The sequence below is a fragment of the Microcaecilia unicolor genome, chromosome 14 (assembly GCF_901765095.1).
Source record: "Microcaecilia unicolor chromosome 14, aMicUni1.1, whole genome shotgun sequence".
Lineage (NCBI taxonomy): Eukaryota > Metazoa > Chordata > Amphibia > Gymnophiona > Siphonopidae > Microcaecilia > Microcaecilia unicolor.
In genome coordinates, this window is record NC_044044.1 from 45,729,185 (window position 1) to 45,851,080 (window position 121,896).

General features: G+C 46.6%; 1 protein-coding gene across 1 annotated transcript; it reads left to right on the forward strand.

The window, feature by feature from the left end:
- The first annotated feature begins 44,212 nt into the window (after window positions 1-44,212).
- On the forward strand, window positions 44,213-121,627 carry LMNA (lamin A/C). The gene is made up of 12 exons (XM_030186373.1): window positions 44,213-44,738; window positions 102,206-102,362; window positions 103,570-103,695; window positions 106,166-106,336; window positions 107,435-107,560; window positions 107,811-108,031; window positions 109,860-110,076; window positions 111,714-111,821; window positions 112,616-112,735; window positions 113,515-113,610; window positions 115,598-115,858; window positions 121,132-121,627. The coding sequence occupies exons 1-12, from the start codon at window positions 44,392-44,394 to the stop codon at window positions 121,156-121,158; spliced, it is 1,977 nt and encodes a 658-aa protein (XP_030042233.1). The 5' UTR covers window positions 44,213-44,391; the 3' UTR covers window positions 121,159-121,627.
- The last annotated feature ends 269 nt before the right edge of the window (window positions 121,628-121,896 follow it).

Here is a 121,896-nt window from a genome sequence, read left to right on the forward strand (position 1 = left end):
GAACGGATTCAGAGGGACTAGGAATGAGAGCGAGACTCCTGATCCAAGACAGAAATGATTGTATAACTTTGTTTTGACTGATCAAATCTTTCCTGTTTTGTATTGTAGATCCTTACTTAAAGCTTTAATTGATTTTGTAAACTGCATCGATCTGCTAGTTCAGAAACTTGAAGTATATCAAATTTGAAATAAACGATAAATGAAGAGAGAAGAAATGTCAAATGGACAGAAGACCCTGGAAAGACAGAGAAGACTTTGGACCAAATTGAATGGAAAATTAACATGATCAGACTACGAAGGTTGAAAAACGTATTTTATTTTGAATGCATTAATTAGAACATGTCAGTTTTGGGAAATGTGCATCTCTGATAGCTTGCATTTTAATTTCAGTTTCTCTAGTATTGCTGTATATGCAAGACTGACTTCTTGAGGTTTACAGTTTTTAATCTCTATTGCTGATCTGTGCTCCCTTGTTTCATATTTACTGACATTCAGTCTGTGATTTGCCGCTGTGACCAAAGTGTGCTATTGTGGTATTGTGTAATTTCTGTGCAGAGATCTGTAGCAGTCCTATTTTCTCACTAGGTGGTGTATTGGTGTTTCAGGGCCTGGTGTAATATTTACAGAGCTGCCTTTTCACACATAAGGTCCTGAGAGATATTGCCGTTATGGTATGATAAGGTTCTGAGTGTGTTTTTGCACAAGTTTGTGCATGTTTTTCTGTGGAGGGCTTGTTTGTTGGCCTTACTTAGGTGACATCAAAACTTTAATCTGATTTTACTTAGTCATAACATCAGAGGGAGTTTGTGAAACAATCACAGAACTTACGTATTGCGCCATTTTTTTTCTTCTGAGATGGCAACCCTAGTGCAGACGGTTGGTTCTAGAAGGGGCGGGGGAGGAGGGTGCAAGAGTATTTGGGAGGGGCATGGAGCAAGGCAGGTGGCAGGTTTTTCTCCATTGAACAGTTGGCAACCTCTAGGACAAGCAGAGTGAGTGTCCTTCAGTAAATACAAATGTATTTGGGAGGGGCATGGAGCAAGGCAGGTGGCAGGCTTTCCTCCATCGAACAGTTGGCAACCTCTACCTAAAGCAGAGTGAGTGTCCTTCAGTAAATGCAAATTTATCTCCTGCGCATTCATTGTGGTAATCCTGAAAAGGAGACCGGTTAGGTGAGTCTCCAGAAGTTCGAAATGAGGGCTAGGCAAGAAGCCTCCGCCTTGGAACCGTTCACCCTTCCTGTTAATGTGTTTCCCAGTGCTTTCACTTGGGAGAGGCACATTGCTGTTAAAGTGCTTCAGTGGATCTCCCCTCACTTGCCTGTTTGGTGCATTCCAGCTTCCTAGTTCTACCCTTACTTATCTTAAGGAACACTCCCTCTACTTGCCCAATGATGGCCCTCAGCTGCAGTTCTCATCTCTCACCATCAGAGGGTGCTCTGTGCTGACTGCCACACTCTGCAGCCAACACAGGGATGACACACCCACACACGCTTTCCAATTCCTGGTGAAAGTATACAGATACAGTTCAGTAGGATATAATTCACTATCGACACTAGAAGATACCATATCCTATTACCACAGGATACTATCCTGCTTATAATCGAAATAGAAAAACGCCTAGATTTCGACCCAAATCGGGAGATAGACATTTATCTCACAAAAACGAATAAATCGGTATAATCGAAAGCCAATTTTGGACGTTTTCAACTGCACTCCGTCGCGGATGCGGACAAAGTTGATGGGGGTGTGTCAGAGGTGCGGCGAAGGTGGAACTGGGGCGTGGTTATCGGCCGAGGAGAGATGTACGCGTTAGGGTGATAATCGAAAAAATAAAGGCGTTTTTAGCTGAAATTTAGGACACTTTTGTTGGATCCTTTTTTCACACGAACAGGTCCCAAAAAAGTGCTCTAAATGACCATCGGAGGGAATCGGGGATGACCTCCCCTGACTCCCCCAGTGGTCACTAACCCCCTCCCACCACAAAAAATGATGTTTCACAACTTTTTATTTTCACCCTCAAATGTCATACCCACCTCCCTGGCAGCAGTATGCAGGTCCCTGGAGCAGTTGTTAGGGGGTGCAGTGGACTTCAGGCAGGTGGACCCAGGCCCATCCCCCCCCTACCTGTTACAATTGTGCTGCTTAATGCTTAGTCGTCCAACCCCCCCCAAACCCACTGTACCCACATGTAGGTGCCCCCCTTCACCCCTTAGGGCTATAGTAATGGTGTAGACTTGTGGGCAGTGGGTTTTGAGGGGGATTTGGGGGGCTCAACACACAAGGGAAGGGTGCTATGCACCCGGGAGCTCTTGTACCTTTTTTTTTGTTTTTGTAAAAGTGCCCCCTAGGGTGCCCGGTTGGTGTCCTGGCATGTGAAGGGGACCAGTGCACTATGACTCCTGGCCCCTCCCACGAACAAATGCCTTGGATTTATTCGTTTTTGAGCTGGGCGCTTTCATTTTCCATTATCGCTGAAAAACAAAAACGCCCAGCTCACAAATTGTCGAATAAAACATGGACGTCTATTTTTTTTGAAAATACGGTTCGGTCCGCCCCTTCACGGACCCGTTCTCGGAGATAAACGCCCATGGAGATAGACGTTTCTGTTTGAATATGCCCCTTAATGTTATCACTTCAGGAGGTGATACAGTTTAATGAAGCGTGTGCCAGATGGCGCTTGAATGACAAAAGGGCGGGTTCTGGACAGATTAGCTAGTGCAGAAACAGATTTTCCTCAGTGCTGGCCCAGAAGACCAAACTCTGAGATTTGTGTCCTGAACTCTCCCCAGGATCCATGTACATCTTGTTGGGCGGGTGTTGGATCATTGCCCGTTCTGAAAATGTTACTGTGAAGAATAAATATTCAGCCCTGTTCAGTGTGACATGGAAACCTCTCTTTATCCTGGGTCTTGTGGTCTTTGCCCTGCTTGAATACCATTTCTTCAATGGGGAGGGGCCTGGTTTCTCTGGAATTGATAGTTCACCTCCCCTCCTATCCTCAACATGGCACAGGGATATCTTCTTTTTCAGAGGAAAATGATAGCGGGGATGGGAAGACTTCCCTATGAAGAAAGAATAAGGAGGCTAGGAGGCATATTTTCAAAGCACTTTGGGAGGCTAAGTTCCATAGGTTTCTATGGAACTTTGGGAGGCTAAGTGCTTTGAAAATAAGCCTCTAGGGCTTTTCAGCTTGGAGAAGAGACGGCTGAGGGGAGACATGATAGAGGTATATAAAACAATGAGTGGAGTGGAACAGGTGGATGTGAAGCATCTGTTCACGCTTTCCAAAAATACTAGGACTAGGGGGCATACGATGACACTACAGTGTAGTAAATTTAAAACAAATCGGAGGAAATGTTTCTTCACCCAACGCATAGTTAAACTCTGGAATTCGTTGCTTGAGAATGTGGTGAAGGCGGTTAGATTAGCAGAGTTTAAAAAGGGGTTAGACAGTTTCCTAAAGGACAAGTCCATAAACCACTACTAAATGGACTTGGGAAAAATCCACAATTTCAGGAATAACATGTATAGAATGTTGGTACGTTTGGGAAGCTGCCAGGTGCCCTTGAACTGGATTGGCCGCTGTCGTGGACAGGATGCTGGGCTCGATGGACCCTTGGTCTTTTCCCAGTGTGGCATTACTTATGTAGAGACTGCCTCCCCACCCAAACCCTTCGTAGTTTCTGCCCAGCCTGGTCCCAAGGTCCATACGAAGGCAGTCGATGGCCTAGTGAACTTTCAGCCTTGTACCTCCTTCAATTGTCTTTCATGCCTCCTAGGCCCCCTGAGATTTTCATAATTAAATTGAATACAATATGATAAAAGGTCTTATATTGCCCAATTGGATCAGTGGGGATTATTACAATTTTAAAAAAAAGTAGCAATCTCTAGGAATCACAGAACTCATACTGTTAATAAACTAGGTCAATTCTAGACCAGGTATGTCTCAAATAGAAATGTTCTCATTTTTTTCCCGGTCATGATTATCCCAACATCGCCCCTCCCAAAACAATCCTGTAAAACTGCTTAGATGGACATTGGGCTTAAATATCAAACTTTGTGCATACATAATGAGGGCAGGAACAAGGACCCTTTATCCACGTATGGGCTATTTGAACGTTGCCCACCCTCCCTGCAGATAAACGCATACGCTGATGATCCTTTGAGTTGTCTGACTGTCAGGGGTTTGCTTTGTTTTGACTACAGCTGCTCTTTGCAATTCCCTAGAGGTTGCCACCCTAGGCAACCACCTAGTTTGCCTAATGGTTAAGCGGGCCCTGCCTGGCCCTCAAACTGGCAGATGCAAGGGTGGAATTAGGACTGTCCCTTGAAGGTGTTTCCCTAAAGCAATAGTTCATGTCTGGCAGGCAAATGGCAAAACTTACACAATGAGAGGACAGGCTATGAGGACCTCAGGTGCTAAGATGGGCAGAAGAAGACGCAAAGCAAGAATCAGTGGGGTGGGGGAGGGAGGGGGAGAGAGAGAGATTCAGTGGTTCTGAGGTGCACACACACACACACACACACAACACACACACACAACACACACAACACACACACACACACACACACACACACAACACACACACACACACACAACACACACAACACACACAACACATACAACACACACACACACACACACACACACACACACCACACACACACACACACACACACAACACACACACACACACAACACACACACACAACACACACACACAACACACACAACACACACACACACACACACACACACACACACACAACACACACACAACACACACACACACACACAACACACACAACACACACAACACACACACACACACACACACACACACACACCACACACACACACACACACACACAACACACACACACACACACACACACACAACACACACACACACACACACACACACACACACACACACACACACGAAAATCCAGCCAGTCAGGATATCCATAATGAATATGAATCTCATGCATATTCATTGTGCATATCCTGAAAACCTGACTGGGTTGAGAACCCTTCTTACATGTATATAGCAGTCTTTATCCACATACACACTGTTCAAAGGCATGGATGAATTAAGCCAGCTGCTCCAAAATGTTTCTATTCAATGTAATCCCCTGGAGTATCCCAGGCTGCCTCTTCTGTTTGTCTTTCATCCATTCTCTCTGTCTTTTTGTGTGTTTTCTAGGATCAAAGCTTTCTACCCTCAGACTAGCCAAAAAAAACTTTTACAGTAGGTGTAAAATGGAATAAGAGTAAACAGCTATAAAAGAAACTCCAGCAGTGACATCCCAGCTAAGGCTTTGTTTTGTTCTAGCACTTGGTTGCTGGGCAGGTCGGGGAGTGAAGTGATTCATAGGGGGAAGCTCATGAATGGAAGCTGGAGTGGGGCGGCTGCATCCATTTCAAGGACAGAGACCTTGCTCAACCCTGTTACTTCCCGCCCTATGCTGTGGCTGCCAGCAGTGTACTCGGAGCTGGACAGGGCAATCTTTCCCCCCACCCCTAAGAGCTGACAATCAAAGTTTGGGCCTGCTTTTTAACCCTTCTCTCAGCACTTGGTGCAGGACTCCCACTTTATCTATCTTGTCTTCTGAGGCCTTTTCATTAGCTGTGTTCTTTGGATGAATTATTCCTTTCACTACCTGGACTTTGATCGTAGGCGGTCCGGTGGCCCAACTGTTTGGGGAGGCTAAAGGGGGCGGGGTTAGGGGTGGGGCTTGCATCCATAATTGTCTGACAACACACAGAAAAAAAAAATAAGAACAATCTTCCTCAACCCCTACGCCAAGCCCCCTCCCTACCCATCTTCAAATCTCTGCTTAAAACTCACCTCTTCAATGCTGCTTTCGGCACCTAACCTTTCGAGAAATATAGTATGCCCCCCAATCTATCTGCCCTATCAGATCGACTCTACACTTGTCTTTTAGATTGTAAGCTCCTTGAGCAGGGACTGTCCTTCCATGTTAAATTGTACAGCGCTGCGTAACCCTAGTAGCGCTTTAGAAATGTTAAGTAGTAGCACCGCACTGAACCGCTGCCGCCGCTTCTCTCCACAGCCAGCATAAGAAGAAAAAGAAGCGCGGGGCCGCAGCAGCCTTCAGGCATGCGCTGTCGGCTTTGCCGGTCCTCTGCCCCCGGAACGGGAAATTGACATGTAGCTTTCGCTTCTCGTGGTCTCTCTCTCTCTGTATTTCTAATTGTTTTTAGACGATTGTGTACTAAAGGCAGAATATTACATACCCATAAGCCATAAACCATACCCCTCCTTCTTTCCTGTTAAGTGCGGTGTAGCCCAGATCTCTGCTGGCATGGCGTTTTGGCTCGCTAATTTCCAAAGATACAAAAAGAATTTGTAAACCTCAATAGAAAGGGTTCTGTAGGCAGAGGTAGCAACTTGCCCCAGGGCGTTCAGGATGCCTTACCAATATAATTAAAAAAAACCCTCTACCCCAGTCATAAACAAATGTCCAGTCAGTTGTGAGCTCCGTAATACAGGGTAATTTTTACATGTAGGAAAGCGTCTGTATAAACTTGTACGACTGCGTATGTAGAATTGCATCATTCCGTATACTGAGTTTACCTTATTGGGCAGACTGGATGGACCGTACAGGTATTTATCTGCCATCATCTACTATGTTACTATCAGGCTTATTTTCGAAAGAGAAGGACGCCCATCTCTCGATACAAATCGCAAGATGGGCGTCCTTCTCACAGGGTCACCCAAATCGGCAATAATCGAAAGCCGATTTTGGGCGTCCTCAACTGCTTTCCGTCGCGGGGATGACCAAAGTTCACGGAGGCGTGTCAGAGGCGTAGCGAAGGCGGGACTGGGGCGGGCCTACCACATGGGCGTCCTCAACCGATAATGGAAAAAAGAAGGGCGTCCCTGACGAACACTTGGACAACTTTACCTGGTCCTTTTTTTTTTACGACCAAGCCACAAAAATGTGCCCTAAATGACCAGATGACCACCGGAAGGAATCGGGGATGACCTCCCCTTACTCCCCCAGTGGTCACTAACCCCCTCCGACCCTCAAAAAAAAATTTAAATATATTTTTTTCCAACCTCTATGCCAGCCTCAAATATCATACCCAACTCCATGACAGCAGTATGCAGGTCCCTGGAGCAGTTTTAGTGGGTGCAGTGCACTTCAGGCAGGCGGACACAGGCCCATCCCCCCCTACCTGTTAAACTTATGGTGGTAAATGTGAGCCCTCCAAAACCCACCACAAACCCACTGTACCCACATCTAGGTGCCCCCTTCTTCCCTAAGGGCTATGGTAGTGGTGTACAGTTTTGGGGAGTGGGTTTGTGGGGGCTCAACACACAAGGTAAGGGAGCTGTGCACCTGGGAGCAATTTCTGAAGTCCACTGCAGTGCCCCCTAGGGTGCCCGGTTGGTGTCTTGGCATGTCAGGGGGACCAGTACACTACGAATGCTGGCTCCTCCCACGACCAAAGGGCTTGCATTTGGTCATTTCTGAGATGGGCGCCCTTGGTTTCCATTATCACCGAAAATCGGGGACAACCATCTCTAAGGTCGACCTAAATTTCGTGATTTGATCGTCCCCGACCGTATTATCGAAATGAAAGATGGACGCCCATCTTGTTTCAATAATACGGGTTTCCCCGCCCCTTCGCCGGGACATCCTGCGAGGACGTCCTCAGGAAACCTTGGGCGCCCCTTTCGATTATGCCCCTCCATGGGGCTCATTTTCAAAAGAGAAAAACGTCCAAAATGTGGCATCGATCTGCATTTGGACATTTTTCTCAGAAAGACGTTCAAATTGGTATTTTCGAAAACCAATTGTTAGATGCTTTTCTATGAAGTCCATCAGAAGTGCGTTCAAGTCACAAGGGGGCGTGTCAGAGGCAGGACCTGGGCGTTCCTAACACTTAAAACAACAAAGAGAGTCCAAAATCTCCCGCAAAAAAACAAGAAAACAACAAAACAAGCGGAACAAAACAAAAACATCCAGGGCTATAACTTGGACATTTTGCTTGTCCCGTTGGTAATTGGTTAGGGGAGATTGAGAACGCCAAGGTGCGATGATGGTTCTCTACTCAGCCAATCACTTTGTTTATGACTGAAGTGTGAACTGAGCACTTTTCTAATGTAAAAGAAAAAAAGAAAAATGTATTTGTTATCATTATTTTTTTGTTAACAAAAATTTAAATATTTTTTTCAACACTAGTATACACTTTAATCTTATTTAAGTTAAAGTGATATGCGCATAGTCTATAATTTAGTTTATACCTTATGATTGTGATTATTAATGAACTAGTATAAAAGGCCCGTTTCGGTAGGCAATGAAACGGGCGCAAGCAAGGTAATCCCCCCCTCCCTCCCTCCCTTCCGAGTTCCAGACCCCCCTCCCGAGTTCCAGACACCCCTCCCCAGACCCCTCCCTCCCTTCCTTCCTTCCTTTCCTTCCTTCCTTCCTTTCTTCCGTCTGAGTTCCAGACCCTCCCTCCCTCCCAGTTCAAGGCCCCCTCACGCCCCTCCCACCGAGTTCCAGACCCCCCTCCCTCCCTCCCTCCATCCCGGTTTCCAGACCCCCCTCCCCAGACCCCTCCCTCCCTTCATTCCTTCCTTTCCTTCCGTCTGAGTTCCAGACCCCTCCCTCCCTTCCTTCCTTCCTTTCCTTCCGTCTGAGTTCCAGACCCCCCTGCCTCCCTCCCTTCTGAGTTCCAGACCCTCCCTCCCTCCCTCCCTCCCTCCCAGTTCAAGGCCCCCTCACGCCCCTCCCACCGAGTTCCAGACCCCCCCTCCCTCCCTCCCTCCCACTGAGTTCCAGACCCCCCTCCCCAGACCCCTCCCTCCCTCCCTTCCTTCCTTCTGTTCCTTCCGTCTGAGTTCCAGACCCTCACTCCCTCCCTCCCAGTTCAAGGCCCCCTCATGCCCCTACCTCCCTCCCTCCCCAGTTCAAGGCCCCCTCACGCCCCTCCCACCGAGTTCCAGACCCCCCTCCCTCCCTCCCTCCATCCCGGTTTCCAGACCCCCCTCCCCAGACCCCTCCCTCCCTTCCTTCCTTCCTTTCCTTCCTTCCTTCCTTTCTTCCGTCTGAGTTCCAGACCCTCCCTCCCTCCCAGTTCAAGGCCCCCTCATGCCCCTCCCACCGAGTTCCAGACCCCCCTCCCTCCCTCCCTCCATCCCGGTTTCCAGACCCCCCTCCCCAGACCCCTCCCTCCCTTCATTCCTTCCTTTCCTTCCGTCTGAGTTCCAGACCCCTCCCTCCCTTCCTTCCTTCCTTTCCTTCCGTCTGAGTTCCAGACCCCCCTGCCTCCCTCCCTTCTGAGTTCCAGACCCTCCCTCCCTCCCTCCCTCCCAGTTCAAGGCCCCCTCACGCCCCTCCCACCGAGTTCCAGACCCCCCTCCCTCCCTCCCTCCCACCGAGTTCCAGACCCCCCTCCCCAGACCCCTCCCTCCCTCCCTTCCTTCCTTCTGTTCCTTCCGTCTGAGTTCCAGACCCTCACTCCCTCCCTCCCAGTTCAAGGCCCCCTCACGCCCCTCCCACCGAGTTCCAGACTCCCCCTCCCTCCGATTTCAACAGCCCCCCTCCGCGTTACTGACCCCTGGACCCCCGTGCCGCGACCCTCTCGACCCCCCCCCCACAGAAAACCCTCCCCGGCCGCTGTTGCGTACCTGTGCTGAAGACAGCCAAAGTTCTCTTCTTGTCTGTGCCGGCGATGCTTGTTGAATGATCATCTGTTGAAGGTGTGTTTAAATATCCATTGAATACTTAAGAAAAAGAGCTGACCTCTACGGTCCATTATAAACAATTGGGCATAGTGTTTACAAATCTTGAATGAGTACTATCACTTCTATGATCCACCGCACACAGACCAGGAAGATTTACCTAGAAGCTTAATGTGAAATCACACCTCAAAGTTAAACATTATTAGAAACCACAAACGGTCAGGGCCACACACCTTCTTGTTTCACATTAGGCAATTTACTCACTGTGTGAACATTCCTGCTTATATATTGTGAAGACACACTTTGGTAAGCCCTTCCCCCCCTTTTTTCATGCAGATATATATTGAGCACTGCTTGCTCACAACATACAATTGGCCATAGCACTCATGATCTACTATAATAAAACTCATCCTCAACGTTCTGAGGACACTGACGTCAGTGAAGCCAAGCTCTGACTTCCTTCAAGAAGGTTCGTAGTGGTGAAGCCACCAAAATCGCTCCGGGCCCCGCCCTCGAGGGCGGAGCAATGGCAGAACAACGAAGGGGTTGGCAGGGAGGCGGGGGGGGGGGGGGAAATCGCTCCCGGCCCCGCCCTCGAGGGTGGAGCAATGGCAGAACAACGAAGGGGTTGGCAGGGAGGGAGGCGGGGGGGTGGCAAATCGCTCCGGGCCCCGCCCTCGAGGGTGGAGCAATGGCAGAACAACGAAGGGGTTGGCCAGGGAGGGAGGGAGGGAGGAGGGGGGTGTTGGCGACAAAAACCTTGCTAGTGCCCGTTTCATTTGCTCTGAAACGGCTTCTTTTACTAGTACTATAATATTTGCAGAGTGAGTCATATCACAATAGGTTAATATATCATATTTTAATTCATTCTGTGATTTTGTAAATGGTGTTATTAATGTGTATATGATTGTACATACTACTACTACTACTTAACATTTCTAGAGCGCTACTAGGGTTACGCAGCGCTGTACAAATTAAACAAAGAAGGACAGTCCCTGCTCAAAGGAGCTTACAATCTAAAGGACGAAATGTCAAGTTGGGGCAGTCTAGATTTCCTGAATAGAGGTACGTTGGTTAGGTGCCGAAGGCGACATTGAAGAGGTGGGCTTTGAGCAATGATTTGAAGATGGGCAGGGAGGGGGCCTGGTGTATGGGCTCGGGGAGTTTGTTCCAAGCTTGGGGTGAGGCGAGGCAGAAAGGGCGGAGCCTGGAGTTGGCGGTGGTGGAGAAGGGTACTGAGAGGAGGGATTTGTCTTGGGAGCGGAGGTTACGGGTAGGAACGTAAGGGGAGATGAGGGTAGAGAGGTAAGGAGGGGCTGCAGATTGAGTGCATTTGTAGGTTACAAAATTTGTACATAATGGTTCATGGAAGTTTATTTTAGTTATTTCATTTTATTTTAAACACTTTGGGTTATCACTGACAAGATCTTGATCCTCATATATTTATTTTTAATATTGTATTTATCTTATTATGTTTTTGCATTTTAATGGTTTATTTATGATATGGATGTTAATTTTTGTGAAATGTGTATTTATAATTATCTTTGTGTTTTTATGTTAGACCCCTGAGGCAGGCACTTGTGCGCCGAAACACGGCCCGTGTCAGGTCTTTTTCACAATAAAGGACTGCCATTGTCTCTTTCTTGAAGGCCCAGTGTTGCTTTTTCTTGTCTATATAGAAGGCGGTTAGCTTGGCAGAGTTTTAAAAGGGTTTGGATGGTTTCCTAAAGGACAAGTCCATAGACCGCTACTAAATGGACTTGGGAAAAATCCACAATTTCGGGAATAACACGTATAGAATGTTTGTACGTTTGAGAAGCTCGCCAGGTGCCCTTGGCCTGGATTGGCCGCTGTCGGGGACAGGATGCTGGGCTCGATGGGCCTTTGGTCTTTTCCCAGTATGGCATTTCTTATGTACTTATGTTAAGTGACACCTGCAGACATAAGGACTATTGTACTGGTTTACAGTTGGGTACAGTAGGTTTTTGGTGGGTTTTGGAGGGCTCAGCATACCATATAAGGGGGTAATGGTGAGATGTGTACCTGGGAGCTTTTGTGTAAACTCCACTGCAGTCCAGTAGGAAAGCTGGCTCCTCCTACATCCCAATGGCTTGATTTTGTGTGTTTTTCACTTGGACAGGTTTTGGGGGGGTTTTGTTTTAGAAAATGGTCTAAAAAGATAGACATACTAAGCACAACAACATCTAGGAAATGGTCATTTTCAAAGAAAAAAAAGTCATTTTTCTGGTTTGGTCATTGTCAGTACTTGATTTTTGGACTTTTTCAGCACAACGTCCAAATTTGGACTTAGACGTTATATCGAAAATGCCCCTCTGTGTTACATAGGTGGATAAAAAGTACACACGTGGACAGGTGTTCCTAGGGGACGCAGTCTGAGCGGAACAGAGGTGGTGGTGTCACATGTAAAGTATGTGGGTACATGTGTAGAGCACATACATTCACACTTCAGAGCAGGAACAAGCTTGTGCGTTGCACTGGTGCGTTGTGGGCCTAGATCCGTGGGGTGGGGGGGGGAGCTATTTTATACAGACGCTTTGGTGTCTATGTTTTTTATGAAAAAAATGGGCCTCTTTTTCTCACTTTTATTTGGTGAAATCCCCAATTTAAAAGTGTAAAGACAAAAGACTGCTTAGCAAAGAAAAAAAACCACCTCAAAGTCTCTTTCCAGAAATTGGGTTTAGATCAAATATTTTATTCTTTTTATAAACCAAAACCACTCGCTGTATTCAGTTAGACCGCCTCCTGGATCCTCATCGTCGACTGGTCCTTCTTCCTCTTCCCCGGGTCCCAGACTCCTTCCTCTTTCTCTGAAAGACCCACGTTCACAAAACACAGAGTCTGTCTGGTACTTGGCTTAAGCAGCTGTGTCTATGCTGTAGAGCTGCTACAAGAATATCACCGAAAATTCACATGCCAAAATGAGGTCTCCTTGGAGAAATACTTCAATTCAAACTAGGGCTTACATACGGCTAAAATCCCCATCAGGGTTATATCAGTTAAATGCTAACTTGCAGGAAGAGTACCAAACAGGAGATCGGCCTATGGGTAGTGCAGGAAAGCAGGAGATCAAATTCTTAATGTCCTCAAAGATCAAATAGTATAAAATATTTCAGTTACTCTCTACTGTAGGATGGGGATATACTGGTGGTCAATCCCTGTAGCACAGTATGGGAGCCTGGAGATGTTAAGTGGGTCTCGCAAGTTCTCAAGGACGCAGAACCCAACACTTGCGGTTGGCATCTTTGGTGGAGTTTCTCTCTAGCTGCTCACAAACCTCCTAAGTCTCTCCTAGGTCTCCTCCAGTTAGGCCAAGCCAGTGTTGGAAACTCTCCTTCATGTACCAAGCCCAGCTTCCTGCTGCTCCTCCACAGCATGGAGCTGTATCATGAGCAACATCTCCCCGTTGGGGGTAAAGAGCTCCACCACCCTAAGTTTTATTGTTCCCTCAAAACTCAACAGCGAGGCTCATACCTAATTATTTCACCTTAAGCCCACATCACAAGTTTGAGCAGGTTCCATAATGTTCCTCATTGAAAATATAGAAAGACATTTTTGGAGCTTGCTACTTACAGGAAGAAGAAATACGAGTACAGATGATATTTTAAATCCCACTACAGTTGACTCATCGGCCCTGTCTTAGCCTGGCAATCATGTGACCCACCCACAGGCGATCTTTTGCTGACATCCATATCAGCCCTCTCTCCATAACGATCCCTGTCTTAGCCTGGCAATCAAGTGACCCACCCACAGGCGATCTTTTGCTGACATCCATATCAGCCCTCTCTCCATAACGATCCCTGTCTTAGCCTGGCAATCATGTGACCCACCCACAGGTGATCTTTTGCTGACATCCATATCAGCCCTCTCTCCATAATGATAGATTCCCCTGGCTTGGGCAAAGCCTTGAGGATCAAATGGAAGGGGACCTGTACACCCTCCTTTGTGGCATCTATGAAAGGGAGAAGGAGAGAACCCCACGGAGAAAGAAGATCTGGGGGAGGGATGCTGGATTCTAACCAGGTCATGGTTTTACAAGAATTATGGCTACCCCCTAAAACCTGATAGTAAAAATTTTTTTTAGATACATTAAAAGCAGGAAACCGGCAAAAGAATTGGTTGGCCCGCTGGATGACCGGGGTGTAAAAGGGGCGATCAAGGAAGACAAAAAAATAGCAGAAAAACTAAATGAGTTCTTTGCTTCGGTCTTCACTGAGGAAGATTTGGGTGGGATACCAGTGCCGGACAGGGTATTCGTAGCTGAAGAGTCGGAAAAACTTATTGAAATATCTGTAAATCTGGAAGATGTAAAGGAGCAGTTCTGCAAACTGAAGAGTAGCAAATCTCCTGGACCGGATGGTATTCACCCTAGGGTACTGATAGAACTAAAAAATGAGCTGGCGGAGCTACTGTTATTGATTTGTAATTTATCCTTACAATCGAGCGTGGTACCGGAAGATTGGAGGGTGGCCAATGTAACGCCGATATTTAAAAAAGGTTCCAGAGGAGACCCGGAAAATTATAGACCGGTGAGGCTGACGTCGGTGCTGGGCAAAATGGTAGAGACTATAATCAAGAACAAAATTACAGAGCACATTCAAAAGCATGGACTAATGGGACAAAGTCAACGTGGATTTAGTGAAGGGAAGTCTTGCCTCACCAATCTGCTGCATTTCTTTGAAGGGGTAAACAAACATGTGGACAAAGGTGAGCCGGTTGATATTGTGTATCTAGATTTTCAGAAGGCGTTTGATAAGGCCCCTCATGAAAGACTACAGAGGAAATTAGAGGGACATGGGATCGGAGGTAGTGTCTTACTGTGGATTAAAAACTGGTTGAAAGATAGGAAACAGAAAGTAGGACTAAAAGGTCAATATTCGCAATGGAGAAGGGTAGTTAGCGGGGTCCCTCAGGGATCGGTGTTGGGACCTCTGCTTTTTAACATATTCATAAATGACCTAGAGATGGGGGTAACTAGTGAGGTAATCAAATTTGCCGATGACACAAATTTATTCAAAGTAGTCAAATCGCGGGAAGATTGTGAAAAACTACAAGAGGACCTTATGAGACTGGGAGACTGGGCACCTAAATGGCAGATGACGTTTAATATGAACAAGTGCAAAGTGATGCATGTGGGAAAGAGGAACCCAAACCATAACTACGTCATGCAAGGTTCAGTGTTGGGAGTCACGGACCGAGAAAGGGATCTAGGTGTCGTCGTTGATGATACGTTGAAAACTTCTGCTCAATGTGCTGCTTCGACTAGGAAAGCAAATAGAATGTTGGGTATCATTAGGAAAGGGATTGAAAACAAAAATAAGGATATTATTCTGCCATTGTATCGCTCCATGGTGCGACTGCACCTCAAGTATTGTGTTCAATTCTGGTCGCCGCACCTCAAGAAAGACATAGTGGAATTGGAAAAGGTGCAGAGAAGGGCGACAAAGATGATACAGGGGATGGGACGGCTTCCCTATCAGGATAGGCTGAAGAGGCTGGGGCTCTTCAGCTTGGAGAAAAGGCGGCTGAGGGGAGATATGATAGAGGTCTATAAGATAATGAGTGGAATGGAACGGGTCGATGTGGAGCATCTGCTTACGCTTTCCAAAAATACTAGGACAAGGGGGCATGCGATGAAGCTGCAGTGTGGTAAATTTAAAACGAATCGGAGGAAACTTTTCTTCACTCAACGAGTAGTTAAACTCTGGAATTCTCTGCCGGAAAAGGCGGTTAACTTAGCGGACTTCAAAAAAGGGTTGGACGGCTTCCTGGAGGAAAAAGCCATAGAATGTTATTGAATGGACGAGGGAATAATACAGTATTTCTAGGATGGGCAGGACAAATTGCTTGTTCTTTTGGCCGCTCTCGGTGACAGGGTGCTGGGCTCGATGGACCCTTGATCTGTCCCAGCATGTACTTAGAACCTTGTCCTAAAGAACCAGCTGATCTAGTCCTGGTTTTTCCTCATTACTATAGAGAGCTGTAGGGTTGGCCAACTGATTTCCCCTCTACCGTCCTCCTGATCCTCCCCAAAAATCAGAACTACACCACCCTACATGCACTGGGGCAAAATCAGGATGGGCTTGGCCTGATTCTGAGCACCTGGAGCCAGTGGACAACCTACAACAAGAATGCACTGAAAATTGGGTTACAACATCAGCACTGACAATATGGTCTAGAACTGTGATGAGTGTCAGCCGCATCGCCATTGGTCAGTGGGGCCAGTATGTTATTACATCATAACCACATAGTGGAACATGTGATGGAAACTGACTCCCCTGTTCCAGAGAAGTCCAACTGCCCACTGATTATTCCCCTATGGTGAGGTGCAACCATCAGGATAATAAAGGGGAGGAGCCCGACCAAAAATAAGCCAAATATTCAATGCTGGTCACCAGAAATGGCCTAGCATTGAATATCCAAGCTGAGCGCTGACTGCGGGAGGCGGCCTAGCTACCTCCTGTTGTCTGAATATCAGCCTCTAAGTCAGTGGTGTAGCCAGAGGTGGGCCAGGGCCCACCCACTTAGGGCTCAGGCCCACCCAACAGTAGCACACATTTAGCGGTAGCTGGTGGGGATCCAAAGCTCCGTCAGCTGAAGACTTCCGCCTAATGGTAACAAAAACGCTACTCTCGACGATACCGGAACCCGCGCATGCTCAGTTTTCAGCGCATGCCTTCTGCAGACTGCCAAGGTGGAAAGAAGCGTTTTCCTGCCAGCTTAGATATTTTTTGGGTGGTGGTGGTGTGGAGAACACTTGGTGCCCACCCACTTCTTGCCTAGGCCCACCCAAAATCTGTTGTCTGGCTACGCCCCTGCTCTAAGTGCTGAATTTGTCTAGAAAGCCGATCCAACCAGGGCTCAAGCACTCTTGTTACTGCCACCATGAGCTTGTTCTAGTTGTGCCTCTGAAAACTGAAGACGCCACAGCCACCGCTGGCTCTGTTATCTTTTCCTCCCTTCTTTGATATTATTCTTAATCTTTTTTGCTCAGCTTAGACGTCCTACCATCACCTGCCTTCGTAATAAATTTGTCCATTTAGTATATCTGCTGTGCTGCACCTGATCTTCACAACCAGAAAAGCTGTTGAATAGGCAAAAGATTTTGGAAGTTGGGGGGCCTCCAGGAGTTCTGCAGGCTAGCGTCTGATCCATTGAGAGTATCACATGGTTTCTTGATAAAGAGGAAAGACTAAAGTGACTAGGGTTCTTCAGCTTGGAGAAGAGAAGAGATGGCTGAAGGCAGATATGATAGAGATCTATCAAATACTGACTGGAGTGGAATGGGTAGATGTGACTCGCTTGTTTACTCTTTCCAAAAATACAATGGAGCTACTAGTAGTAAACTTAAAACAAGCTGGAAAAAATATTTCTTCACTGAACGTGTAATTAAACTCTGGAATGTGTTGCCAAGAATGTGGTAAAAGCAGTTAGCTTAGCGGGGTTTAAAAAAAATTGGACATTTCCTTAAACCATAAGCCATTATTATGATGGACTTGGGAAAATCCACTGCTTATTTCTAGGATAAGCAGCATAAAATCTGTTTTACTCTTGGGATCTTGCCAGGTACTTGTGACCTGGATTAGCCACTGTTGGAAACTGGGCTTGAAGGACCTTCGGTCTTTCCCAGTATGGTAACGCTTATGTTCTTAACAAGCATATCTAGGTAGGAGAAAGTTTATGCAAACAGTAAATGCTAGTGTTTCTGCAGGAGATAAAAATACAGGAGCTGAACGGATTGTTTTCTTAATTGTTATGTTATAAAAAATGTTTTAACGGTAGCTATCTACTGCTTCTTGAAGGAAAAAAACCAGATCTAGCATATTGTATAAGGCTGGAAACAGCCCTTAAATCCCCGTTAGTCCTAATCATATTTTTATCTGCTATAAACTCATTTTTATGATTTTAAGTTTCAGTTCTTAAAGGATACATCTTTAAGTTGCAGTGTCCTTCTGGTGTAAAAGTTGATCCCTTTTGCAGACACCCTACAATTTCTGTTATTTGTGTCTAGGTTATAATTTTCCAACTCTCCTAACTTGTATCCTTGGCAACCATCGTGGAAAAAAATAAAAACCTCTGCACGTTAAAAGTTTTACAAAAGCAAGCACAAGTAAAAATTATTTAATGGTGTGTTGGAAAAGAGCTTTAGGACGTGGGATTTGGAACAGTAAACCAGTTTAAGTGAAACAAGCTGGCGGAGAATGGGTACAGAGCCAATTCCGGCTCATTCTGTGGAGCCCCGTGTACAGAATGCTTTTCTTAGAAACACAAAATGGGGAAGCCTGTTAATTCATCCGACCCCAACACGCGTGGTTTGGATGCCTGGGTGTAGGGGGGAATCTCAGCACTGGTTCTCCAGGTGGAAGTAATTCGCACAGGGCGAAAGCCTTGATTTCGCCACTGGCGTTTGAGCATGGGGGGGGGGGGGGGGGAGGAGAGCTGAAAGAGCTGATGACATTCCAGGCAGCCTTCTTCATCCCCTCTTGCCAGAAATGGCAAACATTTGAAAATCAACAACACAGCGCCAGCTTTCTGTCCTGTGCGGAAGGGGCGGGGTTATAAGAGGTGCAGCCGCTGGAGAGTGACCGTTAATGCGAGCGTGCTCCGGACATGTAAGCGGAGATGGCGGAATTTAAAGTCTGCTGGAAGCTAGTGGATTTTAAATCTTGGCAAAAACAACAAAAAGCACTGAAGTGTGGCTTTTGTATTTTTTTTTTCTTGAGCAGACACCGGGGGAAAGCAGGGATTGTTTGGTCCCAGACAAAGAGGAACGATATTTTCTCTTACCAAGTTCTTTAAAACACATATGGGAAACGGACGGTGAACATGTAGGCCTCAGACACCCTCTGCAGATTTAGGCTGTGCTGTTCGTAAGGACCTTATGTTATGGTAAAGAAATACAATATTCTGGCTCAGAAGTTGATTGCTGATGGTCTCCTGGTGAATGTAAATCCAAGAAAACAGGAGGAGCCTTCACGGAAAATCGAAACAAACCAGCAAAAGTAGAGGCTGACAAATGTACAAACCAATAGGGAGATAATATCAAAGAGCCGTTTATTCAGAATATTCATATTAAGGACCCGACACGGTCCGTGTTTCGGTGCCAAAGCGCCTACCTCAGGGGTCACAAACAACTTTCTCTGAAAAGAACCTGATTGGCTTGGATAAATCCGTTTTGTATGCACGTGGTTATATAACAGTTTAATCCACGGAGAGAACAAAAAAAAAACAGCAAACCGATCAGCAAACACCACCTGTCACACGTGAGCCCATACGCCAGGCCCCCTCCCTACCCATCTTCAAATCATTGTTCAAAGCCCACCTCTTCAATGTCGCTTTCGGCACCTAATCACAACACCTCTACTCAGGAAATCTAGACTACCCCAACTTGACATTTCGTCCTTTAGATTGTAAGCTCTTCTGAGCAGGGACCGTCCTTAGTTATTAATTTGTACAGCGCTGCGTAACCCTAGTAGCGCTCTAGAAATGTTAAGTAGTAGTAGCATACAAAAAGGATTTTTTTTTTGTCAATTAAAACTGATCAGGCGTTTACGTGAGCTTCTCACTTTTTCGAACTTTCAGATGATTATTCGGAGCATAGTCATCCCCTGCTTTTGACTATTGCAATGGCCTATTGTTAGGTTTGCGTGGTTGTTTTCTCCAAGCCATGCAGGTTGCATAAAATGCTGTGACCAGGCTGCTTTTTGGGTACCCTCACTATATGCTTATCACTCCAACCAATTCTTAAGAGTTTGCATTGGCTCCTGGTTAGACAGCGAATTGTTTTCAACATTTTATTTAGTTTTTAAAGTTAGGAACAATTTGGTTTCTCCTCAGCTACATTGAGTAAGAACTTTGAGATCCACCAAGACTAATCTGTTTGATGACCAATCGCTTGGAGTGATTAGATTGGATGAATACCACAAATCGACTTTCAAAGTATGGGGCCTAAACTGTGGAATGAGTTACCTGAACAGATAAGATCTATTGCACCCTTGGAGCAGTTTAAAAAAGGATTAAACACCTTATTTCCTGAGGCATTTGATGATTGCAGGAGTTGGAGAGGACCTTTGAACAATGGAAAGTATGTTTGGAGCTGCATAATATAGTAACATAGTAGATGACAGCAGAAAAAGACCTGCACGATCCACCCAGTCTGCCCAACAAGATAAACTCAGGGCACAGACCGTATAAGTCTGCCCAGCACTATCCCCACCTACCAACCACCAGCCCTGCCTCCCACCACTGGCTCTGGCACAGACTGTATAAGTCTGCCCAGCACTAACTCTGCCTCCCACCACCGGCTCTGGCACAGACCGTATAAGTCTGCCCAGCACTATCCCCGCCTCCCAACCACCAGCCCCGCCTCCCACCACCGGCTCTGGCACAGACCGTATAAGTCTGCCCAGCACTATCCCCGCCTCCCAACCACCAGCCCCACCTCCCACCACTGGCTCTGGCACAGACCGTATAAGTCTGCCCAGCACTATCCCCGCCTCCCAACCACCAGCCCCACCTCCCACCACTGGCTCTGGCACAGACCGTATAAGTCTGCCCAGCACTATCCCCGCCTCCCAACCACCAGCCCCACCTCCCACCACTGGCTCTGGCACAGACCGTATAAGTCTGCCCAGCACTATCCCCGCCTCCCAACCACCAGCCCCACCTCCCACCACTGGCTCTGGCACAGACCGTATAAGTCTGCCCAGCACTATCCCCGCCTCCCAACCACCAGCCCCACCTCCCACCACTGGCTCTGGCACAGACCGTATAAGTCTGCCCAGCACTATCCCCGCCTCCCAACCACCAGCCCCGCCTCCCACCACCGGCTCTGGCACGGAGTGTATAAGTCTGCCCAGCACTATCTCTGCCTCCCACCACCGGCTCTGGCACACACCGTATAAGTCTGCCCAGCACTATCCCCGCCCCCCAACCACCAGCCCCGCCTCCCACCACCGGCTCTGGCACGGACTGTATAAGTCTGCCCAGCACTATCCCCGCCTCCACCAGTCCCACCTGCGGCTCTGGCACAGACCGTATAAGTCTGCCCAGCACTATCCCCGCCCCCCAACCACCAGCCCCACCTCCCACCACTGGCTCTGGCACAGACTGTATAAGTCTGCCCAGCACTAACTCTGCCTCCCACCACCGGCTCTGGCACAGACCGTATAAGTCTGCCCAGCACTATCCCCGCCCCCCAACCACCAGCCCCACCTCCCACCACTGGCTCTGGCACAGACTGTATAAGTCTGCCCAGCACTATCCCCGCCTCCCAACCACCAGCCCCGCCTCCCACCACTGGCTAAGCTTCTGGGGATCCCTTCCTTCTGAGGAGGATTCCTTTATGTTTATCCCACGCATGTTTGAATTGAACATGACTCGTTTACTGGAGATATGTGTTTCCTTACTATCTATTTGTTTTATCTGGGTATGATTATGTTATTTTATATTGTGAATGCTTCATTGTAAGCTGCCTAGAACATTGGGTTTTGAAATAAACAGACTGACCGGCTAAGATGGAACTCTTGACACTACCTTGGGAAGGAACCTACGATGCAAGCAAAGAACTACTATGTTATGTAAGGTGGCTCAGCTAAACCGAGGATCTTTAATTAGAAAATGGATGGTATATCAACCAAATCTTAAAATGACTGCGTGCGTTGATGTGTCTAGTGATGCTTAAATGGTAATTCTGGCTGTGAAGAATTAAGCCCAGTGCCGGGAAGACGTGTACAGCCTATGTCCTGTACAGAGCTTTTTTTGAGGGGGTACTTGGGGGTACTGAGTAACGGCACCTTTTCTATTGTCTGCTAAAGTTGACCCACGGACCCCAAGTTTTCATGAAAGATTTCAGGCTCTACACAATAATTCTGCTTGCAGGGGGCCTGGCTATTGTGGGGTGGGTCTCCTTGATCACCCCATTCCTGAAGGGTGGCCTGGCATTTGAGTACCGGCACCTTTTTTGCTAGAAAAAACACACAGGCCCCATATATGGCAAGACAGTTTAGGATGGGCTGGAGAGGGCTTTGACGGCAGTTCCAGTGGTTGGAATGTGAGGACAGTGCTGGGCAGACTTCTACGGTCTATGTCCCAGAAATATCAAAGAAAGATCAGGCTCATGTATTTTATATCACATTCATTGTTGGTTTAATTATGAATTGATAATCAGTGTGACTGTTGGGCAGACTGGTTGGACTGTTCAGGTCATTATCTGCAGTCATCTATTATGTTACTAGGGCCTGAAGCTCACTGACTCTGCCACCCAAAACAAGACCTTCCGGGTACTTCAGATGGCAAATATTGAGTGGCTCAAAAGGAGCTTTCATTGGCTTGCCACAGTAAGACCCTCTACCCAGTGATGGTAGGCATCAGTTGCACTGAGGCGGACCCTTACAGAGTTGGTCTTTAGGCCAGACTCAGAAAAGTGCAGAAGGTATTCAAGCAGTTTTTGTGTAGAACAGGAAGAATGATCTAGGGCCTTGCCCTCACATCAGAAGGTAAACTTCCTCCACTTAAAATTATATGACCACTTAGTGGAATGTTTCCTGGAAGCAAGCAGAACACAAGAGACACCCTCATGCAGTTGGAGAGAGTCAACGTCTAACCTCTCAGCATCTAAGCTGTGAGGGCCATGGTCTGGAGGCTGGGATGGAGAAACACTCCCTCGTTCTGAATGATGAGAGGGTCCTTTGTTCTTCTGTGCTTGTTGTATGGATTTGACATGCACACTGGAAGCCATGTGGTCTAATAGTCTCTACTACTGGCTCTGATGAACTTGCAGCGCTATGGAGACCAACATCTTCTCACTGCTCTAGAAGAAAAGCTTGAGCCTGAACCGTGTCTAGTAGGGCTTCTATGAACACTAATTGCTCTGACTTGGGGGTAATTTCTGATGAGCCCTAATAGCTCCAGCATCCAATAGTTTTGGCAATTGATTCTTGAGCTCCTTCTTTTGATGTGCTCTTTATCAGCCAGTCATCCAGATAGGGAAACACGTGCACTCCCGGTCTGCGTAGCGACACTGCAACTACAGTGAGACATTTTGTGAATTCACTGGAAACTGTGGTGTTTCCCTACTTTGAATCTCACATACTGCCTTGTGACTGGGATCTTCCTGAATGTGGGTGTCGGCATCCTTTAAGTCCAGAGAGCAGAGCCAATCTTTTCCCTGAATCATGGGAAGTAGAGTTGCCGAGGGAAACTATCCTGAACTTTTGTTTTGACAAATATTTGTTCAGGGCCTTTAAGTCTAGGATGGGATGAACCCTCCCCCCCCCCAAACCCCCGCCCACCCCCACTTGTCATCTTGGGAACCAGGAAAACCTTGGAGTAAAATTCCCTTCCCTTCTGCCCTGACAGCACAGGTTTGACCAGATCAGCTTGTAAAAAGGAGGAGAGTTCCCGTGTAAGTAATTCCCCGTGTTGAGAACTTAACCTTGATGCTCTCGGTGGGCAATTTGGAGGGATGTTTTCGAAATGCACGGTGTAGCCTGTTTGGAGTATTTTGAGGATTCACTGGTCTGAGGTTACAAGGGGCCACCTCTGATGGAAAAAAATGTAGTCTCCTTCCAACCAGGAGGTCATCCAAAATAGCTACTTTTATCGTGGCTATGCCACTGAGCGCCATGTTGGAAGTCGTGCACCTGATTTGAAAAAGTAATAATCATTTAAGGCACTTAGTCCCCTGAAGAAGCTTAAGAGAAGTGAGATGGCAAACCCCGTTGGATACAGAATCGGAAAGCTAAGTGTTTGATATATATTAAATAAGTTCTCAATACTTCACGACTCCCAGTCAGGATTTCGATCTAACCACAGTACTGAAACAGTACTAGTTACTCTCATGACCAAATTCAAACAAATGATCGCAACTGGCAAAAACATATTACTTCTACAATTCGACATGTCCAGCGTTTTCGATATGGTTGATCATAGCATATTACTACACCTCGAATACTTCGGAATTGGAGGCAATGTTCTCAATTGGTTCAAGGGGTTCCTAACCACACAATCATACCAAGTGACATCTAACTCGCTTACATCAGCCACGTGTAATCGTGAGCAGGAATCCTGCTCAGAAGGAAGGGATCCCCAGAAGCTTAGCCGGTGGTGGGAGGCAGGGCTGATGGTTGGGAGGTGGGGATAGTGCTGGGTAGACTTATACGGTCTGTGCCAGAGCCGGTGGTGGGAGGCGGGGCTGGTGGTTGGGAGGCGGGGATAGTGCTGGGCAGACTTATACGGTCTGTGCCCTGAAAAAGACAGGTACAAATCAAGGTAAGGTATACACAAAAAATGGCACATGTGAGTTTATCTTGTTGGGCAGACTGGGTGGACCGTGCAGGTCTTTTTCTGCCGTCATCTATTATGTTACTATGTTACTATGTTACGTGGATACCTGAATGTGGAGTTCCACAAGGATCCCCCCTCTCGCCGACTCTATTCAACTTAATGATGACACCCTTGGCCAAACTACTATCCAACCAAAACCTCAACCCGTACATATACGCAGATGACGTAACGATTTACATCCCATTCAAACAAGATTTAAAGGAAATTTCCAACGACATCAACCAAAGTCTCCATATCATGCATTCATGGGCGGATGCATTCCAGCTGAAATTTAATGCAGAAAAAACCCAATGCCTAATACTCACCTCACAACACAAGCAAATTCACACCGTAAACACACCAAACCTGTCCCTTCCAATTTCTGACACCCTAAAAATTCTTGGAGTCACTATCGATCGACATCTAACACTTGAGAACCACACGAAAAACACAACTAAGAAGATGTTCCATTCAAAGTGGAAATTAAAAAGAGTAAGACCTTTCTTCCCAAGGACCATATTCCGCAACCTAGTACAATCAATGGTGCTCAGTCACCTAGATTACTGCAACGCACTCTACCCTGGCTGCAAAGAGCAAATAATCAAGAAACTTCAGACAGCCCAGAATACCGCAGCCAGACTCATATTCGGTAAAACAAAAGATGAAAGTGCTAAACCCCTACGAGAAAACTTACACTGGCTCCCACTTAAAGAACGCATCACGTTCAAGATATGTTCCCTAGTTCATAAAATCATCCACGGAGACGCCCCAGCCTACATGTCAGACCTTATAGACTTACGGACCAGGAATGCCAAAAGATCATCCCGCACATTCCTTAATCTTCACTTCCCCAGCTGTAAAGGTCTAAAATACAAACTAACGCATGCATCAAACTTTTCCTACTTGAGTGCCCAGTTATGGAATGCATTGCCGCGCAACCTAAAAACGATCTACGAACTAACTAACTATCGTAAATTTTTGAAGACCCATCTCTTTAATAAGGCATACCACAAAGATCAACAAATGTAACTGTACATATCTCCTCCTACTTATATTCAGAATTGTTTTATAATATCTGCTTGTTTAAATCTGCTTGTCTACATTTCTACTGTGCTATTCAATCTGTACCGTGCTATTCAATATCTTTATGTAACATTAAGTGTCTGTTTTTTAATTTATTTCCACCAAGAACAATACATTGTAAGCCACATTGAGCCTGCAAAAAGGTGGGAAAATGTGGGATACAAATGCAATAAATAAATAAATATTATATTCTAAACATTGGACTACTGATATTAAGAATTATTAAATAACGAAAGTTGGAAGGAAGGAGGTTTTTTAAGACCAATGATACAAATGGGAGTCCGAGAATTGTGATTACTAAGAATATCAACTTACTTGCCACTATTTGAGGTCCTTTTCCTCCGTTATTAAAATTTAAAATCTAAAATTAAAAATGTACAATTTAAAGAGAACTTTGCTGTTTCATTCAAAACAAGATTAGGACTCTTTTGTCGTCAGTCTCTTATTATGCTCTAAAGGTCGTCCTCTGCTCTGAATGGGCTGCCGGCTGGGACTTCTGAGATCTCTGCTACTTCCGCAGTCAGGGGCAGGAACTCTGGGCTGACAAAGGTGGTCAAGAGGAAGGAGAGACCCTACGCCTTTGAGAGGAGTAAGGGCCTCCATTGATGTCCTCATGAGTATCTCCTAGAAGGAGCGGGCCAGGATAGTAACTCAATGGTATCAGTTCTCTTACTTGATGAGGTCATTATAATGCCTTTGTATCGCTCCATGGTGCGACCGCACCTCGAATGCTGTGTTCAATTCTGGTCGCCACATTTCAAAAAAAGATATAGTGGAATTAGAAAAGGTGCAGAGAAGGGCGACGAAAATGATAAAGGGGATGGGACGACTTCCCTTTGAGGAAAGGCTAAAGCGTCTAGGGCTCCAGCTTGGAGAAAAGACAGCTGAGGGGAGATATGATAGAAGTCTATAAAATAATGAGTGGAGTGGAATGGCTAGATGTGAATCCAAAAATACTAGGACTAGGGGGCATGCGATGAAGTTACAAAGTTGTAAATTTAAAATGAATCGGAGAAAATCTTTCTTCACTCAACGTGTAATTAAACTCTGGAATTCATTGCCAGAGAATTTAGTAAAAGCAGTTAGCTGAGTGGGGTTTAACAAAGGTTTGGATGGCTTCCTAAATGAAAAGTCCATAAACCATTATTAAAAGGGACTTGGAGAAAATCCACTGTTTATTTCTAGGGTACGCAGCATAAAATGTATTTTACTGTTCTAGGATCTTCCCAGGTATTTGTGACCTGGATTGGCCACTGTTGGAAACAGGATGCTGGGCTTGATGGTCCTTCAGTCTGTCCCAGTATGGCAATACTTATGTACTTATACGTACTTATGTACTTATGAATGTCTCCTTGGTATGGAATGTCCCCCGTTTCTATTGAACCACTGGTTCTAAGTAAAAGGCTCACAGATAGGCGAGTCTGCACATCCCAATACCCATGGCGGAGGCACTGAATGCATCATAGGTTGCCCAAGCCACGTGCTTTCTACACTTTGCTGCCAGCTAATAGAATGTCTTCAAATTTCACCACACTGTGCACTATTTTCCACATGAAGAGCTGGTAACAATTCACGTGAGAGAGAAGCATAGCATAGTAACATAGTAAATGACGGCAGATAAAGACCTGAACGGTCCATCCAGTCTGCCCAAGATAAACTCATTTTACATGGTATGTGATACTTTATTTGAATATCTGAGTTTGATTTCCTCTTGCCATTCTCAGGGCACAGACCGTAGAAGTCTGCCCAGCTCTCATTTTGTTTCCCAATTACAGTTGTGATTTCCGTCCCTTCGCCCTCACAGGGAGGGAAAACACAGATAAGAAAGAGAACTTGGACTCAGGTGCAGCCAGTAAATTACCTTTATTGGTATCTCACAAGGTCAAATACAAATAATAGTTCTCTCCCTGGAGTAGGGTGTCAGTCAGCAGCGCACATCCTGAAAGACAAGAACTGCTCAGCTCACCCCCCCCCCCTGCTATCACATAAATACTGTCATAAGTTTCACTTCTCCCAAATCATGTGATTTCCCCTAAACTAGAAATCAGAAATTAGTCTATGCCATATATGAATATTCCTGTATTATATCACTCTCTCCTGATGTGTTTGCACATGAACAGTTGGCGGCCATTGGCTAATCAGTTATCAATTCTTCATCCACATAGAACAATACCCCGCCCTCACAGGGAGGGAAAGCACAGATAAGAAAGAGAACTTGGACCCAGGTGCAGCCAATAAATTATCTCACAGAGCCAAATACAAGTAATAGGTCTCTCCCTGGAGCAGGTTGTCAGTCAGCAGCGCACATCCTGAAAGACAAGAACTGCTCAGCTCACACCCCCCCCTGCTATCACATAAATGTAACCAGTATGAAAAAAAGTTATTTTTACCTGGCAGTAGAGCCACTGAGCTGGGGAAAGGCTTTGGGCTGTATTCTGTGTCAGGGGCGGGGCATCCGCAAGATGGTGATTTCCTCACGATCTGTTTATGCCAGGGTCACTCTTGGTGAGGAGGACACGGGGTGAACAGTCTGGGAGCAGAGTCGAATTTTCTGGGGTTGGCAGGAGCCTGGGGAGTGCTGAAACAGGTTTGCAATGTGGGGGTGCGTGATGACATCATTAGTGACGTTTATAACCCATGCGTGGCGCCTTTAATTACTCCATTGACTCTGTTAAGAGAACGGAGCGTCGGGGAACACTGGGCTACCGATGCGTAATTAAATTTGGGAAGTGGGAACTTGTTGATAGCGAGCGTAGGATTTATAAAAAAAATAATAATAATAAATTGCCGAATTCGGCCCGCGTGCATACTGTGTATTTTTAAGTAATTTCACCCAAGGGATTGCTGGGAAGTGCAGGGGGGTTTCTGATAGCGTTATGGTTGCCAGGTAACGGCGAAAAGGGCGTGAATTCTGGCACATGTGCAGTATGCTCAAGGGAGGCTTGCACTGTCACCTAATCATTTCAAAAGCATTAAAAATATACTTTTAAAAAGGTTGCATACATTTTGATGGTGATATTCAGATGCTGGAAGCTCATATTTTGTTGGCTATGTGGTTTTTGGAGCTTAGGGAGTATGCAAATGAGTCCGATTTTACGATGTTCCAGATGGGGTATTTGGGGGTCATTTTAAATAGAAATTTTTATAGAGTAAACATTAGGGCATGACCATAATCTATACTGTGAAGCAGTGGCGTACCAAGGGGGGGGGGGCGGTCCGCCCCGGGTGCATGCCGATGGGGTGGTGCCACGCACCTGTTGGCTCTTCGTTTTCATGCTCCCTTTGCCCCAGAACAGGTTACTTCCTGTTCCGGGGCAGAGGGAGCATGAAAACGAAGAGCCGGCAGGCGCGAGGCACCCCCCCCCCCAGCGACGTGCACCTGGGGGGGGGTTCTTTCGCCGGGGGATCGGGGGTTCTTTCGCCGGGGGAGGCGTCGCACTGTTTCGGGGGGGGGGCGCTGCACCCGGGGGGCGGGGCGCATCGGTAATCCGTGCCGGGTGTCAGCCCCCCTAGGAACACCACTGCTGTGAAGTATGAATCCAAAACGAAGGTTTTACGTATGGTTTTGTATCCTAAAATGCCTAATAGAATATCTGTATGGATAGCTGATCTCAAATTGAGCTTTCTGATTGGCTGCATGGTTCCTGTTCGCGATCTGCTTAGTGCCAGTTAAGGGAGAGCAAGGGAAGATCCTAATGATGGAAGACTTGTTTCCTAGTGTGCCTGTGTGTATGAGGTCTGTGAGGAAGAAAGAGCTAACTAACATCGAGTGAAATAATAAAAGACTGATTGAGAATAGACTGTTTGAGAGGACAGGTACAAATCACGGTAGGGTATACACAAAAAGTAGCACATATGAGCATAGGAGCCAACTTTTTGTGGAGGAGTGGCCTAGTGGTTAGGGTGGTGGACTTTGGTCCTGGAGAACTGAGGAACTGAGTTGGATTCCCGGCACAGGCAGCTCCTTGTGACTCTGGGCAAGTCACTTAACCCTTCATTGCCCCATGTAAGCCGCACTGAGCCTGCCATGAGTGGGAAAGCGCAGGGTACAAATGTAACAAAATAAAAATTATTGGGGGTGCTAAGTCTAGTGGAAATAACCCCTTCCTGGACACATACAAGGCATTTTCTCAATATTGGGGGTGCTCAAGCACCCACAGCACCCCCAGAGTCAGCTCCTATGCATATGAGTTTATCTTGTTGGGCAGACTGGATGGACCGTGCAGGTCTTTTTCTGCCGTCATCTACTATGTTACTATTACAGGTATAAGAGGTTTGTACTGTAATTTAAGTAGTTTGGATGTCCTACCTGAAAAGGAAAAGCTGCGGCTTCATAGATTTTCATCGGTCTATTGGTACTATTTAAGGTGAAAGATGGTTAGAACCCCAGTTTAAAGATATTTTATTCTGCTAAGTGCTGGAAAGCCATAAAGGTCAATGATCCTTCATTAGGTTGAAGTGCTAATAATAGAAATTGATCTGATATCATTTCTAAAGGATATCTCCTGAATCAATAAAAGGTTTTAGTAGGAAATTAGTAGAGACCAATAATTTGGGATCTGAGGTCTGTATTAAACAGATTAAAAGTAAAGGTTTAACTGAAATGGAACCTCTTAGCAGAGGCGTTCCTGGGGGGGGGGGCGGTGGAGGCAGTCCGCCCCAGGTGCACGACGCTGGGGAGGGTGCCACGCGCGCGCCTGTCTGTCGTTCGTTCCATGCTCCCTCTGCCCCGGAACAGGTTACTTCCTGTTCCGGGGCAGAGGGAGCATGGAACGAACGACGGACAGGCGCGCGGGGCACCCCCCCAGCGGCGTGCACCAGGGTGGGGGGTTCTTTCGCGGGGGGGGGGCGCTGCACCCTGGGGGGCGGGGCACATCGGCGATCCGCCCCGGGTGTCAGCCCCCCTAGGAACGCCACTGCCTCTTAGAGCTAAGTGAATGCAGTATGATGGTGTGTGAATGACATGGTCAAAGATGAACTGAAAGGATTCAGCAACTGCTCTCTTTTCTAGCCAGAGAGAAGAAATAAAGGTTTGCTAGGTCGAGTTAGGAAATCAGACTCGGAGAATTTGTTTTAATTTCTTTTGCTTATTTTAGGATACAGTTCAGGTTGCAGCAACAGGCAGGCTCATGTTAAAGTGCACACGCCGCAGGGAGGCGGACTTTCTCCTTTTATTTTTGTAAAGTATAGGTTTAGGAAGAAGACAAAGCAGAGACAACCAAGACAGAGGCATTGATCCCAAGGTCAAGAAAGCAGGAATTCAGCTAAGTACTACAGGAAAATAAGGAGAACTGGACTCTAAACTGAGAGAGAGACACTTTCCATTTGCACTGCATATATACACAAACTTACCTTAAGGAGCTGAGAACCTGAGGAAAGAAAAATCTAAAATAGTTAACATAGTAACATAGTAGATGACGGCAGAAAAAGACCTGCACGGTCCATCCAGTCTGCCCAACAAGATAAACTCATATGTGCTACTTTTTGTGTATACCCTACTTTGATTTGTACCTGTCCTCTTCAGGGCACAGACCGTATAAGTCTGCCCAGCACTATCCCCGCCTCCCAACCACCAGCCCCACCTCCCACCACCGGCTCTATCACAGACCGTATAAGTCTGCCCGGCACTATCCCCGCCTCCCAACCACCAGCCCCGCCTCCCCCCACCGGCGTCGCCACCCAATCTCCGCTAAGATTCCGTGGAACCATTCCTTCTAAACGGGATTCCTTTGTGTTTATCCCACACATGTTTGAATTTCATCACCGTTTTCATGTCCACCAACTCCCGCAGGAGGGCATTCCACGTATCTATCACCCTTTCCATGAAAACATACTTCCTGACATTACTCCTGAGTCTGCCCCTCATTCTGCAATATTTTCCTCCCAAAAGACTCCAAGGCCTGAGTCTTCCTCTTTGGAGGCCCTGAGGAGTGAATCCTGAAACTCTTGGTCTTTGTGGATTTGACATAGAGTCAGCCTTCTTGTGAATGGACTGTACAGAGAGGGGGTCTCCCACCATTTCTTCTGTACGGACTGAAGGATTCCATGCACAGGCACTGTCACAACTTTCTTTGTAGGGGCAGCAAAGTCAATGATGTTCGATATCTCGACTCTATACTCATCCTCAACCTCCCAAAAAATGGGGCAGAACTTGCCATGTCGCACACAAACTCAGTGAAGGAGAACTCCTGAAGGGGAGTCTTTTTCTCCTTTCATTGGGAGGGAAGGGGTCGGACAGGATGCCAAGGAAGGAAGCTTCCTCCCGGAAGAATTGAACAATAACACTATTTTGACCGGTACCGACTCCAATGCCCTTCAAAAAGGCAGGGCATGGGCCTCCAGGAACCTAAACCTCCATTGGGTGTGACGCCAATGCCTTCAATGCCTCAGCGTGGCATCGGGCAAGAAGATGCTCCATCTCTCCCTGGGTGGATATTGGGGGTTGGGAAAAAGCAAGGTAGTTGTCCGGAGCTCCCCTTGGCAAAGCAGAATAATGTCATTGATTGAGAGCCTTGGAAGTGGGTTGTCAGTTGGCTTGTAGCCTTGTTTTTCCTAGGGAATATAGTCCCTAAATTACATAAGTACATAAGTATTGCCATATTGAGAAAGACCAAAGGTCCATCGAGCCCAGCATCCTGTTTCCAACAGTGGCCAATCCAGGTCACAAATACCCGGCAAGATCCCAAAAAAGTACAAAACATTTTATTCTGCTTATCCCAGAAATAGTGGATTTTCCCCAAGTCCATTTAATAATGGTCTATGGACTTTTCCTTTAGGAAGCCGGCCAAACCTTTTTTAAAACTCCGCTAAGCTAACCGCCTTTACCACATTCTCTGGCAACGAATTCCAGAGTTTAATTACACGTTGAGTGAAGAAAGATTTTCTCCGATTCATTTTAAATGTACTACATTGTAGCTTCATCGCATGCCCCCTAGTCCTAGTATTTTTGGAAAGCGTGAACAGACGCTTCACATCTACCCGTTCAACTCCACTCATACAAATCTGGATGAACCCTGGTGGGCAAATCTGAAGCAGCTGGCAACCATACTCATGCTAAGGAGGGGCTTGTATCACAGTATAGATGTTCCCAGTAGCATCAGCGAGACTCCCTCTTCTTTTATTTCAAAGGTTTTTTACAGGTTTTAAATCACATGAGTGTGTGTACACAATTTCAGACCAAAAGGCATGCCTCATATTATTATAATAACATACACTGAGTCATGTTTCTCCCCTGTCCTCACGGGAAGTCTGCATGGAGTTCTGCTGAAGATCTGCTCTTCAGCTGTCCAGGCATATTAGAGTGATGCCTTGCATGGGTGATCTGTTGACGATCAGCACAGCAGCAGCAGTCTCGGTTTACGTAGACTGGTAGCACTGCAAGGCTGATTAAGAGGAGCCTTTAATAGCGAAACCAAATTACTCAGAAATGAAAGAAGAATGAGAATTCAAAACAGGAACATTAGTCAATGTGTTTGTTTTGACTACCAACTAAATTTTGTCCCCGAAGAGCTGTACTTCACAGAGCACTGTGCTTTTAAAAGTCCAGAGTGACTCCATTGCCAAAAGTCTCTCAGGCCTGTGACTAAGCACACACACAAATATTTGGAGATTTTTTTTTTTTTTTTAACAAGACAGGTTTGAAGGGTTTATGAGAGGTACAGAGGTGTGTTGCATTATTTTGGGAAAGTATGGAGTAAAAGGGTGACATAAGACATAGCTGAATAAGAGGGTGGTTCCCTCCAGGAAAAAGAAAAAAAAGATCAGAGCTGGCCGGGCCACAGTGGGGTTGGGTGTGGTCGTAAAGATGGCCTTTATCACAGACTGGTAGAGACAATGCCAGCCTAGCTGTGGAGAAGGATAGCAAAAGAGAAATTATTACACAGATAGGTTTCTTCCCCCTCCCCTCAACCCCTCTGCCAGACCTAAAGCAAGTGTGTTCAGAATAACACTGTAGTGTAAGCTCTTTGGGACAGGGCTTGGGGGTGGTCGGGCATGAAGGATCATCCAGGTCAGTTTGAACAGGTTGATCAAGGCCTGGTTTTCCACCAGTGCATCTATATAGACATGGTTTTAGCTAGAGAGATCAGAAGTACATGTCGGCTAAACCCTGGAGTGGATCAGCCTCTTGAGCTTGACCTCAATTAACTGGCAGGCTCCCCAGTTTGAATTCAAACAAAACAGACTGGATTTTGTTTAGAAATGAGACCCATTTTCTAAGGCTGGCATGTCCCTTCCCTTTCATAATTCAGGAAAGCAATCCCAGAACTGGAAATAATTTCTGTTCCTTCTTTCCCCGCGCATGTGTGTGTGTGTGTGTGTGTGTGTCTCCTTTCTTGTGTGCCCTCTCTCTCTCTCCCTCTCTGTGCCTATCTCCCTCTCTCTCTGCTTTTCTCTCTTTCCTTGTGTGCCTCTTTCTCTCTGTCCCTCTGTCTCTCCTTTCCTCCCTCTGTCAGTCTCTCTCCCTCCTTCCCCCTTGCCTCTGTACCACCTACTTTGGTTATATTTTCTCCTTTCTTCTGGGGTGCCTCTGTCCCTCCCTCTGTCTCACCCTCTCTCAGGCTCTCCCTTCTTCCTTGCCTATATCTGTCCCTACTTCCCTGTGTGTGCCTCCCTTTCTATTTGTGTCTCTCCCTCATTTGTATCTCTCTCTCTCCTCCTCCCTCCCCACCCTTCCTTCTGTATGTTCCTCCCTCTTTCACTGCTTGTCTCTATACCTCCTTCCCTGCATGCCTTCCTCCCTCTTTGTCTGTCTGTCCTCCTTCCCCTTCTGCCTTCCCCTCTCTTCTCCTCTGCATGCCTTTCTCCCTTGTCTGTTAGTCTTTCCTCATTCCCCTTGGGCTTCCCACTTCTCTCTTGACATTTGTCACTCTCCCTCCCCCTCTCAATCTCTCCTCCTTCCCTTTCTGGATTCCTACTTTCCTCCTTGTCGATCTCTTCTTCTTCCCCTTGTGTTTCCCCCCTTTCTCCTTCCTTGCATGCCTTCCTGTTTGTTGGTCTCTCTTCCTTCTGCCTCCCTTTCTCTCTCTCTCTCTCTCTGCATGGCTTCCTCTCTCCTCCTCCTACTTCCCTCCATGCCAATCTGCTGCAATTGAGAAACCATTTCTTCCTGGTCATAATTTCTTCTAAAAGGCAGTAAATGAAGACTGTGTTAATTATCCAAAAAAAGTATGGTGAACAAACCTAACAATATCATTATGTATTTATTTATGCATTCTTGTATCCTACTGTTATCCAAAAACAAATTTCCATTCAAAGTGGCTTACAATTTACAGTTACATTGCTATTCCGCTGTTGTGACATGCAAAGGACTTCGATAGTCTACAGAATTTTCTGAGGGGCTATTTTGAAGGATGTAGCACGATAAATTACAAAGTTATCTGAAGGGTTTTGATGAGGTAGGTTCAGTGGCGTTCCGAGGGGCGCTGACACCCGGGGCGGATCGCCGATGTGCCCCGCCCCCCGGGTGCAGCGCCCCCCACCCGTGTAGCGTGACACCCCCCACCCCAGCGAAAGAAACCCCCCCGGGTGCACGCCGCTGGGGGGGTGCCACGCGCCGGTCAGCGTCGTTCGTTTCCATGCTCCCTCTGCCCCGGAACAGGTTACTTCCTGTTCCGGGGCAGAGGGAGCATGGAAACGAATGACGCTGACCGGCGCATGGCACCCCCCCAGTGGCGTGCACACAGGGCGGACCGCCCCCTCCCCCTTGGTACGCCACTGGGTAGGTTTGTAGAGGTGGGATGTTGATAGAGGTAGGACGATAGTTTGTGTGGTTTTCTAAAGAGATTTGTAGAGGTAGATGTTTAGAGGTGGGACGTTGATAACTTATGTAATTAGCTATAGAAGTTTTTGAAAAGGTAGGTTTTCATTTCTTTTCTGAACTGAAGGTAGTTAGTGATGCTTCTCGTGGCTTTTGATATTGAGTTCCACCATTTGGAGCCCAGGTAACTAAATCCTGCTGTGTAGATGGTTTTATAGGTTACTAGTAAAAAAAGGCCCGTTTCTGGATCAAACGAAACGGGCGCTAGCAAGGTTTTCCTCCCCAACACCCCCTCCCTCCCTACCCACCGGTTCGTCCTTCTGAAGCCACTGACGCCATAGGTCGGCACCTCGTGAACGCACCTTCATCAGCTTCTTGGTTGTGAAGCCACTGACGCCACTGCCCCGCCCTTGATGTGTGACGCCATTGCTCCGCCCTTGACGTCATCACGTTTGACACGAGGGCGGGGCCCAGCGACTTGGTGCTTTCGGTGGCTTCACCACCACGAACCCCTCATTACGGAAGTGACGTCAGTGTCCTCAGAACGTTGAGGGTGAGTTTTATATACGGAAGTGACGTCAGTGTCCTCAGAACGTTGAGGGTGAGTTTTATATACGGAAGTGACGTCCCTGTCCTCTGAACGTTGAGGGTGAGTTTTATATACGGAAGTGACGTCCATGTCCTCAGAACGTTGAGGGTGAGTTTTATATACGGAAGTGACGTCAGTGTCCTCAGAACATTGAGGGTGAGTTTTATATACGGAAGTGACGTCCGTGTCCTCAGAACGTTGAGGGTGAGTTTTATATACGGAAGTGACGTCAGTGTCCTCAGAACATTGAGGGTGAGTTTTATATACGGAAGTGACGTCCGTGTCCTCTGAACATTGAGGGTGAGTTTTATATACGGAAATGACGTCCGTGTCCTCTGAACGTTGAGGGTGAGTTTTATATACGGAAGTGACGTCCATGTCCTCAGAACGTTGAGGGTGAGTTTTATATACGGAAGTGACGTCCATGTCCTCTGAACGTTGAGGGTGAGTTTTATATACGGAAGTGACGTCCATGTCTTCTGAACGTTGAGGGTGAGTTTTATTATATTATACATTTCTGCAGTTGGGTATGTGAAGAATTAGGTAGCCTCTGCTTTCTGGACTTGCATTTCTCAGGGATAGCTCAAACATGTCTAGCCATTCCAAATAGTATTTTGAAAATGAGGGTCCTCGCTTTGAAGAGTAGTCTTGCCTTGATTGGCAGCCAGTGCAATGTTTTCAGTAGTGGAGTTGCTCTTTCATATATTGACTTCTTGAATATCAGTCTTGCTGCAGTGTTTTAGATGGTTTGCAGCAATTTTAGTGTGGTTTCCTTGCACGCTACATATGTTGCATTGCAGTAGTCTAGTTGTAATAGTATTATCAATTGTACCATTATCCGGAAGGATTGTCTTGGAAAATAGTCTCTTATCCTTCTCAGTTTCCATAGTATGTTGAAGTATTTTGATGTTACTGCTGTTTGACTGTTCACTGATAGATGGTTATCAAGAATAATTCCTAATATTTTTAGTTGTGTTTCGACTTGGTATGTTTGATGATTGATTGTGAAGTATTGGTAAGATGTGGGGTTGTGTGGGCTGGATAGAACCAGGAATGAATCCCTCCATACCCATCTCGATACTGAACCACAGCATTCGGTGATCAATGGACACCAGATGATGACGCACCATAGCACCAGAAACACTTCATGAAACATCAAAGACTTTCAGCAATGGGGAAGCAGCTGTGCTGAAAGAGGGTGAATTAGTCCTCTTTCTTCTTAGAAGATCCTCTGCAGCTGATGGCTAGAAATGCACTGGTAGGCCAAGCACCTCACATGTGGCTGCATGAAGGATTATACTGGCTTGTGCCTGGAGGTCTGGGTTTCACTCACTTATTCTAGAAGGTGTCATAAAATAAATAAATAAATAAATTCAAAGACCCAAGGTCAATCACATGGACCACTACAGGTCAAAAGTGGAGAAGGCAAGGAGTGATGATACTGTTCTGTTGTGCTCAATGTGCTGCTGCGGCTAGGAAAGCAAATAGAATGTTGGGTATCATTAGGAAAGAGATTGAAAACGAAAATAAGGATATTATTCTGCCGTTGTATCGCTCCATGGTGCGACCGCACCTCGAGTATTGTGTTCAATTCTGGGCGCCGCACCTCAAAAAAGACATAATGGAATTGGAAAAGGTGCAGAGAAGGGCGACAAAGATGATACAGGGGATGGGACGACTTCCCTATCAGGATAGAGGCTGGGGCTCTTCAGCTTGGAGAAAAGGCGGCTGAGGGGAGATATGATAGAGGTCTATAAGATAATGAGTGGAATGGAACGGGTCGATGTGGAGCGTCTGTTTACGCTTTCCAAAAATACTAGGACAAGAGGGCATGCGATGAAGCTGCAAATTTAAAACGAATCGGAGGAAATTTTTCTTCCCTGCCGGAAAAGGTGGTTAAGGCGGTTAACTTGGCGGACTTCAAAAAAGGGTTGGACGGCTTCCTGGAGGAAAAAGCCATAGAATGTTATTGAACGGACAAGGGAATAATACAGTATTTCTAGGATGGGCGGGACAAATTGCTTGTTCTTTTGGCCGCTGTCGGTGACAGGGTGCTGGGCTCGATGGACCCTTGGTCTGTCCCAGCATGGCGATGCTTATGTGCTTATGTACTTATGTACTCTCAAGAACAGTAGGTGAAGTCAACTAAAGATGAAACAGCATCAAGGTGGGGGTGAAGGCCTTGTTTCCAAATCTTTTTCTATTGACTGTCTTAACTATACTTCCTGGGTAGAGTGAAGAACCAATATCTTTGAGGTGGTCAGGCCTATTCAGTTGAGGTCTGTGAGATAACCTCAGCTAGAGCCCTGAAGGCAGAGGGCAGAACAAATGGACCAAACAGTCTTTGACCTCTGCCATGTGACTATGTTATGCTACTACACATGTTGTGACCTCAAGCAGGTCATTTAACTCTCCATGCTTACTCTTGCCATGTAAGCTCACTGGGGAAGGTACCATGCAACTGCCTGAATAATGTTCTCAGGCAGCAATGACAAGGCTAATAATCCCATATTATTTTCAAGTGTTATATTCTGGAGCATGCTGTAATGTTCTTTTTTCACCACAAAGGTCTGGACTGCAAGTACCAGAATGCACTAGGGTGACACAGAAAGGCAAGGCAGGTCTGCTCCCTTCTCTTCAGGGTACAGATTCCCTGGGACTAGATTCAGGCTTGTTCCTTTTCTCCAGGCATATGATTTCCCTCTCCCCCTCCCTATCAGTAGGTCCTGGAACAGAAAGAGAGCAGTGGAGAAAGCAGTCTGTCTTCTTCCCAGGGCCTGAAATAACCACAGGAATGCTAGAACTTCGTATTAAAGTGGCAGCATGGTGTGCTTGTGTAGGCAGCTCTGCCTTGTGCCTGAATATTTTTATAGTACACAGTGCTGTACTGTGGTGATAAATAGCCAAGAACAAGACGTCCCTGTCCCAAAGACCTTACAGTCTGAGTAGGAACCTAAGACAACGGGACATAAACCCCCGGACTTGAGTTGCATGCACAAAGCCAGTCATATTTTAGATTTACACATGTAACTTAATTAGCTTAAGAAGCCAATCAGTGCTGATAATTGAACGTAAGCAATTATTGACACTAATTGCCATTAATTTGAATTTACACGCACAGATGTCTAAGCGTATTCTATAAAGGGATGCGCGCATATTCTAAGACATGGATCTGAAAAGGGGCATGGCCATGGGAGAAGCCACTGAAATACTACTACTACTTAACATTTCTATAGCGCTACTAGACGTACGCAGCGCTGCACACTTGAACATGAAGAGAGAGTCCCTGCTCAACAGAGCTTACAATCTAATTAGGACAGGCAAATGGGACAAATAAGGGAAAAGGACAAAGAGTAGCAAGATTCCGTGCAGAATCCCAAAGAGCAGCAAGATTCTGGAATCCCACTGTAGCAACATTCTATGCGGAATCCCAAAGAGCAGCAAGATTCCGTAATCCCAAAGACTACTACTACTACTTAACATTTCTATAGCGCTACTAGACGTACGCAGTGCTGTACACTTGAACATGAAGAGACAGTCCCTGCTCGACAGAGCTTACAATCTAATCAGGACAGACAAACAGGACAAATAAGGGATAAGGACAAAGAGTAGCAAGATTCCGTGCAGAATCCCAAAGAGCAGCAAGATTCTGGAATCCCACTGTAGCAACATTCTATGCGGAATCCCAAAGAGCAGCAAGATTCCGGAATCCCAAAGACTACTACTACTACTTAACATTTCTCTAGCGCTACTAGACGTACGCAGTGCTGTACACTTGAACATGAAGAGACAGTTTCGGACTGCTGTTCGGAAGCTTTTGTCCGACACCGAGGAGGAGGCCTCGTGGGGGGAGGAAGAGGATCCCAGATATTTCTCTTCTGAGGAGTCTTGTGGTCTTCCTTCTGACCCCACTCATAGTAACATAGTAGATGATGGCAGAAAAAGACCTGCACGGTCCATCTAGTCTGCCCACGATAAACTCATATGTGTATACCTTACCTTGATTTGTACCTGTCTTTTTCAGGGCACAGACCGTATAAGTCTGTGCAGCAGTATTTCCCGCCTCCCAACCACCAGTCCCGCCTCCCATCACCGGCTCCGGCACAGACCCCGTATAAGTCTGCCCTCCCCCTCCTAGCCTCTCAACCACCAACCCCTCTTCCCCCCGCCACCCAATTTCAGCTAAGCTTCTGTGGATCCATTCCTTCTGCACAGGATTCCTTTATGCCTGTCCCACGCATGCTTGAATTCCGTTACTGTTTTCATCTCCACTCCCTCACCTGAACGAAAGCTTTCTCCACCGGAGAGTCTTCCTTTCTCCTCTTTCATCCAGGAAATGTCTGTGGGCATTTCCTTCCCGGTGGTTACTGAGGATGAGCCCAGGATTGAGATGCTCGAGGTCCTCGACTATCCTTCACCACCTAAGGAGTCGTCCACGGCTCCTTTGCATAAGGTTCTCAAGGAGACTTTGCTTAGGAACTGGACGAAATCCTTATCTACTCCCACCATCCCTAAGAAGATTGAGTCTCAGTATAGAGTCCATGGAGAACCTGAGTTGATGAGGACCCAGTTACCTCACGACTCTATGGTTGTGGACTCTGCCCTGAAGAGAGCTGGCAGTTCTAGAGATGGGTACCAGGATAGCACCCCAGTATGCCAACCTTTTTATGGCTGAGCTGGAAGAGACATTTCTGAATACATACCAGACCAAACTTCTAAAATACTACAGGTACATCAATGACATTTTTATGATTTGGACGGAGGGGGAAGAAACTCTGAAACAATTTTACTATTCCTTCAATACATACCATCCTACAATCAGATTCAAAATTGACTACTCACCAGAAAAAGTCAATTTTTTGGACACCACGGTCTCAATCAGTGATGGCTGTATACAAGAAACCCACAGACAGATGCAGCTACCTCCACAACTCCAGCTTCCACCCTTCACATACAAAGAGATCCATTATTTACAGCCAAGCCACAAGATACCACCGTATCTGCTCGGACCCAAGGGACAGAGACAGTCATCTTGAAATCCTGACTGCATCCTTCGAACGGAAAGGCTACAACCCCAAAATAATCTCCAAAAATATTGCCTCCTCCCTCAAAACACCCAGGGAAAATCTGCTACAGTACAAAGAAAAAAAAAAAGCCACGGATAGAATCCCCCTTATAGTGACACACAACCCAGAGCTGGAAAAATTAAGAAAAATCATAAAAGATCTTCAGCCTCTACTCCAAGAGGATGAATTACTGAAAGAGATATTCCCATCCCCACCAATGCTGGCCTTCCGACAGCCACCCAACTTGAAACACAAGCTAATCAGAAGTAAACTCCCAACACAGACTGAAAAAGAAGAGAAGGGCCAAAACATCTCACAGGACCCCCCCCCCCCCCCCCCCAGTCATTCACAAAGGAAAAATATTCAACATAAAGGAATATTTCACATGCTCATCTTCCAATGTGGTATATATCATTCGGTGTAAAAAATGTAACGAAGGATGCTATATTGGAGAAACAGGCCAGATGCTTAAGACAAGATTTAATCTACATAGACATCACATGAAAAAAGCTGGTGCCAGTCAGGTTCCTACCCCTGTGGGCGAGCAATTTACAAGACCGGAACATTGTACCAGTGATTTACTACTACTACTACTACTATTTAGCATATCTACAGCTTTCATAGTAAGAATCCTGAAAGGTAACTTTAAAACAATACAGGAACGTAAGACCTTTGAAGTCAGAATGATTGAATATTTTGACACCCAACAGACAGGACTTAACAAAGATCTGGGTTTTCCAGCCCATTATAAACCATAAAGTTGTATTTATCTGTTTATCACCCTCCTCTCACCTATCCACCCCCATCCTGTTAGACTATCTCCAAAATGCTTTGATGTTCCCATGCATATCTCCTAGCCACCCCCACCCTTAGACTGTCAATGAAATGCTTGGATGTTTTACTTATATGTTTCAGAAAACAAGGCAGACCATCTGCAAAATCCAACGTGGAAAACAAACCAGCAGATCAGTATAATATCAACAAACCTTTATTGAAGATACCGTATGTAAGACAGTTGCCCGACACAGGCCGTGTTTCGCCCAACCATAGGGCTGCGTCAGGGGCTATAATGAACAACAAACATATCAAATTGTAAAACAGAGAAAAATTAAATAAAAATATAATAATCACATATATATGTATCTCTATGAAATTAAAAAAAACATCAATATGAATAATAGTGTACATGTAAAATATAGACATGAATTATAAACATCGAGAGTCTCTTTTGTTTCAAAAATAATATGAACATTTAAAAATATTAACAATATTTTAAAATAAACATAATGAGATTTCATTAAACATAGATATGCATGTAGATATACATCAAATATAGATAAATATATCAAAAATATATAAAAAAAAAAACCTCTTCATTAAAAATTTAAAATTAAATAAAAACATAGTAACATAACATAGTAGATGACGGCAGAAAAAGACCTGCATGGTCCATCCAGTCTGCCCAACAAGATAAACTCATATGTGCTACTTTTTGTGTATACCTTACCTTGATTTGTACCTGTCCTTTTCAGTCTATATATTACATATATATTATTATTACAAATTAGCAGCAAAGAAAGGGCACGGGCGCAAACATAAAAATGTAGTGCATAAAATGAATAATAAAACCATCAAGAAACATCAAATTAGAGATGCATACCTAGTCTGTATCTTTCTTAAATAAGAGTGGCTGAAAGAAGCGGAACAAATATACAAAAAGAGTGCATAATTACATAAAGAATGAAGAAATAATAACTAAAAAAAATAATTCAAAAAATAACTAAAAAATAATAAAAATAATAATAATAAAAGTAAATGAAAAAATTCAAAAATATATAATTTTTTTAAAAATGCAAATCAAATAGGAATATATTTACTTACTCGCAAAATGCATATCAGGGCGAAACACGGTATCTTCAATAAAGGTTTCTTGCCATTATACTGATCTGCTGGTTTGTTTTCCACTTACTTATGTGTTTTACATGTCTTTCCTGTGAATTCAACCTCACTCAGTCATCCTACGTCTCTCTACCTTTCTCTCATTGTAATTTTTCTTCAGTTACTGTACGCCACATTGTGCCTGCGCTAGTGGGAAAATGTGGGATAGAAATGCACTAAAATAAATAAATATATATATATATACTGTCATCTACCACATTTGCTTATTTCCGATCTGACGAAGAAGGGCAACCTTCGAAAGCTAATCAAGAAATGTATTAAGTTATGTCCAATAAAAAAAGGTATCATCTTATTTTCTTTTCCATGTTTTATTTGGTTTGATTTCTATCGACTACCCTTGGCGAAATAATTCCACCACCCGGGTGGTACAAGTGAAACTGTCTGAACGCAGCGTCAGCCAACCGTCTCCTTTTCATCTCTGAAAGATCTACTACTACTACTACTACTATTTAGCATTTCTATAGCGCTACAAGGCGTACGCAGCGCTGCACAAACATAGAAGAAAGACAGTCCCTGCTCAAAGAGCTTACAATCTAATAGACAAAAAATAAAGTAAGCAAATCAAATCAATTAATGTGTACAGGAAGGAGGAGAGGAGGGTAGGTGGAGGCGAGTGGTTACAAGTGGTTACGAGTCAAAAGCAATGTTAAAGAGGTGGGCTTTCAGTCTAGATTTAAAGGTGGCCAAGGATGGGGCAAGACGTAGGGGCTCAACAGCCTTCAGTAAGGCAGCTCATTGCATAATGAACAGCATGGCAAAAATCCATCTACACAAAAGGACCTTACAGAGACCTTGAGAATCTTTGGAGATGAAGTGCCTGGACTAAACATGCAAGCTGTAGAACACAAGAACTGTGCAGGAAATACAAACATAACAATATTAATGGTTTAGCGTCTGCTGTCTATGGAATGTTACTAGAAAAATCTGTCATTGAAGCAGAGAGCATCAGATTTTATCCAAGCTGCAGACAGAATCATAAGTAAAACAAATTGTTCTCTATGACTGTTACAGCAGTCTCAGCAAGACGCGGCGTTTCACTTTCAGCTGTCTTTGGCGAGGGGAGAGCCAGGGATCTCGAACCCCCTTCTTATCCCAGAAATAGTACATTTTCCCCAAGTCCATTTAATAATGGTCTATGGACTTTTCCTTTAGAAAGCTGTCCAAACCTTTTTTTAAACTCTGCTAAGCTAACTGCTGTTACCACATTCTCTGGCAACGAATTCCAGAGTTTAATTACACATTGAAGAAAGCTTTTCTCCGATTCGTTTTAAATGTACTACTACTTTGTAGCTTCATCGCATGCCCCCTAGTCCTAGTAGTTTTGGAATGCGTAAACAGACGCTTCAACTCCACTCATTATTTTATAGACCTCTATCATATCTCCCCTCAGCAGCCGCCTTTTCTCCCTGTTTTATTGGGGCTGGATCCAGTGATGGACAGACGTCTCTCATCCTGCTTCAGCCCAGATCTGAGTCCTAGGACAGCTGGAAAACTAAACCTAGTCATAGTGCATCAGACCAGTAAATCCAGGTCCCAAGTACCAGGCAGGATCCCTGAATAAAAGGAGTCACAGCTTCCAGATCCACAGGGCGTTTTGTCCTGGTTTGTGTGTGGCTGTGGCTTTAAGGCAGGCAGAGGAGTGAGCCCATCCCCTCCTGCTCTCCTCCCCTTGCTAGGGATATTTGAGCCGGGATTTTCAGAGCCTGAGTCACACAGTGTCTGTTCCAGCCCAGAAGAAGAACGCAGGAAGGACTGCCAGAGAGCCTACAGCACTGTCACCCTTCCTCTGCCTCGGTTCGAATCCCAGCTCTGCCCCTGTGCGCTCGGTGCATTTGCCAGGCACGGAGAGGACGAAGGGAAGCGCCAAGCGATGGATACCCCAGGGCAGAAGCGAAGTACCCGCAGCGGGCACTCCACCCCGCTGTCGCCCACCCGCATCACCCGGCTGCAGGAGAAGGAGGACCTGCAGGAGCTCAACGACCGCCTGGCCGTCTACATCGACAAGGTGCGCTCCCTGGAGTCGGAGAACGCCGGGCTGCGCCTGCGGATCACCGAGTCCGAGGAGGTGGTCAACCGGGAGGTGACGGGCATCAAGTCGGCCTACGAGACGGAGCTGGCCGATGCCCGCAAGACCCTGGACTCGGTGGCCAAGGAGAGGGCCCGGCTGCAGCTGGAGCTGGGCAAAGTGCGCGAAGAATTCAAGGAATTGAAGGCGAGGTAGGCAAATGTCCGGACCGGGTGGCCGCCGAGTCGAGAATGTAAATGGGATGTCGGGGGGGGGGGGGCTAATTTGGGCGGATAAACCCTGACAAAATGCCACTTTAAAACGGTTTTTTTTGGCCTTATTTATAAATCGATTTGCAGGGAGGGGTGTAGGATCTATCTCTCACTCTTTATTAATTTGGCCACCCCATCCCGTGACCTTGAGCGCTGGTGCTTAACCTTGTCAAAGGCACGGTTTGGGGTCCAGCTCCGTGTACATAAGCAGGCATTCCCAGACTGACAGCTGCTTTTTCCTGCCCCTGTGATTTCAAAACATGTTGACAGGAGAGTATAAGAGAAGACAAAACATTTTTATTTTCCTGAATGTAACTCATCTTTGAGCCACTGCTGGAAAAGGTGTGAGCAAAATCCAAATAAATATTAGCCAGAGAGGGAAAGCTTTGGCTCCCTATTACTCCCCCCCCCCCCCCAATCTTTGCAAAGGATGCCAAAGCTACTTAACAGCATTATTAAAGCTTATACATAGGAATCCCCTTCCCCAAAGAGCTTACAGATCCTGAGGCAGCAAGGAATATGCCCTTGGGAAGTGTGTGTGGGGGGGGGGAGGAAGCAGGATTTGAACTCCAGCTTCATTGATTCTCCGCAGCCCAGGGCTGCAATGGTCCCCAACACCAAGAGGTGACACAGATGGGAACCCCGGTGTGGTCACAGTATGACTGGGTGAACCCTGGTGTGGTCACACTGATTGCTGTATATAGACTTGGGTTTTTCTTGAGGTACAGACTGGGGAAATCCCTTTTACACATCTGAGCAATTGAAAGTAGAAAGCCAGGTTGGAGAAGGATTGGTGGGTAGGTGGGGGAGAGGGAGCTGATGGGGAGAAAAAGCAAACCTTTTTTGTGTGTGTGTGTTTGATCTTTAATTATGGTTGAACAGACACTGTCAGAGAGAAATGACAGGATATTACCTTCATTTCGGTTTGTGACGTGTTTTTTTTTAATTCATTCGTAAATTGAATTTGTTTCCATCTTAGTGAGTCTGTTTTTTTTCTCTTTGAAGTATTTAGAAACTGGATGAGTGTGTGTTTGGAGGGGGGAGGGGGGGGGTTACTGTGATCCGGAGATTCCAGCTTTGTGATGCTGTGATGGTGGAGAAAGCTTCCTTTTTAAGAGTTGGGGTATCCCAGCTGGAAATAGAGCTGGGTGCAAGAAATGAAGGATTCCTGCCCTCCTCAGTTGGGTTAATTCAGGCATTTTCCAACCCATTGGCTTGCTTTAGACTAGGTGGGCTAAGCATTGATCCCAGGAGCTGGGGGGTGAGGGACGCATCCATTTTAATACATCTGACCCCTTTGATCGTCACCCCGGCTTCACCGCTCATTGCATTGTAATTAAAGGTCCTCAGCTCATGCTTTCCATGTAAGCTTTTCATGATAGGAACCTTGGACAGATTTAATAGTCATAAAGATTAAGCTGTTAAAATGTCCATGTGCTATACTGTAAGTACGATGCCACTCCCCAGTGAACTGTAAATGCCACCAAGTCAGGAAAAGCCCGGGTCTCCCTTCATATCGATGCGTCCCTAGGAGAAGTCGCTTTTTTTCCTTATGCGTTTAGGAGATTTTAGCAGGATAAGCTGAAAACGGTGATATTAGGGATTTTTAAAAATTTGTTTTAAAGTATTGAGGACTATAATTGTATTCAGAACCCCCCAAATGTGGGCATACTTTCCTATTAGTCCTTGTGCCAATGCAGAGCTCTGTAAGCCTGGGAAATGGTGATCATGTGTGTGTGGGGTGGGGGTGGGGGTGCTGCATAGGACACCCCATCTGCGATCAGAAGGTATGTGTTGTGGGTGGTGCCTGTGGTAGGCAATTTGGCGACAGGGCGAGATCTAACACCACCCCAGTTCGTCCCAGAGCACTCAGTGGGGCTGAGATCACTGGGTATGGCGTAATGTGCCGCTCGCCGTGACATCATAGCCGTCACCACGGAAGCCAGACTGTGGTGTCTCCCAACCGATGGTAAGGGCGTGGCTGAGCCAGCAGGGCACAAGGGAGGTGTAGGGACGACCAGAGAAAGTTGCAGTGACTTGCTTTGAACAGTTCAGAAATTCCTGCTGTTCCTGGAACTCCTAATCTCTGGCTGGTCGAGCTTTCCAGCTGGCACAGATTTCTTTTTTTATTTCAGAACAGACTGATCCTGTCCTGGCCTGCTCTTCCTTCTCCTCCTTGATGCATTTAGGGGGTAGGGGTCCTTTTACCAAGCCGTGCTAAAAAGTGGCCGGCTCGATTGTCAGCACATGGGTTTTCCACATGCTGCGGCCACTTTTAGCGCGGTGGTCTAACGGCTGCCTGCCATGTTTTTTTGTAACGACCACACACTGATTTCCCTATTAGCGCCCTTTCTGCCACCTATTTAGGAAGCGGTAAGGGCTCCCACGCTAATCGGGTAGCGTGTGTTAAATGTGTCCGCACTACCTGATTAGCGCAGGCATGCCTACTCTCCGCCATGGCGCCTCCTGCGCTTGGAAAATAAAAAATAATTTCCAGTGTGGGGTTAACGCACGCTAAGCAGAAGACTACCACGGGACTCCCCAGTTTGTCCTGCGGTAGTGCTGTTTTAGCATGCGGTTGGCCCGCGTTACGCCTACCATGCCTTCGTAAAAGGGTCCCCACGTGAGAGTAGGAACTCTGCTTACTTTAGGGCAATCAGAAGTACATCTCCTGCGTTTAGTAGGAGACCAGATCAGCCGGTTCTGGACTAAAAAAAAAAAAAAGCAGTTGTCCGCCGCACCATGGTGGTGAATGAGATCTGGGAAGCCATACCCGTGTAAAATTAATTGTGTAATTTTAAACTCTGGAATTCGCTGCCAAAGAATGTGGTAAAGGCGGTTAGCTTAGCGGAGTTTAAAAAAAAAGGTTTGGACGGCTTCCTAAAGGAAAAGTCCATAGACCATTATTAAATTGGACTTGGGGGAAAATCCACTATTTCTGGGATACGCAGTATAAAATGTTTTGTACTTTTTGGGGATCTTGCCAGGTATTTGTGACCTGGATTGGCCACTGTTGGAAACAGGATGCTGGCCTTGATGGACCTTTGATCTGTCCCAGAGTGGCAATACTTATGTAAAATTGTACGGAGTGTGGATGGTGCCAGTTCAGGGCACATACAGTAGAATCTTCACTGGCACATCGTGTGACAAGAGTTCTGAAGTCTCTTTGATTGTAAGCTCTGTCGAGCAGGGACTGTCTGTTCATGTTCAAGTGTACAGCGCTGCGTACGTCTAGTAGCGCTTTAGAAATGATTACTAGTAGTAGTAGTCTTTGCCTACCAGAATGGAATAAGCAGAGGGGCACGGCCAGAATTCAACTCTCACCCCACGGTCTTGTCCACAGCCTAATGAACCACAGTGTCACTTGGCTGCTGTTGCCATTGGACCGTGTCCTAGAAGACTTGACATTTGGATTTCCACATTGCACTGTAGTAATTCTCTGATTGGAGACCTCGGCACGTGCGTCCGCTAAGATCTCTTCTGCCGATAAGAGATCGCATGCCAGATGCACGTTTTAAGTTTGTTTTTTTTCTCCTTTCGCAGTCTTCTCATCAAGACCATTTCTTCTCATCATAAGAGGTCCCTTCAGACCACTTGCATGTCACAACACGACCAAAGCCCTCGGCCAATCAGATAACTTGTTTTCGGCTCTAGGTTATTATCTGCAGCAAAGCAGTATTATCAAGGGGTAATTTTTTTCTTTTGTAGGCAGATTCTGTTAAGATAAATGCTTGAAGGAAATCATAACCAAAGAATGGGTTAGTACAGGGAAAGGGCAGTTGCAGACGAGAGACGGAACATGTCAGACATTTTCCAATTCCCCCCCCCCCCCCCCATTCCTGCCGCTTCTAACACCACCCAGCATGCCTGGGCAACACCGGGAACTCTCAGCAGCCTTGATTATACAGTTCTGTGATTGCCATGGGGAGAAAGGGGCACCTACTCTATTCCCCCCCTCCCACCCGATTCCTGAGTCTTAAGGTCTGTTTGGATCTTGAGTGCTTCACCACTGTACAGTGCTGCGACCTGGACCTGGCGCCGACCTCTTCCGTTTTGTTTCTTTCAAAAAAAAAAAAACATTTTAAAAAGATGCTCGCTTGATTTTTATTTTATCAAGTGCTGGTGGGGGAGGGGGTCCCTTATCAGCAGGGCCGGATTAAGTCCAACTGATGCCCTAAACGAAGCCCGACAATGATTCCCCTCGGCCCTTCCGTTGAAGATTCAGTAAACGCTGAGAAATATCATTGTATGAAACAAAACATCGTAAATATTTATGATTAGAAAAACACTGAAATTATGGGTGTGGCAGATGGCAGTGAAAGAGTTAAGGGCATGATCGCTGTGGGGGGGGGGGTGAAACTCTGTGATGTCCCCCTTCCCTTGGTGCCCTAAGTACCTGCTTATTTTGCTTAATGGTTACTTCAGGGTCGTTTATCAGATGTGTACCGTTTTCTGCTTGTTTTTAATAAGAAAAGCGTAAGGCGACTCTTGGGTCTCCAAAACCTTCAAGTGGAGACTGCAGTAGTTTCAGATAAGTGGCTATTTCAGATAAAGATACTTCTAGGATTTTTATTCTTGAAATAGCAACCAAAAGCCCTGACAAAGAGGTGAGCAACTTTTGGGATAGATACCCAGGCCATAAGGGTTAATAATACCTGTTAGTCCAATCAAAAGACATATTAGCACCATGTGCATCTGTTAAAACTGGGGACGACGGCAGACATTCACACGAAACACTGCCCGAGGTCTATATTTCCTTTTCAGCGGTTTGGAGGTTTAGGAATCTTTTATATTTTTCCGACTGTAGCAGTAAATACCCAGGAACACGCATGCAGAAAATGAACATATATCCTCAATACTGATATCTCTTCATTGGCTTGCGATTTGAGATGAGGATTCAATTTAAAGCTTTGGCGTTTCTCTTTAAACCTATTAAGAATGAGGCCCCTGCTGTTCTATGTGCTTCCCTTAGGTTGTATAAGTCAACATGAAATCTCCGGTCAGCGGATAAATATTTACGTGAAGTTCCCAGCTTTCGAACCGTTAGTCTTCTCGTCCTTCGCTCATCCACCTTCCAAGTTATTGGTCCGAAATTCTGGATCTGAGGAAGAAGGGCAACCTTCGAAAGCTAATCAAGAAATGTACTAAGTTATGTCCAATAAAAAAAGGTATCATCTTATTTTCTTTTTCATGTTTTATTTCTATTGATTACCTTTAAAAGTGGACTAACACAGCTACCACTGCTCTCTGCTTCAGATTTACGCCTACTGGTTGTGGAGTCTGGATAAAGCTCTCATGTTTCGTGAGATATTTTATGCTGCTATTCTTAATTGTGTATTATGTATTTATTGTAAATCCGCCGTGAGCAGTGGAATAATAATAAAACTATTTAAAACCTGCTATATATCTATAAAAGTCTAAGTGGGGAACCACATGTACAAAATACAATAAAACGTAACAATTTAAAATTATTTGTTGCCTCAAAAACTATACAATAATTTGCTGTATTACTCTTAAAGCATACTGCAAATGAAATTCAAATGTTATTGACAGCAAAATAATATCATACATGAAAGGAACCAAAAGCCGGAAAAAATAAACGCTTTTTTAAACTAGACCATATTCTGTATTAAACGAAGTTCAATGGGCAATGAAAATAGAGGATCTACCTTCTTCCAAATAGACCTGATATACATTTAAAAAAATAAAATATAAATCCCAGTTTTCGTTGAGTTCTGAGAAGTCTTATCGGGGGGAAAAAAACGGTGTAATGAGCTGGCTCCTATAACCAATATTTTGCATTCTGATACTTCAAAAAACACAGATGGGAAATGATGTCAGAGAACAGCACCCCGGTCTCAAAAGCACAAATTCTCGCTTGGGTAACCTTAGTAACATCAGAAAACATACAACACCTTCGTAATTCTTTTATCAGGAAAAATAGCTGTGCAAAAAAAATCTCAGGTTATATAGACATGCAAATGAGCAGTTACAGGAACTTCATGATGAGGCATTTCAAGCAGTTCTGTAACTTTCAGTTTCACTGTGAAATGCGGTGGACTCCCAGCCTGCTGCCCAGTCTGCTGGAAGTTTAATAGGTAACTTTTCTGGAATTCTTTCTCAGAACCTCCCCCAGATGTGTTTTAAAGACATCGGTAGGTGAATGCCATTCAAATTTCAGAAACGTTACCAGGCGAACGTTCTTCCCATCTGACTCCGTTTCCACACACACAATTCATGTTGGAAAAACGAGTTCCCCTTTATCAAAGAAGCGTTTGCACTCCAGTGCTTTTCCAAATTTAGTCTCTGTCGGAGAATCACTGCCCTTAGTTCTTAGAACTAGCATCATGTTCTGTACTGTTGTCTGAAGACATTTGAACCTGCTAGATGAATTAATTTCAGCTGTCACTCCTCCACGTAACACCCACCAGCTCTCTCTCTCTCATACTCAGTGGTCCTGCGTGGCCTGATGTAAGAATATAAGAACTGGCCTACCGGGTCATCAGGCCGATATCCTCTTTCCAACAGTAGCCAACACAGGTCACCAGTACCTCAAAGAATCCTAACAAGTTGGTAGGTTCCTTGCTGCTTACGCCTTGGAATAATCTAGTTTAATAAGGGGTTATGAATTTTTTCTTCTTGACCTTGACTAAACCTTCTTTGAACCTAGCTATGCTAACTGCTTTTACCACACTCTTCAGCAATCAGTTCCTGAGCTTAATTGTGCATGAGTGAAACAAATATTTTCTTGCTCGTCCACCGGTGCTGTGAGTTCCAGAAGTACTCTGGTTTCTTCACGTTCTGGCTTAGTATAGGGGTGGAGGGGTTGTGCAGCTCAGGGTCTGTAGCTATCTTAAGACCTTGGGGCAAGAACAGCTAAGCAGCTTGTGTTCCAAACCCCACAGGAAGATCGTCTGGTACATTCGGCAAAGACTGTACCATAGACCACATAAAATCATGACGGCAGATAAAGGCCAAATGACCCATCCAGTCTGGCCATCCTCTGTAACCCCTAACTACATAGTCATCCATTAGGCCGAGGGTCAAAGACAACTGTTTAGGTAAGCCCAGGAGCTGGTCTTCCACATATATAAATTCAACAAGAAATTAATGGAGGAAATAGTCTACAGAGTGTCACAGGCGGGCGGCCATCTTGGGTCCCTCACTTCTGGATTTTTTTTAATACACTTGAGCTCTTAGAAACTAGATAAACATGTTTCTTGACTAGGAAATATATTTAATCTTGCGCTCTTGACTGTGACATTTTTTTGTGTGTTTCCTTCTGTCCCCCACACCCACCCCCACCTTCCAGCTCCAAGTCACAGCTTCTTAACCACAGGCACCAAGGGCCCTCTTTGGCTTCATATAATTTGCAGGTTTTGACATGGGCATATTGGGTGTGATTTTCTTTACAGGACGCCTAACTGGAAAGTCCAAAAAGGTCTCTATTTTATAAAGGCAACGGTGACTTTATAAAGTAGGGTTCCAAATCGAATTCCAGTAATGCACAGATTTACACCGACTCCAAAAATGGTGTAAATTTATTCAAGCATTCTATGTCGGTATGCTGCAACTCTACCCCAATTCACCCCGATGCTGCCTGGGGATTGCCTACATATAGATCACATAAATGTAGATTCCTTCTTTCCATTTAACAACTTTTTATTATTTATTTGTTGCATTTGTATCCCACATTTTCCCACCTATTTGCAGGCTCAATGTGGCTTACATAGTACCGTCAAAGGCGTTTGCCCAGTCGGTGGATAACAAATACAAAGTTGTATAGTGATTGTATGAGGTATAAGTGGAGGGTCAGAATGGATGAAGATTGCGTGTTGTCCTGTTCGATCTTAGTCATGCTGTGTTGGTAGGTGAAGAGGGTTACGCGGGGTCATTGGGGGTAGGCCTTTTTGAAGAGGTTGGTTTTTAGAGATTTCCTGAAGTTCAAGTGGTGGATTGTTTTCACAGCTTTTGAGAGCCCATTCCATATACATATATTTTATGCGCATATACCCCCATGCAATGTTGTTAATCAGTGCAATTTTCAAAAGACTTTTCCTGTGCAACTTTGGGAGTTACTTGAGTACAGCCAACTCAAAATTTCACCTTCCTCCACTTAGTGGGTAAAAGGTTTACAGCATAGATACTTCCAATGCTAGAAATAAAGAGGAAGGCGATGATTACTGCTACTACTATTTAACATTTCTAAAGCGCTACTAGGGTTACGCAGCGCTGTACAATTTAACATAGAAGGACAGTCCCTGCTCAAAGAGCTTACAATCTAAAGGACAAATGTACAGTCAGACAAGTAGGGGTCATCAAACTAGGGCAGTCTAGATATCCTGAAAGGTATAAAGGTTAGGTGCCGAAAGCAACATTGAAGAGGTGGGCTTTGAGTAAGGATTTGAAGATGGGTAGGGAGGGGGCTTGGCGTAAGGGCTCAAGAAGTTGATTCCAAGCATAGGGTGAGGCGAGGCAGAAAGGGCGGAGCCTGCAGTTGGCGGTGGTGGGGAAGGGTACTGAGAGGAGGGATTTGTCCTGTGAGCGGAGGTTTCGGGCGGGAACATAAGGGGAGATGAGGGTAGATTACCCAGTGATGTTGTCCCTCCCCAGGGGGAAGGAGGTTTCCCTTTCCTGGGGAGTATCGACAACGGTGGCAGCTACTCATTACTAGGTGCCTTGGGGTCAGGGGGAAGGTCAAGGGTGGGATTTGGCCAACCTGGAGGAGGGCAGCAGGTGAGGGATCAAAGGTGGAGTTCCAATAAAGCTGTGACCTTGTAGGCCAGATCTCATGTAATTATTGAATGATGTGGGGTTAATAGTAAACGTTCCTTAGGGGGACAGGTCCGTGTGCGTATTGAAAGATCCCAGTGTGTGCCTGGAGGTTTACCTCTGTAAGTCAGCCTATAGAAACAGAGGCTCAAATGTACATGGCTCCTTTTAGTTAGGTTTTCAAGCCCAAATTGTATTTGAAAACCCTCCTAGACCTGCCCCATTATATGCTGACTAGAAGAGGTTCATGTAGATGTGCAGATCACCCCAACATAGCTACATTCAGAGCATGCAAAGGTACCAGTAAGTCGCTAAACTGAGTGGCATCCGGATCTTTGGCTCTCCTTAACAGTCGTTGCTGGGTAGAGCTGCCGGCATCATTGACAGAATCAAATGTGGATAGTTTTCTGTAACCTCAAGAATTGACTGTTCATCTAGTGAAGTCAGTCTTAATATTCTTTGGCGTAATCTTGGCTTGCTGTGATCTGAGAAGGATGCTTTCGCCAGTAGCAGTGGGAGGCCCTGAAGGCGGGGGCTGGAAGGCTTCCCCATCTTGTGGTTATGGTTGTGAGCTGAGGAAACCTCACTAGTCTCGTTTCTCCATAGTAACCGTGTGTTTTTTGGTAAACGAGGACCATTTGGTCTGGCCGGCAGCCCCCCTGCTGTCACTAGCCTATCTCTGGTTATTAGAGTTCCTCTCTGACTCACTGGAGGAAAAGGATGAGAAGGAGAGATTTCATGAGGTTTGAATTCTGCGTGCTGAAAGTTCCAGTTTTAGAGAAGAAAAGCAGACAGCTCAGCAAGCCGTTGTGCACCATGTGCTTTATGATTCAACTTCCTATACTATTAAGGGTTTTTAAAAAAAATTAAAATAGTTTTTCTCTATTTTGAGTGAATCCCTGATGCTCTCTCTTTCCACATCAGGGGTGGGCCTAGCCAAGAAGTGGGTGGGCACAAGTGTTCTCCCACCCTCCCCCACCAACTTAAAAAAATATCTCAGCTGGCAGGAAAACATTGCTCTCTACCTTGGCAGCCTGCAGCAGGCATGCGCTGAAAACTGAGCATGCACAGGTGCCAGTATCGGCAGCTTAGGAAGCTCAGACTTCTGAAGTGGAGAGCAATGTTTTCAGCACCATCAGGAGGAGGGTCTTCAGCTGGTGGAGCTTGGGATCCCCACCAGCTACCACTAAATGTGTGCTGCTGTTGGGTGGGCCTGAGCCCTAAGTGAATCGGCCCAGGCCCACCAGTTTTTTTTAATTTTTTTTTATTTGTGTTACATTTGTACCCCGCGCTTTCCCACTCATGGCAGTCTCAATGCGGCAGGCAATAGAGGGTTAAGTGACTTGCCCAGAGTCACAAGGAGCTGCCTGTGCTGGGAATCGAACTCAGTTCCTCAGTTCCCCAGGACCAAAGTCCACCACCCTAACCACTAGGCCACTCCTCCACTACGCCACTGTTCCACATTCAAACTAACAAAGAGTGACAAGCTGTCTCCAATTTATGGCCAGCTATGACACTCAGGCCTTGTCCATCAGGGTCTGTCTACAGTTCACTGACATGTCACTGCCATATTAAATACCTTTCTCGCGGCACCTTTTCCCAACTTAAACCAGAAGACAGTAATAGACCTGCTTCTCCTCTTACTTCCTAATTTTCTGCTTGAAGTCTTCATTGGTCCCCCTCCTCTGTAATTTTCCAGCTGAAGCCTAGCACCCTCATGGCAGTGATCCCTTTTCGGCCTTCCTCTCCTTTTCTGCGCCCAGCACTGGTGGCTCAATTGTGTACATAAGTTTCATTCGAAAAAGAAAGGGAGTGGGAAATAGACCAGGGACGAACGAGGAGACTTCAAATGAAGACTCAACGCAGCACCGCATTTCGGCAGTCAGCCTGCTTTGGAAGTCTTTATATAAAACTAGTAAAACATGCCCGTTTCTGGCGCAAATGAAACGGGCGCTAGCAAGGTTTTCCTCCCGAACCCCCCCCCCCCCCCCTGCTCACCCCTTCGGCGTTGTGAAGGCACTGACCGCCATTGTTGCAGACCTCATCAACGCACGCCAACGCCACCTTCAGTGTGCTGAGTCGTTGGTTGTGAAGCCACTGACGCCATAGCTCCGCCCTCGACGTCATCACGTTTGACGCGAGGGCGGGGCCCCAACACAGTGATTTCGGTGGCTTCACCACCACAAACCCTTCGAACCGGAAGGAAGTGCCCGGAGGAACTGACAGTGACGTCAGTGTCCTCAGAACATTGAGGGTGAGTTTTATTATATAGGATATGTAAAACCATCAGATGTTACATGAATGTTCATATAAAGCAGATGTCAAAGTATGGTCTTGAAAAAGACCTTTATAGTGAAACGTAATAATCTGCATGAAGAGCGGTGTCTCTGCTCCGAGTCATCTGCTTTGTATCAACATTCATTTAACATCTGATGGTTTTACACATTTTTTATAAAGATGCTGAAGCAGGCTGACTGTCGAAACACGGTGCTGGGTCGAGTCTTCATCAATAAACCTTTTACCAACATTTGAAGTCTCCTCGTTTGTCCCTCGTTAGCCTGGTCTATTTCCCACTGCCTTTGTTTTTCTGTTATTTTTCCCTGGGATCTTAGTGTTCCTCCGCTTTCTGTAGACCCCCACTGAACCTGTTAAGTTTCAGTCCCACAGGATTTCCTTCTGCAAGCGTTAAAACTGCCCCAGCCTCGCCCTCTCACAGGATTTTCTTCTGCAAGCGTTAAAACTGCCCCAGCCTCGCCCTCTCACAGGATTTTCTTCTGCAAGCGTTAAAACTGCCCCAGCCTCGCCCTCTCACAGGATTTTCTTCTGCAAGCGTTAAAACTGCCCCAGCCTCGCCCTCTCACAGGATTTTCTTCTGCAAGCGTTAAAACTGCCCCAGCCTCGCCCTCTCACAGGATTTTCTTCTGCAAGCGTTAAAACTGCCCCAGCCTCGCCCTCCCACAGGATTTCCTTCTGCAAGTGTTAAAACTGCCCCCAGCCTTGCCCTCCAATTTCCTGTCACCCCTCTTCGCACCGTCCTCCCCTAGTTGCACTTTGCTCTGCGATTTATTCCACTGTCCCAGTTCCTGTAGTGTTTAATGGCTTGTACCATTAGGCAGCATAGTGCAAATGAGTATTGGACAAACCCAATCTAATGGTCATAAGGTCAGCAACAGTGGCATCTTAGCATCTCCAGTTTGAGGAGATATATCCGGTCCCTCAATGCATCTTCTAAAGGGCATTAGAGAGGGTTTTGTATTATTTTTCATTTTGATGAGGGTCCAACTGCTATGAAAATACTCATGCTGAAGGAAAGGCCACACATCGGGTTATAGAAATCTGCAGTGGTATCTCGTGAGGAATGCAGGAGTCTTAAATTCTGCCTTCTAAACCTTGAGCATGGTTGTTTTATGCAATGTTTTCACATTCTTTCAAGTCTGTGCTGTTTTATCAGAGGGAAAATGTTTATGGGAAAATCTTCACTCAGACCTAAGTGTCTTTAGTTAAACAATAGCAGTTTTCCCTTCACTGTTTCTGGCCAAGCAAGTGGCCATCTTGTCACCTTCAGGGTGGGTGGGGAGGAAGGTGTTGAGAAAGGCCTCGCTTTTGTTCAGTCCTCCTGCTTCTTGACATGACTGTGTCTTGGATAAGGAGTGGAATAAAAGAGAGAGAGAGAGTTTACTGCTCCTGTGGATAGACTCCTTTCTTGACACACGAGTGTAGTAAGGGCTGCAACTCATGGCAGTGTTGTAAGATCTCTCAAAATGTGGGAAGGGTTTAGCTTAAGAAAGGAATCTTTGCTGTGGAAAGTAAGAAGTCGTTAAATCCTAAGGCAGTCTCCTTTGTTCTTCAGAAACTAATCCACACGAATCTCCCTATAAGCTCCTACAACTGACCAACCAGTGCCAGATTTGGGTTACTGTCGTGGCTGCTTCTGATTGGCCTTGGCACTGTTTTTCTGGAGGAGGGTATGGAAAAGTGTGTGGGCGGGCCTGTGTTTGAATTTAAACAGATGGTTGCTTTGATTTGAAGAAAAATAAAAGGGAGGTTTTGTTCATAAAAACAGATTCGGTTACGCCGGGGTCTCCGAGCATATGCAAACCTCTGACTCATGTCTGGAGCAGCCAACGCCCTCTTCCCTCTAATCCAAACTCCCTGTCTCAGCCGTTTAGTCTGGATCTTGCACACTAACCAGCGTATGCAGTAGATGGCCTGGAGAGCCAACGTTAAGGGGTTCCCCAGTAGCGATAGCTCTGAGAACCCAACCAAGCCCATCTTTCCCTCCCTCATATGTATGACAGGAACACACAGGGAAACTTATGCATGGAGAAGATTGTGGTGCATCCTCAATAGGGAAGAAGTGATACATACAAGGACCAGAATTTTTGTGTCCTTAGGAAAGAGGTTTCGCTCACAAAGATGCACCACTGTTACCTTTCTGTGATCTGTTGTGTTAAACGGGTGTAGGTAGGTGGTTGTTCCCCTGATAGTTCTGATTGAACTGAACAATAATTCTTGTGCTCAAAATTTCAGTTGGCTTATCAACCGGTTGGGTGCACTGAATGAAGCCACTGCAAAATGACGTCAAAGAGCGTTCGTTCTCTGCTGCTAGGGGCATCTGAGTTTTGAAGCCAGGCAGATGTGCAGAAGTCACCGTCTGCTCTGTGACTGCCATCATGACATAGCTTCTCTGGCAGTTGAAAGACCCTTTTTTGCCAATGCAAGCTAGCTCGGGGATCTTTTCCAATCCCACCTTTGCCACCTTGTTCTCTTGTTAACTTTGTTAATGTGATCTTTCTGTTTTGTGGTGGTCTGATCATATTTCACAGTAGCAGTAATATTCTTTCTTGCATGACAAAGGAGCCCAGGATTCTCTTGTTCGCTGTAACAAAAAGCCATGTTACGCACAATCCACATTAAAGTCTGTGCCCAAGAGGGTTTGGAAAGTTGATGTGTAAGAGGAGAGCTAGGCAGGGGCATCCTTTTGGCTTTTCCTTAATGTTTTGTTTGGTGACCAATGGGCCACGCATAGGATGAGAGATCCTAGAACGTGGTCTTGTTTGGTCGGAAAAACTTGCTCTTGCTTTGCCCTTCCATGGTGCCAAAGAACATGGTTGACATGGTTCATGGTGCACTTTGAGTGCTACCAACAAGATATTGAAAGAGGATGACTTGATGGCTATCGTGATACGTGTTGGGTGCTACCAACAGGGTTTTGGAGGGGGTGATTTAGTGATTAGTTCTGAGAGGTTCTAACTTGTATGGGAACCCTGACAGATGGGGGAAGTGCAAATCATTTGGGAGCCCAGATAGTAGGGTGATGAGTGCCCAGGTTATATGGGATCCCTGACAGGCAGATGCTGGGTGGAGGAGTATATGAGCTGTATGGGAACTCTGGCACATGGGTGTGGCTGCATATCGCATCCGGCACAGGGGAACAGAACTGAGTTGCATAAGCCCAGCTAATCTGGTGGGCTTGATGTGTGCAATTCAGGAAACAATAACTAGTTGAGAAGACAATAATAAACTGTGTCTGGTTCCTGTTTAGCAGAAAAGGAAAGATCTTGGGCTTGTTTCCCTTCTCCTTTCTTGCAGCTCATCTCATTCTGCATGGGAGATGAGAGGGAGGGCTGAGCTCTTTCCAGAAGCCCAAAGGGAGAGAAGGAAGCTGGTGATAGCCATCCAGTGGCCTTTCACTGGAACATTTTGTAGGGAAACACACAAACCCCCCCCCCCCCCCTTAAGAGGTTTTTCAGCTTCTATGACAGACATGCCAAGTCACATGCATTCAGCGTGTGACAAATACATTTGGTGCCCTTCTCCAGCTTACACGCTTAAGGGGCCTGAACTCATGCATTGTCTTGCTCCAGCTGTAATTCCATTCTCTTCTTTCCTTTCTGCTTTCTTGGCAGTGTCGGCAATAGCAGGCTGCTTCAGCCAATCCCGGGGGCCTTCCTTCGGTCGTGTCCCACCCTCGAGGAAACAGGAAGCTGCTTCAGAAAGGGTGGGACATGGCTGAAGGAAGGCCCCTGGGATTGGTTGAAGCATCCTGCTATTGCTGACACTACTGGCAACTGCGGAACGGAAACAAGAGGAAAGGAAATGGGACTTAATATACCACCTTTCTGTGTTTTTTTTTTTTTCCAACTACATTCAAAGTGGTTTACATATTATATACAGATACTTATTTTGTACCTGGGGCAGTGGAGGGTTAAGTGACTTGCCCAGAGTCACAAGGAGCCGCAGTGGGAATCGAACCCAGTTCCCCAGGATCAAAGTCCGCTGCACTAACCACTAGGCTACTCCTCCACTCCAAGGAAAGAGAGGTACAGAATTGTGGGAGGCCAAAGAGGGAGAGAGGAGCTGCATTGCGGTGGTACATCTCCAGCTTTGGGATGGAACACCTTTGGCGTCTCTGCTATGAGGTTTTGGGGTGGTGTAGGGGGCATGGCAAACGCTCATCTCCCTTGTCCAACTCCAGACCCTGTGGGTGGCGGAATAGATCCTACAGAGGCGGTGATGGGTGGGTTGCCAACAAAGAATGGACTGTAAAGAAACTGAAAAACCAAACTATAATAGAATTTAATCTAACTTTATTCCCCCCCTCCCCCTTAAAGTGCAGAGACTATTTTTATTGTTATAAGGCAGGAAAGAGGGTTTTATTTATTTTTTTTCAAAGGGCAGCTGACCTAGTTAAGTTAGAAAGATTGGGTAAAAAAAAAGCAAGGGAGGTTTAACGTAAGGGTTTCTCTTTTCTTGTTGAGTTCGCCTACCCTGAAGATGTAGAGAAATGTATTTGGAACTTCCACTGTGGCTGTTTTTAATGGAGCAGGGAGGCAGCCAAGGTGTGACTCAGAGACCAGATTTCAAGCTGATTACTTTAAGATGGGACTGGTACTGAGAAAGGGTCGACTTACAGAGACGCAGACCAACTTTCCAGCAACGAGGGTCCAGAGAGGGGACCAGTCTATCTACCATCTCCAGACCCCAGTAAGAACCCACTACTCCATCCCTTTTTTTTCACTTGTATTGCATAACCATGAAGCATTCTTGCTTTGGTGTCACCCATGGTTCCACCTGTCCCTGACAGCCGGTAAGGGATTTCTTGAAAGAATGAGGCAGCCGGTAAAATCCTCCAGGAGAATGACACCACCTCCCCATCTCATTCCTTCATGCCAGCAGCTACGATTGCAAAATATGCCTCTCCTTGCAATATTGGACACTGTAGCTTCAGTGCCATGACTTGGTGTAGAAGGTAAGCAGCTGGTCAGACGAGCAACTGCAGAACGAGATGAGACTGGCGTTCTATTTAATGAAAAAGCCAAACAAGCCCTGCTATTTCTGTTATTAGCTGATCTGTCCACAGCTGCTGTTCACACACTGTGCATTATACAAGCGACATTCATTGCAGTTGCTGCTGTGTCTCCTCCCAGATTAAGTTGTGGTGGGACCTTGACTCCCCCTAGATCGATTTTCCTTGTTAAGAGACAGTTCCAGAGGTGCACAGCTCTGGTCTAGACAGGTCTTGTCATCAGGCTTGATTTTCGGGGTATCCACGTTCTGTGTTCAGCAGACAGTGGAATATATTTTTAATGTGAGAACTAAGTAGAATTTCTAACATAGTAACATAGTAGATGATGACAGAAAAAGACCTGCACGGTCCATCCAGTCTGCCCAACAAGATAAACTCATATCTGCTACGTTTTGTGTATACCTTACCTTGATTTGTATCTGCCATTGTCAGGGCACAGACCGTATAAGTCTGCCTCGCCTCCCCCCACCGGCTCTACTACTACTACTCAACATTTCCAAGGCGCTACCAGACTCACGCAGCGCTATACTTCCACCCAATCTCGGCTAAGCTTCTGAGGATCCCTTCCTTCTGAACAGGATTCCTTTATGTTTATCCCACGCACGTTTGAATTCCGTTACCGTTTTCATCTTCACCACCTCCCGCGGGAGGGCATTCCAAGTATCTACCACTCTCCGTGAAAAAATACTTCCTGACGTTTTTCTTGAGTCTGCCCCTCTTCAATCTCCTTTCATGTCCTCTCGTTCTACCTCCTTCCCATCTCTGGAAAAGGTTCGTTTGCGGATTTATACCTGTTGTCTTTTAGATTGTAAGCTCCTTTGAGCAGGGACTGTTCTTCTTTGTTAAACTGTACAGTGCTGCGTAACCCTAGTAGCGCTTTAGAAATGTTAAGTAGTAGTAGTTATACCTGTCAAGTATTTGAGCGTCTGTATCGTATCACCCCTGTTCCTCCTTTCCTCCAGAGTATACATATTCAGGTCAGCAAGTCTCTCCTCATACGTCTTGTAACGCAAATCCCATACCATTCTCGTAGCTTTTCTTTGCACCACTTCAATTCTTTTTACATCCTTGGCAAGACACGGCCTCCAAAACTGAACACAATACCCCAGGTGGGGCCTCACCAACGACTTATACAGGGGCATTAAAACTTCTTTTCTTTTGCTGGTCACACCTCTCTCTATATAGCCTAGCAACATTCTCGCTACGGCCACCGCCTTGTCACACACTGTTTCGTCGCCTTTGTGTAGCCTGTGACTTCTGTGTACACAGTGCTGTTACATATGTGAAAAGAAAAATAAACATTCACGCTATGCAAGCAGCCGAAAGATGAACAGAAAAGGCTTGACTTGACATTCCTAACCCCTAGGGCTTGCAGTTGATAGTGCACTGAGTCATCGATTGGATACATTTGTCCCTGGATTCTACGCATGGTGCTTAGATTTGGGCACGATCCCGAGATGTGTGTGTGCAAAATTGGTCACCCAATGTTGACGTTAATTGGTGCGAATTAGGATTTGCACATGCGTCTGGCTATGCGCTATTCTGTAACGCTTGGAGCCCAAATCCCATAGTGTGGAGGGGGCGTTGCCATGGGCGGGGCATGAGCATATCCGGGGCCGTCCAGAAAGTTGCGCACATTGTTACAGAGTAATGGGTCAGCGCAGGGACGGCCCAAGGTAATCTGCCACCTGAGGCAGGATTGAAATGGTGCCCTGGCCCCCCAGCATCGCGCCCTCCCCCAGCCACAGTCTAGCCTCCCCCCCCCCCCCCACCACCACCGAGCTTACCTACCATTTTTTTCTTTTTCAAAATTCGGCAGTGATCCCTAAACACTACCCTGCCACCAGCTCCAGCATCTCCTCTGTACTGTGGCTTGCCTCCAAGGAAACAGGAAGTTACAGCAGAGAGGTGGGACCGCAGTACAGAGGAGATGCTGGTACCGGCGGCAGGGCAGCATATGGAGATCACTGCTGCCGCTGAGTTTTGAAAAACAAAGAAAAGAAGGTAGGTTCGGTGGGGGGGGGGAAGATGCTGCTCCATTATGAGTGTTGCCTAATGGTACGGCTACCACTGGGTCAGTGCCCCCAACTTGGGCATCAGCATTTAAACCAGGTTTCAGCAGGTATATGTCTGGCACCCAAAGTTAGGCTGCAGGAATTGACATTAAGTGCATGCCCTTTATAGAATCGTGCTTAGTCCAATTCTTTTCCAGTGCCCAATGTCAAGCACCGTTTATAGAATCCGGCCATCTCCTCAAGTCATTTCACTGGCTTCCTATCTGTTTCCGCATAGAGATCAAACTCCTCTTATTGACCTATAAGTGCATTCACTCTGCAGCTCCTCAGTACCTCTCCACTCTCATCTCTCCCTACATTCCTCCCCGGGAACTCCGTTCACTGGGTGAATCTCTCTTATCTGCACCCTTCTCCTCCACCGCTAACTCCAGACTCCGTTCCTTCTATCTTGCTGCACCATATGCCTGGAATAAACTTCCTGAGCCAGTACACCAAGCCTCATCTCTGGCCATCTTCAAATCTAAGCTAAAAACCCACCTCTTCGATGCTGCTTTTAACTCCTAAACCTAAACCTAACCCTGCAACTGTCCCCTAACCCTGATACGTCCTGTCTGTCCTAACCCTTATCCCTTACTTGTCCTGTCTGTCTGTCATAATTAGATTGTAAGCTCTATTGAGCATGGACTGCCTCTCCATGTTCAAGTGTGAAGCGCTGCGTACGTCCGGTAGCGCTATAGAAATGATAAGTAGTAGTAGTAATTACTACTACTACTACTACTACTACTACTTAACATTTCTAGAGCGCTACTAGGGTTACGCAGCGCTGTACAATTTAACAAAGAGAGACAGTCCCTGCTCAAAGAGCTTACAATCTAATAGACAATTAGTGTGTTCTCACCCCCCCCCCCCCCCATTGGACCCATCCTCAGTGAGCTTTACAATATTAGAAAGAGACCGTACAGCCAGTTCCAAGGTAGATGATTACTTTTCTGTGGTTCTGACTGATTGAAAGCTTTCTGGAGGCTGGGGACAGGGTGCCGTGTTGATATCTGTGATTACCCACTTTACAGAAGTGAAGGCACAGGGTTGATAAAGTGACTCGCCCATGCTCCCTGAGGATCTGTGGCAGAGTTGAGGATTAGAACCCACATCCCAAGAGCGCTTCTGCCCTTGAAGTTGAAAACTAATCAGAGCTGTAAATTCTCCTCTCTGGAAGATAGCAAACAATAGGAACTGTGTGCTTTTATCATGTATTGGCTGCCACCAGTCAGTACCCAGATGTTATCTTGATGGTCGGAGCATATTTGTTAGAAGAATAAACTTTCCAGTACATTAATCCAGTTTTAGTGAGCAGGAGGGAGAAGTGAATTAATGAGTTGAGATGGCAGTCTGGGGATTTGTATGCATGCATACTTTTCATTCTCCGTTTCCTAGGATCTTCAATTGCTTTGTTTTCCTAAATTGAATTTTAATGGATCTTGCTAAGTATGAAACATGGTGTTTCTGAGGCCTGTGCAATAAGACCTTCTAAAGGAAGGGAGGTTTTTAAGTGAGGAAAGGGCTCTCATTTGGATGAGGGGCTCACACTGTTGTTCCCTACAGTGAGGGAAAGCAACAGTGCCTGATGGTTGGAAAGCAGCATAAAGATCTCTGTTCACAGCTTGGTGCTGTGTTTTTCTTAATTTATTATATCTCTTAGTAATATTCATTATTACACGGCAATATTCATGCGGTCCTTTTGTTTCCAACATGCTGTTTGTTGTTTAATTGGAGGTTCGGGTAGTATGCCATAATGTGTACTTTGTATTCTCCGTGTGCATCCAGGACGATTTTTCCTCTCCGAAATCTGATTTTTTATTCAAGACAGTTTCCCAGCTCTCACTTCTCTGCATTCTTATAGTACTAGCTGGGGATTGATATAGGTCTTGCTACTCAAACTGGAATCTCGGTGTGTTATGTAAATGCAGCCTGCCATGGATGTGCTAACCTTGCAGTCCTGTGTTTATTTTAGTGCTTGAACTGGATGACTTCAAATAGAAGGTAGTGGGTGTGGGGGGGGGGGGGGGGGGGTAGAGAAGGCATTTATTCCTCATGTAGTGAGACAGTTGGATAGGATGGAGGAGAATGTATGAGACTCCAGGGGCGTAGCTAGGTGGGGCCACGGGGGCATGGACCCCCCCATCGCTGCTGACTCGCCACCGCCAGGTACCTTTGCTGGCGGGGGTCCATAACCCACACCAGCCTTGCAGGACGTCAGTCAGGACTCACAGCACAGAGACTGGCACTGAAGAAGACTAAGGCTGGCGGGGGTTGGGGACCCCCCCCAGCAAAGGTACCTGGCGGCGGCGGGGAAGGGTTGTCGTCGGGGGGGGGGGGGTCCAAAAGTGGTGGGGGAGGGGCGGCGGCGGGAGGCATGCTAAATTGTGCCCCCCACCTTGAGGGCTCTGGACCCCCCTCCCAAGCCCCTGTGAGACTCAAAGGCAAGGGGGTGAAGTGGAGGGCTATAGAAACGTACGTGTGGGTGTGCAGGGACCCTGGTTCCAGGGCAGCTGTAGTCCTTCTCCTTCGGTTTTGTGGTATAGGAGAAGTTTGTTAAACACATTATATTCGCTCCCCAGTCTTCGAGGGCTGCCAACAGGTCAGGTTTTCAGGATATCCATAATGAATATGTATGATGGAGACTTGCCTGCCTACTCCCTCCGTTGTGTGCTCATGAATATTCACTAGACGTGTCCTGAAAGCCTGACCTGTTGGTGGCCCTTGAGGACTGGGAATGACGACCAAGGCTGTATAGGGTCTCCCATTAAAGAACAGTGGATTGTGTGGTTCCCCAGTGCAACATCTGGCTTTCACTGGATGTAAATACATAGCAAAACCTTCATCCTCATCCCTAACCTGGTAAATAAATAGAAAGGTATTGATTCCAGTTTAATTCGTAGATTTTTAGCTCCTTTTTCCAAACGTTTTTAGAATTTAGGTACATTAAACTCCCTGATATTCAGGGCCGGCTCAAGACATGGATCAGGAGGGTGACTGGCTCAGGGCACCAAGCCTCAAGGGTGTCTAAGGCCTGCCTCCTCTGCTCTCCTGCAGCAGCCAAAACCTGCTCCTCCGTCTAAAAGTGGGGTCTCCCATACCTCCAGCATATGTCCCTCCATCCCCAGGTCTGGCAACTTAAAGGCAATTTTCCCCTCCAAAGCACCTAAAGCCACCCTCACCAGCCCCAGCTTCTTCCCTCTGCCCCCTACCTTCCTGTTTCCGCAGGGTGCGCAGAGGGAAGATGCTGGGGCTGGTGTGGGTAGCAGAAACCCTTCTGGTGCTTGAGAGGGGAAAACTGCCTTTAAAGGTAGATGAGGGGAGGGTGGCCTGAAAGAGAGGGAAGGTTGCGCTGATGCGGGGGGGGGGGCTCAACCAACAGATCATTCAGGACGCCACAGTCCCTTATGCCGGCCTTGCTGGTACAAACAGCTTAAACTCTTTAACTGTTTATCTGAACGGTGGGAGAGAAAGCAACTTATTCAAGGTCACAGGGAGCGTCAGTGGGATTTGAATCCAGGCTCCCCTAGCCACGTTTTCTCTTACCGCTGTCTTAACCGCTAGGGAGTTACTTAAGGGTATAGATACATTCAAGGTGAAACAGCAGGCCCTGACAAGGACGCAAATACAAAACCGTATCAGCCTGTGCTTTTGGAATCTTGTACAGTAGGAATTCTCCTGGATTCTTCTCCCACATTCCCTTACCATTTATTGTAAAAACACTGCAAGCCATAAGAAGCAGACTTTTTTTTTCTGTCGTGGCCTAGTGGTTAGGGTGGTGGACTTTGGTCCTGAGGAACTGAGTTTGATTCCCACTTCAGGCACAGGCAGCTCCTTGTGACTCTGGGCAAGTCACTTAACCCTCCATTGCCCCATGTAAGCCGCATTGAGCCTGCCATGAGTGGGAAAGCGCAGGGTACAAATGTAACAAAAATAAAATAGATACTATTGGAGATTCTACATGGAATGTTGCTACTACTGGAGATTCTACATGGAATGTTGCTACTATTGGAAATTCTACATGGAATGTTGCTACTATTGGAGATTCTACATGGAATGTTGCTACTGTTGGAGATTCTACATGGAATGTTGCTATTCCACTAGCAACATTCCATGTAGAAGGCTGCGCAGGCTTCTGTTTCTGTGAGTCTGACGTCCTGCACGTACGTGCAGGACGTCAGACTCACAGAAGCAGAAGCCTGCGCGGCCACATTGGTGATCTGCAAGGGCCGACTTCAATCTCAAATAGTAGCAACAGTGGAGGAGTGGCCTAGTGGTTAGGGTGGTGGACTTTGGTCCTGGGGAACTGAGGAACTGAGTTCGATTCCCACTTCAGGCACAGGCAGCTCCTTGTGACTCTGGGCAAGTCACTTAACCCTCCATTGCCCCATGTAAGCTGCATTGAGCCTGCCATGAGTGGGAAAGTGCGGGGTACAAATGTAACAAAAATAAAAAATAGAGGTTCTCCCTTTCCCCACCCCCTGTGCCCTGCCTTTCTTGGGGCCTCCTTTAGTAAAGGTTTTCTTTGGAACAAGCATTTTGCGGTGTACCTTCCTTCATCTAGCAGTGCTTCGCCATCAGTATTATATATAAATATGGTAATTACAGAGCTGAAAGTATTCCTGTCAGGTTCTGGAAAGTGGGCTGACGATGCACATTATTATTTTGGACCCATTTCCGTTTTCTTTTTTTTAAGTTCTTCCTTCTTGTAAAACGTTTTTAAAAAGTGCCTTTTTCTCTGTTCCGCCTTTTTCGATGGCCTGGCTGGAGTTTATCTCCAGGAAGCAGAAATCCTCCTTGGACCTGATCGTGAAGCCAAAATACTTCAAAGTTTGTGGTTTGTTGTTTCTGTCTGCAGGAAAAGAGACTTCAAGGTTGGCGATTTTCGCCTTTTTAAAAGCACCATTTTTCTGTTGTTGTTTTGGCTCCTCTGCTATCAGAGGATGGCTCAAATTGTGCCAGTGCTCTGAGACTCAGCAAAGTGTGAGAGATTTGGAGGAAAGTTGAAGAATAATCAGGCTGGGGGGTTTACCCCCTTCGTACCCCCTCCCCCACCTACATATGAAGCACAGGGGAGAAGGCCAGGACTAGCCCAGCCTGCCCTAATGATAAAAAGCCATCTGTTAACCCTCTTCTTTAGGGCTAAATTTCTCTTTCCCCTCCTGCTTGGATTATTGTATTAAAAGTCAACTTTTCTAGGGAACCTTTCAGGGTTTATCAGTCCATATAAAAACACTCGTGTGACTGCATAATGCATGTTCAGGCCTCCTGTTCCCCAGAAATCTTACCCCCCACCAGCTCCAGTTCACATGGTTTTGCGTGCTTCGATTCTTTCAAACATATCATCTGGGTTGGAGAGAAGTATGTTGTATTGTAAACACTGGGTGTTTCCTGTTACCTTTTAAGATTCACGGTAGCATAATAAATGGTGGTAGATTAAATAATTGAAATAGCCCGTCCTGTCCACCCAACAAGGCCGCTACCCCTGTGCGGCCACCTTGATACCTTCTTGAAAGGACAGTGCTGTTTGGAGCTGATGTGTCACTCCGTGCAGGTTAACCTTGTGCGAAGTATTACACTGTTCTTTTAGCTGTAATTGCTTCATGTTCGTCGTCTGGGCAGGTTTTTGAATTATGCCACTGTTTTTGTCTCTACCGTTTCTCCTGGGAGGGCACTGCCAGCATCTGCCACCCTTCCGTGAAGAAATGTTTTCCTGACGGTACTCCTCAGTCTGTCTCTCTTTGCAGCTTCATAACACGGCTGTTACTTCTAGGGCTTTCTTTCCTTTGCAGAGTGTTCATTATCGTGCTTGAACACCTTTCAAGTATTTAAATATTGATGTGGTATGTATCTCCTCTGTCCCTTCTCTTCTCCAGGGCCACAAACACGTTTAAGGTTTTCAGGCCTCTGCCTAATGAATCCACATCACGTTAAGGGTGGGGGGGGGGGGGGGTCTGAACAAAGTTAAAATTATAACAGCATGGTTCGGAAACATGTTTGCAACCCCTGAGAGCCGGAGCTGAGGATCCCCAATGTAAGGTTGTACACGGTACGCCCCCCGCCTCCAAGAACGATACATCTTTTGTGAAAGTCACACGATTGGTAGGGACTAGGCCTAGAACAGGGAGCGGTTTATTTTGGAACTGTCCTTCACCCTGTATCACAGAATCGGATCCAGGTGTTCTGAATGGTAGCAGGTGGGGACCAGGTGGAATCCCATCTCGTGGTTTCCCGTTTCAATGTCTTGCTTTCTCTCCAGGGCACCTGAGGCCCTGATTCATGTAATTAATCCTGTGACATTTATTGTAAACACAAACACTGTCATACGTTATTTGGGGTGTGCCTTTACTGCTTCACAGTACTGGGTGCGGCGGTGCCTAGCAAGACTGCACAGCCCCTCCCTAGACACATGAATGAGTTACCTTCCTTCACCAACAGGTCCTTGTGTCTCCTTGGTTTCCAGCTCAGTTGTTACCAGAGTATGGATCTAGTACCAGATGCTCTTATTTGCAACTGTCCAGGATTTTTTCCCCCTCTATTTTTGGAGCCTCTGTCCAGCTCAGCCCAGTGAGGGTCCTCAGCCAGGGGTCCACATCCTGCAGCTCCCTCTGGTACCTGGCTAATGTGTGTGAGGGAAATACCAGTAATCGCCACTAGGTGTCAGTGGTAGGACAAAAATGTGTGGACATTAAGCTTGGCCACAAGGTGTCACTGTTGCATGACAGCTAAGATGTCTCCATTCCCCCTTCAACTGGGGGTGGTTGAAATTTCTACCATCACAGCAACCCCTAGTCCCAGCTGATCTGGGGAGCAGAAACCAGGCCCAGAAATCGTACCAAGCTCCGTTCACATGGCAGTGCCTCCAGGCCAGCCTGCCATCAACTTGTTAAAAAGAGTTTTTTTCAAATGCGTTAGTAGCTCCGCGGCAAACAAAAGGAAGAAGTGAACTTGTAGCAAGTCTTACTAGAAGAAGTAACTAACCCCTTAGTCTCACTCACACACACAAGGAGTACTCAGGCTGCATATACTACAGCAAGACATGTTTATTCACTGCTACCCTTGCTGAGATAACATTTAACCATTTCTCTGACCTCATGTGCAACTTTCTTTAAATCAATCACCTTACTTTCTAACTCTTCCTACTTTCTTACCCTTCTATATGTTACATCTTTGCTTTACCCTTCGCTATCACTTATAAAATGTTCTGTTACGTATTGTAAGTAGTATACTATGTATTTGAATATTTTTACTGCTGTAATTGCCTATTGCTCATGTTTGATCTATTCTTAGTGTACACAGCCTTGAGTGAATTCCTTCAAAAAGGCGGTTAATAAATATGAAAGTCATAACAATATATACAATGAATGTTTGCACATAGTCCGTGCTGAGCAAAACATTTTTGCAGAGATTTTATTTGTATCGATTCATGACGTCGCACGCAACACCTCAACGCCATACATGCTTTTCTTCAGTCCTGGTGCCTTCAGCTTCTGCCCCTCGGCCCTCTGGGTTTGGTAGTTTTTCATGCTGCTTAAAGTCCTCTTTGCGAAATGGTGTGAGTTGTGAAACTCGCTGGGACCTGTGGCCTGCTCCCCTGATTTTTGGATGAGAGGTACCCTGGTGCTGGTTGCAGTTTTGCTACTTATAGTAACATAGTAGATGATGGCAGAAAAAGACCTGCACGGTCCATCCAGTCTGCCCAACAAGACAACTCATGTGTGCTACTTTTTGTGTATACCCTACTTTGATTTGTACCTGTGCTCTTCAGGACACAGACCTTATAAGTCTGCCCAGCACTATCCCCGCCTCCCAACCACTGGCTCTGGCACAGACCGTATAAGTCTTCCCAGCACTATCCCCGCCTCTCCAACCACCAGCCCCGCTTCCCACCACCAGCTCTGGCACAGACCGTATAAGTCTGCCCAGCACTATCCCCGCCTCCCAACCACAGGCTCTGGCACAGACCTTGAGAGGCTTTTTTTCATCTGGTTTTGTCTCTCTTTCTCTGGCAGCAGGGGTTAATTAGAAAGATGATTCCAGGTTAGGCTAAGAAGCAACCAACCCCCCCCTCCCCCCATCCCAGCTAGAAAGGACAGCTAGACCAGCTTTTCCCTGTGCCTTCTGCACTCGCCTGGATTTGCATAAGCTTATGTCAAAATGAGGGAAAGCAGGCCACAGCTACTCTATAAACAGAAGCTTCCTCCTTGATTAACATACAACACCTAGAACCACGCCTGCATCCGTGTTAGCTCTGCAGACTGTGACCGAGCGCTTTCCTTTATCAGGGAGAACTGGTCTTCACCACGCTGTGCTTTCCCTGCTCTGTTCCTCCTCTTCATCTTTTTAACACACCACCTGGATTTCGTAGATTCAGGGCCAGTGTTAAAGTCGCTGGGGGTCCAAGACAGAAATTTGGGAAGTCCAGCAGCAGACTGCGTGGTCTTCAGCTTCAGACAAGCTTAGACCTCTTGTAGTATGGGAGCCCAGAAGACCAGTTGCCCTGTTTGCACCCCCACCCCAATACTGGCCCTGTGTTGATTTTATTGGCATGACAGCATGCGCCGGTGTCAGCAAAATCCTACAAGGGCAGGTGCCTTTCAAAGCGGTTTATCTAGGAAAACTTGCTGTCTTGACAATGGCCCTCCCTCGATACAGTTACAAGCACACGGTGGCTTCTGTGGCATGCATACCTCTTTAGCCGGATCTAGGGCCGGGGTGGAGAAAACCAAACACATTTAGACTACCCACAGAGAAAATACAGGTGCGGGGTCTGCGTGCGCTTTGATGCAGTGGGTAACCTTTAAATGGAAAATATATCCACAGGCTTGGACTTTGCATCTTAGTGGGCTGCGTTGAAAATTGCCCCCAAAGAGGTTAAAAATTTAAGAGCGAAAGTAGGACGCAATTAACCAATTCCAGATTCAAAATTAAAATTTCTATTGTAATATATGGTAAATTACTAAATTTATCATTTTATATTCTCTCTATCTATCTATCTATCTATCTATCTATCTATCTATCTATCTATCTATCTATCTATCTATCTATCTATCTATAGATTACACTGGGTATTTCTGTGTTCCTGGAGGGCTCGCAATGGATTAAATATATATTTGTCCCGGATCTAAAGAACAGAAAATTTAAAGCCTAATATCAGTCGGAGTCGAAGGTTTGGTGTACCGACTCCATAGCCCTTCCATAGCCCTGATTGTAACATAAAATCAGAAAACAGGAAAAGGAACCTCACTTGCTGTTCCCATTGGCTCCGGACTGAGGAGACAACGGTGTCCTCCACAATCACAAACCTGTCTGATCACCAGGCAGGGCTGTTGGCGGTTCGTGCGGGTGATGGGGGCAAGAGGGATGCCGTGCTGACAGCTCATCTAATGGGGAAGGGGGAATCCCATGGAAATCGGAGCAAGGCCTGACAACAGGCTTGGCAGTTGGACCTGGCCAGGTCTGTGGCATAGCTGGCTTTGACCAGCTGTAGCCTGCCATCTTCTATGCTGCCTAGAATTTCAGTATGACTATGGCTCCTTGAGCCAGTTAGAACCAGATTCTATATCTGGGGCGGAAAAAATCGGCACGGATGACTACATTTCTATAAACTGCACCTAAAGTTAGGCGCGGTTTACAGAATATACGTAGTGCCATCCATGGCACTAAAATGTGGGTGCAGTCATTTGCACCGATGAAAAACGTCAAGACGCAGAATGAGTTATTCTGTAACGCTACGTGTAAATTTTAGCAATGCCCGTGAACCTCCCATGCCCACACCCACATTTGAGATCCACACAATAGAATTTACGCAGACTGCTTTATAGAATACATTTAGCGAATATTGCGCTTAAATTCTATTTAGTGTCAATTAGTACAGATAATCCAGATATCGGCGCTGATTGACTTGTTAACCAGTTGAGTTGCATTCAAATACGCCCAGATTTGCCCTTGCAATTCTAGTCACACTGTATAGAATTTGGAGGTTAGTACATAAGTACATAAGTACATAAGTAGTGCCATACTGGGAAAGACCAAAGGTCCATCTAGCCCAGCATCCTGTCACCGACAGTGGCCAATCCAGGTCAAGGGCACCTGGCACGCTCCCCAAACGTAAAAACATTCCAGACAAGTTATACCTAAAAATGCGGAATTTTTCCAAGTCCATTTAATAGCGGTCTATGGACTTGTCCTTTAGGAATCTATCTAACCCCTTTTTAAACTCCGTCAAGCTAACCGCCCGTACCACGTTCTCCGGCAACGAATTCCAGAGTCTAATTACACGTTGGGTGAAGAAACATTTTCTCCGATTCGTTTTAAATTTACCACACTGTAGCTTCAACTCATGCCCTCTAGTCCTAGTATTTTTGGATAGCGTGAACAGTCGCTTCACATCCACCCGATCCATTCCACTCATTATTTTATACACTTCTATCATATCTCCCCTCAGCCGTCTCTTCTCCAAGCTGAAAAGCCCTAGCCTTCTCAGCCTCTCTTCATAGGAAAGTCGTCCCATCCCCACTATCATTTTCGTCGCCCTTCGCTGTACCTTTTCCAATTCTACTATATCTTTTTTGAGATACGGAGACCAGTACTGAACACAATACTCCAGGTGCGGTCGCACCATGGAGCGATACAACGGCATTATAACATCCGCACACCTGGACTCCATACCCTTCCTAATAACACCCAACATTCTATTCGCTTTCCTAGCCGCAGCAGCACACTGAGCAGAAGGTTTCAGCGTATCATCGACGACGACACCCAGATCCCTTTCTTGATCCGTAACTCCTAACGCGGAACCTTGCAAGACGTAGCTATAATTCGGGTTCCTCTTACCCACATGCATCACTTTGCACTTGTCAACATTGAACTTCATCTGCCACTTGCACGCCCATTCTCCCAGTCTCGCAAGGTCCTCCTGTAATCGTTCACATTCCTCCTGCGACTTGACGACCCTGAATAATTTTGTGTCATCGGCGAATTTAATTACCTCACTAGTTATTCCCATCTCTAGGTCATTTATAAATACATTAAAAAGCAACGGACCCAGCACAGACCCCTGCGGGACCCCACTAACTACCCTCCTCCACTGAGAATACTGGCCACGCAATCCTACTCTCTGCTTCCTATCTTTCAACCAGTTCTTAATCCATAATAATACCCTACCTCCGATTCCATGACTCTGCAATTTCTTCAGGAGTCTTTCGTGCGGCACTTTGTCAAACGCCTTCTGAAAATCCAGATATACAATATCAACCGGCTCCCCATTGTCCACATGTTTGCTTACCCCCTCAAAAAAATGCATTAGATTGGTGAGGCAAGACTTCCCTTCACTAAATCCGTGCTGACTTTGTCTCATCAGTCCATGTTTTTGTATATGCTCTGCAATTTTATTCTTAATAATAGCCTCCACCATCTTGCCCGGCACCGACGTCAGACTCACCGGTCTATAATTTCCCGGATCTCCTCTGGAACCCTTCTTAAAAATCGGAGTAACATTGGCTACCCTCCAGGTTAGTCATAAGGCAGATAGGCGCATCTTCCATGTGTGTCCATCTTGTGTTTCATCAACTGCTTCTGACCAGCTGGTATCCAGCTCATTGAGGTTCTTTCCAGCCAAGGCCGCTGAGAGGGGGGAGGGAGGGGGGGGTCAAATTTCCCCGGGCCCGGCCTCCAAGTTGGGGGGGGCCCGGTGTGGCAGCAGGAGCCTGGCAAGACTCTTCCTTCCAATTAACGCGATATCGCGTTAATGCAATCATCCAGGTCCCAACACACAAGCAGGAGATGACACACCAAGGAGGTTGGATGAAAAACCTCCTTGCGAAAGACCGAGGGAGGGTGAGGAGTAGTCAGACTGAGAAACATCCAGTAAGGGAGCGTGCCCTTGCTCCCAGAGTGTGAGGGGAGCGCAAGGATGGCTGTACGAATGTGGGGGGGGGGGGGGGGGTGGCCTGTTTGAGTGCACGCATGGCGGCCCAGGTGGGGAGGGAGTGGTCCTGCCCCAGGCCTGGCTGTGTCTCTCAATGGCCCTGTTTCCAGCTGTTTGATGCCACATCTGTCTTGGCCTTCTGTACCACCTTTTTTCCAGCTCATGGCTACCTTGGTACATCATGTACATCCATTCTTTGTAGGTACACAAACCATCTTAAGTCACCACTGCTGTAGTGTCCTCGCTTTCTGATGCTGTTTCGTTCTCTCTTATCACTTCAGGTGTAACTTTATCTTGCCAATTGACACGTAAGATTCTTCTTAAGCTGCGTGAATCAAAACCGTCTAGTCTGTTTTGACGAGTTTTTTGCTACTGGCCAGATTTCTGCATCTAGTGGGTATGACAGTACTGTGTAAACACACGCATCTTCATTCGCAATCTTACGCACCGTGTTCACGGCTGATGCTGTTTTTCCAATTCTTTTTTTTTTTTTTAATTATCTTTATTGGCATCAGTGCAATACATGCTTACATTCTACACTTTTGTATACAAGGCACCATTATCCTATTCAGCCAGCATATTTTGATCACAAAGGTATATTTCGTTTTCTCTCACACATGACCACACTGATATTTTTAATTTCATCCCCCCTCCGAATTCCCCGGAACCCCTGCCACACAAATGGGTGCTAATACCAAACTTATCCCCCAAACTTTCCCCCCAGTTACCCCCCTTCCCGTCTTCTCCCCCCCTATCTGCCTGCATACGTTTTTCCAATTCTAATTCTCATTTCTCGTTCGGCGTTGCCATCTTCTGATACCAGACCTTCCTGAATAGGCGGATTCTGGCACTTTTCCTAGTTCAATTTCTTTTCATTTTGATTGTGTTATCTATTTACCGGCATAATTTTGCCTTCTCTTCCTTTATTTGCTTTTCTTTGTTATAAATGTCTGTCTCGCCCTCGCTTCGCAGCTGTTGAACAGAAATGGAGCCTGGTTAAACATCTGCCACTGAACTGTGGCAAGGGGAAGGCAGGGTGACGGGGGATCTGAGGAAGGCGCTGGGCACATTCTAGGAGGACACTGGGCAAGGTTGGGCCTTCTGTACCTGTAGGGGAGTCTAGGAACGAGAGGCAGCCCTGACCATCCCCCACAGACCTAGAAATAAGCTTAGTGCACAGGGTCAGACACCCTGAGCCTCACTGTTCATTTGCTGAGTAGTAAAAAAAACACAGCCGCAGCCTTTCATTACAGCTGAAACATCATGAAGATGACATCACTCTCACAGATCAGCTCGTTCGTACCTAAATCTCCATTACCCGGTATATAGTGGCCTCAAGTACAAGACCACCTACGCATCCACCTTCTCCCATGTTAGCGCTCATTTGTGGAATGGTCTACCTAAATTGGTGAAACTTACTCCTGATCACCCGACCTTCAAAAAAACGCCTCAAGACTTTTTTATTTGGAAAAGCTTACGCTCAACTTCTGAACAGTCTGTCAAGGCGTCATATTGATCACCACTACTTTCTCTTTTTCCCTTCTTTGCTTTTACCCTTTTCTCTCTTACACTTCTAAGAAATTGATTGTTTGTTTGCTGACTTGATGTATGTTTTTACAGACTGTTGTAAGCCACATTGAGCCTGCCCATGGGTGGGAAATTGTGGGATATAAATGCTATAAATAAATGTCTCCATCCATCCTCCTCCTTCACCATGGACTTCAACTGGTGTCTTTAAAAGCAGAGTTATCTCCTATCTATTGAGAGATACAGAGATCTGTCTTTTTAACAGCTCATTGGCTTGAGAGTGTACTGACCAGACTGTGTGGGTGACGGCCAGTTTTCTCAATCTGTCCCATCACAAAAAAATTGAAGTGAGAAAAATGCAATCTGTCACGTCTCATTGGTGCTTTCAGAAGAGAGACGACCCTGACCTCTCCTCTAAGAGATGCCCAGCTGTGCCACACCTGTGCCTTTCTCCCTGCAGTTATCAAGGTGTCCATCTGCCTCTCCAGTAGGACGGTCAGCAGGTTTCAGATTTTCAAATCTGGGTGGGGCAGGCCTGGTTTTCCACTCGCCCCACTGCTAGCTGGGAGACGTAGGCCTGCATTTTCACAAACCGCGCCTCTAGTTAAAAAAAAAAAACTGCCGCTAAGCATTCTGGGATTTGTAGTGCCACTGTTTCCCCCCCTAAACCATACAAAAAAACCCTCAAGGGAGAGAGGAATCAGTCCCACTGAAAATAGTACTTATTAGCCTCCTCGGGATCTGCACCGCATTCATGCAAAGGAAAAAATGTATATCGGTGAACTTTTTTGTTTTTTTAAGGAGGGACAGGAGCCTTCAGTATAGGCTGTAAACCTCAGCCGAGCCTAATTTCAGTGAGTAAAGCCGCAAATACAGCTCACTTAACAAGCTCTATACATCATTAAAAACTCCCCTCCCATTGCTTTATTTATGTTAAATACAGGGCTTTTTTTGAGGGGGTACTTGGGGGTACTGAGTACCGGCTCCTTTTCCATTGTCTGCTAAAATTGACCCACGGTCCCCAAGTTTTAATGAAAGAGCTAAGGCTCTACACACCGATTCTGCCTTGTCATAGATTCTGTGACTGGTTGCAGGGGGCCTGGCTATTGTGGGGTAGGTCCCTCACTGATCACCCCACCCCTGAAGGGTAGCCTGACATTTGAGTACCGGCACCTTTTTTGCTAGAAACAACGCACTGGTTAAATATATGAAAAGATTTTTTTTCAAAAAGTCGCAGGTCCACTAAGGACCTAATAAACTGAATGGCATCAATATCCATTAGCTAAAAAATATCTTCCCCCCCCCCCCCCCCCAGCATAGAATAGGGAAAACACAGATCTCAAAACGTTTAGAAGTTGGATTTAGGTACATAAGAGAGCCCCTAGAACCAAAGTAGTGAAAATCCTGAATACACATGAATTCCTAGTGCTTTTCCACCTTCCTCCTTATTCAGAGTTGCGAAGTTATGCATTCCAGGAGGGAGACATTTTGGCCGGACCTGGTTTTAAAGTTACGTCCCAAGCAGTGTAGTATTTGTAGTCCATGATTCTATCCACTGAAATCAGTGCTGCAGGTCCCATAATGCATCAGGATGAGGTTGCAGCCCCTCCTTACCTCTCTACTCTCATCTCCCCTTATGTTCCTGCCCGAAACCTCCGCTCACAGGAGAAATCCCTCCTCTCAGTACCCTTCTCCACCACCGCCAACTCCAGGCTCCGCCCTTTCTGCCTCACCTCACCCTATGCTTGGAATAAACTTCCTGAGCCCTTACGCCAAGCCCCCTCCCTGCCCATCTTCAAATCCTTGCTCAAAGCCCACCTCTTCAATGTCGCCTTCGGCACCTAACCACCATACCTCTATTCAGGTAATCTAGACTGCTCCCATTTGACGCTTGACATTTCGCCCATTAGATTGTAAGCTCTTTTGAGCAGGGACTGTCCTTTTTGTTAAACTGTACAGCGCTGCGTAACCCTAGTAGCGCTCTAGAAATGTTAAGTAGTAGTAGTAGGTTGGCAGAAATCCAGGACCAGACAGAAAGCTCACCCTCCTGGAATGGGTAACTTGGCAGCTCTGCCTCATTGCGTCTTTGGTACCAGTGATCTGCTGTGTCCTGAAAAGTACTAAAAGCCAGGATCAGCTCCAAATCCACCCCCCCCCCCCCCCAATGAATTGTCATCACTTAACCGAGTGTCCTCGCTATGAAAGATCTGCCCCCAACACCTTCTACACAGGACTTGGAGGTTCTTGTGAATAGGTCTCATTGGTTGAAGTTCATTTTTAGGGGACCTTTTACTAACGCGTCGCAGTGATGGGTATTAGCACATTCTGTCTGCCACCACGCCCACAGGAATAAAATGAGCTGGGGCAGCAGATAGGCTGCCAACTGGATCCAGATCCTCGGGATGGGGTTGATCCAGTCCTGGGTTTACCCTGTTGCATGCAGGGTCTAGTTTCCCCATTGCGTTCCCTAAGAAAAGGAAGACGACAAGTCCCAGCATGCATTGGGGGTAGACCCAGGATTGGATCAATCCTGGCCTGCGAGTTTGGATCTAGCTTGCAGCAAATGTCAGTCGTCATTAGCACGCACTGAGCATCGATAAACAGGGTCTTTAGTTTCTATATCCATTGCTATATTCTTCCATGTCACCAAACTGCGAGAAACATGTTATTTGTACAGTCTTGTCCTTGTTATGAGTTGCAAATGGCAGAATTTGTCCTGCGTTTGCTTAAAAGGAGACAGAGCCTCTGTTTTGATATAAAAGGTCTATTGTTTATTCATTTGGGCTTTTAGTGCGTGTGCAGGGGCCCAGACGATTGTCTTTTGAATCTGTCCCAAAATAGCTGAGCTGTGTGACTCATGCTGCATCCAGCTGAAGTCCTTAGAAACTCTTCCCCCTTACACAGCCTCTCTGCTGAAAAATGTTTCATTTTTTTTTTAACTTTCCTTTGAGTCAGTTCTTCCATCCCTTTTCTCTTTATTTTTATAGTTGGGGAAACCACACCGGGATTTTTTCTATTGCAGGGCCCGTGAGAGAGGAAATGCCCCTGTCGAAGGGGCAGCGCAGATCAGTGATGTGAGCCAAGGCCAGGTTCCCAGTTGCCAGGAGGAACAGCAGCAAAAGCTGGCGCCTACCCAGGGCTTGCCAGGTCTGGTAGGCAGGCGGGGCATGAGAGCAGATCTGCTCATGACTCATGTATTCCTGGGCGTTGGTGGTGAGGGAAGGGGGTATATGGATCGCTGCACACAGAGCTGCCAAGTTCCCCAGTTCCAGAAGGGCAATTTTAGACCTGGATTTGGTGTATTATGGGACCTGCAGCAGTGGGTAGAATGAGGGACTACAAATCCCACACTGCATTGGGATGGAAGTTCAAAATCCGGACTGGCCAAAAAGTCTTGCTCCTGGAACTGGGGAACTTGGCAGCTCTGTGCGGTGCCTGGTTTTTCCAAGCTAAGCTCACCGTTCCCCTCACCATGAAAATCAACCTCTTAACTCACAGGCTCTTTGTATTATTTTTTAAATCGGGACAGGCTGATCCTTTGCTTTGAATCCCAATGCATGCAGGGAGTTTTAGGGCGATCAGAACTACAACATCCTCTGCATGCACTGGGGCAGAACCAGGCCTGGGAAAATCGGTTTGGTTGACCTGTAGGTGAAGTGACTTTTCCATTTCAGTGCCACACCTCTCTCCTCCAGTTTTTCAGTTTGTAGATTTTGGTTTTTTTTTAACCTTTCTGTGATCAAAATACAGTTTGCGAACTGGGTGGTAAAGGAATTTTCCTGGAAGGCAGGAGCTGAGAGGGAATATATGCTCTTAGCAAATGTAGCCCACCTGTCACTAAAAGGGTGAGGTAGCCCAAAGGGGAACTCAAAAGAGATTTGATAGGAAGCAAAATGAAAGGAGGTGGGGCCCGGGGAAATTTGCCCCCCTGAGGCAAGGAATGAGCCGCAGAAGGTGAGGAATAAGCTGTCCCTACCACCCCCCCCCCCCCCCCCGCCAAGGTCTGCCATCTCCCTCCTTCTCCAGCCTACCAATTTATCTTTTCTTTCTCGTTTTTTCAAAAGGCAACAGCAGCGATTCCTAGAGGCAGCCCTGCCCCTTCTGTCTACTACGGCCCGCCTCCGAGGAAACAGGAAGTTACATCACAGAGGCGGGCAGCAGTAGAGAGAAGGGGCCAGGACCAGCGGCAGGGTAGCCACTGGGAATCACTGCCACCACCGCCTTTGGAAAAAGAAGAAAAATGTAAATTGGTGGAAAGGGGTTGGGGAAGTAAAGGCGGGAGGCAATGCTGCCTCAATAGAGTGCCACCTGAGGCTCCCTGTAAGCTAGTATTTGGTACAGAGCATCCTTTACAGAATACTAGCTTAGCACACCTCATTTTGGCACCTATCTTTGGGTGTCCGTCACAGAATCTAACCCTGAGGACTAAAAGATCATCCCGAACTTTCCTCAACCTCCACTTCCCTAATTGCAAGGGCTTGAAATACAAGGCGCTGCACGCGTCAACCTTTTCTTACATGAGCACGCAGTTCTGGAATACACTGCCGCGCAACCTGAAAACGATCTACGAGCAAGCCACCTTCCGCAAACTATTGAAGACCCAACTTTTTGAAAAAAACTTACGGAAAGAACCAAAACACATAAAGCCCACACTCACTGCTCAGTAATGCATCGATACAGCCACTTCTGAATTCTCATCCCCCGTAATCTCACCACACTCATACCTTTACTGACAGAAAATGTACACCACATGCTTTCCTGTCATTATATATTGCCCCTTTTTGTTTCCGTTATTTCCTTCCAATGTTTCAATGCTCTTTTCCACTACTATATTCCTTAACGATACTTTGACTATGTCTCGCATAACTCATCACAATGTAATCCATAACCGAGTTGTAACAATTTGTATTGCCATGATTCATTGTAAGCCACACTGAACCCGCAAAAAGGTGGGAAAATGTGGGATACAAATGCAATAAATATATGGTGCCAAAAAAAGGCGATATACTACAAAACTCACTTAAAGTTAGGTGTGGTTTTATAGAATAATTCTTAAGCCGAGGAATCGCCCCCTAAAACATGGTTGGAAATATCCATTTGTAAATCTAGGCGCAGATACCCTTATTCTCTAACTATGCACGGAACTTGAAGGAACACCCCCTGATCTGCCTGTGACCCCGCCCATTTCCACGCCCCTTTTCTGACTCAATGTAACGTATAGGTGTGCATCCGTGCCTAAATTGAGGCACCTGCATTGTAATGAATTCTAGGTAGTGCCAGTAATCGCTCGTTAACAGCCAATGATCGGCAATAATTTAAGACTCTTTATTCAATTTGCGCCTTTTTAGTGCTTCAGGGTTTAATGCAGAAGGATAGGTTTATCTGAAAACTAGGCAGCTCTGAGGTTAGCAGGTGGTTTCCAGGGTGCCTTTCACTTCTTGGGTGGGGAGAGGAGGTGTCGGTCCCCCTTCTGCAGTTAATTGAGGTGTCTGTACTGATTAAAGAGCACAGCGGCAGACCTTGAGCTCGGCTTTCAAAAGGCTGCCGGTAGCTTTATCATGTTGTGCAATGAACATGTATACCTTGGAGGAAAGGAGAAACAGGGGTGACACGATACAGACGTTCAAATATTTGAAAGGTATTAATCTGCAAACAAACCTTTTCCGGAGATGGGAGGGCGGTAGAACGAGAGGATATGATATGAGAGTGAAGGGGGGCAGACTCAAGAAAAATGTCAGGAAGTATTTTTTCGCAGAGAGGGTGGTGGATACGTGGAATGCCCTCCCGCGGGAAGTGGTGGAGATGAAAATGGTAACGGAATTCAAACATGCATGGGATAAACACGAAGGAATCCAGTTTAGAAGGAATGGATCTACGGAATCTTAGCGGAGTTTGGGTGGCAACACCGGTAATTGGGAACCAAAACCAGTGCTGGGCAGACTTCTATGGTCTGTGCCCTGAGAAAGGCAGGGACAAATCAAACTGGGGTGTGTAAATAAAGTTATCGCATACCATGTAAAATGAGTGTATCTCGTTGGATAGACTGGATGGACCGTTCAGGTCTTTATCTGCCGTCATTTACTGTGTTACTATGTTATGTTACAATGGCAATCAAACAGCGTAACAGCGGCTGAGAAAAACCATGAACGACTGCCTCAAGAATCCAGTGAATTACTTAACAAACCTTTATCTCCCCTTGATGTGGAGGTGGGAAGTTTTAAGCACATTCTAAGAAATGTAAACACTTAGGAGGAAAATAGATATGAGGGTGACAAATTTTAGTTCAGCAGATGCTTGACTAATTTCAGAACCTAGTTGGGGTTTGGCTGCAGGTAAATTTCAGCCTTTCACTGCAGAGACTCCCCTGCTCTCTGTAGACCTCACTGCTGGCTTTTAGCATTGTCCCTGTGTAGTTCTCGGTGTGTTATGATGGGGTTCTGCTCGCTTTCACAGCCTCTGTGCTGGGGGCACATTCTCCGGCATGCCAGTCCACACATGCTCCCCAGTGATATGTCTTCCAGTTTTGTGAGCTGTATTAGGGCGTACTTCCTTCCTGGGTGTTCCCGAATTGCTTTAAAGAACAAATGTCCTATTTGTCAAATGATACAGTCCGATCATTAGGAGATTGTCTTGTCATGCAGTGAACATCAGGGGTTTTGCCTGTGCCTTGAGCAATGCAGATTCTGGTTTTAGTATGGTATATGTGTGTGTGAAATGATTGTGGGATATGAAGATTTGCAGTGCATGTGTACATGCTTTCAAACACAGTAGTCAGAGGCGTGTCACGTTGCTACCACACACTCATTTTCTCCCTCTGCGCAACCATGAGTGTGTGACTTCGCCTGTTTTTCTAAACCGTTTTCTCCCTCACATGCTTTTTTTTTTCTGTTGTTGTTTTTCTTTAATTACGAGAAAATCCTTTTCCTAATCTTTACTGACCCGATGTACCAGGGACTTGGGACCTTGTCCAAAATCCCTTTTCCTAGTAGCGGGCTCCCCATGGAGATGGCACAGGAAGCAACACTTTGTACTGGTGACATTGTGTGTTACTGTCGTCATGTATGTTCGGAAGGGTCCTCTTTATAACCATGTTTCCTCCAACTGTTTCAATTACCTCCCTTTTTAAAAAATGTTTTTAAACACAAGTCATGGAAACTTGGTATCCATTTAGCTAAGATTAGGCTTGGATTTGCTCCCAGGGTAGCAGTATTTCATTCTTGCTTCTCTGTGATTATAAAAGTTAAAAATAGAAACTGTGTGTCTGAGGCCCTCGCCCCCTCGTCTTTGTGAGACTGAGGATTTCCCTGTTGGGCCAGTTGACAGAAAAAAAGCTCAATACAGCGTGATGACCGCTGTCTGGGGGTAGGGAGCTGTGGGGGACACTTATTGCTCCACCGTTGGGGCAAATGGTCAGAGGAGTCGTCTTGCCCAAAGCCAGATGTCTACCTAGCACTGTAGTAATGGTGTCCACTGTTCAGCTTCGATCGTGTCTGGAAATGGTGACCTTGGTTAGTGTTGTGCAGAGAGGCAGTGTCCTCACCCCTCCCCCATCTCCTTTTTCTTTTTCCTAGACCAAAAAAATCATGAATAATTTAACACCCGGGAGCTTTTAACTGTGCCAGCAGACATGTTTAACCAATGTCACGCTCGCCCAGTGAGAGTAATCAGGGATCTCTGGGTTTTCAGCGTTCTCCATCCAAGCCAGAACTACCCTCTTAATGGTTAAGTGGCACTGTCGCAGGGTTCCAAGATGACCTCATGTCACCAAAGATAAGTCGAGTCAGTTCTGGATTCTGGGTCCCTCCCCCCCCCCCCCCCCCTCACACACACACACACACACCCATGGCATGCATGGAAATGTAGTTCTTCTGTCCTACACAAAAATTAGAATAATATCTCTGTGCATGCTGTGAGGGTAAAAACAGGACTGGATCATCCTGCCTTACCTGATATGGGGTCATTGGGTAGCCCTGGATTCCTTGGCCGATATGGTGGCACCTAAGAGACATCATTTCATTTTGAATTTGAGAGCCAAAGGTAACATAGTGGTTGGCTCTGGGACTGAATGGTCAAATGTCCAGAGATGCCAAGATACCCAGTTTAAGGCTGGAGGTTGTGAGACAGTCCTGGATTTCTGACCATTTTGCTGCATTATGGGACTTGCAGTACTGATTTCAATGGACAGGATCAGGCACTACAAATACTTCCTTAGGATGTAAGTTCAATATCAGGCCTGGCCAAACAATTTCTAGCCTGGAACTGGACAACTTGGCGTTTCTGAATGTCTCAAGTCATCGTAAGCCTCTCTCCAGCATTCCACCATCAGTCTTGTCCACTAATTTAGGGTTTGTTGCCAGCTAGAGTGCTGGACATTGCAGAGCCTCAGCCTGTGTTCCTATTTTGAGCTTGGTGCAGATAGATGAGACTGACACATGTTACAAAAGCTTTCATTCCCTCCCCCACCTCTTAAAGCAGTTAGAAATGCCGCAAGGCAATTGTCTTTCTAGTCAGAACATCTATGCCGTGAAAGGAATTTTAGGCCCTAGAGTTCTCTAGTGATCAGTGGTTCCTGGTGGCAGCCATTTTGTTTACTGCCTGCTTATCCAAAGATGAGTCAGGAGTAGTTAAAAGGAAAAGTGCTGCTTTCCTATCAGCTGCTTCTGCTGCTGGGTTCCTACCACTATCCAAATCCCCTGCAAGGATACTGGAAATTCAGATTCAGGAAACTTTATTGACATGACAATTCATATCTGTGTGGTGAAAATAGTACTTTGTGATAACAGGAATGTTTAAGGTTGACTTTGGCGGCACGAGGTGGCAGACCACAGCAAAGAAAATGATCACACAGTCCAGTGACAAAGACTAGCAACAAATAATCAGACTGAAAAGTATAATCCACTCCAAATGGGCCCAGATACTTTGTTTATAGGGACTGCTATAATGGTGTATTATTGACGATTTGGCACATTCGTTTAGCACTCTTGTTAGAAAGTCCTCCTTCTCATAGTATGCATGCTTCCAGCTTCAGGAGACAGTGCTTATGTAGGTCAGATGAGGGAAAATGGTGCACACATATATTTGATTTCATAATGTATTCATCTCCTCCCCATCCCCCCCTTCTGGCACAAATAGTGGACACAAAATGCACAGATGCTTTTAAACGAGTTTGCTAATTTTCCCAAAGAAGTAATATTTCCCTTTTGGAAATTTGCAGACATACTTGTGTTAACAGTGTTGGGCCCTAATATTTAAAGGATTTATGCTCCAAAATTGGCCTCTTTGAAAATTTACTATGGCTGAGGGCCTAAATTTGTACTCAAAATTTCACTAAATTCTTAAATTTAGTAGCATAAAAAGTGGGTGGGGGAAAAGTAAGTTAAAAGCTTAGTAAGGACTTTTCGGCACTAGGCTCACAAATGAATGGTGAGCTTAAATTTATAAGCGGAACATTTAGAGGAGACGTTATCAACATGGGTTACCATTAAGTCAGGTTATTTTACAAGAAGTTGTACTATTCTAGCACAAACTCTGAGCAAGACTTGTGGTAAAATAACTGGTCGTAACAGTAGCCTATGTGGATAACTCCCCTCCCCCCCCCCAGATTAAGCAGTGGCGTAGCCACAGGTGGGCCTGGGTGGGCTGGGGCCCACCCACTTTGGACTCAGGCCCACCCAGAATTGTGACAGTCTTGTTGCGGCTGGTGGGGATCCCCAAACCTTGCAAGCTGAAGATTTCTTCTCCTTGGGCAGCTAGCGCTTTTCCAAATGTCAGCCAGTAGCACTTTCCTTGAACTGACGCTGAGGCCAGCCCTTCTGCACATGCTCAGTTTTTGCACATGCCAAAGCACTGAGCATGGATGACCTTCCAGCAACAGCATCAGTTTGAGGCAAGTGCTGCTGGCTGCCATTTGGAAGAGTGTTGGCTGCTCAAGGAGGAGGAGGAAATCTTCAGCTGGCAGGGTTTGGGGATCTCCGCCAGCTCAAGTATTTAATATTTGGGGTTTGTGGGCAGGGAGGGGTGGAGAGAGGAGCAAACTGGAGGTGAACTGGGAGGGGGAAAAATCCATGCCCACCCACCTTGTGCTCAGGCCCACCCAAAATTGGCCATCTGGTTACGCCCCTGAGATTAAGATGGATTTTCTGCTGAAAACGTAGCCGCCTTAATTTCAGCCAAACTTAGGGCCTCTTTTATTAAGCCACGCACTATAAAATTAAAAAAAAAACAGGCTTCATCAGTGTTGCCGTGCAAGAATTGCTAGTGTAGTTTGGTAAAAGAAGCCCTTGAGCTCCAAAATTTGGCTGAAAATAAGACACAAATTTAGGAGACAAATTTAAGAGTCGCCCATCTAGTCTACCCCATTTTTCCCATCCACCAGCTGTAGAAGCTTGAACACTTGTAAGATTTCTCTTCTTTTCCAAGTCGATTTTGTTTTTCTATCCTGAGCGGATGCATATAGAAAGTCTCATACTTAATCCCACACCCAGGCCTCCCTCTCCATCCATGTTTTACTACTAAATTCTATAGTAATCTAAATAAATACCAAGATTAACAATGCTGTATGTCAAATATTTGTCCTCCTAAATCCCTGTAGTTTTAGTGGATAACATCCTGCCGGAATTGAGCCGGTGGTGGTTTACAGGGTGTTGCAGCCCTATTACCTCAAGGCTGTGTGTCACTGGCTCATCCTCCCTTAATCCCCTCCCCTTGCCACTTCTCTGAGGGAGTGAGGGGAGGGCTGTTTGCAATACTGAGACCTCCCAAACCTGTTCTTACCCGCAGTCCACTGCATCTGTCCTAAGCCTGCTTTACGTTCTGTCAGCCAGTGGTTTCTGCCACCGCTGTTGCTGGGTGGTTCAGGCATCTTCCATCCTCTAAGTAAAGAAGTAACATAGTAGATGATGGCAGAAAAAGACCTGCACAGTCCATCCAGTCTGCCCAACAAGATTAACTCATATGTGCTACTTTTTGTGTATACCCTACCTTGATTTGTACCTGTCCTCTTCATACAAGTATTTTCTCATGCTTCCTACATAAGTACATAAGTAGTGCCATACTGGGAAAGACCAAAGGTCCATCTAGCCCAGCATCCTGTCACCGACAGTGGCCAATCCAGGTCAAGGGCACCTGGCACGCTCCCCAAACGTAAAAACATTCCAGACAAGTTATACCTAAAAATGAGGAATTTTTCCAGTCCATTTAATAGCGGTCTATGGACTTGTCCTTTAGGAATCTATCTAACCCCTTTTTAAACTCCGTCAAGCTAACCGCCCGTACCACGTTCTCCGGCAATGAATTCCAGAGTCTAATTACACGTTGGGTGAAGAAAAATTTTCTCCGATTCGTTTTAAATTTACCACACTGTAGCTTCAACTCATGCCCTCTAGTCCTAGTATTTTTGGATAGCGTGAACAGTCGCTTCACATCCACCCGATCCATTCCACTCATTATTTTATACACTTCTATCATATCTCCCCTCAGCCGTCTCTTCTCCAAGCTGAAAAGCCCTAGCCTTCTCAGCCTCTCTTCATAGGAAAGTCGTCCCATCCCCACTATCATTTTCGTCGCCCTTCGCTGTACCTTTTCCAATTCTACTATATCTTTTTTGAGATACGGAGACCAGTACTGAACACAATACTCCAGGTGCGGTCGCACCATGGAGCGATACAACGGCATTATAACATCCGCACACCTGGACTCCATACCCTTCCTAATAACACCCAACATTCTATTCGCTTTCCTAGCCGCAGCAGCACACTGAGCAGAAGGTTTCAGCGTATCATCGACGACGACACCCAGATCCCTTTCTTGATCCGTAACTCCTAACGCGGAACCTTGCAAGACGTAGCTATAATTCGGGTTCCTCTGGACCTTCCTTTGTACAAACTTATCAAATTGAGTATATCTGTCATATCTCCCTTCCATTCTTGCCACTAAATGCATCTTTGTGGGGTGGGTGTCTCAGTCCCTGTATCATTTTAGCAGCCTTTCTGAACTGCTTCCAATGTCCTTAGAAAGGTCTGGCCTCCAGAACTGAACACAGTATGAGGTGGGGATCTCACTAGTGACCTGTGGAAGGGCAGTAGAACTTCCTTTATCCTGAATGTGGTGCACAAGATGGGTTTCACTAGTGACCTTCAGAAGGGCATTAGAACCCCTTTTATTCAGGGCACAGTGCGCGAGGTGGGGGACTTGCTAGTGACCTGTGGAAGGGCAATAAGAACAAAAGTGTTGCCATACTGGAACAGACCGAAGGTCCATCAGGCCCAGTATCCTGTTTCCAACAGTGGCCAATCCAGGTCACAAGTACCTGGCAAGATCCCAAAATGGTGCAATACATTTTATGCTGCTTCTAGAAATAAGCAGAGGATTTTCCCCAAGTCCATCTTAATAATGGTTTATGGACTTTTCTTTTAGGAAGCCAGCCAAACTTTTTATAAACCCCGCTAAGTTAACTGCTTTTACCACATTCTCTAGCAATGAATTCCAGAGTTTAATTACACATTGAGTGACAAAATCTTTTTTTCAGATTTTGTTTTAAATTTACTACTTTGTAGTTTAATTGTGTGCCCCCTAGTCCTAGTATTTTTGGAAAGAGTAAACAAGTGATTCACGTCTACCCATTCCACTCCACTCATTATTTTATAGTCCTCTTATCATATCGCTCCTAAGCCATCTTTTCTCTAAGCTGAAGAGCCCTAGCCACTTTAGCCTTTTCTCATAGGGAAATTGTCCCATCCCCTTTATCATTTTTGTTGCCATTCTCTGTACCTTTTCTAATAATACCTATTTGCTTTTTTAGCCACCGCACACCGAGCAGAGGGTTTCATCGTATCATCAACGATGACTCCTAGATGAGATCCCTTTCCTGGTCGGTGACTCCTAATCTGGAACCTTGCATTATGTAGCTATAATTTGGGTTCCTGTTTCCCACATGCATCACTTTGCACTTGCTCACATTAAACGCCATCTGCCATTTAGACGCCCAGTCTCGTAAGGTCCTCTTGTAATTGTTCACAATCCTCTTGCGATTTTAACAACTTTGAATAACTTTGTGTTGTCAGCAAATGTAATTACCTCACTAGTTACTCCCATCTCTAGATTTTATTGTTTTATTATTTAGATTTTGCTCACGTCTTGTTCAGTAGTCGTAAGGTCCTCTTGTAATTGTTCACAATCCTCTTGCAATTTTAACAACTTTGAATAACTTTGTGTTGTCAGCAAATGTAATTACCTCACTAGTTACTCCCATCTCTAGATTTTATTGTTTTATTATTTAGATTTTGCTCACGCCTTGTTCAGTAGTCGCTCAAGGTGAGTTCCATTCAGGTACTCTGGATATTTCTCTGTCCCAGGAGGGCTCACAATCGAAGTTTGTACCTGAGGCAATGGAGGGTTAAGTGACTTGCCCAAGATCACAAGGAGCAGCAGCGGGATTTGAACCGGCCACCTCTGGATCGCAAGATCGGTGCTCTAACCACTAGGCCACTCCTCCACTCAGCAACATTCCGTGTAGAATCACCAATAATAGCAACATTCCATGTAGAATCTCAAATAGTAGCAACGTTCGATGTTCCACTGCTCTAACCACTAGGCCACTCCTCCACCCTTTCCTCTGCTTATGCACCCAATCTCACTGTCCACTTTCCCAGTTGCTTCATTATACTGACTGGCTATCTTGAGGTCATGTGAGGTGATTTCTCCTGGATCTGAGTTTCCAGGCCTTGCCCCTTCTAATTGACATTTTTCTAACGAAGTTTATGTCCCCAAAACATGATTTTACACGTTCTTACATTGATGCGCTTTTTCTAAACCTTCAGCATTCTTCCGGGTCTTTCAAGTTCCCTATTATTATTTTTTCCTTCCGGCATGGACAGAAAGGGATAGTAGAGATCAGAGCTGGGACAGGCCATATGGTCTATATCTGCCATCATTTTCTTTGTTTCTCTGTCTGCTCAGTTACAGATTTTTCGATTCACAGCAAATGAACTAGCTTTTCCCACAAATTTCTCCACAATGTTGCTAATAAAATTGTTGAAAGGAGCTGGCCGTATTCCCGAACCCTGGCCGACCTCGCTGATCTCTTCTCCTGGACTCTGTCCTCCTGTTCACTCGTGGTTCTCGCCCAATCTCTGAGCAACTCTCACACCGTTCAGCTTATTGTTTAGGTTTAAATTTATTTGATATAACACACCGGTTTACAAATGTGAAAAGTTACTGAAGTCCAGTAACACATCTGCATCATCTCCCTGGACCACCAGTTTTCTGGCTTCAGCCACCTTTCCTGACAGGATCTTCCCTTTGTGAACTGCCTGCATCAGGGGTCATCAGATAGGGAGTTGTTTGGAAGAAGGCAGAGAAACATCTACCGATGTGGGAGAAACCTTAAGGAAGAATTGAGTCCATCCATGTTAAGAAATGTAAGTGGCGATTTGATTCAGTGGCTCTGGTCGTACCTAAATTCCCTGAAGCAACAATATATACCATGAAAAGCTGGCCTTCATCAGATGGTAGTTCAAATAACCTGGTCAGTTCCCCGCCTATTTTGGAGTTCCCAGGAAGACGGGAGCAGTGCAGTCCAATCTGGATCTCAAGGGCCCACCGGTGTCTGTTTTCGGATGGTGACCCCGAGGTCTGTGCTCCCGTCTGTTTGGAGCGAGCGTTCTCTCTGCTCTTGAGACCAGGGAGGCGTATTTACCTTCCCCTGTGCGGGCTGCTTCTTCAGTTCTTTTTCAGTTCTGGTCCTGGCCATTTGGCCTCCCCTTGGGCCCGGGGACCTTTTTCCTAGGTCGTGTGCGTAGCGGTCTTTCTGCGGAGACGGAGGTTTCGTTTCCTCTTGCACTTGGACAGCTGGCTAATCCGGGCCTCCTCTTGTAAAGCCTGTGTGGAGGCCCCTTCAACAATGGTTTGCCTCCTGTTTTGTTTTCTTTTCTGGTTTAGGTGTTCTTTTGGTTTCCCTATGAGCTTGAGTGTTTCTCACAGAGGGCGGCACTTTAAGTTACCGCATCGGATTCTTTGCTCCTGCTTCGTTCCCAGCTTCCAGCCTGGGATTTCATGCAGGTCCTCGGTTCTGTGGCAGCGGCCCTGGAAGTGGTACCTTACACTCTGATGCGGCCAATTTATGGGGCCCTGTTCAGCCACTGGTCTCCGGTTGCAGAGGGTTACAGCTTCCGGCTTCTTTGCCCCTGGCGGTCAGACAGAGCTGAGGCGGTTGCAGCGTCCCCAGTCGTTGACCCTAGGGAGGCCCTCCCCGCTCCTGCCTTGGGAAGTGGGGTCTACGGAGGATAGTTTCTTGGGCTGGGGGCCCTTTGCAGGGGTCCCCTGGCACAAGACTCTTTGGTCTCCAGTAGAGGCACATTGGCCCCTTTCCTTTGGAGCTGTGAGTGGTGTGCTAAGTTCTGGAGGCTTTTGCCCCGTTGTTAGGAATGCTTTGGTGTGGGCCTTTTCGGACATTGCTATGGCTCTGGCTTCTACTAGCTAAGGGGGAAGGACTCCTAGCAGTCGGCTGGCTCGGGAGCCCAGTTGGTTTTTGGCCGGGGCAGAGACACCTGTTGTGCCTTTTCAGCTGTTTGAGGGGTTACTCACATGAGGACCAACCTTCTTAGCAGGCACGCTCCGACTTCCAGCGAGTGGGAGCTGTCGGTCAAGCCATTACAGCTGGTGATTTGTTGATGGGGCTTAGTTCTCTTGGCCTATCCCTATGTCACGGTTCCTCGGTTCTTCGGCCGTCGCAGGGAGGAGGACTCTTGGGGTCTAGATTCCCTGCTGTGTTTGTGTCTGAGTGAGGGACTCTCGTATGTCTTTCCCAATGCCGAAGTTAGGCCGGGAGTGGGGGAGAGTGGCAGTCCTTCGGGATACAGTGCTCCTCTTCTCCAGCCTGGACATGGCTCCAGTGCTATGTAGATCTCGTGAAGCTCCTAGTTGGGAAGCTACTGCGAATCCCTCAGTTTTGAGGTTTCTTCTGTCAGGCCTAGTGATCATGGAGGATTCTTCTCCCTTTGGTCTTTCGGCCTGGCCCTTGAGAGGGCTCGGCTGAGGAAGAAGGATTAGTGGATTCAGTCGTGTCTTCTCTGTTGCAGGCCCTTCTTCCTCGGCTCCGGCCAGTTATTTGCTTCCTCCCTGGGCCATTTCCTGGCATTTTTGCGGGAGGGAGTATCGAGGGCTAGCGCTGGGATCCTTGTGGGTTCCAGTGGCAGCCCTGGCTTGCTATCAGGGTCGTTGGCAGACCTCTTCTTTAGTGACTCATCCGGTTGTGATTCGCTTTCAGAGAGGTGTGGGTCGCTTACGCTGTCCTTTGAGTGCCTTTTCCGAATGGGATTTTATGCTGGTCCTTCGGGTGCTGTCGCACTCTCCGTTTGTGCCCCGTCGCTAGGTGATCCTGACAGTTCTCGCGTAGAACTCGGTGCTATTGGGGTGCTTGAGGCGGGGGTCTTGTTTCAGGCAGTTGTGTCCTTCTTGCCTTCTTACCTGTTGCTCATCTTGAGGTCTTACTACAGTCTAAAAGGCAAAATAGCGGGATTTGGGTAGGAATAGTTTCTCCCTGGATGTCCTGCTATCCAGTTAATGCTGCTGAAAATCCAGATGGGCCACCTCAGTGCTACCCAGGCAGCATCAGGTTGGTCTGGGAGCAGAGCTAAGGCAGAGCTGGGAGTCATCTGGTTCAGTCCGCTAACCAGGTAACTCTCTGGATAAAGTTAGGATGGCAAAAAAGCTGCCCTAACCTTATTGGGTACCAGTCTGAATGTCATCTGAGTACTGATGGCCCTTTTGTACCTGGATATTCACCATCAGTGTCTGGGACCCTGAACTGAAGTTCAGGGTATAAAGATCCCACAGCATTTAAAAAGCTGCTGACCGCCGTGGGATGAATATTATCTCCTTAAAACTATAACCGTAGTGTGGTTCAGTTCAAGTTGGAGTGTAATAATAAATCGTTCTATAAAATTATCATTAGCCTCTAAGGCAGTGGTCCTCAAATCCAGTCCTCAAGGTCCACAACCAGTCTGGTTTTTAGGATGTCCACAATGAATGTGTATGACATCTATTTACATTCACTACTTCCATTGCATGCAAATAGATCTCATACATATTCATTGTGGAGATCTTGAAAACCAGGCAGGACTGGATTTGAGGACCCCTGCTGTGAGGGGTATGTCTGCTAAAGGGTGTTAAGCCCTAAAGCACGTGACAACGCTTACCACAAAGTGAATTAAAGCATTTTGTTGTAAGTAACTCATTTGCGAACATTGAGTGCCCAGTGTTTGTTTTTTTTGTATGTATGTTGTGGAGGGTGTGTGTGTCAGGACGGAGATTGGCCATAGACGTGTTATTCGGTCAGCGCGTTCTGATTACTGGTTAGTGCATCCGTAATACTAGAGCTCTTAGGGTCTCCTCAGTAGGAGACAGTAAGTAGTCTCCTGTCAATGTTTTTCAGGTTGAGTGTTAATGTGAATTTTAGCACACAAACTGACGGAGAAATAATGGAAATTGTCCTATTTCATGGGTACGTTAGCGTGTGGAAGACTCCTGCGTTAGCACACACCAAGCTCATTTACTGTACCCTACCCCTAAATTTCCCTGTACCGTGAGGTTGAAGCAGTGAAGTAAATTTCTGTGTAGAACATTTTACACACTGCCCCAGTTTCTCCACGCAGAAAGGCAGCCATTAGGAAACCTTGTTGCTGACTTATGTGACACACACGTGGGGATTCCCAGGAATGGAGAATGGCGGAGTGGGCGTGAGATCGGTACCTCTACGTGTATCAAATAATCCGATTCTTGCACATGCGCAAACTTGCGCCTGCCTCGGAGCAGGTACAACTGTGCAGCGCTTTTCGTAAGGGCGGCGTAATTACATAGGTTGCCTTTATAAGACAGGGGAAACATCTGTGCCTTCCTGGGCCAGGCGTCCCGTTATAAAATGAGGTCAGTTTGCCTAGCCCAGATCAAATGCTATTTCTCCGCATAAATGGTGTTGTCTTTCTGTTCATAAAAGTGAATACCCAAGACCATGATAGCACAATAAAATAAAATGGAACACATTACCAAAAGCCTTGAAAACGACGTACAACCACCTAAACTTCCGGAAATCACTAAAAACCAACCTGTTTAAAAAGGCATACCCTACTGATCCAACTTAAATGCCTGATCTCGGCAAAGCACATAGTGATCATAACACAACTCTTTCGTTCTACGATTCCCTAATGTGGCTGTGCCACATGTACTTTATCTTACCACGCAAGCCAAACCACCATGAGGGTGGAGGTACACAAATTCCTACGAAAAGTAGAATCTGAGGAAAGGGGGAGTAGGAGGAGTAGGCTCTTGAACAACTCTAGTAGGCGACGTAGGTTAGGCTGTGTTGAGTCGAGTGTATATTTAAATAAAGAGATTGTTCCTAACCTACGTCGCCTACTAGTGTTGTTCAAGAGCCTACTCCTCCTACTCCCCCTTTCCTCTTTATCTTACCACGACATCACCTAGTATTTGTTCTCACCGGAGCCTGCAAACTCCTCTCCGGTACTATGTAAGCCACATTGAGCCTACAAATAGGTGGGAAAATGTGGGATACGAATGTAACAAATAAATAAAATAAAATGTTTTGATTGTGATGTGTTCATCATGAATTATGCACTCCTATTTGAGCTATCTGTTCGGAAAGACCTTATTTGTATATTTCACGGTAAGGAAACGCTGCCTGACCCGCCTGGGCTGCACAGTCTCTCCCTAATCCATCCCCTTTCTTCATTACTATTGGGAATCCTTTGGGTTTCTTCTCTGCTTGCTTGAAGGCAGTTGTATGGGTTTTTTTTTTTTCTGCTACTGGACAAAAAAGTCTTTAATGTCAACAGCTGTCCTCACTTTTTTGTCCATTGCTTTTGTTGTACGTGAGGGTTTTCCTCCTCCTTTTTGGGTTTTCTGCTACTGCCCATCACCTTATACTGAGAAGCTACTCCATGGAGAAGTCACCCCCCTTCGCCGCCCCTGTTTTCTTCCTGCCCAGCAATGCGTAATATGCTTGGTGTGGTGGAGGCTGTGACCAAATCCCAGAAACATCTGCTTTTCTGGCAGCACTGTAGCGGCTCCTAGTAAGCTGCTTGTACTCTGTCAAATAGCACCTGTCCGAAGCCATCATTCCTCGTGGTGACACGTGGCATAAGACTGTGCTCAGATAAGTGCAGAATGGCTGAAGGCAGAAGGGCTACTCATCCATGTTAGCATAAGGGTGTAATAAATTGCTCCTGTTCTGGTATCGGTAGAAGCTGTCAGTGGGAAAAACATCCTGGAAGGCTGCTGTATTGAATTTGCACCCACTGTGTGCCTCCATTATCCGTAGGCCTGGCGCAGCTTTACAGACCTTGCAGTCAAGGTACCGCTGTTGATTCTTTATCCCCGTCCCTTGATTAGATTCCTTGCAGGGTCTGTTTGGGTCCCCCGGGTCTTGCCATCTCATGCTGGGAAGCCCTTCCTTCCCCATCCCCGATTTTTGCTTATAGCTCAGAAATATAAAAGCCTTGCATGCAAGTGGAGTAGCTGAAACCAGCCCTTGTGGTTTGAAAACCCCACCATCTCTCTAAATGATCTGTGTTGGGTTTCCACTCCCTCAGGCAATAATGTTACTGGAACACCCCCCCCCCCCCTTATGTCAGCAGTGTTGTGGGGGAAGAACGAGGTATACAGTTTGCCATGGCAACAGTGCCCTCTGAATCTGTCACTGCCTGTGCACATGGATATGTGAGGGAGGGGGGAGAAGGGGGTGTGACTGTGGAATGGGGTGTAGGATTCCCTCGTGCTCCCCTCTCTGGATCTTGATGTGCCTGGGTTTGTTTGTTTGAAGCTCAAGGGGGACGTGATGGCCAGGTTGCATCCATGTCCCTTGTTTGGTTAGGCAATGACGGATATTTGCGTATACAAATTGGCAAGGGAAAGATGCAAATGTGTTCAGAATACATTCATAGTGAAGAATCCTTTTCTGATTTGCATGTTAGGGGGGGAGGGTTGATGTTTCTTTTTTTCCTACCTTCCATTTCTCCCCGGACTGTTGTTCAGAGCTGGGATGAGTCAGGCTTTCATGGTGGCCAAAAGTTAATGGGGAATATTCTTCCGAGAGCCACTTCAGTGTTGTGTGTCAGCAGATCACTACTGTAATGGTTATCGTTCTCCTCACGCCCCCTGTCTTCTAGGCAAAATGAGTGTTCAACTCCAGAAGATATTTAGAGCCAGATCTGAGGATCAGGCCAAAATTGCGAGATTCTCAAAACTGGAGCCTAAGCTAGAAACGAAGGAGTGGGTTCAGCACCCTGAAGGCTCAGCCTCATTTACATTTTTCAACTTCACTGGGGTGGTGGTGGTGGGTGGGGGGGGGGGGGTGCCTTGTGGTGCTCAGACCCCTGGAAGATGTTATGCTTGTTCTTATCTTACCCCACTGTTACACAATGATCTTCCTTCCGTAGGGCCTAATATGTAACCTTCCATCACACAATAATTCTACAAGGAAGAATTTGCTGGGTCCATGGAAAATGCTCTTCTAAGTCAAGTTACTTCCAAAAGGAGACATGCTGGGGCTTGGAGAGAATAGTCTCACAGGGGATAAAATCACCAGAATTGCTTCCAGGAATGGAACTATACTGTTTCCATATGGAATCCATTTTGCCAGCTTTTACAATTTAAATCGTGTACCAGAGTAAGGGTTGTTTTGGGAGGGTGGGTTCTTCCCAAACCACCAAACAGAGAATCAGCGAACAGCCTTCTCGTAAACAGAGTTTAAGCATTTCAAGATGACAGTTCTGCTGGCAGGCTGCGTTTTTATTTGGTTAGCGGGTGGTCTCGGGAGATGTGGTGGAAAAGGTCCTGCTAACTGAGTGATAAGGGGATAAGAGTACCCTGTCTCTCTCTAGACCTTAATTTGCAAAGATGTTTTTTTTGAGACTAATTCAAAACTCAAAATGGTCTGTAGTGTTTGTGTTACAGAATAAGACCCCCAGTGGTCATTAACAGGCCCATCTGGACCCTGTAAAATCTTGTACCAAGTCTGTTTCCTCTTTCTGGAAGCTTGCTCTCTTAGCATTCATTAAAGAGAGAAAAAGGAACTTGCTCTTGGCTTTATCATATGTGGTGACTAATGAGCAGGCCAGAAGAAAGCTGAACGCATTTCCGTCGGTATAAGGATCATAATCATCATTTGGTTGTTGCCAGGCTTCACTGCTAAATATTATTATCCACTGGATGGAAACCAGAGACGGATCCAACTTAGAAAACCCGCAACTAGTGTACAGTACAGAGCTGTCATAGTCATGAGCTGCCCCCTAGTGGTGAGAGATAACATATGCGGCTAAGAGGAGGCTTCTAATGCTTGGTCGGTAGAATGGTGGTTGTTTTGCTGAAGCCCCGTTCCTAGGTCCAGAGGTTGCAGGTTTTAGAGCCTGGCTGAGAGAGGTGAGTGGGTGAGAAAGCAGTTTTGAAGAGCCCACAGTGTTTATGGGCACTTCGAACATATACTGCACGAGTTTTCAAAAGGGAGAAACAGCTGGTGTTTCCCTTAGATTAGCCGTCACAAAATGTTGCATGGAAGAAGGAAGAGAAGCAGGTTGTGTGAAGGCCGTATCACTTCTAGCCTCCATGTTTAAACAAGTTCGTCCGAAATGGTCATGTTTAGTCGAAACGGCCTCAGGGGCGGATGGATACCAGCTGGTGTAAAAGTCCAAACCTCACCAAACTGGCTCTAACCTGAGTATTGCAAGCAGCGAGTGAGCAGAGATGCTGTTTTTACCAGTTTGGTGAAGTTTGGCCTTTAACACCAGCTGGTATCCATCCGTCCCTGAGGCAGCCGTTTTGGCAAAACAGGGCCGTGTCGGGTGAACTTTTTAAAACTTGGAAGCTAGAGGTGATAATAAAGACTGTTTGTTGTTGTTTTGTTTTTCTTTGTACAGTTTGCTTCTCTTCTTTCTTCCATTTTGGGTCTTGTGAACTCTTTGCCTTGTTGTTTTCTCAACCAAATACTGCATTAAAATCACCTGCACACTCCCATGTCTGCAGCCTGTGCAAGGAGCTGAGAGGAGGTCAGATGGCACACATGCTTTTGAAAATATTAACTGCATATGCAGCTTAACCTCCCTGACCTGAACACAGAACACCTGGCTAGAAATACATGTTCCGTGGAAGCCCAAGTATTATTCTAGGCTGGTGCAGAGGACCACAGTTGGCTGCCGGTACTTGGGAAAGCAGCATTACAAATTGTCTTCCAAGCGACCAATCCTGTAACCTTTTCCTGCCTCGGATGAAATTTCAGAAAATTCCCATTTCATGTTCTTTGCGAACACTGATTTCGTTTATCCAGTGTTGCATTCGGTGAGAGCGTGATGTACTCTGCCTTTTCGTTACTATCGTGTTCCATGATCTCGGCTACTTTTTTTTTTTTTTGGGGGGGGGGGGGGGGGGGGGAAACGTTTTCCATTAACTGTGGTCGTGCAGTGCCTTCATCCTAACCTCTCCCACGGCGCGAACAGCTCTGCTAGAGAACTTCATGGAAATTTTGGCTAGAGTTGAGGTGCTGGATTTGCTGGAGAATCAACTCGAAATGGCTGATCTATGTAATGTCGTATACTATGTCATACTATGAATTGTTAATTTAATATTTTTACTGCTGCAGTTGTCTGTTGCCTATGTTCGACTTATTCATGCTGCACACCGCCTTGAGTGAATTCCTTCAAAAAGGCGGTAAATCCTAAAAACATAAACCTATGAAGCACAGGAGCAGAAAGTGCCAGGTCAGGAAATGTGGGATACCGGGAAGGCAGTGGATCCTGCCCTTACTACCAAAGGATTGGGTGACAAAATGCAGCCAGTGAAGAGAAATAATCCACACAGAAGCTTACAGTGGGCCTGGAAAGCTGCCCCAGGACGATATTTACAATCTGAATGGCACAATTTAACAGCATGGGTGTGGGGCCTGGATGACATTAATTATAAATCGCTGAGAATTAGAAACTCCGCAGCGGATACATTTCTGATGTGAGTCACCAGTATCAACAATAGAGAGGGGCTTTCTTACAGAACTGAGTGTTTTTGTTTTTTTAAATTGTAGCCTTTCATTTTTGGACCTTGGGATGGGGCGGGCAGGGTGTGGCAGCTAACTGACATTACATGGATGCTATGCTTTCTGTAAGCCCCCCACCCCTCCCCTCCTAGGCTCCTTCCAGACTAGATTTCAAAGGACTGCTTTGTGTTGAAATGCCAGTTTAGGGAAAAAAAAAACCTAATGGGCCCAATATTCAGCGCCATTCATCTGTGTAGGATCCAGTCCTCCTTGGATAAATGCCTCTCACGGGGGTATTAACTCTTTTAACTCCTAACCCTTATTCACTCGTTCAGAACCCTTATTTTATCATCCTCACTTTAATATCACCTTATCTATTGTTTGTCCTGTTTGTCCTAATTAGATTGTAAGCTTTGTCGAGCAGGGACTGTCTCTTCATGTTCAAGTTTACAGCACTGCGTACGTATAGTAGCGCTATAGAAATAATAAGTAGTAGTCTTTGGGATTCCAGAATCTTGCTGCTCTTTGGGATTCTGCAGGGAATCTTGCTACTCTTTGTCCTTATCCCTTATTTGTCCTGTTTGTCTGGCCTAATTAAACTGTAAGCTCTGTCGAGCAGGGACTGTCTCTTCATGTTCAAGTGTACAGCGCTGTGTACGTCTAGTAGCGCTTTAGAAATGATTAGTAGTAGTAGTATCTAGATAAAGTCATGAAAAGTCCTTTCTGACCATTCCAGCATTGTCCATGAATTGAAGGGCACTGGTGGTATTTATTTATTTATTTGAAAAGTTTATAGACCCTCTTGGGTGAACCCTATCAAGATGGTTTACAACATTTGGAGTGGAGAAGCAGCCTAGTGATTAGGTGCAGCAGACTGCAGACCTGGGGAATTGGGTTCGATTCCCACTGCAGCTCTTTGTGACCCTGGGCAAGTCACTTAACCCTCCATTGCCCCAGGTACAAGTAATACTTAAATTGTGAGCCCATTGCACAGATACTTGTGTGTGAAGGTGTAGGCTTGAGCGGTATATCAAATGCATTCAATAAATAAATAATGAGAAGAAAAACTCACTCTGCAACAATAAAGGAAGGATGATTGGGAAAGATACAATTAACATAGTAAGTGACAGCAAATAAAGACCTGAATAGTCCTTCCAGACTGCCCAGCAGTCACACTCATTATCAATTCATGATTAAATCAACAATGAATATGATATTATATGCTTTATCATGAGTCTTTCATTGGCGTTTCTGGGACATAGACCCTAGAAGTCCGCCCAACTCTGTCCTTATGTTCCACCTAGTGGAGTTGACGTTGAAGCCTACTCCAGCCTATCCGGATAGGTCTTGTCATTTGCGGGACCCAGACTGTAAAAGTCTGTCCAGCACTGTCCTCGGTTCCAGCCACTTTCCAGCCGATCCTGAACTTTTTATTTTTGTTTTATACCAAAACTACTGTACTAAGGAGAGATTTGGTCAACTAACCAGGTAACTATCTGGATGAATTTAGGACAGGAAAAAGCCTCTCCTAAGTTTATCTGGTTGGCGAGTTGGATACTAGTTTGAAAATCACCAATACTTGGATAACTGCTGGTAGCCAGGTTTTATACCAGGTATTCAGTGCTGGTAGCAGATATTAAATTGCCATGGTCAGTGTTGACATCAAACAACTGGGTATCGGGGGGAATAGTTTTATCCAAATGGCTTCCTCCAGCCCATCAACCTCACCTTCCCCCATCTTTTGATCAGGGATCTGAGGCTCCAGTTGCCTTCAAATCTGACTACCTGGGGCAGGTGGCGTGTGGGTCACCCCCGTGTTTACACAGTAGCACAGTAAACGCATGCTCCATCCAGTCTGTCCAGAAAGATGGCTAAGGATGTATCTGCGATTCCATGGAGGTTACCCCTCACGTTTTTGTTCTTAAGGTTGTAACTGCCACTCCATTCTGGTTACCTCCTCTATGCTCTTTTTCTAAAGTGCAAAAATCATTGAACCACCAATGAATCTACTACTGTCTTTGGAGCGTTCGGTACAATCTGCTGCTGATTGAAATGTCTTTTAAAGGACGATTTGGGACACTTTTTGTTTTCACTAAAGAATACTGGTTTGACCCCTGAGGCAGGCATCCCTTTGCGCTGAAACTCAGCCCGTGTCAGGTCCATTTCATTAAAGATTGTACCGTTGTTCCAGCTTTGGAAGCCTTTTTCCGTTGTCTCGATTTTGTGTACTTTTGGACCCTCTCTTTTGCTATTTCAAAAGGGATGTGGCCATGGGAGGGGTGTTACAGAATAGCAGGGATTTGTGCCCAATTTGAGAGCCAGGATTTCCACCAGGCATAAGTCCTTACACCCGGCTGAGGGCCAAATTTGGCACCCAAAGTTGAGCACTGCTATTCTATAAATAGTTCTCCTCCCAAAGCAGCCTTTATAGAATAGTGCTGGCTGCTACATTTTATTGGCACCATTTGTAGAATCTGGCCCTTGCTGACCTGCTGCTTTTTTGAGAAATGTTCTGTGCAGTAGGTATTGATGATTGTCCATGCTCTGATGAGAAGTCTAGCGCCATCAACTATACAACACACATGAAAAATAAGAGCATTATAAATTTAACGTAATATATAATTCTGGAAATGGGGAGATTTGCCACCCTCCTGTGCCTGATGGCTACCAAAGATGCTTCAGTACATGTGTACTTAATATGATTCAGGTCTCTGCTACCCACATGCCCTTTGCTTTTTTTTTTTTTTCTTCAAACTGACCCGGGGTGTCCCTTTCTGTCTTTTGCAGGAATACTAAAAAGGAAGCTGATCTAGGCTCAGCACAAGCTCGCCTGAAAGACCTAGAGGCATTGCTGAACTCCAAGGATGCTGCTCTCACCACCGCTTTGGGGGAAAAGAGGAACCTGGAGAATGAAGTTCGTGAGCTGAGAGCGCAGGTTGCCAAGGTATGTCTGGTCATCCTCTGGTTAGTTCTGCCACAGACCACATACACCTTGCAGGTGCCCACAGGCAAAATCCTTTGTTTCACAGCCCTCATCTGAAGTTAGGTTTTTGTTTTCAGTTTTTCTCGGTTTTGCATTTTAGGGGTCAGTTTTGAAAGGATTTTACACAACTACCCAGAGAATCAGAAAATCCCTCTTTCCACAGGGCCTCACCCTTCATGTCTTTCATAGGTAGTCTCCACACTCCAACCCCTCAGCTCCCCAACACTCCCCAAAAATCTCCCCAGCTGCAATAGCGCAGAGATCAGCTGGAGACTCTGGCATAGCCAACTGGAGAGAAGTGAGACAAGCTGCGTGGTCTTTTTCTACAGTCAGGTTCTCTGTCACACATCAGGATCTCAAACTAAAATCTTCCCGTTTTCTCAGTTCTGTTCCATGATTTGAGGGAGGCGGGGCAAATGACCTTTGTTTGGTTACCTATTCCCTCTTTTTATGAGTAACGGGGTAGACTTCTGCAGTGGCGTTCCTAGGGGGGGGCGGTGGGTGCGGTCCGCCCCGGGTGCATGCCGCCGGGGGGGGGGGGGGGGGGGGGGGGCCGTGCAGGCCTGTCCTCCGTTGTTCCATGCTTCTTCTCTGCCCCGGAACAGGTTACTTCCTGTTCCGGGGCAGAGAAGAAGCATCGAACAACAGAGGACAGGCGCGCACGGCACCCCCCTGGCGGCGTGCACCCAACGGGGAGGGTCCTTCGTGGGGGGGGTCCTTTCGCTGGGGAGGGGTCCGCGCTGCATCGGGGGGGGGGGGGGGGCGCTGCACCCGGGGGGCGGGGCGCATCGGCGATCCACCTCGGGTGCCAGCCCCCCTAGGAACGCCACTGGACTTCTCATATGGAGCAAGTTACTTGAAGCAGAATCTGACTGAGTGAAAGTCTGAGGCCTGGATGTGGTGGGTGACCAGTTCCAGCCAAAGTTCATGTCCGTGAATTGAGGTTTGGTAGGTGGTAGAGCGGGAAGCACAGTACAACATCTGTCAGTAATGACCCCTGGTTATACCTCCAAATCTATTCGCCATTAATGAGATGTGTCTCAGACACAGGTCACAGTCTCTCTGAAGGTTTCTTCATATCCAGGTACTTAACTCTTCTCTCTGTCCTTCTTTCTTGCTGTCTCTTCGTTTCCCCCCTCCCTGTCTCCATTCCTGCAATTCCCCGCAGTTGGAACTCGCGCTGGAGGATGCCAAGAAACAGCTCCAGGATGAGATGCTCCGTCGTGTGGATGCTGAGAACCGTCTGCAGACGCTGAAGGAGGAGCTGGATTTCCAGAAGAGCATTTACGGCGAGGTATGTCTCATTCTGATTGCTGGAATTGAGGCCTGCGGGACACCTGCCTGGTCAGCATCCCCTGCAGTCTCTGGTTTACCCAGAGCAGATAATTCGTGCCTGGTCTCATACAGGATATCTGAAAAGCTGACTGAGACAGGGCAGCAGGGGGAGGGGAATTTACACGGAAAGCCCCTGTTGATAAAACATGATGGGGCTGGTACTGAACTGGCACAGCGACTTCACCAGCACCCGATGCTTAAATTAGTACATGTATCCGTGAATACATGGACAGGTAGCCCACCGTGCCAGAATAGCAGGCATAAACTCAGGGGTCGATATCCGAAGCGATTTAACCGGCCAGAAATGGCCCGAAGCGATTTAACCGGCCAGAAATGGCTCCTGGCCGGTTAAATCTCGTGTTCAGGGCTATCTATTCAGCGGCAATTAACCGGTTATTGCCCTGAATATCACCACTGACTGCTAAAGTGAAAGCAGACTATTTTGTAGGCGGTCCAGGGGGCAGAGTCGGCACTCATACGGTTAAGCGACGGTGTTCAGCACTTAACCGTTTTAAGTTAAGCGGCCATATCACTCCACATGAGACTCAGTCCTAGCTTTATGCAGTGTCGCTTATGCGGCTAAGTGCTGAAGATCGCAGTTAAGAGAGAGCCAGCTGCGTAAATCCAGGTATTTAATGCCAGCCTGGAAATAACCCCGCATTGAATATCCAGGAATAATGTTGGCGGTAGCTAAAGAACGCTCAGCACTGCCAGCTGAATATCAAACCCTAAATGTACAAGTTATCCAGACAGTGGCTAAATATTGCCCTATCCAGATCATATTTTTAGGGGCCCTTTTGTGCCTACGCACGTCCAACGTGCATTGATTTGAAACTGCAGCCCGGCTACCGCGAGCCCCAGGCGGCAATTGCATTGTTTACGCGCAGCAGAAAATATTTTTTTTAATTTTCTACCGCGTAGCACTAGCCGGGCGGTAATCGGAAGTGTCCTCGTGTTGACGATTACTGCCCAGTTAACACGTGAGACCTTACAGCTAAGTCAGCGGGTGGTGGTAAGGTCTCAGGCCCAAAATGGACACGCGTCAATTTTTATTTTGCCGCACATCCATTTTTGGCAAGAAAAAGGCCGTTTTTGCAGGTTTGCTGAAAAATGGAGCTGAGCATGTCCAATACATGTGTCTACACCAGTGCAGGCCACGTTTTGACGCACCTTAGTAAAAGGACATCTTAGCCCTCCCTCACTGCTCCAAATCCGGTATCAGGCCATTTAGACAGATTTTTGGCCCGATAGTATCCACATAAGATTTGAAACTACACAGACAGAGACTTTATAAGCTCACTAATTGCCACTGCATAAATAACTTCTGAATATCGGCCCTTTTGTTTTCTGGAAGGTGATACACAGCCACCTCTGGGGTGGATGACCTGGAAGCATGTTTGTGGTGCATTCTTAGCTGGACAGCTTCCCAAAGAGGTGTCTGAAAGTGGGATCACTCTGATTATCACTCTGCTCACAGCTGAGTAAACGAAATTGCAGGGAAATAGCGATTAGCCCAAAGTCAAAATTAGGGTCATAGTTTGAGCTCACACCTTAGGCGTTTTCCCAAATTATAATTTTACTGAACCACACCAGTTCCCAACCAAACTGATTGGATTGTACATACGCTCGATAGGGACGGACTCCTTCATGCTGAATGAACGAGTCTGTGCTGGCATGAAACAGCAGCTCCACCCTGCAGAGCGAGAGGAAGCAATATCAGATCTCAACGATAAGGTACCTCCTAGAGGGTGCTTTAGCTGCAAGGGTAGAGCCTTTGCTCAGCATATGAGAACTTTCGGAAGTGGTTCCTGCATCTGTCAGTCTGTCCAGTCACTTTCAGGGAGGGGGTGAAACCTGTCACTGGAGAGTTTTCAAGAGCAGGTCAGACAGGTCTGTCTGGGATCTTGCCTGGAGGCTGGGGGGTGGACCAGACGACTCCTTGAGGTCCCTCCCAGCCTGAATCCCTATCCTATATAATAAAACTCACCCTCAACGTTCTGAGGACACTGACGTCACTGCAGCCAAGCCACTGACGTCACTTCCGTCATGAAGGGTTCATGGTGGTGAAGCCACCGAAAGCACCAAGTCTCTGGGCCCCGCCCTCGCGTCAAATGTGATGACGTCGAGGGCGGAGCAATGGCGTCAGTGGCTTCAGAACCAATAAGCTGATGAAGGTGCATTCACGAGGTGCGGAGCAATGGCATCAGTGGCTTCAGAACGACGAACGGGTGGGTAGGGAGGGAGGGAGGGAGGTCGGGGTTTGGGGGAGGAAAACCTTGCTAGCGCCCGTTTCATTTGCTCCAGAAACGGGCCTTTTTTACTAGTGATTCAATAAAGTTGTCCAAGCTTACATTCAGACGTAGCTTTAACACTGTATGATGCTCTGGACTTAGACTGACACTTTTCCCTGATTTGACCTTGGTGCTTAGGAACTCCGGGAGACGAAACGCCGCCACGAGACTCGGCTGGTGGAACTGGACAATGGACGTCAGCGAGAGTTTGAGACTAAGCTAGCAGATGCCCTACAGGACCTGCGGGCCCAGCATGAGGGCCAGGTGAAACTGTATAAGGATGAGCTAGAGAAGACGTACAATGCCAAGGTAATCTCCAAGAAGGGTGCCAGCGTCAAAACCAAGGGCAGAGTGAAAGATCCCCAGTTCCTCCCACTGTAATAAGCAACAGGAGCTAGGGACTGCCTCAGAATTTCTTGGATAATACGTCGAGGTCAGAATGTGTTTCTTTCACATATAGCTAACTAAAGGGTAGAAGATCTAGGGACCAAGAGAGGTACATGAGCTGCATAGCAGCATCCATCGAGAAGAGGGATTAAGAAAAGTTATTAATACTTTCTTATACCTATTTAGCCAGTCAGACATTGTCTCTAGTAGAATCAAGATTAGAACTGAAACAAATCTTACTGACGGTCACACTGAATTCAGGCTCCAGTGTCCTAGGCCTAATTACTTTGGAGACAGAGCTGTGAATCCCTTACAGAGCTCAAGCACAGAACCTGGTGCTGGTCCAGCTCATCCTTCTTAAAGATGCTGAGTCTCTGGGCCTTGGTGTGCTGTTGGCCTGCCTAGAATCTGCTCTTTCAAGCTCCTGGCTCCACACCTCTTCAGTTCTTTCCACATGTCTAGAATCCACTATCTCTAGCTCCTGGGTCCACGCCTCCCCAGTTCTTTCCACCTGTCTAGAATCCACTGTCTCTAGTTCCTGGTTCCACACCTCTTCAGTCCTTTCCACATATCTAGAATCCACTATCTCTAGCTCCTGGGTCCACGCCTCCCCAGTTCTTTCCACATGTCTAGAATCCACTATCTCTAGCTCCTGGGTCCACGCCTCCCCAGTTCTTTCCACCTGTCTAGAATCCTCTGTCTCTAGTTCCTGGTTTCATGCTTCCTCTGTCCTTTCTTCAATTTGTTCCCCTGTACAGCCACTGGATCTTTCTTAGTACAATACCATAAATTGTGGTACCCAGCTCTACTAGGAACCTGTAAATACCAGCATGGCAAGGGTAGGTAGTCTGTGAGCCCTCCCCTTTTTGCAGGGTAGAATTGTGTATTTGTGGGCGTGGTCTTCAGGATATGCTCGCTCTATTGCCCCAGCTTCAGGTACAGGTAGTTGATTACCCTGTTTGCCAGCACGTGGGTGATTTCTAAACATCTTTCCATGTTTCTCTCGCTCTCTCTGAGCAGCTGGAAAATGCCAAGCAGTCTGCAGAGAGGAACAGCAACCTGGTGGGAGCCGCCCACGAGGAACTACAGCAAACCCGGATCCGCATCGAGAGCTTGTCGGCCCAGCTCAGCCAGCTGCAGAAACAGGTACCTGGATCTGGGACTGGGGCTAGTGCTGTCCCAGGAGGTGTGGAAGTTGGGCAGGAAATTGCTGGGTAGTTCGGGTGACAAGTTTAGCTGTCTCTGTAACACAGGTGTCCAGAAGTGGCTAATATGGACTGATAACAGTCGTCATGCACCTTTTAGGCCCAGATATAGCAGTTTTGAAGGAGAACGTGTGTGTGTGTGTATGTATCCCTTTCTTCCTTTAGTCTTATCTTGCTCCGTCTTGTCCCAGTTGGCTGCCAAGGAAGCGAAGCTGCGTGACCTGGAGGAGGCGATGGCCAGGGAGCGAGATACCAGCCGCCGTATACTATCGGACAAGGAACGAGAGATGGCAGACATGCGGGCCCGGATGCAGCAGCAGCTGGATGAATATCAGGAACTTCTGGATATTAAGCTGGCCCTGGACATGGAGATCCATGCCTATCGCAAACTTCTGGAGGGAGAGGAGGAGAGGTACCAGCGTATCTAAATTATACTGTACTATCAAGAGTTTTCTATACTGCAATCGTTCCTAGAGGATTCACAGTGGTTTACAATTTTTAAAACAACTCCAATAATAAAGGAGAAAATAACAGAAACAAAAAGCAAAACTAAGGAATAAAAACAAAATTATTGTTCAGTCCCTACCCCACAGAGCTTACAAGGCAAAGAATGTAGGGGTGGGGAATACCTGACTGTGTATTCAGAGACGTAGCTAGGTGGGTCGCCAGGAGAGCGGCCCCCCCCCCCCCAAACAGACTTCCAACATTCCTGGCACCTATTTTTCACGTGATCTGTCACGCACTGACGCTGTCTCCGCTCCCCCTGTGGCTCTACCTGGCTGCGCTACTGTGTGTATCGTGTGTCATGTTGACATTGTAAGTAGCATAAGCATTAAAACATCTCAGGGGCCGATGTTCAGCCAGCGGCGTGAGCGTTTTTTTAGCCACTGGTGGGCACTATTTCTGGATATTCAGTGCCAGGCCTTGTCCGGGCATTGGCATTGAATTTCCAGGTTTATGCAGTCGGCTATCGCTTATGCAGTGAAGTGCGATATTCAGCACTTAACCGCAAGAGCAACACCACATAAAGATAGGACTGACTTTTATGTGGTTATCCTGAATATATGTGCCAACTCCATCCCTGAACCTATGGAATGGGTAGACATGAATCACTTGTTTACACTTTCCAAAAATATTAGGATTAGGAGGCACACAATGAAGCTACTAACTAGTAAATTTAAAACAAACGGGAAGAAAATATTTCTTCACTCAACGTGTAATTAAAATCTGGAATTTGTTACCATAGAATATTAGCTTAGCAGGGTTTAAAAAAGGTTTGGCTAATTTTCTAAAAGGCATAAGCCATTATTAAGATGGACTTGGGAAAATCCACTGCTTATTTCTAGAATAGGTAGCATAAAATCTGTTTTACTGTTTTGGGATCTTGCCATGTACTTGTGAACTGGATTGGCCACTGTTGGAAACAGGATACTGGGCTTGATGGACCTTCGGTCTGTCCCAGTATGGCAACATTTATGTTCTTATGACAGCCCTCAAAGTAGCCGGCTTTGAGTTTAGCATTCACCGGTTATGTGCCACTGAATGTCACCGGATTTCCCTGAACAAATGATTTATCAGCAAGGAGCCATTACTGGCCAGTTAAATCTTTTTGTATATCACCCCTAAATAGATAGCTGAGAGTGTAAGAAGGGGTGGAACAGGTAAGACCGAGTAGAAGGAGTTAGCTAGAAAGTAAGGGTGACTGACTTAAGAAAGACTTGCAATGTGGAGTCAGAAAAGATGCCAAAAAATGATTTTGGCTAGGGTAGGAGTTGGATAGGGTAGGATGTGCCGCTGGGGTTAACCCTTGTTTGGGTGACTGACTAGCTGGTTGCTTCTTCCGTTAACGGCTTAGGAGACGAGCCAAGTTTTCATCTGCTTTTGGAAAGAGGGGGCACAGTTTCGGAATAGCACACTCTATTTAACTAAAAATCTAAATTGTTGGGTTTTTGTGTTATTGTTTCCGGAGGAAAAAATGACATGAAATAACATAGGAAATGTTGTTGGCATCCCTAGTTACAGATGCCAACATTTTTGTGTTCTTAAGATAAAAATGTACAGCCACGTGAGCCACGATGAGGGATTCTTGTAAGGTAGCGACGAGGCCACTCAGAAATTGCCACCGTTGCCAATTGTGAATCTCCTTTCCTTGGCAGGAGCTGTGCAGAGCGGGTGAGCGAGGCAGGACAAGTGAGGGACGAGGACTTCCAACACCACCTGATCTTCTTCTTCTCTTTCAGGTTGAGGCTCTCTCCCAGCCCCTCATCCCAAAAGAGAGGCACCAGATCCAGTGCGGGCTTCTCCTCCTTCTTAGGCTCATCAAAGAAGCGGAAACTGGAGAATGGGGAGTCCCAAGGAACCAGCTTCTCCCACCATGCCAGGACCAGTGGGCGTGTCGCTGTGGAAGAGGTTGAGCTGGATGGGAAATTTGTCCGTCTGAGGAACAAGTCCAACGAGGTAAATCCAAGATGAGTCTTTTGAAAGGTGTCAAGTGTAGCACTGGCAGTGTTTTGCTTCCATTTTGTTTCTGTGGCCATATTCAGGGCTGCCGAGAGACAAAGCTGGGCCCGGGGCAAAAGATCTTTAGGTCCCCCCAACCCCTGTTGCTGCTCTCCCCCACCACCACCACTGCCACCTTTCTCCCCTCCTTTCGTCCTCCCTGCAGGCCTCGCCTACAGGTTCCTGCAGCGATTCACAGTCAGAAGCAGTCTCCGACTCCGAGGCCTTCTTTCTGCCACATCCCGCCCTCTCTAGTGCAACTTCCTGTTTTGATGCTAAACAGGAAGTTGCATTAGAGAGGGGGCGGGACATGGCAGAAGGAAGGCCAAGGAGACAGCCTCTGATTATGAATAGCTGCCAGCTGTAGGATCCTTTAGGTGAGACTTGCGGGGAGCGAGGAAGATGGGAAGGGAGGAAAGCATTTTACTGCAGGAACAAAACTTTATACTGCTGCCTTGGGCCAGTAAAAAGTTTTGTTCCCGTATCTGTGGTGATGGCGCAATGGCCCTCTGAAGGCCTGGCACCAAGCCCTCCTTGGAGGCCGGGCCCAGGGATTTTTGGCCTCCCTTGCCGCCCTCCCCCTCCCCCCCCTCCTCTTGGTTGCCCTTTCCACATGGCTGGTGCAAGGGTACCCTAGGAAAAACATCAGCCCTATGCTCCCTTTCAATGAACTTACAGGCCCTAATCTGCCCCCCACCAAGACATCAGGGAATCGAGATTCAGGTAGCAGCGCTCACACTGTGGTTACTGCCGCTGGCATTATGCTCAAACATTCAGTGCTGGGCCTTGTCCAGGCTTCGGCATTGAATTTTTGGGTTTGCGGAGCCGGCTGACACAAAGCCAATTGCGTACGATATTCAGCGTTGAACCAGCTATGGAGCATTGCATCAAGATAGGACTGAGTTTTATTCGGGTCCTATTTATTTGGTAATCAAAACTGAGCAGATGAACAGGAAAATAAAATGTATTAAAAACGTGCAAACAAACACAGGCCATGTTTTGCCCACACAAGGGCTGCATCAGGGGCTAAAAAGAAAATAAAAATAATTATATTTTAATACCTTATTTACATTTATATGTAAGATGCATATGATGAGTAAATAAAAACATAAAAATATCTCACATTAAAATATATTAAACCATACGGGTCCTATTTATGTGGTTACTTTGGCCGGTTAACCGCTGAATGTAGACCCTGAAACGCCCCCCCCCCCCCCCCCCAAATAGCCGATTTTGCGTTGGGCATTAACCAGACATTTTCAGTGGCACTAGGCAAGCAATTTGACTGGTTCTGGCTCTTTAAATCGCTGTGAATACTGACCCCGGATTTTTCAGTGTTAAGCTTTGTGTTCTGTATTCACTGAGGACGCTTTCCAAGTCATTTGCCTGGGTATAAGGCTATTTGAAAACTGCCTCCCCTTCTTGCAGGTGAAAGTACTTATTGATGGTTCTTTGAGATTATGTGTCTCAGGATCTCGTGTTTTACTTTGGCTGGAGCTGCTCTTTGCTGCCCCTCCAAGAAGCTGCTGCATGATTTGACACTGTTCAACCTCACGCTGGACCCTCTTAACTGAATGCTCTTTGTGTTCTTCCAGGACCAGTCACTGGGGAACTGGCAGATCAAGCGCCAGATCGGTGATGACACTCCCATTGTCTACCGCTTCCCTCCAAAATTCAACCTGAAGGCCGGTCAGATGGTGACAGTAAGTGGCTGAACTCAGGGGCGGAGCCAGATGGCCAGTTTTGGGTGGGCCTGAGCCTAGGGTGGGTGGGCATGGCATTTATCCCCCCAGCCCTCTTCTGGTTTGCTCCTCTCTCTACCCCTCCCTTCCCACAAACCCCAAATATTAAATACTTGAGCTGGCGGGGATCCACAAACCCTGCCAGCTGAAGATTTCCTCTCCTCGAGCAGCCAGCACTCTTCCAAATGGCAGTCGGCAGCACTTGCCTCAAACTGATGCTTCTGCTTGCATGTGCGAAAACTGAGCATGTGCAGAAGGGTCGGCCTCACTGTCGGCTCAAGGCAAGTACTGCTGGCTGACATTTGGAAGAGCGCTGGCTGCCCAAGGAGAGAAAATCTTCAGCTGGCAAGGTTTGGGGATCCCCACCAGCCACAGCAAGAGTGTCACAAGTTTGGGTGGGAGGGGCCAGGAAGGGGCTCTGGGCAGGGTAGAGCCTCTGCCTTTCAAATCCAGTGGCCAGTATGGGACACCTCTGGCCCTAAGTCTACGGGCAACATCCCAGTGGAGCAGACCATGTCCCTCTGCTGGGGTATTCTCTAATGTTGATCAAGAGTTAATGTGGAAGGATGTCATTGGTGATGTGTTTGTGGATAATTTTATGTATGTTTTATCTGTAACCCACTTAGATGGGTTACACTTCAACATTAACCTTAAGGAAATGAAACCTGCATGTTTCAGGCGTGGAGGACCAGTGGGTTGGGAGCTTTTAATTTGCGGCAGGAACATCAATGCTGTAACCAGTCTTTGTTTCCTAGATCTGGGCATCCGGGGCCGGGGCTTCCCACAATCCTCCTACTGATCTGGTCTGGAAGGCACAGAGCTCTTGGGGATCTGGAGACAGCATTCGCACTGCACTGATTACTTCCAATGGAGAGGTAGGTTGTGGGCTCTTTGTCAGGTGTGTAGGCCTCGGCCTCACCTTGTTCTCATCGGGAGGATGGATTGACTGACCTGTGGTGGGGGAAAATGGCCGTTCTCTCTCCCATCCTGTCACATTACATGTTCACTTTATCTCCTGGTACTAACAAAAAAAGCTACTATCAGTCAGGTCTTGGGGTAAAATAGGGAATGAGCTCAGCCAGCCCTAGAGGATAATGTGAGCTTTCTGGTAACTTTGATCCATCTCCCGCCAAAACCAAAGCCTTTGGGGAAGTGGGAATTGGGAGAGGGATGGACCTGCTCTGTAAGTATAGAGCAGATTTGGGGGGAATCTCAGGCCCTCTGGCTCTGTTCCTTTGTTGCACTACAAGCTTGAAATGTCTTTTTCCCCTCATCCCTCAAACACATGGATGTGGGGGTGCCAAGACACTTGGGCAGGACCTCTCTGGCACATGAATTCTCTGGTTTCCTAACGAGCAGAGGCTCATTTCCAGGGAAAGCAGGGAAGACCTGTTACAGGCCTGACCACTGAAAATGGATGGATGTGGGAATTAATTTTCGTTTAAGTATTCAGTCTTGAGTAATAGATCCATTCACATAATGTGAAAGGGGTAAGATGGGTCAAAGGAGAGAAAAGCCAATGCTGACCAGTTAGGGCATATGTTTGTTTTATACCCTTCTTGTGAGGGTGGGGTGGGGGGGGGGGGAAGCAAGTGGGTCCCTGAAGTCCTTGCCACATAACTAGGTCTAACTGGAAACCCTGTGTGTCCTGCAGGAGGTTGCAATGCGGAAGCTGGTACGCACAGTGGTGGTGGATGATGAGGAGGAGGAGGAGGAGGAGGATGATGAAGGAATTCTGCACCATCAGCACGTAAGTCTCTTTGAGCGGTCATATAAAGTTATTAACAAGCTGCTTGTCGTGAGCGAGGCAGACTCTCTCAGGATTGGGTGGGAAGGGAGAGTGAAGTAGGAAAAGCCAGCACTGGAACTGTAGGCCTGGAGCTGACTGGGATCTTAATGCTGGCAGAAAAGGGGATGGGGTGAGGATGGAGATACTGGTTTTCTCAAGCTCGGTACTTGTTGACAGGGCTGCAGTTCTCTATTAAATCTAGGTTGTCCCCATTCTTTGCCATTTTGGAAATAGTCTTGCATCCTTATCATGTGATGTCAAAGACTAGGGCTTGTTAGACAAGGAAGGAACCCTACAGAGATAATACTGTCCAACAAAGTAAGGAAAGGACGTAGGTCAACCAAACACATGTAGAACTACAGAGGTAGAATAGATAAATGTCTTTATTGTCAAAGAGCAGATACAATGGACTTGACACGGTCCCGTGTTTCGGCAACAACATGCCTTGCTTCAGGAGTCGTAAGGATCTGTTAAGCTGTCGCAACGTCTTCCCACAGAAATAAATAAGTAAAAACCAACAGTTAACAATAGTTGATTCAAATCACCAAATAGAACATCAAAGTATCGCTGTAAAAGTGCGGGAAAAAGACACTTATCTCTTCTACCTCTGGAGTCCTACTTGTGTTTGGTTGACCTACGTCTACTTCTTTGGACAGTCAAAGACTAAGGGACATTCCACGAAGTTACTAAGTAATACGTTTAAAACGAATAGGAGAATGGGTAATGCATTTGATATACCACCTTTCTGTGGTAAACACCAAAGTGGGTTTTATATTACGTACAGGTACTTTACCTGTCCCTGGAGGACTCGCAATCAAAGCTTTTGTGCCTGGGGCAACAGAGGGTTAAGTGACTTGCCCAGGCTCACAAGGAGCTGCAGTGGGAATCGAACCCCTGGTTCTCAGTCCACTCCCTAAGCATTAGGCCTCCTTCTGAATAGGGAACTCCATGCAAGGGTTGACTGATGGTGGGACTTGTGCTCTTTTAATTCTAGAGGGGGTGGAGATGACCATCCCATCCCATCATTTAATATTCCCTGGTGGTCCAGTGGCCCGAATATAACCCCCCTCCCCCAACAGCTACTGACCCTGGTGGTCTAGTGATCCCCTCTCTCCCCTCCCCTTCCCGGTACCTTAAAAGTTGGGCAGGAGCAACAGCTGTTGCCTTGGCACCGCCGTTTTCAAAATGGTGGCACCCAGCCCCTGCCCAGTGCATTCTGGGATGCACCAAGTGCAGCTAAACACTATATAAGGAGAATGCACCGGGCAGGAGCTCGGCACCACCATTTTGAAAGCAGCAGCACCAAGGCAGGAGAACTTTTTTTTAAGGTACCGAGGAGGGGAAAGGATAAGGAAGGGCCGCTAGACCACCAGGGTCAGTTGCTGGAAAGCAGGGGGTGGGGTGTGTGTGTAGTCCACTGGACCACCAGGGAATTTTGTCAGGGGTGTTGGGGGGGGGGGGATTTGAGGGCCACTGGACCACCAGGGAATTGCCTGCGTGGGGGGGGGGGGGGGGGGGTGGAGAGGTAGGGAGCACAAGCAGCTGGCTGCTTGCGTTTCCTTCCTTTTCTGACAGCTCCAGAGCATCTGTAAAATTAGCTCCTTGGAGCTGTGCATCGCCCGGAATGCTCATTAAAATACTAATGAGCTCATTTGCATGGCGTTCTCAGTGGCTGCTAACAGCACATGTTAGAGCCACTAAAAGCCCCTTTGTGCATTGCTCACTAAATAAAATTTACTTTAGACTGGCTCGAACCGGTCTACAGCAAATGTTAACAGCACAGTAAGCTTTGTGTATCGGGCCCTGGGTGCAATAACAGAGTTGGTCAATCGGGCAAAGGGAGCAGCTTTAGAGGTAGAGGAGGATCAATGCAACATTGACAGGGTTTGGAAGTTGAGTAGCAGAGGAGACCACTCATCTGTTTTATATTTTTCTTATTTCCTCATAGGGCAGCCACTGTATGACCGCTTCTGGTGACCCTGCGGAGTATAACCTGCGCTCCCGCACCGTGGTCTGCGGAGCATGCGGCCAGCCAGCTGAGAAGGGCACCGGTGGTACCCCAGGCGCGGTGGTGGGCTCCGGCTCCTCCTCCAGTATGAGCATGACTCGCACCTTCCGCAGCGTGGGAGGCACTGCCAGCGGAGCCGCCCTTGGCGAGAGCCTACTGACCCGGTCTTACATTCTGGGAAATGGCAATCCACGTGGCCAGGTTAGCAGCTGTGGGGTTACCCTAATAACTCGGCAGGAATTTACTTGTTCACCTCTTTTGAACTGAGGAAAACACACCAGGGGCGTATCTGGAATCCGGCGGTAGGGGGGGCCAGAGCCAGAGAGGGGGCACATTTTTGCCTCCCTTCCCCCCGCCGCCTCTCTCCACCCCCCTCACCACCATCAACCCTCCCCCGCTGCTTACTTTTGCTGGCGGGGGCCCCAACCCCCACCAGCCGAGGTCCGACCCGCAGTCTTCAAATTTCGGAGTCTGACGAATCAGCACTGCAGCGTTACTTCCTTGCAGCATGGCCATGGAGGAAGACGGGGGAGGGTTGATGGCGGGGAGGGGGGCCAGGGCGAAATCTGTGGGGGCCCAGGCCCCTGTGGCCCCACGCAGATATGCCCCTGAAACACACATGGAGTCCCTTTGCCCGCTTCAAATGGCTCTGTAGCCGATCTCTTGACTAAGCGAAGAAATAAAACCAACAGAGGTACAAAGAAAAACGATAGAAATCTTATTAACCATTTTAATTAAAAAAGCTCATGAAACCTGACAATTAGAAAATATTCCAAAACTGAAGCACATGATCGGAGGAGAATTTGTAATTGCAATTTAAATGTTTATATATATATTTCATGTGTGCTTTATTCCTGACGCACGTGCAAGCTGAAACAGGGACACGTTGGGTTTTCTGAATATCTTACACTTTGTAGGCTGCACGAGCTTTTAAAATACAGTTGATGGCGTCGTTCTTTGTACCTTTCGTTGGTCTAAATTCTTTGCTTGTTTTGATGCTTTTAAGATTGTGCCTCCCTTTATCCTCTTTCCAGTCTCATGAGCAGAACTTACGCCCGAGACTCCTGTAAGTCATTATGGATACACTAGTAAGAAAGGCCCGTTTCTGAGGCCAATGAAACGGGCGCTAGCAAGGCGCTTTCCTTACCATGCCCCTCCCCTTGTCGCTGGACTTTCCCTCCGTGGTGATCGCGGCGGATCAGGTGTTCGGACGGCACTCCGTGGGGGGGGGTGGAGGATCTGCATAGGTCGCTGTTTTTCTGTGTGCGTCGGGGGGGTGTGGAGCGTCGGAGGGCGGTTGAACTGGGGATTCGTTGAGTGTCATAGCCCCGCCCCGAACGTCATCACGTCGTGACGCGAGGGCGGGGCAAGCACTCTTGGTGGAAAACTGATCTGGACCATGACAACTTAACTTGGATTGCTGGGTAAGTTTGCCTCATAGAACGTTTTATATAGAGAGATGTGTCCTCCTTACTGGCATTTCTCCAGATTAAAGCCTGATTTTTAATAGGGAGTTTGATCTTTGGGTTGGCTGGTGATGGTACCTGTGCACTTTTATTGCTAGAGCGGGGTGGAGATGACCATACCATCCTGTAATTTATCCCCCCCACCCTGGGATTTCAGATTGATCAACTTTCCCTCTTTCCCCTCGCTTATAATCAACGCAGACGCAGTGAAATTGTATTCACGGAGCTATGCATAGCTCACTAGCACCACTAAGGGGCCAAGTTTGATTATTACACCCTCTCCAGCAGTCCCGGTGCTGGTTTTTAATTGCTTAAGAGACTGGAGAGAATTTTGTTGGCATCCCGTGCAGGCATCACAGAAATTTAATATGTAAAGCATGAAAATGGAACAGACAGCCGAAGTGAAGATCTTTAACAAGGCACAATGTAGGCATCAGATTTTATTATTTATTAGGATTTATTTACCGCCTTTTTGAAGGAATTCACTCAAGGCGGTGTACAGTAAGAATAAATCAAACATGAGCAATGGCAATTACAGCAGTAAAAATATTTTTTAAAAGAATACAAAGTATGGCAGGCTTATTTTCGAAAGAGAAGGGCGCCCATCTTTCGACACGGATCGGGAGATGGGCGTCCTTCTTCCAGGGTCGCCCAAATTGGCATAATCGAAAGCCGATTTTGGGCGTCCTCAACTGCTTTCCGTCGCAGGGACGACCAAAGTTCATGGGGGCGTGTCGGAAGCATAGCGAAGGCAGGACTGGGGCGTGCTTAACACATGGGCGTCCTCGGCCGATAATGGAAAAAAGAAGGGCGTCCCTGGCGAACACTTGGCCGACTTTACTTGGTCCTTTTTTTTTTTTTTTTTTTTTAACCACCAAGCCACAAAAATGTGCCCTAAATGACCAGATGACCACCGGATGGAATCGAGGATGATCTCCCTTTACTTCCCCAGTGGTCACTAACCCCCTCCCACCCTAAAAAAAAAATAATAATATTTTTTGCCAGCCTCTATGCCAGCCTCAGATGTTATACCCAGCTCCCTGACAGCAGTATGCAGGTCACTGGAGCAGTTTTAGTGGGTACTGCAGGGCACTTCAGGCAGGCGGACCCAGGCCCATCCCCCCCTACCTGTTATACTTGTGGTGGTAAATGTGAGCCTTCCAAAACCCACCAGAAACTCACTGTACCCACATCCAGGTGCCCCCCTTCATCCCTAAGGGCTATGGTAGTGGTGTACAGTTGTGGGGAGTGGGTTTTGGGGGGCTCAGCACACAAGGTAAGGGAGCTATGCACCTGGGAGCTTTTTCTGAAGTCCACTGCAGTGCCCCCTAGGGTGCCCGGCATCCTGGCATGTCAGGGGGACCAGTGCACTACGAATGCTGGCTCCTCCCACGACCAGATGGCTTGGATTTGGTCGTTTCTGAGATGGGCGTCCTCGGTTTCCATTACCGCCGAAAATAGGGGACGACCATCTCTAAAGTCGACCTAAATGTTGAGATTTGGGTGTCCCCGACCGTATTATAGAAACGAAAGATGGCCACCCATCTTGTTTCAATAATGGGTTTCCCCGCCCCTTCGCGGGGACGTCCTGCGAGGACGTCCTTAGGAAAACTTGGGTGCCCTGTTCGATTATGCCCCTCATAGTATACTACTTAACAATGCCAACACAATTCATAATAGAACATTTTAATTGACAGTGTAGGGTATACGCAAAGATGAAACATATAGATAAGAGGGTAAGAAGAGTTAGAAAGTTAAGGTGACTGATTTAAAGAAAGTTGCACACGAGGTCAGAGAGATGGTTAAATATTATCTCAGCTAGAGTAGGAGTGGATAAACATGTCCCGCTGCAGTATGTGCAGCCCGTGTCACACCTTGTGTGTGTGAGTGAGACTAACAAGTTAGTTAGTTCTTCCATTAAAGGCTTGGTTGATGCACAACTCTTGCAGAGAGAGCTGAAGAGCAGATCTTCATCAGAGCTCCATGCAAGCAGCACCTGTGAAGCATGAATACAGCAGAGATGACTGGGGGCAGCGGGTCGGGGAATGACATTTTAAAGAACAGAACTTTCAGGTTTAATGATTAGATCAAAATTTGCCAGTTGGGCAGCCTATGTGTTCCATCGTACTCCATGCCATTTCCAGTTTTCTTCTCACACAGAGTAGATATATTCCAGGTTTTACCTCACTGTATACACAGAATTGTAATACTGGTGTTCCTTAGGGAAATCAAACTCTCGGGCTCTGTTCATGCAGAGTATGTGGTAAACTCAGGGCTGGATGAGTCAGTTGGGAGGAGGAGGAATTGAACCAACTTTCAACCTTCCATGTAGCAAGGTGTATTTGCAGGGGCGTAGCCAGACCTTGAGGGGGCCAGAGCCCAAGATGGGGGGGCACATTTTGGTCATCACCTTGCCGCTCCCCCGTCTGCCACCCACTGCTGCTGCTGTACATCCTGGTTGGCAGGGGTCCCCAACCCCCGCCAGCTGAAGCACCGCCACCACAAATACCTTGGCTAGCAGGGGTCCCCAATCCCCACCAGCTGAAGACTTTATCCAGCGCTGGTCTCCAGCGCCACCGCATTGCCTGCCCTGCTCTCTCTTCCCCTCATGTCTGGCACGCTCCTTTTAGTGAAACTCTCAATTTCACTAAAAGGAGCGTGCCCGACATGAGGGGGAGAGAGAGAGCAGGACAGGCAATGTGGCGGCACCACCACAGACTAGCACTGGACGAAGTCTTCAGTTGGCGGGGGTTGGGGGGGCCAGGCCCCCGTGGTCCCACCTAGCTACGCCACTGTGTATTTGTATGTCTGGATTTACCCTCCTTCATGCCTCAATGAAAAACAGGAAGTGTGAAGGTGCAGTGGGGGGGATTAGAGTGGCTCAGCCTGTTCTGGTGAGTTTTGGCTGATAGATCTTGCGGCTGCACCGAGATGGTAACAGGAAACAAAAAGTTTACGGTAGTGCTATTATGTGATGTCATAGAGCTGTTTTAGGAGCTGGGGTGGGTCCAATCACATTCTAGCTTTGAGCATCTACTTTACATAGAACATTCAGATCAGACTTGAGGAGTCCAGATTGCGATTTACGCAGTTCCCCCCCTGTATGTTACAAAAGACTTTGCTGAACATTGGGGCCTTTTGTAAAATACACAGAAGGACGTGCATGAGTGCACATGTGTACACCGGCATGCAGAGCAGGAACAACCATTTTCCAAATACACACTGGAAAAAGGGAGCAGCATGAATTTGGAAGCGACCAAGTGGAAGTTCCAATTATGCAACTTTTACATGCGAGTGGCACCACTGCCAGTCTATTTTGCAAACCTATACGTGCAAGTGCCACCAATGAGACAGTGAGGTTGCAAATTTTTTTCCTTCCATTATGGAAGTGGACTTGAACCATGGGAAATTAAAAATGACTCCATTAATTCTTCATGTAAAGCCCTGGCTGAAACAAACACTTTTTCAAAGTCTGTGTAGGCCTCTGAGTTGGTACAAAACCTGATGGCATAGTGTGATTTCCACATGTAAAACAGCAGCTTTCTGAAATCACCATTTATGTGTGTATGTGCTCCACGCAGTGGCGTACCAAGGTGGGGGCGGTCCGCCCTGGGTGCACGCTGCTGGGGGGGTGCTGCGCGCCGGTCAGCGTCGTTCATTTCCATGCTCCCTCTGCCCCGGAACAGGTTACTTCCTGTTCCGGGACAGAGGGAGCATGGAAACGAATGACACTGACCGGCGCGCGGCACCCCCCCCCCAGTGGCGTGCACCCGGGGGGGGGGTGTCCTTTCGCCAGGGGGGGGGCTGCACCCAGGGGGGCGGGGCGCATCGGCGATCCGCCCCGGGTGTCAGCGCCCCTAGAAACGCCACTGGCTCCACATGTGAAAATGTTGCTATTTACAAGTGAAGATGCTTCTAAAAATAACCCTTATTTTACACTTCTCCCCGCTCCACCATATCCCGTCCTAATAACATCAACTTTCTTGTTTTCTGTGTTAACTCTTTCAGGTACCACAAAACTGCAGCATCATGTAATCGACGGGGCCGCGACTCCATCTCCGAAGCCTTACCCAGACTGAAGAAGCTTCTCTCTCTTTCTCTTTTTAAAATCAAATTGTCATTGTTGTTGTTTTTTTTTTTTTTCTACAGCAGGAATTTTATAAATGCCAAAGAACTTCACAGGGATTTTTTCCGTTTTAAGAAAAAAAAAAATAGTTACCCGCTTTTGTTTTCTAGAAACATGCAGCTTCCCCCCCCCCCTTTTTATAAACAAAACACAACCCAAAAAAACCTGTGGCAACACACAGAAAAAAAACCTATATATATATATATATATATACACACACATTTTGATAGCGTTATTTTTAAGCTTGAATTGTATAGGAATGCCAGCAGACTTGAAATTTTATTAGTGCTTGGGGAGTTTTTGAACGTTTTAAAGGTGGCTTGCATAGAATTTGTTTAATATGTTTTTAGCACTTTCTCTGCTTCTTTGACTTAAAAACATTTTTGAATTGAATGCAGCCCTGGCTGTGAAATCTTATCCATGTTCTGAAGGGACAGTGAGGGATGTTGGTGACAATAGGTCCTCTGTTACTGCCAGACATAACCCTGAATTTGGGTGGCAGCTCATAGCCAAAGAGGCCCCATCTTTCGGTCTACAAAATATTAAATATGTTTGTTAAAATCTTTTTTTTATTAGCTTTGTTTGAAGGCCATCTTTAAATGGTTATAGCAAAGTGTTGCCCACTGACCTTAAACATGTGCACTTAA

What these genes read in the sequence shown, in the direction of transcription:
- LMNA (XM_030186373.1), top strand. Translation starts at nt 44,392, where the DNA reads ATGGATACCCCAGGGCAGAAGCGAAGTACCCGCAGCGGGCACTCCACC. An exon ending in TCAGCCAGCTGCAGAAACAG is followed by an intron (nt 107,561 to 107,810) that starts GTACCTGGATCT and finishes GTCTTGTCCCAG; the next exon opens with TTGGCTGCCAAGGAAGCGAA. An exon ending in CTGGAGGGAGAGGAGGAGAG is followed by an intron (nt 108,032 to 109,859) that starts GTACCAGCGTAT and finishes CTTCTCTTTCAG; the next exon opens with GTTGAGGCTCTCTCCCAGCC.